The sequence below is a fragment of the Chrysemys picta genome, chromosome 16 (assembly GCF_011386835.1).
Source record: "Chrysemys picta bellii isolate R12L10 chromosome 16, ASM1138683v2, whole genome shotgun sequence".
NCBI classification, from domain to species: domain Eukaryota; kingdom Metazoa; phylum Chordata; order Testudines; family Emydidae; genus Chrysemys; species Chrysemys picta.
The window spans coordinates 26,306,140-26,446,079 of NC_088806.1; the positions used below are offsets into that span (position 1 = coordinate 26,306,140).

The window sequence follows — 139,940 nt, forward strand, 5'->3', positions numbered from 1 at the left end:
CGATCCCCATTTCCCAGATGAGGAAACTGAGGCACAGCGCAGGGAAGTGACTTGCCAAAGGTCACCTAGCGAGGCAATGGCAAAGCCAGGGATGGAACCCAGGAGTCCTGGCTCACTAGCCACTAGACTAGAGCATACTGTGGGGGAGCTGTTCAAGGCAGGACAGCCTTTCAGTCCATTTTGATCTCCCAGCTCCCCACAGACTGATCCCTGGCCTTTGTCGCAGGAGCCACATCGCAGCTACGAGAGCCGAATCAAACACACCGGTCACAGAAAGTGACAGGGTGGTGCCCAGGAGCGAGGGAACCACATGGCGGGGGGAGCCGTGCCCTGTGGGGGCTCCCAGGACAGGTAGGTATAGAGGGCACAGGCAGTTTTTGCTGGGTAATCACCGCCTTGCACAGCTCTGGCAGTGATCAAAGGCTCCTCCAGCCGCGTGGGCTCTGACGCATTCTCCCTACCCGTACAGGCCTGAGAACCGCTTTCCCACAGCCGCTGCACGGCACAGGATTCAACAGCTGCATGGGCAGCTTTGTGCTTCGTCTGAAGGGGGTGGCAGGGCGGGTGGGGGAGGGGGCGAGAGCCAAAGGGGCTTTCTACAGAGCCATTGTGCTTGGCCGTTTCCAATCTGGAATCTGTGTGTTGCCGAAGGAGCGTGAAAAAGAGAAATTCAGCCAACCTGCCGTTGCCTTCCAGGCTGCCTCGACCCAGGGACAGGCACCTTCAATGGGGAGACAGAGATGGGCAGCTTCACCACAATGCTATGATGTAACACAGGAGCTTTGTGATGTCATCTTGCATCACTCCCGGTGTACAGACAGGTCCTCGGAAGAGCAAACTTATTTGATTCTGCTTTGACCCCCTCCCTCCCCCCGCCCCAGATAAATTCTGGACTCTGTTCCTTCTGATTTTAAAAAGGGCCAAGGGCTAACCCAGAACCTTGCATGTATCCAATGCACAGTTATTGCGTAGCTTCTGCCCTGGCCCAGAGAGACAGCAAGAGGCAGATTTCAACCCTGGCCTCTCAACACGATCCTACCTGTCAAACCGGTAGGCAGATGCCCAGGTACCTTGCTGAAGTGGGCAAGAACCTGTCTGCAATCCAACGGCTGGGATAGTGTCAGGCAGTGGGAGTTAAGGCCTAAATATCTCTGAAGATCTCGATCAATGGACTTCTGCTGATCTAAACAGGTGCAACTCTGCTGATGTCAGTGTGGCCAGAGAAATTAGCCAAGAGCTTTGGAGGACACTTAAGTTTACTCCTATTCATAGAGGTAAGAGACAAGGCTCTGTGGTTTTGAAGAACTTCCCACTGACCGCCAACATAACATTGTTAAATCAAATGCTTCCAGGGTCACTCAAGTCCCATACATTGGTCTCAGTAACACAGGGAAGAGCATTCAGTTTCCACTTAACACAATGGGGTCTGGATTTCATCTGGGACCCCAAGGCGTCCCTGTAATACAGATAGATAGTGATGGAGAGGAATGAGTTAGGTGTAACAAGGATTAAGAAAGGGAAAGGAGGTTGAATATCAGGAGAAAGGGCCCAGCAAAGAGGTCTAATAGGCAGTGGGACAGTCCCCCAAGGGAAAGGGTCAGAATGTAACACACTGGCTTTGTGTGCCATATCCCCTCTCTCAATAGAAGATAGCAGCCTACTACTGCTACCACAGCTAGTCCTTTACCTCTGGTGGTAGAGGCAGTGTTGGGGATCCTGCTGATGACCCATGGTGGGAGATGGTCATTATAGATGCCCCAACATTCAGGATATTTAAAACCAGACTGGGCAAACCATTGGCAATGGGGTTCTCAATCTGGGAGTCGCAAACCAGTTGTCGGGGATCATGACTGCATCCATCCTTCCCATACTGCTAAATGGTAGCAGGGTCCCAGCTTGATGGGACGAGTCCCAGGGTGGGAAATCAGATGTACATATCTTAAGGAAACAAGTCTACATTAGGCTCAGCTCGATAGCCAGGGCACCCCAATGTTTTTTTTTCTTCCATCTCTGATGCCTAGGAGCCGGCTGCTACAAACTTTCCCTGTCCATTTGTAACCCCAAACCGGCTGAACCAGACAAGCTGCAATTCTTCAGGCTAAATTGGAATTAAACCCCCAATAACAGAGTTATAAGCACTTGAAAAACAGACTGTGCCCAGACCCAGTAAAGCATTTCCTCTACGTTTCCAGTTACAGGGCTATTTACGAGGCTCGAGAACAACCTAGAGACATGGGCTTGATGTTATTTACTTATAGCAGAGACATGATCATCGTCTGCAGCTAACTGCTGCGTCCAAGGGGAGGAATGTTTTAAGGTGGTACACGGAGCAGGGTGGGTAATAAGGAGTCATGGGATGAAGTTAAGAAAAACTGGCTGGATAACAGGAAAAGCAGCAAGACCTGCTCAGCTGTAGGACCCTCTCAGGGGAAGCTGCATTGCTTGGATTATTGACTGTTTCAAATCATGGCTAGATTAAAGCAGCTCCCATCCAGATCGAGGCCCCATTGTGGCAGGTGCTGCTCAGACATAGGAGAAAGATTCCTTACCCCAGACAGCTTAAGTAGACAAGACAGACATAGGCTGGGAGAGGGGGAAACTACACAAAATCTCAAAACCTGAAGCCTCTAGACCAGCAGAAGTACAGCAGGAAACCATCCTGTATGGGCCCTTCTGTGTTTCTGTATGTGCAGCAGGCGAAGGTGCAGAGCCTCTGGAAGGCAAAAGTGCCAGTGGAACCATAAAATAGGTGTCTGCAAATGGCAAAGGGAAAGCTGTCACCTGGGCTTGGAACAAAAGCCAGCGTGGGGGGGCGGGACAGAAAAACCTGCATCTTCCCAACCAAATCTGCAGTCACAACTCAACTGTTCACCTGGGGGGAAGGGGTCCCGGAGACGGAGCAAGCCAGCCGCTGAGACTGCAGGGGAAGGACCATGCCTGGAGGGAAAGCAGCAGCCGGCGGCTCTGATAAAGCGCAGGCACCTTTGTATCATTCAAGGGGTATAGAAATAAATCCCCCCATCTCCCAGCGCTGCCCTCCGGGGAGCAGAGTCTGTGCCGCTGCCCTGGGACAGCTCCTCTCTCGCCCACTCCCCCGAGCCCCGTGGTGCCCCCAGCCCTGGCCTGTCCCCGCTGAAGTGGAGGAGAAGCGCTGACCTGTGTGCCAGGGGCTGGAGAGATGGGCTGGCTCGGCGCAGTCGGTGGCCCCTGCTTGGACCAGCTCCCAGTCCAGCCCCCTCCTCCCTCCCACCTGACGTCAGCCCCTGGGCTTCTCCAAACCCGCCGAGCCTCCCCGGCCTCACTCTGCGGCTGCCGACCATGGCTCTGAGCGGGGCGGCGGGGAGCCTGCTCGGTTGGGGGCTCTTGTTCTGGGGCGCCACAGGTGAGCCGGAGCGGGGCGCGCCCGACCGCCCGGGGCTGTTTGCAGCGGGGCGGGCGGGAGAGGGGGCGCTGGTGGCCCCAGCCCCCCCGGATTTCGGGGACAGGTTTGCGGCGAGGGGGCGGGACGCTGCTCGTGTATCCAAGGCTGGGTGTGCTTGTGGGGGGAGGCAGCCGTGCGGGGCCCCCCGCGGGCGCGGAGGGGCTGCGCCCCAATGGTTTAGATCCGACTCTTTGTGCCTTGGACCCGATCGGAGGGGGGGGCTGCTTTTGGGGGGGGAGGTGCTGGGACCAGTTCGGCTTGGGAGTTTCCACGTGCTCTGGGCTCGTGTCGAGTAGCCGATCCGAACCCAGCCAGCCCCCTGCCCCCGGGGTGCCAATTCCCCCAGCTCTGCAGCCCCATCCCGGATTGCAGCACGAGGCTGGGGCATGCAGGTCCTCCCTGGCGCCTCTCCTGGATCCGGAGGGATCAGCGCAGGGCGGGAGTCTGGGTGGTTTGGGGGAGTGGAGTGGAGGGGGTGGGGGGCTCGGATGGAAATTGACCCCTCTCCTGCACCAGCTTGGGTGGAGCAGTAAGTGCCCCTTGCAGCCAGGTTTTGCTCCATGGTGTTCAGTTTCCACGGTGGGGGCGGGGGCTCTCCCCTGACTCTGGAGCTGTGCTGGTTTGAGGGGCATCTGGACAAAGCCGGGCTTAGGGGGCAGGAGTGCCAACTCCTCACAGCTTTGTGCTCAGGAAGGGGTTTGTGCAGCCAGAGCGACTGGCTGGCCCAGAGGGTGGGGAAAGGGGCTAGGAGCAGAGTGACCCTGGGGCTAGAGAATGGAAGCCCTTGCCTCTTGGGGCGTGGTTTTTGGGCACTGGAGCGGACTGATAAATGGAGGGTTTCTGCCTGTGCCTAGCGGGAGCCAGTTTCAGTGGAAGTACAAGGATGATATGTGTCTCCCCCTAAGCTAAGGCCAAAGGAGACATAGGGGGTTGTAAATCATATTTCTATCTGAAAACTGGTTTAAACAGGGAGCTGTAGTGGAGTAATGAAAGGTGTGATTTGATAGTGATTGAATTAATCTGGTGCGACTCTGGATGCTCATATTGGTTTGAACCTGATTTAGAGCAGTTTAGCTGGAAACCAAGTATCAGAGGGATAGCCTTGTTAGTCTGTATCCACACAAACAATGAGGAGCCCGGTGGACCACTGAACTCTTCATTTTTTTTTTTTTTTAGCTGTAGAGGTACAGGTTCAGGCTAAACCAAGAGAACTGGTTTGAAACCAATATGAGCAGTTTTCAGACTGATGTAGATTAAGCCTGTACACTTTCTATGTGTAGACAAGTCTTAAGTGCTTAACACAGAGAGAGGAAAAACAATCGTGTTGCTCCTTTGGCCTGAGTGGGTAGCCAAAAGCCTTGGGTTGGTTGTTCCAGTTAGGAGGAGAAATTGATGATTGAATCAGGGATCTTTGATTCAACTCTGTTTATTTGCAAAGAATGGACCAAGTCCCGTTTCCCTGAACACAGCAACAATCAAACAGGAGACAGTTTCTTTGCTCACAGTTCCAAGCCCCTCATCCATCCTCTACTCTGCCCAAAAGCTCAGTCTCTTGGCTTTTCGCAGTGCTTGCTCAGACTGTGCCTGGTGCTTCCTAGTTGCCTTTTATCTCCGTTTCTCTGGTCTTTTCTGCTGTTTCTTCCCCAGACACTAACTTTCACAAAACAATAGCTAGCCAAATCCCTCTGCCCAAATGTGCCTTGGGTGCCTTTGATTTGGGTGGTGACAGGACTGTATTTTGGGTGGAGGCTGCGATTGTTTCAGTGACCTGGTCACATAAAGGAGCTTAATGCCCAACCTAGAACAATATTCTTGCAGTTACTTGTCCACCTTATATAGAGTTATTTTCACTGCTTCACATGTATGGTCAGTTTCTCCCTTAGCCGCCGCTCCTCTGTGAATGGTTATAAACCGCCACTCAGGACATACCGTTTAAAGGAGCCTCTTCTCAGATACATGCATTCCTTAACAATGAACCAGTTAAAAAAAATCCCAGTTAACGGTGTCCTTTTTAAAGTGCGCATTTCAAACGGCATCCACACAGCACTGCTGGCATGCAGCCACCTCTGGGGTGGGGTGTGGCAGCTATACAGCACAATAAGAGGAAATTTTGGCCAAGGGGATGAGAGCTAACCCCTGCTCTTATGAAATGATGGGGGGGGGGGTGTCTTAATGGCCATGCAGACTCCACAAACCTTGTGATTATTTCTGAAGAGTGGTTTAGGAGACCCCACACGCTGGGGTCTCCTAAACCACTTCAGAGGGAGGGCTCGGTCCAGTCCTGCTGGGATTCAAACTGCTGGTGCCAAAGAACCCAGGAGCTTCGCACTAAGCCATCACCTCCAACCATATACACTGATCTCTTACCCAGCCAATGTGACCTCCTGAGCTTTCCTGTTAGGGTCCCTGACATGTCGGAGCTGGCAGGGGGATGGGCGTGATGCCGTTTCCCCAAACAGAGAGACCTGCTGGTTTAGGGAAGTGGGGAAATCCCTTTCATTCGATGGAGAGAAGAATTTGAAGGCTCTTCCCATATGGCAAATGGGACCCTCATCCCTGAAGCTGTGCATTCCTGTCTGCAGCAGCAGCTACTTGAATTCCCCTGCCCGCCCCCAAACCCCCTCGTATAATGGGGAAGGGCTGGTCCTCCTTCCTATCATAGTGCTGGGCAGTGCCGTATTATTGCCTAGGCCGACAAGGCCTAGGCCTAGGCCAGCAAATTTGCAGGGGTGGAAGCTCCCTTCCGCCCCCCTGCTCCAGCTCACCTCTGCCTCCTCTGCAACCGCGCTGCCACATCCTGTTTCTCTCCCCTCCCAGCGCTTGCGCCGTAAAACAGCTGTTTCGCGGGGCAGGGAGGGAGGGGGGAGGAGGGGGAACGCCACGCGCTGGGGAAGAGGCAGGGCCGGGGGCGGGGATTTGGGGAAGGGATCCAATAGGGGAAGGGAGGGGCGGAGTTGGGGCGGGGACTTTGGGAGGGGGTTGGGAAAGGGGCGGAGTCGGGGCGGGGCCAGGGCGGCAATTATTTCCCAGCCTAGGGTCGGCAAAATTATTAATCCGCCACTGCTGCTGCGGGAGTCAGTAGAGAGCGATGTTACAAAGGAAACATGCCAGGGCTTGGCTTTTCTTCTCCTGGGTGCTTTTGCCGCGGCCACCCAGACAACGAATCTGGGAGGAAAGGGAAGCAGTTTCCTCTTTTATCTTTCTCTTGCTGCTGGCCTCCTCTTTGTAAACCTGGTGCCTTGAACTTTGGCACCAGGGTGGGCCCGGGCGTGACTGCCGCCACCAGGGTGTTGAGCTGCGTGTGCTGAGCTGGTGGCATGCCCGGGGCTGAAATTTTGGTGCTGTGCTGAAGGCAAGTGTTGCTTGGCCTGGCCTGGGCCCCCCGTCCCAGCGCACACAAGCGTCTCCCCTAGTTCTAGAAAGCCAAGCGCCGGGCTGCAAAATACCAGGCTTATACCAGGCTTGGGGCAGAGACATAGCCATACACAGCATGGGCTGCCCAGACAGGGTTCCTGGAAGGGAGAGGCAGAGCACAGAGATAATGGGCACATGAGGGCTTGCTATTTCAGATAGGCTGGGAATGGTAGGCAGTTCAGTCTGGAGACGGGGCGAGGGGGTGGAATGGAAGAAGGGCAGCCGCTTTCCATCATTCACCCCCTTTTCTGGATGGTCCCGAAGTGTCTTTGACCCATTCTGGGGCTGGAGGCACCCAGGAAAGCTTTGGGAGTGAGGTCACAGCCCAGGCGTGGGAGCCAGGAACTGCCGAGCACTAACGCAGCCACCTGGGGCACGTTGCTTCTCCTCTCCGTACGCCTGCTGCCCCCACCTGTAAAAGGGGGTTTCTGCCCCTCCCAGGAGGGTGGCTCATGCCAGCCCAGTGCTATGGGGGTGTAGCGGGCTGGCCATGATCCTGCTGGGCTCCTGCGCTTGTTTGTTTACCCAGCTTGCAAAAGCAAGAAACTCCGGCCGAAGAGCTTCCAGCCTCAGACTCATGGAAAGGGGAGCTGCGAGAGCCAATACGAGGGGCATGGGGGTGAGGCGTGGCAGTGTGGGCAGCAGAGGCTATGGTGGGCCGGAGCATGGTGAATCTGTATTGATTCCCATCCAGGGCTGGTCAGGTCTATTGGGAGCCGGCCATCGCTTTCCCTTCTATGGAGTTTTCCCGGAGCCGTGTGTTTCTCTTGGCCTTTCTCACTTGTTCTTTTTTTATCCTCTCTCCGTGCTGGTTGTTTTTTTGTTAGCCTGTGTATGTTTGTGTATTTTTTCCCTTTCCATTCACAGCTGCCTCTTCTCCCATCAGCCATAGCTCAGCAGTTCCCACTGGGCTGGCTTGCCCTGTCCCCGGGTCAGTACTCAGCCGAGAGCCGATCTCCTCCCCAGGTTGTGTCGGGGTAGTCTGTTATCCAGCCCACTCCCTGGGCTCCATAGAGACAGTTAGCCGTGTCTGTGAAGTACTGTCCCACTCGGCCTGGCCAAGTTTACATCCCATGTTGCTCCCAGGCGAGCTAAATGTGAATAATCAAGGCACAGCCTCGTGAACCCGCCTTGTGATTCAGGGTTTCCCAGGCTGCATACTGCTCCCACAACCCCATGTGAAACCCCACCGCCAGCCCCCGAGCCATCGGAGCTGCATCTCTGCCCATCGTGGCTAGTCGGTCACCCAAAGCAGTGCAAGGGCTGGGACAGATGGGCTGGCTCCGGTGGACTGGGAACAGGATAGGGAGTCTTTCACCAGTTCAGAGCCGTCACTGTCTCACGGCCATTCAGTAGCATGGGCAGAGTGATCGGATGGGTCCTAGTCCGGTCCTTGCTGGACAGTATTCTGCTGCACTTTGTTGCCGGGAGGCTGAAGACTGAACAAGCAGCAGAGACAGAACTCTTCCTCCCGCAGTAGGGGGCACCCTTTCAGGGCAGGGCAGGGGCATGTTCCTCAAGGGGTGCTACGGGGAAGGTTGCCCGGCTGTGCCCTCTGCGATATCCCACCTTCCCCCAGCACTGAATGCTGCTTCAGTGCCCTGGATGCCTCTCCGGAACCCCCAATACAGGCTCTCCAGGCCTGCAGCTGGAAGGACCCCTACCCTTATGTGGCTTGTTGCCATTGCATGAACATTCAGAGAGTTAGCAGGGCCCGGGCAGATTTAAAGGGCTGACGCTGGAATGGGGGGGGGGGGGGGTGAATTCCACCCCTTGCAGTAGGGGTGGAACTAGTTGATTCAAGGGAGTGGGAGTCAGGAGGCCTATCTTCTCCTGACTCGGCTTGTGGGGCAAATTGCCTCTCCTCTCTGCGCCTCCCTCTGAGCAACGGGGCACAGTGATCTCGCCCCCCCCCCCCCCCCTTGTGAGATCCTGGGCTGAGCCATGCAGAGCAGTAAGGACAGAGATCTGACAAGTAGCATGAAAGGAGCAGCAGCTGCTTCATAGCAGCAACGGGAGCGCTTTGGAAACCTCCGCTCCCACATCTGGCCAGAGGCCCCCAGCGCGCCCTGCTCTCCCGGGCCTGGAACTGTTGGGGGGTTGGGTTTTTTAAATGACCCAGGTGAGGAGGCCCAGGTAGGGTGCGGGGGCAGGGCCGGCGCCCATCCATCAGGGCTCTGGTTAATGAATATTTTTTTTGTGGGCGAGCCTGGCCACGGTGAAGTGTTTTACGACTCCTGTAAGTGCAAGGCTGGCTCCAAGCATGGAGCTGCCCCTCCTGCCAGCCCACCGCAGCCCCGCGCCGGTGGGGGTTGGGCTCTGCAGGAGGAGGGGGGGGGTACTTTTTCCTCCTGAAGTGTAAAAGGCCGAGCTTTGTTCATGTGCAGTGCTGGCGCCAGGCCCGAAGTTCCCGAACCAGCTTGGAAGGCGCAGGAGCTAACGGCTCTCTTGCAATAGAAGGCTTTAAACCTGCAGGGCTCTCTCTGAAACCCTGCCAGGCAGCTGGGAGCACAGGGTGCAGAGTGCTAGCTGGGTCTGCGGCTTGATAGCGCTGCTGCTAGTGGGCAGCTGACAGGCCATTTCCTGGGGGTTATCTGCCTCTGGGCCATGCTGGGCCCATGTGTTTTGTGCAGGATCCGTCCGGGAGGAGCTGGGAGCTCCCCCTGCTCCTGCCCTGCACCCTACAGCACCCAGTGCTGGGAGAAGCTGGGATTGGGGCAGCTGGGGGCTCCCTGCAGGAGCCCGATACCCGAGTCACTAGGCACCAGCTGCCCTGCAGCGCCTCCTGGTGACCAGTCCCCTCTTATGCAGGCACTGAGCAGATTAACCCTGGGCACAGCATCCTGGGCTCCTCTGAGCTGGTGGCCACAGCCCTGGGAGACGTTCTCCCTTGGGGAAGGGGGGCATCCGATTGCAGGACTGGGGTAGAAACAAGGGGGCGGGAGGTACTTAAGAGAGGCTGGGACAGCTGGGGGGGGCAGTCCTGTGCATGGTGCAGGGCGAGCGAGATTGGTACCTCGCTGCGCAGAGGGTCCAGGACATTCAGTGGTGGCTGACCTTATCTGTGCAGCTCGGAGGGGGAGGAGCCGCCTCCCCTGGACCGTGCCCTTGGCTGATTGAGAATCTCCCCTAGGGTCTGCTGGTGGCCTCCTTGGCCCGATGCCTGCTGGCTTCTCTTGCCCTCTCTCTGCCGTGGGAGGGGATGGGCATGGGGGTGGGTTCTGGGAAGTTACTGTTCCGTGGCGGGGGGGGGGAAGGTGTGGCTTGAATCCCAGGCCCCTTGGTGCAGGAACCATCCCCCCCCGCCCCCCCTTGTTCTCTGCCATGGGCCGGTAGAACCTGATGGGCCTGGGTCCGCACTCTGGGGCTGCCGGGCACCAGGAGCCCTGTTCCAGTTGAGCCAGTCCCCAGCCTGGTTCGTGGCCCCGCTGGCCAAGCCGTGATGGCTCCTGCCCCTCACTGCCCCCAAAGCCTTTCTCTGGGGCTCCTGTCCTGGGCTCTCCCGCCTCTGATGGCAAACAGATGTGCATCTGGCCCTGCCCACAGGGCTCCAAGTCCTGCCTTTGCCCCTCCACTGAGCCTGAGGGGCCCTGCTCTGGCTATGCAGTGCCCACCCTTACCGGCCTCTTCCCCAGGGCTGGGGACCTTCCTCCTAAGAGGGACCCCAAGGATGGCTCTGTGCGGGCTCCTGGCTGCCTTCGCCATGGGGAAGAGCGGTGGGGGGCCATGAGCCCCTGTTGTCCCCCGGCTCAGGGTGTGGCAGTACAAGTCTCCCTCCCTCCCCCTGCCACCGGCAGACATGTCCAAGGCAGGGGAGTCTGGATCTCCAGTCCCCAGCCGCCTTCCATTGTGTGCCTGACTCTTCAAAGCAGGGAGAGCTTGGTTCAATGCAAACAAAGCCAGCTGTGCCTGCTTGTCCTCTCCCCTGCCGGCCCCTTCCAGGCAGATGCCCATTAGCCCGTTCTCCACCACAACTACTCCAAATCCCTCTCCCCACTGAGCGTGGACCCCAAAAGCCAGGAGACACCAGGCTGGTCCAGCGGAGTGGCCCAGAGTGACAGTGGAGTCATGCCCAGCGCTTCTCCAGGCTGAGGTTGGGGGGAAGGGGGCGTTAGACCGACGATGGATCCTCTCTGGCTGCTGGGGGTTTGGAGCGGGGAGCTTCCCTTTCTGCTGTGAGAAAGGTCTCTCTGTTTCCTGGGCCGCCCCGGCCATGCCCTCTACCCCGGCACAGAAAGTTCTCTGGGCTCCTCGGCACTGTTCCCTCAATGCAATCATTGTATCCCGAGGCTCCCCCTCCAGTGTTCAGGGCCTGGCCCCTCCTCCTCCTCCTCCCCACAGCCCAGGCCTAGAGTCTGCCCCACACAAAGCCCTGGGCCACTCCCCCTCCACAACAGAAGGGATCAAAGCTGTGAGTCAGACGGGACCCTGAACAGTAGGTAGGGGGTGGGGTTGTCACCCTGAGCCAGGGAGCTGCTGAGAGAAGTGGTGGGGAGATGGCAGGGTACATCCGGAGGTGTCCCCTGAGCCTGCCCGCCCCGCCATAAAGACTCTTGGCTTGGCCCCTCGCTGTGGTGTTCAGCCTCTCTCTGGGGAGGATGCAGGGCAGTGGGCACTCCGACGTGCCGGCAGTGGGGCGCGGCACGTGTGCCAAGGCTCTAACAAAAGGAACGTTCTTTGCCTCGTGGCGGGTGGCAGATTCCGGGCATTCTTGGGCTCTGAACTCATGACACTGGCTGGACTTGTCATCCGTGCCGGAGCTTGAGGGGGCGGGGTGTGGGGGCAGGGGGCAGCTGGCTCTCTCTCTCTCAGCCTCTGGCCAGCAGCACCAGCTGGGTCTGCTCCTTCCCGCTTCCCCCAGCGTCCCTTCTTTGTGTGTTAGGTGGTGGTGCCTGGCACGGTGGCAGAGCTTATAGCCCATCTCTGCCCAGGAGATCTGGATCCAGGCTTGGGCCCACCTCTCCCCATTGGGATTTTGCAGCAGGCTGCCCTGACATGGATGGAGTCTCTTCAGGCTGCCGCCCCAGCCGGCTGCTCTCTCAAAGGTGCAGGATCTGAGCCTTGATGCGCTCATCACCCGTGGTCCCTGCCGGGCTCAGGGAGCAGCGTGACCATGGGCAGCAGGTAAACGGGCTGTCCCTTTGCAGAGAGCAGCTCCATCCGGTCCATTAGCCCCCCGCCCACACACACATCCCAGCTCTGTGGCATGGTCAGTCTCTTAGGCTTCCTCTGCAGCTCGTTAATGATTCCCTTCGTTCGCTAACCTCAGCTCATAACCTGCCCTGACTGCTTAATGTGCACTCAGCATGCATGGCCCCTTCCTATTCCAGATTGGTGTATTTCCATGCCTGGGGTGCTTCCCCATCCCCCCAGATCGGGGAAGGGAAGATGGGGAGCCCCAGGAACATTGTCATCTGCCCTGGATTTCCCTTGTCCTGGTCTGACTCCCTGTCCCCCCACCACAGTCTCCTGGGCTGCTCTGAAGCCCACTTTGCTAGCTTTGCCCACAGCCCTGGGGTCCCATTCAATCCCTATCCTTAGCACCACAGGTCTCCCAAGGTCTCTGTGCTCTGGGGGCTACCTGGGCCCCTTCTCCAAACTGTGGGGACAGGGGATCTGCAGGGAGTTTCACCTGCCCACCCCTGGATTTGGGTTGCCTCAGGCTATACGGGAGAGGATATAGTTTCTCCTCTGGGCTGCTCATTCAATCCTGCCCTGGTCAGTGGCAAGTGAGTGGCTGGCTTCCCCCTGACGGCTGTTTGGCGGCTACGTATGTAACGAGTTTGGTGGGACTCGACTCAGGTCCTAGTGGGCAGATGTAGACATGGCACAAGCCAGCAGCGCGACTGGCCTCTGGGCACAAGAGGCCAAGGCTGGAATGGGCCAGCGAGATGGACTCGTGCTCTCCCTGGGCATTGTCTGGGTCAGCTGAGTTAATGCTCAGCTGGGGAGTGGGTCAGGAAAAGCCTCCCAGTGTTAACTGGCGACGGGGGCAGCTGGTGCTTGGGGCTGAGAACGCAGAGCAGCTGTGGAGTATTTGCTGAGCAAACTTCTCTGTTTGCTTGCCGGGGGGGGGGGGGGGGGAAGGGGGGTGCTCTGGTTTAGCAGCATGGGTGCTCCCAACCCAGCAATGGGCGGAGCCTGCAATGGCTCATCCCGGCTCCATGGGGGATGGGGGGTCCCTAAGAACCAGGCTGTCCCAGAATCCGGGCAGGATCGCTCCCCGTTCGCCACCGCTGGGCTGTCTCAAGTGACAGAGCCTCCCCCCGCTTCCCTTGGGAGCAGGAGAGATCTTGCTCTTGGGATTACTCCCAGAGCTCCTGTTCCTTCCTGCAGTCCCTCTCCTGTGTGGCATGCTCGCCCGGTGGCTGGCTGCCTCCCCTGCCTTCCTGGGCCGAATCCAGCCCTGCTGGCAGGCCCATTGAGCTCTCTGTCTGCGCCCTGGAATGGCTGAGCTGGGGGTCAGCGTCAGGGCCCCTCACACTGGGCCGAGCCCCCTTGTTTACATGCGGGGTTTGTTTACCGTCCCTGGGCCCGTCAGTTCGGGAAGCATCTCTGCTCCCCAGCTCCTGCCAGTGCCGGGTCGATAAACCATTACATTTTCTCCAGAGCTCTGGAGCCCGGCCAGCCGCTCCATTACTGCTATGAGGCTGGGAACACATGTGCCGAGGAACCCAGCCCCCGCCCCACCACCTTGCCAGCATCCCCCATTCTCTGGTGTCATCCATCAAGGTGCTGGGCCTTGGTCAGTCTGCTTTCACAGCAGTGCCAAGTGTCCTGAGCCATCAGGATTGGCCCTATTTTGCAGATGACGATCTGAGGAACACAGCGATTCGGACTTGCCAAGGTCACCCAGGGCTGGTCCTGGCAAAGGCAGGGCCCAGGGCAGGAGGTAGTGGGGCGGCTCCCCCCATCCCCATCGGCTGCTCAGTTGTATTAATTTAGATGGATTAAATGTGCTAAAGCTGTTAATGTAACGCAGTCACTGTCCAGTGGTAGACGAGGTTCGGGGTTTAGTATCCAGAGATCTCAGTGCCATGGCAAAGCCCCCATTAAAAACCCGTCCAACCTCTGATTAAAGATAAAGAAAAGCAGGAAAAACGGTGGCAGCCTTTGAAATATAGGGTCGTGATTGAGGTTTCATTGTAACAATGGCCCTGGCTTCCTTCCCCTCGAGTTGGAGAGTGTTTAGAAGGAACCACACAGTCCCTTGGCTGGTGCCAAAGGCGGCGATAGCTGGCCTTTGGGGGAAAAGAGAAGCCGGGCTGGAGCTGTCGTCCTTGCTGCTGCTGTTAAAGTCTGACCCTGTTTAGTCTCAGGTGGAGCTTGATGGGGAAGCTTGTACCAGTAACCCCCATCTGTTCTTTGTCTTTTTCCCCCACAAGTCTCTTCCTTTAAGGCCCCGCAAAGGCAGTGATAGGTGGAATAGCCCATCCCCTCATTACCTGGCCATCACTTACGCCTGATATAGGACACACCCATTTTCGGCTGTTAATTTCCGGTTTCACACCCTCTTTTTTTCACCAAGCCTGATTTCCAGGAAGAGAAAGACCCACTCGGGGGCTTTGAAACTCCAGCCTGACTGGATGGGGTGCGGGAGGGTCTGTTCAGTCAGGGGGGTTAGGGAGGGGGAGCAGGGCAAGGCCTTCCAGCCAACTACACAACCTGGGCACAAAGCCACATACTGGGCAACAGGCCCAGTTGCCTCGCAGGTTTTTAGTACATTAGAACATAAGAACGGCCAGACTGGGTCATCCCAGTGGTCCGTCCAGCCCAGGATCCTGTCTGCCAACAGTGGCTGGGGCCAGGTGCTTCAGAGGGAATGAACAGAACTGGGCGATTATCGAGTGATCCATCATCCCTTGTCGTCCACTCCAGCTTCTGGCAGTCAGAGGCTTAGGGACACCCAGAGCACGGGGTTGTATCCCTGACCATCTTGGCTAATAGCCACTGATGGACCTATCTGCCATGAACTTATCTAGTTCTTTTTTGAACCCTGTTATACCTTTGCCTTCACAACATCCCTTGGCAATAAGTTCCACAGGCTAAGTGTGTGTTGTGTGAAGAAGAACGTCCTTTTGTGTGTTTTAAACCTGCTGCCTATTAATTTCATTGGGTGATCCCTGCTTGTGGTGTGGAGGAGGAAAGAATGCTTCCTTATTCACGTTCTCCACACCAGTTGTGATTTTATAGACCTCTGTCATATCCCTTCTTAGTTGTCTCTTTTCCAAGCTGAACAATCCCAGTCTTTTTAATCTCTCCACACACGGAAGCTGTTCCATATCTTTAATCATTTTTGTTGCCCTTCTCTGTACCTTTTCCAATTCTAATATATCTTTTTTGAGATGGGGTGACCAGAACTGCATGCAGTATTCAAGGTGTGGGCGTACCATGGATTTATATGATATTTTCTGTTTTATGGTCCATCCCTTTCCTAATGGTTCCTAACATTCTGTTCTCTTTTTTGACTGCTGCTGCACATTGAGTGGATGTTTTCAGAGAACTATCCACAATGACTCCAAGCTCTCTTTCTTGTGTGGTAACAGCTAACTTAGACCCCACCATTTTGTATGTGTAGTTGGGATCATGTTTTCCAATGTGCATTACTCTGAATTTATCACCATTGAATTTCATCTGCCATTTTCTTGCCCAGTCACCCGGTTTTGTGAGATTCCCTTGTAACACTTTGCAGTCCACTTTGGACTTTATCTTGAGTAATTTTGTGTTGTTTCCAAGTTTTGCCACCTCACTGTTTACCCCCTTTTTCAGCTCATTTATGAATACGTTGAACAGCACTGGTCCCGATACAGATCCCTGGGGGACATCACTATTTACCTCTCTCCATCCTGAAAACTGACCATTTATTCCTACCTTTTGTTTTCTGTCTTTTAACTAGTCACTGATCCATGAGAGGAACCTTCCCTCTTATCCCATGACAGCTTACTTTGCTTAAGAGCGTTTGGTGAGGGACCTTGTCAAAAGCTTTCTGAAAATCCAAGTACACTATATCCATTGGATCACTCTTGTCCAGATGCTTGCTGACTCCCACAAAGAATTCTAGTAGATTGGTGAGGCACGATTTCCCTTTCCAAAAGCCGTGTTGACTCTTCCCCAACAAATCATGTTCATCTATGTGTCTGGTAATTCTGTTCTTTACTATAGTTTCAACCAATTTGCCGGGTACTGAAGTTGGGCTTATCAGCCTGTAATTACTAGGATCACGTCTGGAGCCCTTTTTAAAAATAGGTGTCACATTAGCCATTACCAGTCACATGGTACAGAGGCTGATTTCAGTGATAGGTTACATACCACAGTTAGTAGTTCTGCAATCTCATCTTTGAATTCTTTCAGAACTCTTGGGTGAATACCATCTGGTCCTGGGGACTTACTACTTTAGTTTAGTGCCTAGCACCAGGCTCAGAGGGGGAGCACCGATGGGTATGAAGGGGCTGCATTCCCCCCTAATGCCAGGCTAGGTGCTGGAGACAGAGGGTGAAGCGGTTGTACGGCCCCCAGCAGCCCAGAGCCCTAGCGCCAGCCTAGTATCTGACTAGGACAGCCCCCACACTTGTGCTGTCTCCCTGGCCTGTGCCCTCTGCTGCTGACATAATGCGCCATTCATGCTTGGCTTTTCCCTGAGCTCCCTGGATCCTGTGGGCGGCAAGGGGCTGGTGACATCAGGATTCGGTCACCCCCCACTCCGGCCGCAGAGACCCAGTCATTGTGCCGCTTGCTTGAGTCACCAGGAGCTCCCCAACACTGCTTCCTTCTCGCTGCTTTTCACCAGCGGGGAGGAGGTCAGGGGGCCTGGAACGGCTGTCACGCTGGGGCATTGCCCCCGCAAAGGGCCATACCAGGGTCTCTGTTGGGCTTTCCTCCCTCCCACAATCCGGCTGTGTTGTATAGGGCACCCTGGCGTGAGCTGTAACCCTACGGCACTGCATGGAGCTGCGCTGGTGCCCCTTGCCCTGCGGAGAGGTGCCAGTGAAGGGGAGAGCAAGGCCTCAGCTGAGACTTGAAATCGGCCGGCAGCGCAGAGGCTGCTGGGGAGGAGAAGGCAGCTCTTGTGTCCGCAGTCCCGAGATTGCATGGGGAGGCGGCTGGGAAGGGAGCAGAGCAGAGCGAGGAGTTTAAATACCAGAAGCAGAGCCGGTGCTGGGCATAAACCCACAACACAATTTCTTCGGGCCCTGAGCAGCTCAAGCAGCCGCTTATTTGCTTTTTTAGTATGTGTTGTGAGGGGCCCCAAATATTCCTGCTTAGGGCCCCCGGAGGACTAGCACTGCCTCTGAAAGGGCAGGTCGGTTTTGTAGGTGGCTCCTGAAATGACGGGGGGAAATACAGTGAAGTGGAACAGCTGCTCTTAGAACATAATATAAGGACAGCCACGCTGGGTCAGACCAATGGTCCATCTAGCCCAGGATCCTGACTGGTGACAGTAGCCAATGCCAGGTGCTTCAGAGGGAATGAACAGAACAGGACAGTTATTGAGTGATCCATCCCCAGTCGTCCAGTCCCAGCTTCTAGCAGTCAGAGGCTTTGGGATACCCAAGCATGGGGTTATGTCCATGACCATCTTGGCTAATAGCCATTGATGGATTTACCCTCCAGGAGCTTATCTAATTCTTTTTTTTTTTTTTTGAACCCCATTATAATTTTGGCCTTCACACATCCCCTGGCAAGGAGTTCCACAGGTTGACTGTGCATTGCATGAAGAATCATAGCACTAGAAGGGACCTTGAGAGGTCATCTAGTCAAGTCCCCTGCACTCATGGCAGGACTAAGTATTATCTAGACCATCCCTGACAGGTGTTTGTCTAACATGCTCTTAAAAATCTCCAATGACTGAGATTACACAACCTCCCTGGGCAATTTATTCCAGTGCTTAATCACCCTGACAGGAAGTTTTTCCTAATGTCCAATCTAAACTGCCCTTGCTGCAATTTAAGCCCATTGCTTCTTGTTCCATCCTCAGAAATTAAGGAGAACAATTTTTCTCCCTCCTCCTTATAAAACCTTTTATGTACTTGAAAATTGTTATCATTCCCCCCTGTGTTCTCTTCTCCAGACTAAACAAACCCAATTTTTTCAATCTTCCCTCATAGGCCATGTTTTCTAGACCTTTAATCATTTTTGTTGCTCTTCTCTGGACTGTCTCCAATTTGCCCACATCATTCCTGAAATGTGGTGCCCAGAACTGGACACAATACCACAGTTGAGGCCTAATGAGCACAGAGTAGAGTGGAAAAGTTACTTCTCATGTCTTGCTTACAATACTCCTGCTAATACATCCCAGAATAATGTTCACTTTTTCCCCCCAAGTGTTACACTGGTGACTCATATTTAGCTTGTGATCCACTGTGACTCCCAGCTCCCTTTCCGCAGTCCTCCTTCCTAGGCAGTCGTTTCCCATTTTGTATGTGTGCAACTGATTGTTCCTTCCTAAGTGGAGTACTTTGCATTTGTCCTTATTGAATTACATCCTATTTACTTCAGACCATTTCTCCAGTTTGTCCAGATCATTTTGAATTTTAATCCTATCTTCCACAGCACTTGCACCCCTCCCAGCTTGGTATCATCTGCAAACTTTGTAAGCAGGGCCGGCTCCAGGGTTTTGGCCGCCCCAAGCAGCCAAAAAAAAAAAAAGCCATGATCTGCGGCAGCAATTCGGCGGGAGGTCCTTTGCTCCCAGCGGGAGTGAGGGACCGTCCGCCAAATTGCCGCCGAATACCTGGACGTGCTGCCCCTCTCCGGAACGGCCGCCCCAAGCACCTGCTTGCCAGGCTGGTGCCTGCCCTGTGTGTAAGTGTTCTCTCTATGCCATTATCTAAATCATTGATGAAGATATTGAACAGAACCAGACCCCAGAACTGATCCCTGCAGGACCCCACTTGTTATGCCTTTTCAGCATGACTGTGACTGATAACTACTCTCTGGGAACAGTTTTCCAGCCAGTTATGCACCCACCTTATAGTAGCTTCATCTAGGTTGCATTTCCCTAGTTTGTTTATGAGAAGGTCATGCGAGACAGTATCAAAAGCTTTACTAAAGTCAAGATATACCGTGTCTACTGCTTTCCCCCCATCCACAAGGCTTGTTACCCTGTCAAAGAAAGCTATCAGGTTGGTCTGACATGATTTGTTCTTGACAAATCCATTATGACTGTTACTTATCACCTCATTATCTTTTAGATGTTTGCAAATTGGTTGATTTGCTCCATTTCCAGGTGCTGAAGTTGAGAAATATTTACTTATGGGTGTTTTAAACCTGCTGCCTGTTAATTTCATTGGTGACCCCTGGTTCTTGTATTATGTGAAGGAGTAAATAACCCTTCCCTATTCACTTTCTCCACTCCAGTCATGATTTTAAAGACCTCTATCATATCCCTCCCTTAGTCATTTTTTCCAAGCTCAACCATCCTAGTCTTTTTCTTCTCTCCTTATCTGGAAGCTGTTCCATACCCCTAATCATTTTGTTGCCCTTTTCTGTGCCTTTGCCAGTTCTGTTGTATCTGTTTGGAGATGGGGTGACCAGAAATGCATGCAGTAGTCAAGCGTGGGCATTGTATCCCTGCTCTGCTACTAGCCCTTAATGCACCTATCCGCCAAGAGCAGCTGCTTCCTCTTTGAGACTTGGGCCCCCAGCCAGGTCACAGTGGTCCAGGGTAGCAAAGTCTTTCAGGGGAAACTGTCCCAAGCAGGCCAGTCTCCACTGCCTGCTCGGTGAGACTTTCCCAGGGGCTGGCATGGGAACCCAGGCTTGCCTTCTACCCCAAGGGCCAGCTCCAGGACCCTCCAATCAACAACCAAGGTCTGAACTATTCTATCCCTGGCTGCTTTTTTCCCCTGAGCCTTTGCTACCTCTTTGGCTCCCCCCCAATTCTGGATTTTCCAGCCCAAACTCCCTCCTGGCAAGGAGTCACTGCAGGCTAGTTTCCTCTGTAGCTCCAAACATCCCTTCCTTCCCTCAGCAAGTGACTGCAAGCTACTGCCCTATAGACCCCAGCTGCGCTCAGCTCCTGGGCTTTATACAGGCCCCGCCTGTCTCTGTTCCTGTCCAGCTGAACCTCCTCCCTAATTAATCGCTGCTCCTCCAGATGCAGCCTGGGCAGTTAATTGATCTAGCTAGCAACCTTAACCTCTTCAGGCCTTGTGTGGAGCAGACACCTCAAATCATCCCCACACCCTCAAGCCTATAAGCCTTGGGGGTGCGGCTGCCTCCTGCCCGGCATTTGCTTCACCGGGGCCGGCAGGGCGTCCCTCTCTTGTTCTGCTTCACCCCCGAGGAGACCCACATTATCCTGGTCCTCCACAGCACCCCATAACTTTTCCCTTTGGTACCGCGGCTACTCATTTCTCCAGTAGCACCTTCCCTTGCCCCACAGGATCCCGCAACCTGCTTTCCCTCAGGGCCTGAGTTCCCACCACAGCTTGCTTCTCTTCAGTGGCAGTTCCTACGTCCCTCTGGGCCCTCTCTGTCCCAAGCGTTTTATCTTCCAACTCCACCACCCCATGCTGAGTGCAGGGTTGACCACCTGCCAGGTCCACGGTCATCCCCGCCCCGTCTACCCTGACAGTCTCCGGCATGCTCCAGTCCCCAGGCACCCGCCCGCCCCACCATGCCTTCCCCTTTGGTACCCCCTAAGAGGGCAGAGCCTTTTTATAGGGCCAACCTCACGGTGCCCAAACCAGCCACTTGTCCTTGCCTTGTCAATAGGTCGTGCTTCAGCCTTGTCTATTCCCGTCCCAGTTCATAAATGGGCATCTCCTTCTTAGAGGCCCCCGCTGACCACAAGCAACACACGCCCATCCCTTCCCTTCCCTGTTCTCCCCACACGTTGGACTCTTTGGGGTTTCTTGTCTCCCTGCCTTCCGAGTAAGGCTTTTCTCCCCTATACAGCCAGGGCCACTCTCTTTTTAGGCATGTCCTTCACCTGCAAACATAGCACTTCTCTGGCTTTCCGGCCCCTGTACCCTTTTCAATCTCCCCCTCGGTGCCCTCTGCTAATCTCTTTCTACGTGAGCTTAAATCAATACAGCTGCTGTTCAGCCAGCCGTGTGTCCAATAGGTGTGCAGGTACACCTGGGCCTCTCACGGTGTCTGCTAGTTTTCCAGCGCCTGCCTTTGTCAGCCCCCTTCCACAGGGGCGGCGACTCTGGGTCCAGGCTGGGAGGATGCATACTGCAGCTCCATTGTCTCTTCCCACCGTCTCCTACCCACCCAGGGTGTGTGATCTCAGCTGATCTGCCTGAAACTCGCCCTCATGTCCCAGGCCCCTGGCTTGGCCCGGCGCTCTGACTCCAGCTCGGGGAGAAGAGGCGTTTCCAGGGAGCCAGGTGGCCTTTTGTCCAGCCCTGTTTGTTTGCTCTCCTCTCTGGAGGCGGCTGGCAGAGCACACACAGCCCTGGACAGGTGGGATCTGGCTGCCAGTGTTATCGGGGATCAATCCTGATAAGAAACAAGCGGTGCTGGGACGCTCAGGGTGCCTCCTACTAGGCATCTCCTGCTGTTCCAGTCCAGGGCGGGCGCTGGCACCGCCAGTCTGTAACGATCCTGGGTCGTCTGCCCTTAGACACAACCTCCAATGCCGCTTGGCTAAGCCACGGCCTCATATCTGGACCAGATCCTCCACTGACAGCCCTGTGGGCGAAGTGGCTGCCAGGTGCAGGGGGGCGGTCCCTTGCCCTGTTATCTGGGGTTTCCTTCAGTACTCAGGAGGGGCCTGGCCCCATTTCCAGGAGCCCCAGGTGCAAGTTTTCCCTGGGGCCGTTCTTACTGACCCCCTCCCCAGCTGGGAAGAGAGTGAGACAGGCTTAGATGGCTCTGGGGGGCAGAGAGGAGGCTGGTCTGGGAGCTCTATAGAGTTTCCCGTCCTGTTCCACCGATCAGGATTAAGCCCAGTGGGAGATGGGGGCAGGGAGAGACCTTCAGAGGGATTATCTGCGGCTCCCCCACCTCCACGCTCTCCCATCCCAGTGCTCTAGGGAAGCACGGGGCGATGACACCCCTGCCCTGGACCAGAGCATTAGGCTCCTGTGGTTTGACGCTGGCGATGTGGAGCGGGACACAAGGGCCTGGCACGGGAGGTACCAAAGGCAGGGGGCACGGCCCTGGGCAGGAGACTCGGGTTTGCTCTTAGCAAGTTTCACTCCAAGCAGGTGCGATTTCAAAGACCTTGTGCTCGCTCTCCAATTAGGAGCCATGGGGGTTGGCCCCCTCTACGTCCCCTCCACTGCAACCCCCCAGCTCCTGCTATATCCTGGCCTGGCCCCTAGCGGCATCCCTTGCTCTGTGATCCCAGCACCCAGGCTGTAGCCCCCCGGGTGTGTCCCTTGTACTGTGGCACTTGGGGACCTCTGGCCCTAAGATGCGCCTCTGGGACTCTACATAAGCGGCAACCCCCCCACGCACACACCCTGGCTGCGTTCCCTCGGCTCTCCCCCAGGTCTGCGACCCCCACCTCCCCCTTGCTCTGTCCCAACCCCCCCATAAGAACTCCCGGGACTGTGACCAGTGCACCCTGGAACCCCTGCGTTCAGCGCAGCCGCCCTGCCTAGCTCCCCCTCTGGAAACGTGAGTGGCTGGGATGGGACAAAGGTCCCTTGTGTTGGGGCCAGTGCAGGACAAGGCACTTCCTATCTCGAGCTGCATGGCTAGATTTTGAAACCACTTCCTGTGCGAGGCGCGTGGCCAGAGCCGGAGCTGCAGAGCCCCTCCTGCCCTGGCGCGGGGGTGTGTGTGTGTGTTACAGAGGGTGCTCTCACCTCTTGCTTTAACTGCCCCATGACCACTCCCCTGCTCAGCCCCACAGCCCGCTCCCAGCTGGGATCCAGCCCGTTGCTGATGCAGGGGGTGTGCAATCTCATGGAGGGTATTGCTGGCATTTGGGGTCCCCTCGACAAAGACCATGGGTCACCCCCTGCAGCAGGGCTCAGGATGACACTCCCCCTCCCCCACGCCGGGGGAAAGCAGACTGGCTCAGAGCGGTGAATCGCTGAGTAGTTCCTGCCCGCAGTCCTCTCGTCTCTGCTCCCGGGCAGGGGCTCTGAACTGGGGGGGTTTGGAGGCGGGGTGTGACCTGTGGACAACCTCTCTGGGGCCACACCTGCCCGTCTCTCACCTGTGGGGGGCTGAATCCTCGTGGCCACCTCCCTGCCACACACCCAGTTTTGAGAGACGTGCCTCGGTCAGTCCTGGGAAGCTAAGCAAGCTGGTGACCTGGGCACCATGCTGTGGGGGAGGCTCGGAGCCACGCTCCCCCCCGTGTCGGGAGCTGCTGTTGGCGTGAGTTGTTCGCCAGGCCCTGCAGCAGCGTCGCTGGCTCATCCCAGTTGCGTAGGCTGTCATAATCCATCACTGGCTGTGAGCACCAGCTCGGCCCTGCTGGGGAGACTCCCACTTGCAGCCCCAGTCGCTGCCTGGGAGGGGCAGCTGGGCTTAGACTGGACCCACGGGTGCCACGGGGCTTCCCCCCAGCATGGGTGAGCTGGTGGCTGCCTCATGGGCAGCTGAAGCCTCAGAAACCTGTCCGGAGCCCCCCCCATAGACGTTCTGAGGACCCGGTCGTTTGGAGGTACAGGGGGCTCCATCTCTGCTCCCCACGGTCACTGTCCTCACTCATATCAGGTGTCCTTCATGACCCTTTTCACTCTGGAGTGACCCCCCTCTGGGCCCCCTGGCTGTGGGGGGCAGGCTGGGCTGATTCCTGGTGCTGTGCCCGCCCTCCCGAAGCATCTTCCCTGCCAGCATTAGTGGGATTTGCTGTCTGACCCCCTCAACCCCCAGGGGAGCCCTCTCATCTCTTGTTAATTGCGGGGCTTGGCGCTGTGCACGTTCTCCCTGCCCTACAAAAGCAGGCAAGGAGAGGAGGCTCTATTTGCTGGGCAGATTAATTAGACCAGCTGGGTCCTGCAGGCAGCAGATGGCACAGATCACAGCTCCTTCCCCGGCAGATCAGAATCAGCGCTGGGGAAGGCTGAGGCAGGATTGGCTGTGGGCATCCACCGGTCCCTTGGGCTGTCTCTGGTCCTCACCCCGACCCCCAGCATGACACCCCCTCCCTGCCATCCTCTACCTCTGCCCCACCTAGCCCACTGCTCTGCACCCAAGGGAAGCGGGTAGAATTTCCTTGGTAGTGCAGCTGGGAACCAGGACCCCTGGGTGCTGGATGTGAGGCAGGGCAGGGGCATAGGCTCACAATTGGAGGTAGAGGAGCCAAGACACCTGGGTTCTCTTCCCCATTCCAGAAGGCTGAGATCCAGGGGCTAGTACAGGAGATGGGGAATCAGGACTCATGGGTTTTACTCTCGGCCCATCTCGTGCCATCTCAGCCCCGTGAGCTGATGGGTGCCGTCTCAGCCGGGAGCCCCCTCCTCTGTGGTCGGAGCCCGGGCCCCCTCGCTCCCCAGGCATGAGGCAGTGGCGGCTCCTGAGCGATCCTCCACCTGCCGGGGCCGGATGAAGCTGCGGATGTGACCAGGAGGCAGGGATTTCCCTCCCGCGGTGTGTGTGTCATGATCCCGGACGCCCTGCATGCCCCCCGTCTCCACCGCCGCCAGCACTGCCGGCCAGGCCCCCTCAGACCCAGCAGATGTCCTAACAAAGGGGCTGCAGCCTCCGACGTCGTGCTCAGCCGAGCACAACATCCTGCACCAGAAGTGAAGTCAGCCCAGAACATTGGGGGAGAGGGGGGAGACCGGAGTGGGGGGGAGCCAGGCAGCCAGGAGACAGCCCCCTCCCCAATAACTGTCCCCTTTGTGCTGCTAATTGCCTAATCCCCACCCGTTCCGCTCTAATCGGCATCTGGAAAGTGACTTCCTGGGCTCAGCTGCCTTCCCCACGCTGGGGGGTTGGGGGAGAGCAAAGCGGGAGAGCGTGTCCCGCCTGTGGGACGATTTTCCTGACTCAATCAGAGCTGGGGAAGGGTGCCGGGGTGGGGGGGTGGAGGCAGCTGCAGGGGACAGAGCAGGCAGCTTCCTCGGCCCTGGCAGAGGGAGTATCATGGAGGGCCGGAGCTCAGAATCTAGGCCCCGCTGACTGGGGAGACAATGGAGCAACCAGTGCCGTGGCTGCCTGTGCCATGGGGAAAGCGACCTTCCAGATTTGTCCCACCTGCCCCCAGACAGCTGTGCTCCCCCCCAGCCTCAGCTGGGTCCCTAGTGGGGAAAGGCCTGTGCCCCATCCCACTCCCCCAGCAGCCAGGCCCCGCAGCCTGGGCTGGATCGGAGCCAGCGCCCCTTAGAGGGGAAGGAAGCAGCGTGTTCCCCAAGCTGTGGGATGAGTTTACTGGCCTCGGCTGCTATTGTCTTGGCCACAAAGGTGTTCAGCTGCACGTGGAGAGGCAAGGCTGAGCCGGCCCAGCAGGGGTGAACAAGCTCTCGCTGGGCAAGCAGTGATCCCATCGCCACCCCGCACATACCCGCTTGGGCTGGGCTGGGGCGAAAAGTGGGAATGGGAGGGGGCTGGGGACTTGGCTGCACATGGCAGGGTAGCTGGACAGTAGCAGTGACTGCTGCCTAATGGGAACCATCTGGGGCAGTGTGTGGAGAGGAACCAGGAGCAGAGTGGGTGGAACAGCTGGGAGTGGGGAGGATGGGGCTGAGTAGGGTGTGTGGGAGATGTGGAGCTGTGCTGGCTTGCAGGCATGGGGGGGGGGCTGTGCTGGTTTGGGGGGAAACAGGGCTGGTAAGGTCTGTACAGTGCTTGGAAATTCTCCCCCACTGTGGCACTCGCCTAATGGTTTCCTCCTGGGCGCCCCCAGCAGCTGCCCTCACCATGGTGGGCTGGGGGTGCTAAGCCCACTCAGGGGCACTGGCAGGCAGGCCAGTGTTTGCACAGGGATCTCACAAACAGGAGCCACTCCAGTGGGGGCAGTGGGATCTGCGTGCCAGGCCAGGGCATGGGCATGGTGCCCACAAGGCCTCCAGAGCATGGTGGGGGAGCAGACGGGGCACCTCCTGGGGGAAGGTCTGTCCCGTGTTGCTCTTTGCTGGAGTCTTCAGCTCCCCACATCTCATCTGAGGGGCCGATTTTGCTCTGTTCGGGCCCAACAGCAGCACATGTAGAGTGTTGCCTGTGTCGGTGGGGAGGGGAAATGGGGGATCCGTTCTCCTGCCCACCCCCCTTGCCTCAAGCACAGTGGTTGTGTGGCATCCCCCCCATCACCTTGTGCCCTGTCTCAGCAGTTGGGGCCAGCAAGGTGGAGGTCTCCATGCTGGAGACAGTGGAGGTGGAGTTGGGCCAGACGGCCAGGATTCCATGCAACTTCTCCATCCCGGCGGAGAGCAACTATGCCTACATCAACTGGTTCTATGTGAGTACCAGCGCCCGTGGGGGGGCCTGGGTTGGGGGACTGATGGGGCAGGATCGGGGACCCCCAGCGGGAAGGGTCATTGGGGACAGCGATGGGGGAGAAGCAGGGGGCACTGGAAGATGTAGGTGGGGGGCAGAAAGGAGGGGCTTGCATGGGAGCGTTTGAGGGGGAATAAGGTCCCTGGAGCAGCTCGGTTGCTGGCCTGGCAAAGGCTGGTGGTGGGGGTCCCAGTCAGAGCGACACAGTCTTCCCCCATCTCCCCGCCACCAGCCACCTTGGCGCCGTGCTAACAAAAGTCTCCACCGCCACCTGGTGGCACAAAGAGGGCCTAACACCTGGTGAGTCCTGGGCTGGAGTGGCGAGTCCCTCTCTTTCCCCTTTAGATCCACAAAAACAACCGGACGAAGATCTACTACATGGTCCGTGACCAGGCCTTTGAGCCGGACCGCGAGTACAAGGGCCGGGTGGCCATGGAGAACGACTTTACCTTCACCATCAGCAGGGTGACCCTGCAGGACGCCAGGACCTTCGTGTGCCAGGTCGGGGCGGGCAGCTTAGGGGTGGGCGAGAACCGGACCAAGCTCCACATTTACAGTGAGTGCCGCTGGGCCCAGAACCTGGGGGTGGGGGATGGGAGGGGCAGGGCAACAGCCTATGATTGGCATCTCTGCGCGAGCCCCTGCTCTCGATGCTGCTGACATGTTCTTTTCCCCTCCCCCACTCAGGGCTGCCTGCCCCTGCCAGGGCTTGGCCTAGGGGCCTGGAGGCTGATTTAGGCCGGCAGCCTAGGGCAGGGCAGCATGCGAGTGTCTCCCCGCCTGCCATAGATCACAAGGCGTGGGCATTAGTGAGAGAGACTAATCCCCACGCCTTGTGATCTACGGCAGGCGGAGAGACCCTCACAGGCTTCCGCCCCTGCTGCCATTCCCAGGGTTGCAGCGGGAAGGTAGGAACAGGCTCACGGCGAAGGACAGAACCGAGAACAAGGGCTGGGTCAGGTTCCCCCTTGCGTGGCGCTGGCTCAGCCTGGGGAGGGGTCGGGGACTTTGCCTTTCCCCTCCCTCTCAGTCCGCCTGGCCCCAAACGCCTGCCTGGCCTGCTGCTCTTTTCCAGAAACCCCGGAGCCTCCTGAGATTCAGGTGAACGACGCAGGCATCCCAGTGACGAGTAAGGAGATCCCAAAGGTGAGGGGAGCCAGCTGCGCCCCACCCAGCCTGGCTAGCACCGAGGGGGTCAGAGCACTGCTGGGGGGAAGGCACCCAGCAGAAGGTGGGACACTACTGGCAAGAAGCTCACAGTGCCAGCAGGGGTGGGGAGAACCTTAACTGCCTTGTCCGGTGCAAGCTGCACCATGTGCCATGTGTGTGTGTGTGTGGGGGGGGAGCTGGGGGTGCTGCGCGGGGACCCAGAGGTTTTCAGCACCAAGCGCTCCCTTTGCTGTCTCAGATCGCAGAGTGCATCAGCAAGAACGGCTTTCCGGCCCCCAACATCACATGGTACAAGAACGGGAGCCCCCTGTGGCAGGACGACACACGTAAGTTTTGGGGCCAGCTCCTTCCCCTTGGGCTGCTTAGGTACGTTGTAGCCTGTGGGGGCCGGAGCTGGGGTAAGGGGCCCGCCCAGGCAATTCCAGGATCACAATGCTCAGGATAATCCTGTATCCTGCTGCAAGGAAGCTCACGGTGACGGAGTGCCCATGGGCACTGTTGTGAGGAAGCTCACAGCAATCCTGCTCAGCCCAGGGGTGAGAAGCTTGTGTATCCCCATTCCTTCCTTCCAGCAATCCTGGGGTCAGCGGGGGGAGGGTCCCTTGGAGCCAACAGGGGCTGCAGGTGCTCAATCCCTCTTGGCACTGCCCCCATCATCTGCTTTCACCCAGCAGAAGTCAGCATCCTCTCCACCCTCACCAAGGAGTCCAGCGGGCTGTACACGGTGAGAAGCATCCTCTTCGCCCACGTGAGCCGTGAGGACCGCCAGTCCCGCTTCCACTGCGAGGTCAGCTACCGCCTGCTGGGGGCCGACCAGACTGCCACGTCCGAGAAGGTCAACCTCACCGTGTTCTGTGAGTCTGGGTCTGATCAGCCACGCCCAGGGGAAGGGGAATGACTCTCCATCCTGGCGATAACCCTCCCTGCGCTGTGGGGTTGATGCTGCAATAGACCAGACTAACTTCCATGGCACCGCCTGAACGCCGTACGGCTGTTGCTCTGCATGGGGATGGTAGCGGGGGCCTGCAGTGATCCATGCCTGCCCCCCCAGCTCCAGGTGTTGCCGGAGGTACATTGCAACATGTGGCATCTGCTCAAGTTCTAGCCCCTCATGCTGAAGCTTGAGCGTGGACGTAGGTGGAGTAACTCTGTTTTCCCTGCGCTCTCCAGCCAGAGCGTCTATCAGATTCCCGCTCTCCTGTTTGCCGCTTGCTAGTTTCTCATGGGCCCCCTGGTCTGCCTGCCCCACGGTCCCAGCTGAGCCGAAGCTCTTCATGTCTCTCTCTCTCTGCATCCCAGATTCCACGGAGAACCTGACCCTGGTGATACACTCTCCCCAGCCGCAGGTGCGGGAAGGGGACGAGGTGACGCTGCGCTGCGAGGGGGACGGGAACCCCCCGCCCGAGTACAACCTGCTGAAAGTGCAGGTGAGCAAAGGGATGGGGCGGCAGGCCAGGCCAGGCAGGCTCTGGATGCCCAGGGGCTGACAGAGTGTGCCTTGAATGTGGGGCTGCCTGACAGTCCCTGTCTGAGCTCCCCACAGGCTGTCTCTGTTCTCCCCTGTGCACGGGGATCCTCACCCTTCCTGCGCTGGGGGGGGGGGGGGGGGCTGAGGGTTCCACACACTTGCTACACCTGGACCTTCCCCAGTCTGGGAATCTATGGCAGAGGGCTGGACGGCTCAAGGAAAGGGATAATCGCTGTGCCAGGGCACCGGTTCCAGCCCTGCCCCATGCGGAGTGGGCTTGATCAAGAGATGGAAGGCAGAGTCTGCCCCCCCACCCCCACTAGGGCAGCAGTTCCAGCCCAGCCCAGGGCAGGGGAATAGACTAAGGGGCCGCAGACCTCCAGCAGCTCCACCCCTGCTCCCGGTGCCAACACGACAGGGCTGGCTCTAGGCACCAGCAAAACAAGCTGGTGCTTGGGGCGGCACATTTTTAGGGGCGGCATGGCCGGCGCCAGAATACCGCCCCTAAAAATGTGCCCCGGCCGCCCTAGCTCACCTCCGCTGCTGCTGCCAGGGCGCGCGAAACAGCTGATTCGTGCGCCGCTAATCGCCCTCCCTCCCAGGATCTCAAGCCTGGGAGGGAGGGGGAGCAGCGGCGCGCGAATCAGCTGTTTCGCACGCCGCGGCGGCTCAGGGTCACCCCCTCCTTCCCAGGCTCTCAAACCTGGAAGTGGGGGGGAGATCCCGAGCGGCCGTTTCGCGCGCCGCTGCTCCCCCTCCCTCCCAGGCTTGGGAGCCTGGGAGGGAGGGGGAGAAGCGGCGCCCACGCCACGGCCACTTGGAGTCTCCCCCTCCCTTCCAGGCTCTCAAACCTGGGAGGGAGGGGGAGACTCCGAGTGGCCACGGCGTGTGCGCCGCTTCTCCCCCTCCCTCCCTCCTAGGCTTGAGAGCCTGGGGGGGGAGGAGGCAGGGCTGGGGATTTGGGGAAGGGGCGGAGTTGAGGCGGGGCCAGGGGTGGGGTAATTAAAGAACGGGGGGGGGGGGGGGGGGCGGCCAAAATTGTTTTTGCTTTGGGCGGCAAAAATCCTAGAGCCGGCCCTGCAACACGAGCCAGGTGTGCGCCCACATACCCCCACTCCGTCTGCCTTGTGCCCCTCAGGAGGGTGCCCAGCCTGAGGAGAAAGATCTAACCGCCAGCAACGGGGTGCTGATCCTGCGGAAGGTCAAGAAGGAGGACAGCGGCCGGTACCTGTGCCGGACTTTCGACCTCGACTCCATGATGAACCTGGAAACCGGGGTGAACCTGTCTGTGAATTGTAAGGGAGGGCCGGGGGGGAGGCAGGGAGGTTCCCCTGGGCCCTGGGCCATCCCAGCCCTTCTCCCATTGAGCTCCACAGCTGCTTGCCCCTGTCTGCGGAGGCACACCCCACCCCCATCCAGCTTGATGGGCTGGTGACTCAGGGCCCCATGATGCCAGCTGACCGGAGGAATGGTTCCCCAGCTGGGGGGAGGGGGCATTCGAGAACGGCCGCTTCCGGCAGCCCCCACCCAGAGCCGGCCTGTGTCCATGCTCCGGGTTGGCTCCTGGGAACCAGCTTCTGTTCTGTACCAGTGTCAGCGAGCCCTCGGCCACACGAAGGGCGCCGTGTCTCATCCCCACGCTTGCTCTCTCCCTAGACCTCGAAGGGCTCAAGATCACCCCCGAGGGGCCCATCCAGCTGCAGCAGGGAGACGTCTTAGCCCTGACCTGTGACGCCAGAGGCTCCAGGCCCTTGGAGTTCCGGTGGAAGAAGGAAAAGGTAATGGACCATGTGGACGGCTGCTCCCAGGCAATGGCACAGTGCTCCAGTGACGCCAGGACCGGGGCACCGTGCAGGAGAGGCCTTGGCCGTGCTCCAGTGACCTGTAGAGTTAGATGAAACCTCATTAATACTCCCCCGGGGCAGGACATTCCCTGAGGGGCTGAGATTCTCTCCCTGCCCCCCAACAGTGGAGCTGGAAAGCTTGGGAAGACCCAGCTGCTCCCTCAGCCACGTGCTGCTCCCGGGCAAGAGGTGGGGCCGCGGCCGTCGGACACTAGCCTGCTCGTCTCTTTTTCCAGAAGGGGAAACTGCTGGGGACAGGAAAGCAACTGAAACTGAGCAACGTCACCCTCGAATCTTCGGGCAACTACAGCTGCGAGGTGGCTGTGACTGGGGTGCCAGGCCTCTCCCGCTCCAAGCAAGTGTACGTCGCTGTTCACGGTAAGAGCCAGCCACCGCCGTATCCCCACCCCCTTCCTGTGCAGGCTGGGGGAGGGGGAGAATCCAGCAAGGAGCCCGTGGAATTGCCCTGGTGGTTCACGCAGTCCCCACCTGACTGCTTCCACCCGAGCCCTGCCAGTCCCTGGGCCTGGGAGGAATGAGCTGGCAGAGAGACATGCAGTCTCCCTACTTCTTTACTCCTCTGTTAAATGCAAGTGTGCCCTGTGCCTGGTGCATCTCCCCCCACCTGGGCAGATGGCTGCAGGGAGGCCATGTCCCAATCCTGGATAATTGCACCTGTATTTCCCCCTCCATGGGCTCTTGAGGGCACCCACTCTAGGCTCCTGGCTCCTCAGCTGTCACCTCTCTTGGGCAGAGACTCACATTTCTCTCCCTCCTGACTGGAGTTTTTCCAGGCTGCAGTTTATTCCCAGCAAGCCAGGCTGCCGGAACAGGGCAGCATCCGTGCTTCACTTCCTCGATGGAGGCTATGAACAGCTGTCATTGCCAGTAGTCACAAGTCGGCGCACAGCTCTTTCTAAGCAAGCCCATTGATTCTTAAGGTGAAAGCCGAGAAAACCGATTACAAACAAGCAAAGAGCCTCCCTGCAGCGGTCATCCCCGACTGCAGGCCTGAGGTTCTTCAAACCCCACAACTGGGTTTTCATAGAATCATAGAATATCAGGGCTGGAAGGAACCTCAGGAGGTCATCTTGTCCAAGCCCCTGCTCACAACAGGACCAATCCCCAGACAGATTTTTGCCCCAGATCCCTAGATGGCCCCCTCAAGGATTGAACTCACAACCCTGGGTTTAGCAGGCCAATGCTCAAACCACCGAGCTATCCCTCCCCACGGTTAGCGTCTCAGATTCGAAACAGCCATAAATAGCTCAGTCATTCCTTTGTAGGGCTTGGGCCTTTGATCTTGGCTTTGTGAACCAGGTGATCAGCAGAAGGGCACAGCTTCAGAAGGCTGCAGTTTTGCACAACCAGAGGTGGGGAATTTGGTTCCCCCCCCAGGGAAAAGCACTAAACACATTTTGTTCCCAGACTCCATTTTTGCCTGGCCCATTGTTCAGTCCAGTCCTCTGAAACACCCCTCCCCCCTGGCTGTCACATCTCCCCACACAATCCCAGCCCACAATAAGACATAAACCGTTCATCAATTACAATGGGCCCCCAAAGATACATAAACCTATTTCAATACAGTCTCCCAAGGACATTGCAGGTAATTGTCCCATCTGTCCCAGGCCACACTGACCCCTCTGCTCTGTGTTTCTTCCTCCCCTGCAGCAAAGCCGCAGATCAGTTCCAAGGATTCCCTGGTGCCCGTGCAACCGAACGAGCTGGTGACTCTGATGTGCAAAGCTGCTGCCTTCCCTGAGCCCAAGATCACGTGGAGCATCAATGGAAAGGTGAGACCCACCTGCTGGATGCGGCGCAGGGAACGGACCCGGGGGCTAGGCGCGATTCTTGACCTCTTCCATTCAGGCGTCTCCTGTTACATATTTTTGGGGAAACCCACAACTAGGGAGGGCAGTCGTAGGCCTGGTTGGGAACCCATGGGCTAGTGATCACTTCTTCCCCTCCTGAGCAGCATCCCTCACTCTCTTCCATCTCCCCCCAGGTCCAAAACCACACAGACCGTCACCGCGTCATCAGCAACTTGACCGTCCAGGTCACCCCAGACCTGCTGCAGTCAGGAGTCACCTGCACAGCCACTAACGAGCTTGGCAATAGCAGTCATCAATTTACGCTGAAGCGGAGTAAGTCTCCTGGCCACATTGACGGGGGAAGTGCCCCATGAAGGAAATCCCCTTCTCTCACTCCAGACCAGACTGGAGTCCTCCCCTCCTGCTCTAATTCACAAAACAAGGAGACCATGTTTTCTTAATGATTTTTTTTTTAAATTTCTGATTAGAAACAAAATACATAATATACCAAGAGCATCAGACACCAGTCATGTAGCCTTCAATGCATGGGCCCAACCACCCCAATAGATCTCAGCCTGCCTGTGAAGAGATGGATAGAATAGGGGATCTGCAAAGGGGCTTTGCATTCTCCAGGCCTGATGGTCATTCATGCAGCACTGACAGGGTATAAATGGAACTCTGCCTAAATGAGAATTGGGCCCTTCTTTAGGATCAGAGCTGGTACAAAAAAAAAAAAAAAAAAAAAAAAAAAGTAATATATGTTTTGTCAAAATATCAGCCATCTCAAAAAAATCTTTTTAAACAAAGTTTTGATTTTTGGAGAAAGAAGTGACAGGGCACATAAAATGAAAGCGTTTCTACCTGCTGGGTCCCTCGAATTTTCAAAAATCAGAAAATTCCACCCCAAATATTTTTGGAGAGAAAAGCCGTGATGGAGAAAGACAGACAGCACCCATGTGCCCCTGTCCAAGCTGGTGGTTCCACTTGAGACATTTCGGGAGTAGCCGGTCTGGCTTGGTCTGATTTTGCTGAGGACGTTCTGAGCGTCTCTGCCATTTTTCAAGTCTTAATAATAATCTCTTCCTCTTTCTGTCAAGGCCTAATCCTGTCAGGTGCTGAGCATCCTTTACTCAGGTTGATGTCAATGGGAGTTGAGGATACACCGCACCTCCCAAGATCTGGTTCTTAGTACATGAGTATTCCCTTTGACTACTCACGTGCTCCAACGTCCGATTGGGAGCCTTATTCCAGTGTCACTGGTCGCCGAACATAGCCAGTTAGGAGAGACGGGTCCAGGGAAAGCAGGATTAACAAGACCCGAATTGCCAATGGAGGAGGAACTTTTCTGTCTCTCTTTGTAAAAGTCAGTTTTCCTCTCTGCAGTGAGCCTAAACGTACATAGAAAAGAGATCATTAATACCAGAACACGGAGGGCCACTTGCTCTCTATTTACAACTAGTAGGAAAAGTACTGTGATTGCGGCACAAACCCACGGGGTACCTACTTACTTTTGAGCAACAAGGAATTCTAACTCATAGCTGTGTTCACTTGAAGAGAACTCACCTTTGTGAAGAGACGTGCGGAGAGAATCTCTTTCTTCAGTGGTAGGATTCATCTATTTCCCTGGTCTCTTGCTGCACGGATGGAAGAACATGTTGGTTCTTAACCATTTGCTTGGGGTTCAATTCCCTGTGAATTATAAATCTAAACGCCAAGTCCACTTTGCAGGGTATGACGTGCCCACCCACAAATTCTTCCATAAGGGCAAAATGTGAATTCTAGGGCTAGTGTTTACAAAGCCTCCATAGGTTATTACTGGAGCTGCTGTGCGCCACAAACCAGAATCGAGGCCCCAGCGTGCTAGGTGCTGCACAAAGTGACATTCCCCGCCCCGAAGGGGTTACAATATTTCCTTGATTGCCTCACTCCAAAGGCTGAGCTAAGCAGGAGAGGTGACAGACTGCACTGTAAGATATAAAGCTCAGTTCTACTCAAAAAGTGACCGTGAAAGAGGCGTCATGGGGGTTCATTGTAAAATGGTGATTTGCCTAATTTGCAAGTTCACCCTGGAATCAAAGAGCTGCTGGCTTGGATTGGAGCCCAGGCATGACTAACAGCAGAGACTCGGCAGTCGGAACTTAGTTAACGGCACTGTTGATAATGCAAAAGCAGGGCTATGGGGAAGACCGAGCAGTCAATGCTTATTCGTGTCCTTCAAATCAGCAGGTAGGATGCTGAATGCACACAGCTCTCCGATCTGAGCTGCCAAAGGGCGGAGGGGAATTCCGATGGCCGTTGGCCTGGCTTCAGGGAGGGCAGCTTGAGTTCACTTAACACTCATTGACCTTCCCCATGTGCCGGCTGATAATTTCCAAATGCAAAGTCTCCTGCCCGTTTCTTCCCCACGTCTCTCTGGGCTGGAGAGTAAGCCCGGCTGCAGCGCGCGCTGCGTGATCCGTTCTAGCACGATTCGTTAGAGGCGTCTGTATTGGACATTTAGGTCCTAGAAAGCGGAGGTCGAAAAGATGATTCATCATCTCGTTCGTTCCTCCCCCCAACCCCTTTGGCCAGGTTAGACCTGGCTCCCTGTGGCAGGAGAGGACTGTGCACACAGGTGAATCTGTAACTAGCTGGGGGAAGCCAGTGAGCATGTTTGCAAAGCTGCCCGGGGGCGTGCATAGGGGTAGGGAATGCTAGCCCGCTCCAGCCCCTGGCGTTTCAATGACACTCTGCAAGACAGATGGTCCAAGGCTGGAGTCTCCCTCTAGCTAGTGCAGAGAAGTGCGCTGGGTTGGGATGCTGCTGGGGGCACCCTTCACTCCCAGCTCCGCAGAGAGAGAGGGGAGGAAGCAAATCAACCAGCCTGTGTCTGTCTTCATTACAGGAACAACGACGATGTCTCCTCCTATTGGCAACACTACCGGTAAGTGCCCCCAGGGACAGTGCTGAACAATGGTCCCGGCCGTGGTCGAAGGGAGGCGATCTCACCCACCCATTAAGCACCCCTGTGGAGGGGCAGGGATGAGACTGAGCGCCCAGAATGGCCAAGCAGTGCTGCCCAGGCCCCTTGAAGATGGGGGTGGATGGGGAATAGCAGCCGCATCCCTTCGAGTCACCCCTTGGTGTCCTGGTATGGAGAGATGCCATGGGCACCTAGATCTAAACTTCAGACCCTGTGAGCTGCCCTGGGGCATGGGGATGGGCGGTTAAGTCCCGGAGCCAATGGGGTGAATGTCTGTCCAGCGCCTTCCCAACCCGGGGAGGGATGGGCTTCATTCAGCACTCTCTCTCCATTCTTTATTGCCATTCTAGCGGAACCCATCAAGAAAGGTCAGTAACCCACAGGACCCCCTGCCTCCCAGCTGGTCCCTTCCCTCCTGAGACCCCCAGCCTGCTTTCATTGCGTGAGCGCTTTGCACCGCTTCTTGTGCCCTCCAGGCACCTACTCCCAGCCTTCCCCTTTGCCTACAGCTGTGTTGATGGCTGTGTCCCCCGCACTGTTTGCAGAGTGCGGCCCTCCCGTTACACCCCAGAAACGGGCACTAGAATGTGACTCCTTCCGGCCCCTCTTCCCCTAGTTTCCACCCCACTCTTTGGCTTTCACTCAGCTGGGCTCTCATGCCCTCAGTCCTTGGCACTGGGGGGCACATGCTGCAGAGGGAGGTCTAAATTAGAGCCGGAAACCCGGTATTTGGATAAGAAGTGCTTCCATGTCAGCGGAGCGTTTCAAAGCCGACCGAGGTTTTAGACGATGGGTGAAATGTGCCTAAGGCTCATTTCCAGAAGTGGCTTAAGCACGTAGGAGGCCAAGTCGCCTGGAGCCTTAGGACCCGAAGTCACTGACGGCTTGTTGACACGCTACCCTGCAGCACAACGGCTGTGCGCCAGTGAAGACACGACCTCCGTCAATGGGAGGGGATCTCCCATCACTGGAGTTACCGCCTAATACACAGCACAGTTACAAACATCCATATTATTCCCCCCAGCAAGCCAGCAGCGGGGCTAGGAACAGAACCCGAGGTCCCCCCGGTGCATTGTGCTAACTGTGCTGCATGCATCCCCCTCTCTTCCTGGTGCCTCCCCGCTACCCATCCTACCCCCTGCCCCTTCAGTGCACTTCCGATGCAGCCCGGGGAGAGGTAAGCGTGCTGCCTACTACTGCCGCGAGTGGAAGGCGACGGGCCTCTCTCGGGGAAGCCGTGGGGGTCAGGCAGTAACGGCACCTGTCTGTTGCGAGCAGAGCAAAAGACCCAGGAGAGCAAGGGCGTGATCATCGTGGCGGTCATCGTGTGCATCCTAGTGATCGCCGTGCTCGGCGCCGTGCTCTACTTCCTGCACAAGAAAGGCAAGATCCCCTGCAACCGCACCGGGAAGCAGGACATGTAAGCATAGCTCGCGCCCGCAGCGCTCGCGCCTCCCAGCTAGCGAGGGCTTGGCTCAAAGACGCACCGAATCATTCACGCTTCCCATCTCATCCCATTCAGGCGCCTTGCTCTCCCCTCACCACCCCCGGAAGGGCTAGGATGCCTCACGGCCGTTCTCATGCTGGGGGGGGGGGGAGGGGCGGGCGGCCTGGATGTAGAGTAGCCAAGAGCTTCCCCGCAGCAAAGGCTCCCGGCACAGCCTCCCGAAGCAGGTGCTGTAGGGAGCCACAGCTGAGTTTCCCCATCAGCCAGCCATGCCGTGTGTGACCAGAGTAGCTCCGATCCCCACACTCCAGCAGCACTGAGCATGGCTGCTATCCCAGGGCTCCTGCCCCTTTCCCTACAGCACCTCCTACTGGCAGAGGCTGGAGTCGTTGAAAGCTTCCCTCAGCCTGTAGTTTGATTTTACTCCGACTCCTGTTCCTTCTGCCCTCTGGGAGCCTGTAGGAATCAGCCCAAGGGCCTGGACTCCCGCGCCTCAGCCCGTAGGCACTCAGGTACCTCAAACATGTCTGAAAACTGTCACCTCCCTCCCCCTAGCACCAGGCCAGATGCCCGTAAAGACGAGATTGTAGTTGAAGTTAAGTCAGATAAACTTCCCGAAGAGGCGGGGCTTCTGCAGGGTGCCAACGGCGAGAAGAGACCTGCAGGTGACCAGGTAGGACAGCTCTCCATGCAATTACCTTCCGGGGGCTGGGCTGGCCCTTTCCAGCCTCTGGCCAGGAACAGCAGTGATGCTTGACGGGCACAGGGGGAGTCTCTGCCCTGCCGTTCACACAGAGGGCACGCCTCCTTGGAGCTGGGGAAGAAGCTGTCAACTGCTGTCCCCAGCACCCCTGATCTTGCATGGGCCTTCATTATCCATCATCATCAGCAGTAAATAAGGGAAGTGGAGGGACCTCGTGGTGCCAGGCTTTCATTTCACCTCAGTCAGCGCCGGGGCTGAGATGGGGATATGTTGCTGCATGCTAGTGGGAAGTAGCGGTGTTGAAACTGCTTTCCCTTCTGCTCTAAACTTTCCCTTCCCGCTCCTCAGCGCTCTCCCCGTGAACTTGGCCACTTCCCCTGGCTCCCAGGAGAAAGCACAGATTCCGGCCCTTAGGTTTCCCTGTCCCCTCTTCGTTTGCGGTCAGCCTGGCCCGGAGCTAAAGGGTGTAGGCGTTCCAGGCTAGAGAATCTCTGGCCTCCGCAAAGCCCAGGTAGGGACCTAGACTCCCTAGATGCTAGGTAGGTGCCTAATAACGGGATCCACGACCACCAGGGCAGGGGGCGTCCTAAGCCATGGGACTGCAATGAGGAGGAAAAGAAGGTAGCAGCCCTAACTCCTGGGCTCTGCTGCAGGAGAGCTTTCTCCCTCTCTCCTGGGGAAGCTGCTCCACAGGGTAAAAGTAATTAAAGAGGCAGTTTCCCCACCACCACCACCACCAATATAGGATTGTTCCTGCCATTTATCCTAAAGCACTTTGTCGAGTTTTAATATGCAGAGGTTTCCAGTTGGACAGTTCCAGTTCAGCTCCCATGTTCCTTTGTTTAATGCAAATCGGCGTATGAGAGCACACGCCCCGGTAGCCTTCAGATCATCACTCAACCACAGAACGGTGTAAGGAGGGGCCTCCTGCTCCAGGAGTCACACTTACCCCGGAACATTGCACTGGGTTGGCTCCGAGCAGCTGGTGTTTTCACATGTGGGGGGAGGGAGAACCTGCACTCTGATTACCTCTAATGCCTTATTTCTTGTCCAAAGGCAGAGAAATACATCGATCTGAGGAACTAGAGTGAGGGACCCGCCGTGTGTTTTTTCCTTTCCTGTTCCTGGATCGCCACCTCCCAACCCTGCTCCAGCTCCCCGGGAGCATGGCCAGAGACCTTGAAATGCATCACAGCGCTGAGACTGCTCTGCAGGGAGGAATACCTCACCCCCCACGCCCCCCCCCCCCCCCATGGCCATTACACTAGCCAAGGGTCTGAAAGATACCACACTAGCAGCGGCAGAGCTGGACTGACTTACTGCTTCAGAGGCCAAAAACCAATTCTTGAAAAACATCCACATTGCCCTGATAGGTGGAAGAATTTAAGGCCTTATCAGGAATGTTACCTTTAGCTTTTTATTGTTCCAGTTGTGTGTGTGCTCGGGGGGAGGGGGGGAGAGAGTCTAGAAGCCTTTTACCTAAAATTCACAGCAGATAAGTCCCCCCTGCCCCCCTGAAAGTAGGCTAGAGCGCTAGGCAGTCTGGGTTTGTCGGGGCTAGAGTTGTGCTTTTAATTGGAGCTCCTTCCAAGTGAAAAAACCCCAACCCCACAACCCGTATTAGATTAGCAGCATCCAGATAAGTCTCTGAACAATGGGTGCACAGTATGAATTACAGATAGGGGGTGGAATTTACCTGGTGGATTGTAGGATGCCAAATGGTTAGTTCTCTTAGCTTTTCCCTTAACTGTTTTGGTTTTGCTGGTTTAGATTCACAGCCTCTCAACTTGCACCGGTGAAATGCAGGTAGAGCGCTCCATTCTTGGAAGAGTTGATTTTGTTTTTCCCCAAAGTGACTCTATTGAGAACAAGTAGCTGAAAGGAAAGGATCTCTGTTCTATGTGAAGTAAAAACCAGGGCCTCCCAGTCGTTCTGAGGTTTCGGCAGGGACTGGACCCAACAGTACGCTCATATGAAAGTTTTAAAGCTGCATGATGTGACATTGCGTAGCTGAGTTTCTCACCTGCCACCTCCCTGAGGAACGTGGCTACCCTGAGCAGATTTCTAATTAAGCTGTACCGCTGCTGAAAGGAGCAGGCCCTCCAGACGACCATGTCTAAAGTCAAGGCTGATGAAGAGAAGCTTTATGCCATGCTTAGAAATTGGCACCTCTCTAGGGTTTTGTTGTTGTTTTTTTTTTAAAGTATTCTCACTACATAAAACATTACATATCCTTGACTAAAATCCCAGTCTCTGGCCTAGGCCGGGGCGACAGGTAACAACTGTGAACAAGAAGGGAAACTGACCGAACTGAGCTCCCACAGAATATTGAACTGGTGCTATCTCAGAGATACCAAATAGAACACCACCTCACTGATAACACCCAGCCTGCAAGCATATACTGCTGTTGCTTCCATCAGCCCTAGGACCTCTCCCCCGCCCCCAGGCGAACACTGAGGAGATGAGCCCCTTGCTTTTCCGTCTCGATTCCTATTAGAGAAGTAAACCAAGTTGTAGAACTTGTTTCATCTAGGCATACACCCTCCATAGCTGCTACTTAACCAGCCATTTATTTTCCATTCCTCCAACACTTAAGCAACAAACAGCCTTACATTAACACTGGGCAAAACAATAGCGGCTCCTTCCCCATGCACCCAACTTCCCCAGTGGTTAATGAGACTCTCTGCAGCAGCAGATGCAACCAACTCATTAACAAAAAGGGTGAGCTGTACTTGTGAGCTAGAAATATCAGAAGCAAAAGCTTTTGTTATATATATATATATTTTTGTTGGTTTGTGTGTAAATTTAAGAGTTTGTCTGATATCTGCAGGGTTTTTTTTATATATGTGAAAATAAAAAGCCAAAATACTTCCAGGACTGGCTGTACTTTGTCTCAATTCACAATGGTGCAGTGAGAAACTAAATTAGGGGTGGTGACATTCCCTAGGTGTGGATTGTACACTTGGACTGTCCAATGCATGACTTCAGCGCATGTGCTTTCACCTCCTCCTCTCTTCACCCCTCATTCATCTACTGCATTTATAATATATGCCTGCAACTGGGTCAGGCACTACTACTGCATTCCCACTTAGGGTACGTCTTCACTACCCGCCGTATCGGCGGGTAGCAATCGATTTATCCGGGATCAATATATCGCGTCTCGTTAAGACGCGATATATCGATCCCCGAACGCGCTCACCGTCAACTCCAGAACTCCACCAGAGCGAGCAGCGGTAGCACAGTCGACAGGGGAGCCGCAGCCGTCGATCCCGCGCCGTGTGGACCCCAGGTAATTCGATCTAAGATACCTCGACTTCAGCTACGCTATTTGCGTAGCTGAAGTTGCGTATCTTAGATCGATCCCCCCCCCAATGTAGACCAGCCCTCCAACACAAGAACTGGGGCTCTCATTTGTTGGACTGAATTTGGTTTATATCCACCTCACACGGGTGGGCAAACTTTGGCCCGAGGGCCACATCTGGATATGGAAATTGTATGAGAGGCCATCAATGCTCATGAAATTGGGGGTTGGGGTGTGGGCTCTGGCTGGGGATGGGGCTAGAAATGAGGAGTTCAGGGTGTGGGAGGGGGCTCCGGGCTGGGGCAGGGGGGAGTGAGGGCTCTGGCTGGGGGTGCAGACTCTGGGGTGGGGCTGAGGGGTTTGGGGTGCAGGAGGGTGCTCTGGACTGAGACCAAGGGGTTCGGGGGGGAGAGGGATTGGGGGGCAAGGGATTGGGGTGCAGAAGGTGGCCAGAGGAGAAGGCTCCAGCTGGCACTTACCTCAAGCAGCTCCCGGAAGCAGTGGCATATCCCCCCTCTGGCTCCAGGCCAACGGGAGCTGCAGAGCCGGTGCTTGGGGCGGGGGCAGCGTGCGGAGCCCCCTGGCTGCCCCTACACGTAGGAGCTGGAGGGGGGACATGCCCGCCATGCCACTGCTTCCAGGAGCCATGCGGAGCGGGGCAAGCCCCCGACCTTGCTCCTCGACAGGAGTTCGAAGGCCGGACTAAAAGGTCTGACAGGCCAGATGTGGCCAATGAGCCCTAGTTTGCCCACCCCGACTTACCTCCCTAGTTGTGCTGCTGCTATAGAGGAAGCAGACAGAAGTGTTTCAGGAAAGATCTATCGACCGTCATCTCTCATAAGAGGTCAAGAGTCCATCATGTCCCCCTCCCCCCTCAACTCGAGAGGGGAATTTCTCATTTGTCTCTTATAAGAATGAGGTCTCTCAGGTACCAGTTTGCATTGCCTAAGAAGCACATGCTTTCCTAGAATCCCAGCAGCTGGCGACAGGTCCTTTTTCCTATATTTCCCACCTTTGCTCAGAAGAGGCAGTGTTAACAACCCGTGTGTTAGCAGGAGACCAAAGTTCTGTGAATGAGGAGCAATCCTCACTCAGTAGGGCTGTGCAGTTTAAGACAAACTTGCAGCGTCTCAAGACTTGTCTACACTAGCGTTTTGCCGGTTTAACTACACTGGTATGACTGATGCTGAAAAACCCCCTAGTGTGGATGCAGCTATACTGGTATAAGTGTTTATACCATACTCCAGTTCAGGAAGCAAAATACACCATATACAGACACTCCCTGACTTACAGAAAGCGTTCCGTTCTGGGTTTGCGTAACCCGGGGAGCGTCTGTACCAGTATAACTTCATCCACACTAGGGTTTGTACTGGTATAACTATGCCAGCGGGGGGAAAATCCACCTGTAACAGACACAGTTATACGGGTATATCTTTTCTAGTGTAGACCAGGCCTTAGCTGTCCACCCTAATAAAACCAGTTTGTATTAGGATGTACCAAATAACCTTTAAAAGGTCTCAGGTACCTTTTATCAGTTCCTTTGGTTGGTAAGAACACCCAGTCAGTAGTTTTCAGCTTTGAATGTGCATCCCTGTTACATAGAACATGCTTGTGATAGTTTCAAGAGCAATGCTTTCCATGAATCACATTAAGACCACCTCACTGATATGCTACAACAAAGGAAATTTATTTAAAAATAAAACTTTGTTTTGTTTTGTATTTTTTTTTTTTAAACTGACACAGGTGCATGAAATTCAAAACAAAAAAGCTCTTTAGTGGGCTGCATACAAGAATGAAAAAAATTAATAAATAACATTAGTATAACTTCTAAACATTAACAATGTATTTGCAAAACAAAATGAGGACTTTAAATCAAATGAACCTTAAAGCTCAGCTACTTTCTGTAAGAATATTTACCTTCTGTTTTTCTTATTCTTTACAGGTCTGAAAGGATTAAATACTGCGAATATAAATTTGTTTTATATTAATGACACTATTATACTTCTTAAAATATTTTGTGAAAATCTCAACATTTTAACACTGATATTATATAAATTGGTATTCATTATTCAAGAGAAATAAAGCTACTCTTCCTCCCCCACCATGAATTTAAAAAAAAAGATTTATATTAGGAATTTAAAAAATAATAATGTTCTTGTTTCCTGCTCTGATTTTAAACTGGGGCACATCAAAAAAAGCCACAAGAATTGCATTTTTGTCCTTAGTCAGCTAAAATGCACATGTACAGCAACGACTCTGCCCCGAGATTAGCTGGAAAGATGTACAGAGTCTTAGTGCATAAAGCAATGTGCGGTTCCCCAAACCTAGCCAGCTGCCCTGGGATTTGGGTAGCAGTTAGGGACACATGGGGAAAGCTGTGTTGACAAAGAAAGCAAAAGCCACTGCAAACCAGCAGAGAGGCACTAAGTGCTTAATGCTTAAATCTGCAACACCTGCGGAGAGGAACAAGACAAGTGCAGGTCAGCAGGCAGATTTCTCCAGCTAGAGGAGTCACAGCATGGCTGTTACCGCCCTCCTGGGGGAATTGGTTGTCTTGTAGATTCCCATACAATTGGGAGGGAGTGGCTGGAAACTCGGAATGGGGGACACACATCTGCAGCCACAGCTACCTGCCGATGGTCACTTGGTGAAACTCCTCTCTCACTGCACTGTATTTTGCTTGCTTTGTTTCCTGGGGGGAGAGGTGGGGGACAAACAGCATTTTTATGACCAGAACTCTGATTGGTTTTGTTAAAAGCAAAAAGAATCCTGTATTACAATTCTACTGTCTTCACACCAAGCTTATTACAGCACCAATCCAGACAAGTCACTGTTAGTAACAGGGATAAGGTAAGAAACCTCCACAGTTGAAATGCTACAAAACACAGGGTCATCTTTGAAGCAACTCTTGCCCATCTCTCTCTCTCGTTCCTCCCGCCCACCCCCCCTTCCGTCCCCTTCAAAGCAGTTGCACTCACAGGCATCTGTAAAGCTAGTCTAGTTGAGGCTCTACGTTTTCACAAGAGGGTACTCGGATCCAGCCTGGAGATGCAGCATTCCCTTAAGAAAGGCACTAGACATTTGGCTTGCTTTTTTTTTTCCCATTTCTTTCTTTTAAAGTAAAATAAGAAGTTGAGCTTTTGGAATAAAGACACAGGGGTGGGATGGGGCAATCATAAGGTTACCTCTGCAAAAGAAAAGCAGCAAGGAAAATACACCACAAGGTGCTTGACTTTACTCCACAGAGAACCACCTCAGGAAACGCCGTTGGCTTGGCTATGCTTCTGCAACACTCACAGACTGTAACAAACATTCACGTGTTCAAGGAGAAAAAGCCACTTAAGTTTCTCAGATAAGTTTAAGACACAAACAGTGGGCAGAAAGGACACATGCATAAAAACAACGTCAGAGATCCACACCACAAGGATTGCCTTCAAATCTCTAATCCTGGAATGGTGTCCACAGGCAATGAACCTCCCCTGAAAAGAGGTCTGTCAAAGCTTTGCTAGGCATGATCTATTTAGCAACAGGACGAGCCTGTGAAAATGGACTGTCCACAAGGAATAGCACACTGCTACTTTGAACAACATGCGCTCTGCATGGCAGGACAAGAGGTTAAGGCTTTTTAGCTGGTTAAATTTAACTGCTCTGCAGCAACGGCAGAAACACTACCACCCTGTTGAAAATACAGCCACCGGGCACACTGAAACATCCAGGCTGACCTGGCAGAGAAAGTTATAAGCGAAATGGCTGCAAAACCAACGTGTTAGTGGCAGCTTTGGAGACAGATACCAAGAAGGGGTAGAAAAGAGTAGTCTTCACATCAGAAGGGTCACTATTTGCTTCTGAAGCACATTTTGAACACACACAGACCAGGAAATGATTTGGATACTCCAGAAATTGCTTGGTCAGGATCAAAACTACCACTGTGTCATGCAGATGTAATAAGAGAATAGAGCTGCCCGTGTACCAACCTCAGCTGTTCCTGCACGAGACCTGCTTTTTAACAAGGTCGGAAAGACATGCTGACCAGGGCCTGCTATGTATTGTTGTCACAGCATTTCACACAAAACAACAAGACATGACATGTTAGTTGCTGTCTGTCATGTGCGTAGGCAGAGGAACAGGAGAAAAGGTATATTCCATGGAGGGCAGACCATCACCCTTCTCTCTACAGCTCAAAACTTCACTAGGGCTGGACTCTGCCCTCAGTGATGCACATGAAACTCACGCTGAAGTCACACGACTTGACTTTGCACTATTACAGTGAACAGTCAGCATCTCCCACAGCTCGCACCAACGCAAACCACAGCATCAGGCTGTGTTTGCAAATTATAACTCTGGCAATGAAACAGAAGCAATACTGATGGGCAGTGACTGTACCGCCCAGAGAGTTGCTCTCCCTAGCATTCCAGACAATATTTTCTTTACCAAAGAAGGGAGGAAAGAGGACAGTCCCTGCGTTTATGTCACCTGGATCCCACTGCACTTACAACGATAAGGCTGTCGATTCAGAGAGAATCATTATGTTCCACATAAAATGAGAATCTAGTACTTTGTTCCCTTCTGTAACATTTGCTATTACTCTTGGTGAAGTCCCTCTGTCAATTTCGGGGTGCTGATCTGATTACCAAATTCTGTCAAGGGATGAACTACAACAAACAGTCTCGCACCCCCGTACAGATATTTCAAGCCATAAATATTCATTTAGTCACAAATGCTGTTCATTCATACTACTGACATTCAACAGCGAGCCAAATAATTGCAGGCACAATCTGAAAAGTTAATGTGCACTGAATACAGGCGCATTTTGTCCATTTGTCAGACTATGGTCTCTGTATCTCTATTTGATTTAATTCCTCTCTGACGGAATCAGTCACTTCGTGAACACCAAAGCGACACAAATTGAAAGGGATTGACTAAGCAGGATACTAGCAAGTCAGGTTTTTCCAAAATAATAGTTGAACACCAACTTTTAAAGTCCAGTTTGACTGTTTCACAACTACACAATTTCCTCTGCTCTCCTGTCTGACACAAGCTCTGACACTTCCCTGGTGTAAGAAAGGGAAAGCAAGCCCCATATTATTGTGGCAGACAGCCTCAGAGAATTTTGTTGCATTTTTACTACAAAGCAGACACGATACTGATGAGATACATCGGTTGCACCTACCTAGTCCACAAAAACCTGGCACACAGGTGAGTGGCTCCCACAAGCGCTCTCTAAAGGAGAGGATGGAATGTGTGTGAAGGCCACTGGTGTGCTATAGCCGCCATGCAATTTAGATAAATAAATCATCATATTTACCAGATGCAACATTCCTATAGAAAGAGTGCATGGGAATATCCAGTGGTAGCTGCTCAAGTCCAGCACAGCTGTAAGCAAGTTGAAGCACTGAAGCACAGAATGCTCTGGGCTAAAAGGATAAACAGCAGCCAGTTCTCCATGCCTACCCTCTCCAAAAGACGCGCCTCCCCTCCCCCCCCCCCCTTCTCCAAAGTTCAACCTATCTAACTCCCTGGAATCCAGTGCCGGCAATGCGATCCATGGTGAGAGAAATCCATCTCCCAGCACTAAGGAGTTAAAAATACCTGACTGCTGCCAGTCACACTTGCATCCCGGCTAAAGGGGAGGACTTAAATTGTGAGCAGTCATTATGGGTACAGGAGAAATGCCACAGTAAACGGAAGCAATCTAATCATTTCTTCCCATCTCCTATGTATTCCCAGCAGAGGGCCACCTACAGACTGCTCTAAAAAGCCTGAGCCAAAACACACAGCAGTGAACAAGTCCCAATCTAGTACCATGAACCACAGGACACACCACATCAACCTGGAGACATTTTCAGAGCATTCAGTTAGAATTCACAGCACAAAACACTCCCCCACCCCCAGAGCATCAGCTCTGGAATCACTTGTCATGATATCGATTTCTACCAATGCCCTTTGAAACAAATCTGTACTCCCAAACAAGAGGCGGGGGTGAAGGACTCCAAAACGATGCCAAGACACACGCTGTATACACATCTATCCGCTTGGTTTCATTCCATTGCTTTGAAATCTGGAACCACAGAAACCTGATAACTGATTCTCTTAAGAGGCAGGGCTGAATTCAGCACAAAGTCTCTCAAGGAACCCCTTCCTCCTTGCGGTTGCAGCTGGGCTGTGGGCTGCCCAGGCAGTTGGTCCACTGAAGTTGTAGGCAGGGAGGTGATGTGCTATGTGGCCACGTGTGCAGGGGAGGAAATGGAGACAAATTCCCGGAGAATATTCTTGGCCATTTCAATATTGTTATGTGCAATGACCAGTGCTTTCTGAATGTCCTGATATGAGTATCCCTGGCTCATAAGGTTCTCAATCTCACTGGAAAGCTGGGGCGATGTGCTGGTGCCACCGCCAGCGCCACCCTGCTGACAACTCCCGGCTTTCCGTTCAGAGTTTATCCTCCGCGGTAAGGGCTTCGGCGGCCTTTCTGGAACTTGAGAGCCATCGGAAGAACCTAGAGGGAGAAACAACTGTTATTTTGGAAGACAACAAGTGCTTGTTGCATTAACAGGCAGCTTTAGAACACTGTAGTAGCACTGGATCACAAGCCACTTTTCTCAGCCAGCCTGTCCTTTCAAGTTCAGTTTATCTCATCTCCTCTTCCCTGATGCACAAAAATGGTTACAGAGGTTTAATAAATAATTAGTAAACCCTACTGGTTTTGCTTATAGAAACAAGATCACGCAAATGGGAGCTGTTTGGGTAAGTCTGTGTGAGCAAACCTCAGATATCAAAATGAGAGTAAGAGAGAGGTCTGGAAAAACAATGCATATGCAAAAGATTTCACTAAACATCCCAATGTGTTCCTAAGGCTTGGGAAAACCCCCTGTTTAACCACTCACATATTACCTACTTTATCAGGCACCGCTCTTTTCTACTGAGACCCGGCCATTCTGGTCTGAGGCCCAGGTCTGCTCTTGCTTTTGCACTTCACCACCACATCCCCCGCTCCCTCTGCAATAGGTCCGGTGGAAGGGTACCCTACCTAGTAACAGTAACCCTGCTATAGCAGATCAACAAACTCAGCCTCTTCAGCCTTTCCTCACAATGAATTATTCCAGCGTCTACCTTCCCAAGGGCCACATGTTGTATCCTCTTGTGAAAAGGTAACAAAAACACCAGTCACTGATTTACCCGTGGAAATCTGCCCCGTGTCTAGTAACAGTACCTCTTCAGATATCACGGTTTACTATCCCAGGTTCCTTACAGTTGTCTTCTCATTTTAACCTTTGACAGCTGTAGAAAACATTCTGTCCTACTTTTCAAATCACTGGAAACTTTTCAACATGAATGTTGAACATCTTAAGAAAGTCTGATTTGCCTTTCAGGGTAACCCCTTAGGTGCCTGAAGATGGCATTTTCCAAGAGGATGAACGTCTGCAACGTGTACAAGTCCTTAGAGTAAGAACTCCCAAACAATCTAGTTCTAAGAAGCCAGCCCTGCAGCACTGGTGTCAGGAAAGAAGCAGTCACCATAATGCAGGCTCTCTGGAAAACATATCAAAAGCACAACAGGCAACAAATTCACTGAAGCTGCCGCATCCACCAACATGCAGTTCAACTCGCTCATCTTCCAAGAAAAACAAGAAGTTTAAAAATAACCAAAAAGCCTTTCGTACAATTCTGAACAGGAACTCCCTCCACAATTTGCCTTAGAAATAGGTAGTTCACCATAAGCTGGCTCATGTGTCAGAGACAGCAGGTCACGCTGAAACAGTAGCCATGGGTATGTAGTCTTGTTACAAGTGTAAAGGAAGCTATGTTCTATAGTACAGGACATCGAGCACAGGCATTGCCATAATGGTCCATTCCACCTAGTAGCCAGCCTCTGACAAGAGCCAATACCCCATGATTCAGACAGCAACAAAAACTCCCAAAATCATAATACTTAGCCCTCCTAAAGCACTTTTCATCTGTAGATCTCAAGGCACTTTACAAAGGAAGGACAGTACCGTTATCTTCACTTTACAGATGGGGAAACTGAGGCACAGAGACAGGAAGTCCCTTAACCCCATGGCTACACAGTGAGTCAGTGGCACAGCTGGAAACAAAGATGGCAGATTCTGCTCCTCTTTTATCCCACCCATGGTGTTCTATGAACACTGTGGAGTAATGAGAGGAGGTGCAGGGAAGGGCATGTGTGGCAAACCTATTCAAGTCCTGCTGCTTTTCCCAGGGCTGGAGGAGAGCATCCTGAGGGAGTGGGAGCTGGAAGTCTGCAGAGCAGTTCAGGGAATAGTTCTTGGAGGCTCTGCAGGAAGGAAAGCTGGAATCTGAGACTTCCAGGCAAAAGACCTGGAAGGCACTGATCAAGGCAAGGAAGACACCCTCTGGAAGGCGCTGCCTGGAGAATCTGAGAGGAAAGGTATTACTTTGAGCTGCTCTTTGCTTAGAGTCTCTGCTAGGTTAGAGGGCTTGGGAGCAGGAAGCACTGTTTCCTACTTCTCCCTCTGAGCCCCTTGCCACATCCTCTTCCTCTGGGAGTAGCCTTTGATTCCTGGGGGGAATCAGGCATGCTGAACTCCTCACTAGAGTAGCCCCAGAAGATGCAAGACATAACCCCAAGGTGGTCAGGGCCTCCATCAGAAGTGACTAGATAGTTGCAGAACGAGAAGTCCCAGGCTCAAACAGGATTTTTTGACAGAGTGAGCCTTGATTTTCTCTTCGCAAGTCTGTGTTAGCCAGGACAGCACTATTCTCTACTGGCTGGAGACAAACAACCAGCAAGTCCCTTCTCTCTACAGGGTGGATATCACCAAACAGTTTCAGAACACTAGCTCCATCTGCTGGCAAGGAACTATACCCAAGAGTCTGACCTAGCACAGAAGATCGAAGATTGGTCTTTCTTACTGCCTTTGCCTACAGAGTTACCAATGTCTTTAGGGGCAATAACATCAGAAAGCTCAGTTTTAAGTCCAGCTATAATCTGTGTCTTACTTCCCCTGCCAGTGAGTGCTACAGGTAAACCTAATTTCCATAGAGGAGTATTCTTGATGACCAGGTCAATATGGTGGGTTTTGCCAACTGCTAATCCAAACACCAAATGGTATAAATGGCTTGTGCAGCACATATTAAGCAACCCCTCAGGACTGGAGCACCTCTGTAATACATAACTGATTCTTCTGTAGCATAAAGGCAATATCGAGTTATTGATGGAGAAGCTTCAAAGATGTGTACCAAAGTATCAGATACCACTGTAAAATCAGGAGGTAAGGGTGTTCACCTGTGATGGGATCATAATCCAGAGACATTCGGCTGAAGGCAGACGTGGCATTGGAGATATCAGACAGTGTGCGACGAGCTGTGGCAATTGGTAAAGGTGGTTTGGGGATATCATATCCATCTTCTTCATTCTCAGACTCTTCTGGGCCATTGCTGGCATTGGCTGCAGCCATATCCCCCTCATCTAGACAAATACACACACAATTAGCTCCAAGTGCTAAAAGGAGCCTTCTCTTTCTTGAGACAGGCTGTACATTCCATTCACATCAGTCCACATGCCTTCGCAGAGCAGATAGCTATGGGTCTCTTGTTGAAACCCCTAGTCCAGAGGAAGTTCTTTCCAGGAGGCAGTGAGTAAAAAGTATCACAGTGGAAGAGTTGTAAATGCCTACCCCTGCCTCAAGTGGTACATTATTTTTTAAAAACCCATGTGTCTCTCTCTCACACACACACTTCAGCTTTCCTGCTTAACTTTACACTATGCTTGCGGAGCAAGGCAGATGCCTTTAAGATCCCTCCCTCAATATATACACACTATCTTGAGCATGCTCATTCTTGGCTATTCCCTTCCAAGAAGCAATGGCAAAGTCATTCTGAAGCTGTGTTAATGTGGGGCAGGGGCTGTGAAAAGAGACACGTCTTGCATCAATCCCCAAAAGGGTCAAGACTTGGGTTCACCTTGATCCCCAATGACAGAAAATTCCAGTGTCTCGGGACATCAGTGAGAATGCTAGCACGCCAAAACAATTTGCCCTAGAGACATGCTGTGTGATATCCCCACTAATCAGAACTGCCACATAGGCCTTTGCCTACTCCATTGAGAATCAGCGACTTGAAAAGGAGTGTGTCAGATACACGCACAGGGAGGAATTTCATCAATTCAGTAAAAACTACCAATAATTATGATGAGAATTAATGGGAACAGCTGGAAACAGAAAGATGACAAGTCTGGGCTGACAATTTCCATCCCAGCTACCTACAGCAACTACTACTTCATACAAAATCTTCATAACAATGATTTCTTTAAGCAACTGATGAGTGTCTTAACCCCATGTTAGATCAGGTTCTCTTTACTGACATCCCAGTTCGCAGTCTGTAGGCAATGCCAATTGATCACTTACGCATATGACAAACTATTTACCTTGAACAGCAAGTGACACCTCTGTTAAATGATAGCTTAAATGCTATTTAAACTGGGAATCTTATCTATTCACTCCTACCCAATTTCTCTCCTGGGTGCTTTATAACATGCATTCATGCCCACTCACCAGAAGTGTTGGTGGTCTCCAAGTCAGAGGATGTTGCCTGGGACTGAATGTTGTACATAGCTTCATACATACAGACATTATTTGACTGGTCACACTCCAACTCTCTGAATGAAAGGTGGGAAAAAAATGTTCCCTTCAGACATGCAACAGTAGCTTCCTCCTTGCCTAAAATCTGTTATTTAGATTCCTCTCAGATGCATGCTGTGATATGAAGCACAGCTCTGCTACCTACTTTCTTTCAGAGAACATTTGCTCTCATACACATTCTGACATTGTCTCCATTGCAACAGAACAGATCAAAATTTAACTGGTATAACTGGAAAGTGAGGGAACAAAGCTGTACATAGAATGTCACATTTCTCTGTCTGCTGGTGTCAAAGGAAAATGGCCTGGGGGCAGGGGTGAACTGATTCCACTATAAAGGACTCTGAGACCAGAGCAATGTTCACATTTCATTTACCCCACTACTCTAATCTAGTTCTGGTCAATACCAGTGGGAAACAGACAGCAGGTAAACCACGGGAATAAAACCTCAGCCAGAATAAATGAACAAGCCTCCTTAGACGGTTGGGGTTGTAAACTGAGCAGAAACAACTGTAGTCTCACCGTAAACCATGAGTCATTTCCAAAGGCAGTTTGATCTCTGGTTTTTGTAGGGCAGGACCAGGTGGCACCAGAGGCAGAGAGGATGGTGACATGTATTCAGTATCCTCATCGCTTTCAGACTGTTCCCCAGGTTGCAGTTTTGGTACAGGCAGTGGTCTGGGGGCAGAAGGAGGAGGATGAAGAGCATTTGAAAAACAGTTAATGCAAATAAAAACAAACAACTGTTAATCCAAACAACAACAAAATAGCACCCATCAGCTCTCAAGCGCTGAAAGCCAAAGCTTCAAGCAAGGCTTTTCAAACTGATTCTGACTGAAGCAACAACCTGGCTTACTGGAATTCTGAGCTGTGTAATTGTGAGAATTGTGAGACCCACCTTGCCGGTGAAATAATTAGCAAAAGCCTTGTCCAAGGTGAGTGGTAACAGTGACATATAGATATCCTAGCCACTGGAGGACCTTACATTTCAACCTCATGCCATATGTACTCTGTATCTAAGGCACAGGACACTGCACACCAGTTGTCTGAGACGGCAACAGTCCTGGGTAATTACCATTCCATCACCACTCGAAATGACCAGTTGTAGATCTAATACTAAGGATACTTGCTGAGAGATTTACTTTTCCTTGTTCATATGTTTTTAACAATCCAGAGCTTGAAAACTAAACTCAGGCCATCTATATAATGTAAAATTCTAACCCTGGTCCCAAAGAGTACCGAAATGTGACTACAGACCCAGAAGTACATTTCTGCCCTCTCTACAGCAATCCTGAAACGGATTATCTCTACTACAAGAAAAGAGCCTTCATTCGAAAGTAACACACCTGACCGCTAGAGAGTAGATAGCATTGGCAGACGAAGAGGGTTTTATTTTGGGGTGCTCATAGTCTGAGCCTGTTGGGGGACCACTGTTCAAGTTCTGCAAAGAAAAAACGATAGGTTAGAAATAGCACGACTGTCAGCAGATTCAAACAGACATCAATGTCCCATCACCCGAATCACCAATTCTTGTCTGAGAAAGGAGAGCTTCTTTGACCTTCTGAATCATCCATTTAAAGAAACCTTGCACCTGCAAAAGAATCTGTTGATATCTAAAAAGTACACTGGCTTTCAAACTCTGAAGAAGCTTGGAGTTGGAGGAAGCAACAGATAAGGGTTAAAGAAGGAAAGGAAGTAAAATGTTCTGGGAAGCATTTCTTCTTGACTGAAACATACTGCATCACAATGTGTTATAGGTGGTAGTTGGGGTATCAGTCCCCAAACTCAACACAGACTTTGGTATGCGTCAATTTTTTTTTATATGTATATGTATAAAAACAACAACATGCATTTCCCCCAAACCAGCTCCAAATATAAAAATATCATCACTGGCTTAAAATCCAACATCAATAGTGACTGTATATTGTTGCCAACCATTTAAAATGAGCTGGGCTCTTAGTCCAGCTGTCAACGGACAAAGAAACCACACCCCAAAAAAGCCCACCACAACCAGCACTACCTGACACCTTCCTGGCTGTCTCAAAAGAGAGGCCAAAGGACAGAATGGGCCATAGGGACTGAAGTCTCCTCTCCTACAGACCACTCTGGGCTGGGTGCGATGCATAATCCAAGGGCAATGACATCCCATAGGAGGATTTATTGCTCACAGCTCTTGATCCAACACTTAGAATTTGTATGAAAAATGTGAACAAAAATGACAGCTCAGCTTTATCATGACTTCAGAGAAGTCTTACACAAGCAGCATCCCGTCTCTCCCACTCACAGGAAGCAGTCCTGCACCACTAGAAAGCAGGATGCCACCACACCCGGTGACTTACCGCTGTGGTGTCTAAGCTGAGCGTACTCCCATGCCTAGGAGCATCAGATCTGGAATCCACCTGAGATGGGAGTGAGAATGGGAGTGAATGCCGGTTCGTCAACTCTCTTCCTGCCCAAGGGTCACTAGGACTGAGAGCGGCAGACGGCGCTTTTGGAATTGGCCGCAATGGCCAGGGCTCCCCCTGACGGCCGGAGGGTACGGGGGGTAATTTGTCTCTGGAAGGACAGTCTCCTGGTGTACAGGGTAAAGGACGTCTCTGAGGTCGGCTCTCTGCCCCAATGGAATATGGCCTGTCTGGTGGGGGCGGTGGTGGGAGATCTCTGAGCGTTGGAGGTACCGGCAAAGGTTTATCTTTATGGAGGGGACCAGGAGCAGCCTGTAAGACAACATCAGACATTTAAAACCACAGCTTAACAAGCAGGAAGTCCAGCTCACTGCACATACCCCAGTTACGAGGCTTCTTACACGAAATTAACTCTAGGGCAGCTGAAGACATGAAATAACTCCCAGCTATATCCTCCATAGACCTTTAGATACAACATTTAACCATTTAGGGCTAGGAATATATACTAAGTCCCAGGTTTGCTTTCTTGCTGTCCACCATGGCACCATACAGGATCCCTACCAGAATTCATACTATTTCATCAAACTTCTTGTACAGATTGATTTCACAAGTTAATTTTTATCAAGCACTGATTAATAAGATTGGTTATTTTCCCACCTGACCTTTCAGCACCAACCCTCAGCCTCTCCCACCCACTCCAAAAAAAACCAACAACCACCATTACACCCCACCTAGAAATGCTACCAATACTGTGCTTCCTCCTTCTACTGGTCATTAAGGAAATATGACCATCTCCTCCTTTTAACTCCCTTCCCCTTCCTTAGTTTCCTGTCTGGAAAAAAAATGTTTGGTGGAAAAACTGGGAAAGGAGGGGAAACTGTAAAGGGAATACAAGAACCAACTTCACACAGCGAGGCTACTAGCTGGAATAAACAGTTCCATAAATGCAGCTCCATGTGGAGTAGTCAGAGGTGTACTGGCTGAAGACTGAGAGAGAACTGGGGGAACTGTGGGCCCTCCTTGGATGGAAGAAAAGAGTTGGTCTGAGATGACTTGTGTAGAGGAAGGAAGAAAAGGTAGAGTCTGAAGAGAGAGTCAGGACAGTCTACCACTTTTCCATAGCTCCCCCACACTCAATAAAGGACCTTGGAGGAGGGTGAAAAAGAAGAAGACTTCACCTTGGAAGTGGTCCCAGGGCTGGAAGCTCCAGAAGGGATGGACACACGTTGCTGCAGAAGATCTAGTCGTGGGGGTACTGGGGGAAGTGAGGCTTGTGGAGCCACAGAGAATGGAGAAGGAGGGCGCTCAACCTGGAAAGAGAAAATTAAGCAAATGAACAAGAGTCAACCCGTAGAGAAGCCATCCTATCTAAAGCACCACATCCCTCCTGCCTTCAAGCTCTGCCCCTCACGTTACCTTGCTGCAGCTTGAAATGAAATTACTACATTAACACCAAGCATGCAATAAGAGGTCATGTTTGTTTCATAGCACTGCAGCATTTGTCTGGAACAAACCTCGTGAATCACCAACAGGCCCAACTCTGGCACTTGGCCACATGAGCACATACCTAAAAACCTCACTCTAAAAGGCTTATAAATTGTTTGGTTGGACCAACTATCTGTAATACTGGTACTGGATTTGCAGTAGGCACCACCAGAGGGCATGCTCCATTATATTAACGGCAGAGCATGGGGAGTGAGCAGAGTTATATTATAGAGGTGTGCAAGTTGTCCCTTTGCCATGACGGCACTTACAGCAATCATTAGCGTGCACCAGGAGCGGTGTCAAAACCTTCCTTCTTGTCCTTGGAGAACTGTTTCACCACCTGACAAATCAGAACAGTCACTCCTTTTTTCCTCATCTTTAGAAGAGTTGCTTTATGATACAGGCAAGAGCATGGTAACTTTGAACAGCTTGACAGAATTTGTAAGCATCTGGTGCTGGCACATCTGGAGCACTCGCCTACTGCAAACCACAATGGGAGTCATGTCATGTCAAGGGAACTGTGTCCTGACTCCAAGAAATGACAAGCTGTACCGCACTCATCTCCAAAACGGTGCCTTGGAACTTCAAATGCTGACTACAAAAGAATTTACAACCGGGATGAATCAAGGTGGATCATCATTAAATCTGAACAGAGGATTCTTTATGAGAAGGCCCTGTTTTATATAAAGTGAAACTAATTATTTAAAAAAAAAAAAAAAAGATCAGATTCAAAATCTTTTTCCCTAGGCACCAGAACAACTAACTGCTGATGGGCAAGGGGCAGCAATGAGCCAACAGAAAAAACAAAACAACAAACCACTGTGCAGTGATTCATAAAGAATGCCTCACTTGCACACATTTCCCTGGCAGGAAGCAGCATTGATGGAAGGCAATCATCAGACCTTTATTACACAGATTAATCAGACAACATATTCAGAGACGACAGTCCAATTGACTTGCTCAGCAAAACAGACTGCCCTCTACTTAGTTCAGTCATCAGCACCTTGGAAAAACTCCTTCTCTAGCTGGTTGCTTATACTCAAGCCCTGAGGAAAATGACTCAATTTCTGCTGATAAGGCGGATTACAGATCATAAATCAAAAGCAGCATTGCTCAGCATGCCGAGAAGGATTATAAATATAGGTCTTGCATTTCAGTAGGTGAATTGAGTTATGTCACTCTGCTAATGGCTTGGACAAAGCCCCAGCTTCCAGGACAACATATACAATATCAGAGCTACTGGTATGTAGAACAATATCACCTGACTGAACTGGTAAGATCTGGCTGAACTTACGTTTCAATAGTATGGCACTTACCATCTCTGTACCAACCACGACCTGGAAATACAGAGGGCAGTTTCCATTCTGGGGCTCAACAACTCCAATGTGCACAGTCAATGAGACAAAAACCAGCTTACTCTGTGTCTACTGCCACATCCAGTTGTATGTGCCTAATGGGGCCTTTACCTTAGCACCAGCCAATTCTTTCATCATGAAGAGGGAATCATCCGCTCTGTCATCTTCATCATCATCATAGTTTGGGGAGGGAGCTCCCTCTGCACACTGCCGCAACAATCCTCCTCCTCCTCTGGGATCAAATGGGTCCACTACAATGGGCTCCGTGCCTTTGATTTCACAACGGCAGAAAGGACAGCCCTGACCTTCCGATTCCTGGTGGGGGAGAGGAAGAAACCTATTAAAACAACCACTGTTATGAAAACAAGTAAAATGGACAGTAACTCATCAGACAAAAGAAGTTTAGTATCATCTTTTCAGCAGGTGTATTTTGGTGGAGGGGAGGAGGGAAACAGGAATTAAGACTGCACTATAAATATAGCATGATCCTTATCATTTGGAGTAAAACAAAAAAAATGGGTTTTTAAAAGGCCCTCCCACCCACACCATTCTTAAGGCAAGAAAGTAGTCGCTATGTCACAAACAAGGAGGAAAAGGTAGGAGAGTCTAGTGAGTAGAACCAGTTTTGAACACAGAGTCCAAAGTCTGCACCCTACGGGGACAAGACTCTAGCATCCTTTACAATAGATATATTGATATGAATTTCAAGCTAGGCTTTCAGCTCCACTACCAAATCATCAGTACCCATAAGGGTCTAAACAGTTCTGAGAAGGAAGGAAGGAAAAGATACATCACCCGGCCCAAAGACAGACCAACTTCACTCAAAAAGAGTGCACAAATGGGGCAATTCCTTACCTGCCATGCAGTGAGACAGGAAGTGCACATCAGGTGTCCACATGGCTCAATCTTCACGTCCTTGTCATTTTCAGCACAAATTTTACACAGCTGGAACGTGGAACCCATCTCGCAGTACAATTCATATTGTTCCTTGAGGGAAGGCAAACAAAGATCATTCACTCTGGAATATAATGTGCCTCGTTTGTCATAACTACAAGAAATCCACCCCAATATTCACACAGAGAAAAAAAAAATCAAAAATCACAGCATCAAACCACAGCTCAACAGAAACAGACATTTGCAAACGTTACATTGCAATTTTATGTGCTAGAGACTTCTGTAAGCAATGCTTCTGTCAAGCTCTGAAAAAAAATGGACTTGAAGCTCTCTTAAAAGAGCCTGGCAGCCTTTCAGTATAGATCTTCAAGTTCAACTTAAGGTCACATAGGTCAGGGATAAAAAGACATACGAGTTGGTGTGTCCCTCTGCCAGCACTATCATATTACTCTAAACAAGGAACCCAAAACTTATCAGCCCTAGACAGAGATGAAGCTTTGTTTGATGTTTTCAATCTATCTTCCCCAGCCCAACCACTCAAAGATTTTTTTGTGTCTTACAAGACCTAATATAGCTGCTTTGTACACAAGGAACCAGTGTATTAAGCAGATGAGGAGGTCTGAAAATGGAGAGAAGTGGTGCTAGTTTGACAGGACAGAATCCTCTTGCTCACCTGTGTAACTTTAATGTGGTCCTGAGGTGTAGGCTCACATAAACCGGTCAGGTCAGGATTCTGATTCCGACCATCAGGAAATAAATAACTACAACAAGTAAACAAAACGTAAGATTTAAAGAAAGGCACTTTTCTTTTTCTAAAACCCTTTTTTATCTCTTTAAAAAAAATGCAGAGGTCAACTATGCTTGAACACTGATCACTCAACAAAAGAAAAGTCTGCCTATAGGTTCAGCTTGGTATCCCCTCGTAGGGGCACTTTACCATGCAAAGACTGAGCAGCTCAGAACTTTCAAACCAGGGAAAGCCCCCTATTATACCACACTTATCAATATGCAAACAAGAAGTCTGTCATGGTTTCCCCTTTGCCAATGATCAAATGATTCTGTTTTTTTTAAATAAAAGGCACCCTCAGCCCCCAATCTTCTCTTCTTATATGACCCACCCTGCAGTTATGTCTTAATGATGAAACTAACACCCGAAGAAAGAAAACTCATGTCATAACTCATAATCCTAATTTTTGTGACATCAGTATAGGGTCAAATCGAAGAAGAGGCTAGGCTGACAGGAAACTACAAGCCAGACATGTAAGTTTAACAGTGGCACTGAGAAGGAGAGACAAGCAATGAAAAAAATGGCGCTCTCTATGAATATTCTCAAGAGTCAAATTCCCTCTTTTAGAACGCAGTTCAGTAAAGCAATTAAGCTTGTGAGCAGTTTCATCGACCTCAACAGGACAACTAATATGTTTAAAAGTGCTTTGCTGATTCAGGGCTTAAATAAAGAGGAAGAACTGCGCAATGTCCACCCGCACAATGTCACTGTCAGCTGCATGACCACTGCAAAACGCTGCACTTGTCACCAGACACAATGACACGTGACAGAATCCACTAGGTATGTTCTATCATCCCACTCATTTCAAAAGATACATTAACCAGTGACAGGATTAAGGCAGGTAAATCATAGGATGCACAGCAACAGGGTACGTTGTACACTCACCACAGACTGAACAAGCACAACATGCTACAGGCTAATGCAAAGTTACTTACAAGCCTTCCCTGAAGCCATCTATCAGCGCTTGAAAAAGAGGTTTGTTGTGGGGGATAGTCTGGAGAATGTTCCCATCTGCAGTGACGTAACCGATGGCCCACTGACCAAGTCGCGTACAGCTCAATCGGAATATGTAACTGAAAAGAGACAAAAGAACAGAAACTCCAAGTTTGGGCTCGATCGGCCAAAAAAAAGTTAAGTGCCAAGTAGGTAGCCTCCATCTAGCTATCTCAAGATGGAAGATAAAGACAAGCTGAAGTAGCTGGAGGATTTCTACCAGCTTTTACCACTTTACTCACTTGTAGCTCAAAGGGAGAACCCTGCAGTCTGATACGAGTGAAGCATCTAAAAACTCGTGTGTGTGTGTGCTATTAAACACAGAATCCACAGCAATAAGGATGAGTGTCCTCACACTCACTTGCTGTTTCAAATTAAGTTTTTTAAAAGATTATACAAGGTTTCCATTTTTAAAAGTAGCTTGCAACCAGTGGTCTCCAGAGACGAGAGGCAATAATCCCCTCCCCTGCCACAGCACACTGTAATAGCGACCAGCAAGTAAGGCCCCGCTGAACCTTCACTGACACGGTAGGTGCTGCAAAAGTAACTAACTAGAGGAGTTAGCAAGAGTCCTCAAAAAGGCAACTGCTACCAAGCACTAACCTGCCAGGTTTGTGGATGAATTTCTGAAGCCGTGCTTTCACCTCATCGTAAGTTAGGAACGCCATGTAACCAGGATGAGTCACTGCTAGGCTATTCCAGTTCCTGAGCAAAGAGGACCACGGCTAAAGAAAGAACAAAGGAAATATTAACCATGCACATGATTGTCCTGCATCTAAAGAGGTCAGTTCTTCAATAAACTAGAGTTCTTATTCCACTGCAGGGGCTAAAATTTAAATTTACAATCAAGCAGCATTCGGATTTGAGTATCACCCCATGGAGACAACACAAAATAGTAGCAGGAGGGTGACAAACCCTGCCAACATGCGAAGCGTAGCAGCAACAAAAAGGAAGCAGTGAAAGCCAGAAACGTAGATAGCAAGGCGGTTCAGTCGTAGAGACGTTGGCCCTTTCCCCTTAACCACACAGGAAAAATGTCCTTAGCCAAGTCTTGGCATCCCAAGAACCCCTTTCCCCTACACCTCCATGATAATTCAGTCAGAGAGGCTACAGTGGAGTTGCCTGTAAGGCGATGGAGCAACAAAAAGTATCGCAAAGCTTGGGGATAACAGTGTTATAGTCTGCCCATGCAAGGCTACGATTGGTGGCCATCCCTGGGGGGGGGGGTGGGGAGAAGAATGAGGTATAAATATTGCTGTTATCTACTAGTGCTCGCAGAAAGGAAACTATGCAACTCTGTGTACTCAGTTCAACTAGCAACTGGACCAAAACACAAAATCAAAGAACACTTTCCGTCTCCCCTTTAGCTAGATGGAAGGATAGGCAACCTTAAAGGTGAGGAAGAATGGATAATTCAGAAGGTTTAACAGGTAGGGAAAAAAAGGGGAAGAAACCACTAAGTGAGACATTTATCAATGTAGTAGTCAAAACACCATTGGGAAAGAAATCCCAGTCAATATACCTTTAACAAATACCAAGGGATTAGCCATTCTGCTCACAAGGAAGACAGCCCAGGAATGGCTACCACTCCCACAACCATTCTGGGGAAACTAACTGAGAGGTGAGACAGGGATAGAGACGAGGAATCCAGAAGATTAAGCAAAGAATTACAAACTAGAAACTATGACTCGTCTCGGTCACTGACATGCTGCATGGCCTCAAGAAAGTGACTTAACTTCTCTGTCTCAGTTTCTCTGTCTGTAAAATATGGAGAGTGATACCTAATGACCTAATCTCACCAGGGTGTGGTGAGAATATTGTCTGTACAATGCTGTGAATGGATAAAGCAATATACAAATGCTAAGTGTTATTATTAATGTACACAAAGTCAAGAGAATAAGCTTATTAGTGTATTAACAACTCCTAAACCACTTTTCACATACTCAAGCAGAAAGAAGTACACAATGTGACCAGCTGCACTACAACACTGCATATAGGAATTTTTCAGTTAAACACATCTTAATTACAACCCACCCTATCACATGGGAAAAAGGCAGGTCAGAGCCAAAGAAGTAAGTGTTTGTTCTTGTAAATATCCAATTGCACCATCAGAAGCTACACTCTTTATCCAAGTACTACTGCTGACTCAGATTTTTTTTTAGGTTTTCACCCAAAATTAATATTGATTCCATTCAACAATATCGATGTTTATTTCATAAAGAAAACATGATACGTTTATAACACATTTTGGTTGTGGCAACTCAAAAGCCAGGAAATCTGAAGTTCCACAGTGTCATTCCGACCTAAATACGCCCCCACAGAAAAAAATGCAACAATAAAAGGGCACAAGGGAGGGTTAGGGATGGACTGATAGAGTGAGCTTCACATTTCCTGGCTCATGGAAGCCTGTCACAACTTCAGTTTAAAACGGACTTTTAAAGTGGGAAAAATTGATTCGGGGAGGGATACTGAAAGTGTGCTACAATTACAATTTATTTTTGGAAAGCTTTTTTGCCCCTTTTGGCAAGAAACACCACACAATGCTACCGAACAGCAGAGCTCTAAATCTTAAAAAAAACATATAAGGGGAAAAGAAAAGTCAGTATAGTATTAACAGTGTTATTTAAGGCCTGGCTTCCTCTAGTATGAAGGTCTAAGCAGTAGGCTACATATATTTCAAATGGGTTTCAAGTGACTCACGTTCCTCTGCCCTTACCTGAAAGAGTCGGGTAAAGATATCAAATTCAAACACTGAAATGTAGTCATTGCATGTCAAGTCAATAGTCGACTTCAGGGCCATGGCCTCTAGTCCTGAACTGATAGGATGCACCTCATGCAAGGCCTGGCGGAAGGTCTTCCATGGGACAATAGTCCTGGTGGGGGAGGAGGGGAAAAATCCACAAGTGTGAAAGGAGCTCAGAAACAGCATCACGCAATGCCACAGTGTTACACTCTATATATTATATATCCACACACAGGCACCTTCAGTTAGAAAAGGAAAGTAAGACAAATCCAACTGAACTCAGAGAGAAAATTACTCTTGTCAAGCGTGAGGGAGAAACTTCCCTGCCCAGCTCTGGTCTCCCTTCCCCCCCATCCCGTTAACGCCTGTGCAACCAACAGTTCACACTGAAAAACAGTACATACAGCACTTGCTATATGATGTCATCATTTGAGCCATTTCATCTTTCAGCAGCAGGCACAGGAAGAGTTAATTTAAGTCTCCCTGGAGCAGAGACCTAGACAGTCAAACGACAGCACACAGCTGTCTAGAGAGATGATTTGCCTGTATGTAGCTGGAGACCAAAACTTGAACCTTCTGTATAACTGAGCGTTTTTCCCTTTTGAAATATATAGTGGAAGCCTATAAAAAGATCCCTGAAAAGAGCTTACCAATCTTCAGACTCCTATCTCTTGGAGAAGTCCAACTGGTTTCATTTTTTGACTCCCAATTGTTAATCTATTAATTTAGTATCTGTGATGTACTAATTACACTGTTTACATGGTGTGTCTTTAGTCTGAAGTCACTGTCCCATTCCATTAACCCGTCTCCTCTAATATAGTTATTTCTAAAATTAATACAGTCAGTGTTTTATTAGATTTAAAAAATAAATCTGACATTTCATTGGCCTGTACCTAAATATACATTGCACTTAAGTTTCTTCTTTATTCCATCTTAACTTGGCCATTTTGCAAACTGAGCAAGACAAGCAATACATAAATGCTAAAATATTATTAGAAAGAAAAAAGGGATTAGGAGACTGGAAAGACTAATTGAAGGAAAAGTTAAAAGAACTTAATTTGAACAGCCTGGCTAGCAGACAACTAATGTGGGAAACACGATAACCATTTGCAGGCAGGAAAGAAAAAGGAATTATTTAGGATGGCTGGAAGTAATGGGATTAATTAAGAAAAGGAAAGTTGAAGCTGAATGTCCAGGGAAACTTCGTAACATAAAATAATCCCCCAGAGAAAGTGGGGAAAGCCCCATCACTTGACATATTTAAATAAAGACTGGACAAAGAACTGGAAAATATAATGTGGGGAACAATCCCGTACTGGACCTTGGAGAATAGACTAGATGATCTAATAGGTCTTTCCCATCACTAATTTTATGATTAATTTGACAAAACATCATCACACTCCATAAAGCAGAAGTAATATTTAAAACCAATGCACCTATGAATTTTGTTCTTGCATCTCTCATATTAAGCACATTTAGAAACTTACTTTTCCCCAAAAGCTTTTCTCCAGAACTCTGCAGCATCTGCCTTGGTGATCCGGAACGTATCTCCTTGGAAGAGGCCACTTGGGAAAATGCCTTTCAGTTCCGCCAGCATATGGCTGAATATCAGGGACAATTTTGTCAGGTTACGCCTGCAAACGATTACAAAAGCAGAAGTTTCTTTTTAAAAAGAAAAATGTGACTTTACACTGTTTGTGGGTAAGTCAGACAGATGCAGAAGTAGCTTGAAGGAAATCCAGAAACTCTATCCCGCCCGATTGAAAAATGCTCCCAAATGGGGGACTTTTCAAACATGCATTTATAGTTCTCAGCACATTTTGTCCAACACATAGCACTTAAAGAGATTTACATTCTGGAAGTGCTGGATAAACATTGACTAATAAACTAACCCTCGCTACTTTTCTGAGGTTAGGGGAGTATTTTAAGCTTCATTTTGTAGTTAGGAGAAAGAGGTTAAGAGACTTGCCCAAGGCTACACAGCAAGTCAGGTGGCATAGCAGGATTAGAATTCAAGAGGCCTTAACTTCATGTCTCGTGCTCAAGTCCTTACACCATGTTGACTGTAAGGGATGCTACTTTTTAGTTAGGCAAAACTAAACTGAGGCACAGCCTTACCCCCAAAGTCTTATAGGAGAGCACACTGTCGGAGAATAACAGAGTTCTCACTTTTTGTTTGAGTACAGCAAGTCAGATGCTTTATTTATTTATTATTAGCATAACTCTTGCTAACGAACTGTCATGCATTGCATCCCCTTCCTGTCAGTTCTTTCTCTGCTTCCACAACACCCTCTCCTCCAACCCCCAAAGGAGTCAAAATAACACTCTTCCTGGCTGAGGGCAAGAGCTTAGATGAAACTGATCGTGATGGCACCATAGAAACATGGGAGATGGCTCTCTGCTCCTGGATGGAAGGGGTGTTTATTTGCTTTCTTCCCTCACCCACCCTTTATGCAGGAAGGCTCCTTTTCTCTTCCTCCTCCCCACCACCACTGGGTGGTGGGAAGGACAGAGCTCCAGACTAGGAATGGGGGAAGTCCAGTAGTTTCTGTCCCACTCCACATGGGAGACAGTAAAGAACTACTGGCACGAATGCTGGTGTCAGGTAGAACAGGGAGAGTGCTGCTTTGTTTAATGCTTTTTCTAAAGACAATGGAGGCAGATCGCTAACGATCAGTGGGACTCGGCAGCAGAAGAGCTGCCCAGCCTGCACCGCACCCACAGTAGGTGGCACAAGCAGCTCCCCCACCTCAGCACTAAAAATGCCTTGACTACTGACCCACCGTGGGAGTGGGATTCGCTCACACAGAACAAGTTTTTAAACATGTTATCTTTAAGGACACTATTGAAGGGTAATACATCCTTGAACGCAGTATTAGTCTGGATGCACCAGCTACTTCTTCACTAATTTCTAATACTCTTTGTTTTGATTAGTTCTGTGAATGATGCCATCTGCAGTCACTAAACTGGAACTATAGTTTTCAGCCAGATGTCCCCACTCTGCTCACGTTGCCCTCCTAGATGAAATAAACTCATTCAAGTGCAAGTTCTGCCATCCTGGCTCACTTCAGAACTGGACTCTAGCTTCAGCCCATAAAGAGAGCTAGTCACTTCTTCACTTTCCCTTCTATTACCATTTGCAAACACTTCTCCATCAACCTGTGCACCAAAATGCAGAGGGAGACAATTTCAACACGAGTTACAGAGTTTTCTTGTCCTCTAATATTCCCAGAATTCAAACACAAACTGGAGCCAAACTGTGCTCTCTATATTACCCCCATATTCACTCACCTGTTTTTTTTTTTTAATCCCCAATATTTTGGAGTTTTGTAAAGTCTGGAAAGAGTATTTCAAATTCCACATAGCCATAAAAAGTAAACATTTTGAGCCTCTATCTGAAAGTGTCATTTTTTGCCACTTTGTCTTGTTCTCATTCCTAAGCGTTTCATTTTCTGCCTTTGCTAATGGAGTTGTTTGGCACATGTACGGAACATGCTAGTTTGGGATTACAGGAATCTGCTCTTCCACTTTTTTTCAGGTGTGATCCCAGCAGATGCTCAGGCTGAACACAAGTACCAGCTAGAAGGTACACTCAGATGCTCTGCAGGAAGCAGCTCTCTCTTTAATAGTAGTCTCACAAGTTTATAGAGTCTTATTTAGACATATTACAACATCCAAAATTTATGTTAAAGTAGAACAAACACACTGACCATATGGTTCTAGATGCCGCAAGTCTCTGTACAGTTTTCTTTATTGTACAGAGGTTGGGTAAAGGACACCTGAACAAGCATACAATTAGAGGGGAATATAGATTCACTTATTAAAGTGAAGACTGTTAGTGTGTGCACCTTGCTTTAGTAGTGCAGTATGATTTCAGAGGGCGGGGCAAGTGCAGGGAACTTACATTAACATTCAGCAGCGTCAGTAACTCAACCTTGCATTTTTAGAAAGCTGGGCTGCCTCTGCAAAAGTGAGAATTTTACTGGCAGCATTTCTAAGAAAGGAAGATTGTCAGTGAAAGTCTGAAATATATGCCAAATGTGGCAGGACATAAAGATATTGGCTGATGAGATACTGCTCACTAGTTGAATCATGTTTGTAACCAAGTAAATAGTGGAAGTTTCATATAATTGAAATCAAGTTACAAGTATTAAGTGATATACAAAGAAAAGTTCTGAAGGTTTATTTTTAATGCAATGTGTCTCCTTTCAGCCCCCCCAAAGTATAAAATTTTCAAAAGCACCAAAGTAACTCAGGTGCCTGGGACTTAAGCTTCTAAACCACTCAGGTGCTTCTGAAAAATTTCCTCATTTCCATTGGGTAAAAATATATACTCCTACAAAAGTTTTCATGCTTTCGACAGCAGGCCAGAAGAACCAAGTATAGCTAGACTCTAAACTAGATGCCTTCCTACATGCTACCAGGGGCAATGGGACTTGGTTTGAGTCCATAAAGAACGGTTTGGTTTGGGATTTGGATCTCTATTAACGATCATGACTGGTTCTTTTGCTGACAGACCCTAAAAACTGTAATCAGACATGGGACATAATGAGTTAAGGGGCCCCAGCCATGCAACCTGTTCCCTCCGACTGCCCACTGAGTTTACTGATCTTCATCAGATGGTACACAGCATCTTTTTGATCCAACAAACGCATGATTAAAGACATGTATCTGTTTACATCATACATTGGAGCAGCGAGTGGAGGAAAGGGGTGCTTGTACTGTTCAGTGTGAATCTGCATTTTATCGAGGATATGCCCAGTTGCTAGAGAAGAGCATGTAACCAATTGAATAAATAAAAGCAAATGGAAAGTGAAGGACTGAACCAACAACATGGTCAGTTTCGCCACAGTCTGACATGGAAGAATTGACCAAACTAACTCAAACCATCAGCAAATACAGGGAACCTTCTTGTAACGTTAAGTGTAAATTGTAACAGGAAAAGCGGTCTCTCACCTCACTGCACGTCACTGATGGAAAGAGTTTCCAGGAAAGTAACACCATAAAGTTGAGCAAGATGATTAGATGAGCTAGCTTGGTAACGCTAGATTTCTGCTACTAAAGCAGCACAGTTTATAAGTATGGCTCAGGACATACACACTGCAGTTTATGAAGGGTTGGGGGGAAATTAATATCCCCAAAGACTATTGACCTCCCTGTGGCTGGCAGGCAGGGTTATGAATGTTTGAAAAGGATCTTGACAGGCTTAGGGGTGAATAACATAAAGGCCTTGGAGCTGAATAAAGTTAAGTTTCAACACTTTTCAATTCTACTCTCAAATTCTGATCTACAAATTGTTTCCAAAACAATTCTACCAAGGTCTAGGGATTTATAATTTCAGCTGCAGTCGAAGTTATTGTCACTTTCAGACAAGCATCACTTAAATCATCAAAATGAGAGAAGGGAGGGGGAGCCCTTTTAACAGCTTCTCTGAAGAGCGTACTGAAACTTGCCATTCTTTGACATGTGGTGACCAACTGCTGAAATATATCAACCGCCAGTGCTCTGCAATTCCCCAAAAAGTTACAGAAAGAAATTAAAAGTTACATCACCTTTGTAAAGAAATAATGACCCAAATATATGTTCGCAGTTTATGGCATATCAAAGATTTGGTTGTAACTTATTTTTAGTATTGGTAACACTGGCAACTCCCACCCTCACTGCTGCTTCAAACACAAAATCAAATAGAAAATATTCATCCAAAACAACTGGAAATGACAGTGGCAACTTGGGTTCTGCTGATAAAGAGAAAAATTTTCAAAAGCACCTAAGCGACTAAAGTGTGCAAGTCCCATTGAAAGTCAATGGGATTTAGGTATCTCACTCAGTTAGGCATTTTAGAAAACCGCACCCGAAGCCCGCAAACATTGCAGAAGTCAGATCTCTCCACTACTCGCAGTAGATTCAATTGCAACAGTAAAACTAAGCTTCAGAAGTAAATTTGCATGATGCTTCTGTTCAGTGGTTACCATCAGGTTCAAACTGAAGTGTCTGCAAGTTAGATAGGACTCCATACTTCTGTTAGTGAGATTTTATACAGAGAGACAGAGACAGAGAACAGTTGATTGCTGGGAAATTAAGCAATCTAGAGACTGAAAGAAGGAAGGTTCAAAGAACTAACAACTTCTGCACTTACTAAAAAAGCTTCAAGTATTTTATTAGCTAATAAACTTCTGCAGCTGTAGCCTGGAGCCTCCATTCTTTAGGCATGAACAGAATGTTTAAAGATAGTTTAATAATACATACAATTACACTTAAGTATTACTAAATGCAGACTGGGTAGTTGCAATGTGAACTGTGCTTTTAGTTTTGTTCCCTTTAATAGCGTCCAGTCTCTCAAGGGGCAAGCCTCAAGTAACTTTTGTAGAGAGACTAAAAAGAAATAGCATAGTGAAATACAGTTTGATCAGATAACTGAGTAAGTCAGACAATTAATATGTGCTGAGCCAGTTTTAAGCCCATGCAAGGTTTTGAAGACTGAACAGATACTCTGCTTGATTCTCCTTCTCCTCCCCCTCCCCTATGGTTATGCTACTTCCTTCCCACTTAATGATTGTTTCTGCTCCACATGTCTCACAGGAAGTCAACAGGTCAATCAAGTACTTCCAGTCCTACTGAAATCCTTCACAGTGGCCTCTCTATGGGCCTCAGCTTCTCCCAGTTTGGTTTTCTGATGCTGGTCCCCTCTGACCTGTAGCAGGCTGGTCCTTTCCGGTTTCCTGTTTGTTGGATGAAAGCACTTTTCCACTGTAAGAGCTCAGTCTTGCAGAACAGGCAATAGTAGAGGCAGACTTTAATCTCAGTGGTTTTTTTAAATAAGCGTAAAATGTAACAAATTCCACAGAGTTACAAAAACCCCACCTCTTTGCACAAATAGCCAATGATGGCTGCAGTTCATAAACTGCCTTTTATACAAGCCTTCCTAAAACAAAGGTATCGCTATCCTCTTGCTACTTTCTTCCAATACTCCCTCAGTGCTAACAAGAGCCTGGCACTGGTGTAACATCATGTTTCGCGTGCAGCAGTCTGCACCAGGAAGACTGTTCCAGAGGATGATTTATACAGTTCGCACTGCTACGCACAGCTATAATGCTAAAATAGTTTGAAGTGTGCATACAATACTATCATCCCAGGAAGCTTACTCCATTGAAAGTGCACCAACGTTCCTGCAGCATGAAAGGAGTTAAAGGATGCAGCATAAGGTTAAGCACCTTAATTGATGAGTCTCGTTAGAGTTGGTATGGCAACATCCATTTTTTCATGTTCTCTGTCTATATGTATATCTTCCTACTGTATTTTCCACTGCACGCATCCGATGAAGTGGGTTTTAGCCCACGAAAGCTTATGCCCAAATAAATTTGTTAGTCTCTAAGGTGCCACAAGTACTCCTCGTTCTTTTAGCATAAGATTAGCCAATTCCAGAGCTCTTCATTTCTCCTTTTTGAAATTTTCTTTTAGACTTAACAGTTGCTTACAGCCTGATTTTCAGAGGTGCTTAAGCATCTGCAGCTTCCACAGAGGTACACTGGGGTTGTGAGCGCTCAGCAGCGCTGAAAATTGCACTCCGAGTACCCACCAAGGGACATTAAAGTACTTACCAAGTTCAGCAGCTTCAATAAACAGAGGGCATTTTTACATGTAGCAATGTTCAAGTTCACATAAAAATGTAATATGTACTTACAATACCAACGTTGGCTGTCACATAAAATCTAAACTAAAAATAACTTGATTTACATCATAATTACAACGTATTTTAGGATAAAATTCTCTTTAAAGTCATTTCATGAAATTGGCAACAAACTTTGAGGCTGGCAGAGATCGTAAGTCAATAATTCTGACCTGAGAGTATGGTTCTCTGGGAGGAAACAATTGTGAGGAGTAAAACCACGTTATTGTACAACTGTCTATGCAAAACTGAAAGGGAAAGGGGAGGCTCCATATTTTAAGTGGAACATTAAAAAGGGGCATGACCTGGAAAGGTGGCTAATGACAACCAATTAGAAGCAATGAATAAAGAGGTGCTTTTGAAAAAGCTCCAGAAAAGAAGCCTGACAAAATGCTGGAAGAGTTTGATCTCCAAATAGTAAGTTCTTTAATGGATTTTTAAAGGCAATGAAGGCTCTGGAAAAAAAAACCTGATGCAATTCTAAAACAAAGATTTATTAGCTCCTTATTTATATTGTGAGGAAGACACAGCTACATATACTGGGGACAGCCCATCTAGTTGATTTCCTTCCTGCAAGCATTTTGTTTACACAATACAAGGGTCCATCATCAAAAAGGATGGCTAGAAAACCAGAAGAACATTTAGCCAAACAAAAAGGTAACAGCACTTTCCAGTCAGTCATTGTGCTATTCCCCAATATTACTAAAGATTTGCATATTAAACAGCTTCTTGCAGCGCAGCTGCTCCTGCTCCGTTTTGAAATACTGCTATGCAAGTATCGAATGCCGTCTTGAACGTGTGCCATTTTCTCTGCTTCCATAGAAGAATATGCGATGTTCAAGTTCATTGATAATTATTTCACTGGTTGGGAAGTTCTTCCCTGCTCTTTCACAGTTTTGCTTAAACAGCTCTTTGGTAAGAATTTAGTCATCACTTTACATGTCCAAATAACTAATAGTTGACTTATCCTCAATATTCCTGTGAGACAAGGTGGCGTTTTCCCCATTTTACAGATGGGAAAGCTGAGGCAGAGATGATGTGACCTGGCAAAGGCCACACAGCAAGTTAGTGGTCAAGTACAATCACAACTCTTTCCAGTTCCTAACTGCATGTTCATTCCTCCAGAGCATGAGGTACTTCTGGCAAGTACCGCAAGAAACTCTGCAGTTCTCAAGGGATTTAGATCAGCACCACACAATGAACACTAGATGGCATTTATAAAAAGAAGTCTCAACAATATGGGTATGCAGCAGCACACACTCAAGTTTAGAACTGCTGCATCCAAAAAGTACTGTGTCTTTTTGGGTGCTGTAAACACTGCCTACATGTGCTGTTAACTCAAACTCTGCTGTGCTTAATATCATGCACAGCAATTTTAAGTAGTCAGTTGGACTACTTAATATGTTTGGACAAGTATAGAAAAGTTAGTCTAGAAATTTTTTTTAGGAATTAAGCTATGTTGCAATTTGATATTTTGACAATTTAAGGAGTCAAACATTTGAAATGGCTTTTTTTAAACCTCTAACATGCAAGTGTGTGAAATGCACTTTACAGATGGCACCAAAACGGGAGGCTATCACATAGCCCATACCAAAAAGAAGAACAGGAGTACTTGTGGCACCTTAGAGACTAACAAATTTATTAGAGCATAAGCTTTCGTGGACTACAGCTCACTTACCCTGTCATATTTTACTGCTTATATGCCAGATATTAACAGTCAGTCAGACTCAGATAAATGGCTGCACAGAATTCCAGAAAGAATAGCAGTATGCCATCCCCTACCACTGTGTCAGCCAACGACTGTGCTCTTATAACTGACCCTTCACACAAATGCTGAGCAGGAATGCTTAAAGAGAGCCTGAGATGACATTTATAACTCAGTGGCAGCTTCAGAGTCCTCTGCACACAGTAATCAGTTTTAAAAATAGATACAACGGAACTACTTTCAACAAAGCTTCCAGCGCAGGAAGTGAATGACATTCCATTTAACTACTACTGACTCAACAGCACAAGTCACCTCCAGAGTAATGTTGAGCCACTGATCTTTAAAATTAGAAGTACTTCCACAGGCTGCTGTATTACTAGTACTATCCACCAAGATAGACGTTTAAGGGTTTGTCTACACTGGCACTTTGTCGGCAAAACTTTTGTCGTTCAGGGGTGTTAAAACACACACACACCCCCGAAGGACAAAAGTTTTATGCCAGTGGGAACAATGCTTTGTCAGCAGAAGCACTCTCCTGCCAACAAAGCTGCTGCCGGTCGTGGGGGGTGGAAGTTCTTTATCGGCAGGAGAGCTCTCTCCTGCCGACAACAGCAGCTACCCTGCGCGCCTTTTAGCGGCGCAGGTTTAGTGGTACAGCCGTGTTGCTAAAAGCCTTGTAGTGAAGCCATAGCCTTAGAACCAGCAGATTATATGCCCATGTTATACCATTTTGAAGGAGTCAACTAACATCGCATTGATTTTGTGGATTGATTCTTTAAGGCACCAATGAGAAAAGGGGATCTGGCACATTAATTAGATGCAATAAACCTGCTATCAAGAAAAGGTATAGCTCAAACACCCTCTCCACTTTCTTGTAAAGTTTTCACAAAAGATATATTTAAAGTTGAATATTCATTGTTCCATTCTGTGTACAGTTATAGAAAGCAGTTAGTAACAATTTGTTCTGCATCTGTTCCTTCTGATCACATGCTCGTTTTTTGTGCCGGACAAGACTTGAAGGGGGGACATTTAACAAGCGTAACACTTTTTATTTCTATTCCCTTTTCATACAACCCCCTTTTCATTGTGGTCACCAATTTCCATAGTTGTAAGGAATCTTAGTTTAATTGCAGGTCTCTGGCTAAAAAAAGTGACTCTTTACTAGTTCAAAGCTTTGTCTTTATGCACAGCGTTCAAAACCTTAACACCTATAATGCATGTGTTTTAGTGCGGTTGGAAAAAAGCACTCAAAAATAAAAGCTACAGATAGCCCCACTGAGCGTTTAATTATAGCTTCCAAAGTTCTGTTTCAAAAGACTACAAAAATTTAGGCTAATGCCTTTAATTTTACATATGGGCAAATAAAATAAACTTTCTAGAAAAGCATATTAAATACATTTATCCCTATACATGCATGCACCCTTTCAATTCACAGTCTCCTAAAGCAATCCAAGAAACTGTATAAACAGCAACACTGAAATGCAACTCTCTATTGGGGTACAGGGCAACAACTCCCTTAACATATTACACAAAATACCGTGAAACGATGGAGGTGAGAAAATTTTGGCGCACACGTTATGTTTATGCATAAGGACATGAGGTATCTGGAGCCTACACAGGACATCAGCTTTTAATGACTCCTGAACAACCCTGTATTCTAACCACAACATTGGATTGGCTTTGCCTGGAAGAACAAGCTCAGCTCCTGACCTTCTAATCCGGATGTTTAGATCACTTTGAACAGGCCACTTTGTGCTTTCTATGGTGAAGAGAAAAAAAACGTATCACCAGTCCAAACGTACCACCAGCTGGATTTGGACGTCTAAAATGCTTAGTTATACAAGTGCTGAAGAGTCAGTGTTTAAAAAGACTAAATCAGAGACTAGACTAGGGAGTTCAACACTTCCTCAGAGGATTTGCAAGGATAAAGGACAATAGCATATCTAGTTAACAAATGTATTCCTTTATGGTGATCTCTGAATTATAATAGCAAGACTTGACCTCTGACACTTGTATCATCTCTTAACAGCAACACTCCTCAATATACCTATCTTAGGCCACTTACCCTCTGAATTACAGTTGGAACTATACCACAATGGAGTCTTGGTGACTATGGCCTGGTCCACACTAACCCCCCACTTCGGACTAAGGTACGCAAATTCAGCTACGTTAATAACGTGGCTGAATTCGAAGTACCTTAGTCCGAACTTACCGCGGGTCCAGATGCGGCAGGCAGGCTCCCCCGTCGATGCCGCGTACGCCTCTCGCTGAGCTGGAGTACCGGCGTCAACGGCAAGCACTTCCGGGATTGATTTATCGCGTCTAGACAAGACGCGATAAATCGATCCCAGAAGATCGATCGCTTACATCCGGACCAGGAAGTAAGTATAGACGTACCCTATGTGTTACAATGCAATAAGTCATTATAACTAAAATCAATTCTGGATCATCTTCTCCCTCCCCACCCAAACCCCTCCACTTTCAATTCAAATAGGGTTCTCCTATTCCTGCCCAAAGCTTCTCCAGATTCTCAATCTTTTCTGCCCTCCCTTGAACTTGGGGGGTGGGTAGAATCTCCTTGTTCTTGCAGGATACCATTAACAGAGTGCCTGAGGGATGCAAGCGTCATGCTTTCATTGAAAAGTTTCTTTATCCAACTCCACTCTTAAAACCTCCAAACAACTGAAGACAAAACATTTTGCTACAAGGATAAAAATTCCCAAAGACTTTAAATCTACTTTAGGTCTTTGAATGAAAAGCTCTGAAGATCTGAAAACAAAGGCCTTGGCTACACTGGCGGTGTACAGCACTGCAACTTGCTGCGCTCAGGGGTGTGAAAACGCCCCACCCTGAGCGCAGCGAGTACGGCGCTGTAAAGCGCCAGTGTAATCAGAGCCTGCAGCGCTGCACGCTCGCTCGCAGCGCTGCAAGCTATTCCCCTCGGAGAGGTGGAGTACATACAGCGCTGTGAGACCTCTCTCGCAGCGCGACTACACTTGCGCTTCACAGCGCTGTGAAGTCCCGAGTGTAGGCAAGGCCAAAGAATCAAGATGGCACAGAAACCTAGCGCCTGTGTCGGCCTACAGTCCTCCCCCTGCACTAGGTTTGGAATCAACAATCCATTTTTGTTCATCATACTTTTCACAAAAAAAACCACACAACTGTGCCACCACCACCACTATACTTCTAGCCACGCTTTTTAGAGACAGCCAGTGGTCAATGAATCACACAGCCAAATCAGTGGTACGCTAACTGAAAATGCAACCTTATCCCCATTTCATGAAGAAAGCAAAATGTCTGCAGGCTCATGAATTTGTTCGATAGCTCACAAGGTAGTGTTTCAAAATGTTAGAAAGGAGCTGTTCTAGTTGAGCGTACCACCTTTCCGGAAGCTCAGCCAATTCTCCAGCAGCATCCTATCAGGCTGAAGTAAGCTTCACCTAGCAAAGGCACAATCTGTTGTCAAACTGAGACGTACCTTGCAGCACACTCCAAAACATGATACAATGCCCCACAAAAGTAGTTAAGATGTACAAAATACAGATGTTAGACAGCTAACTGCACAGGTTCAAACCCCAAGAAATTGATCAACATTTTAACCAATGATTTGTGATAAACTGGATGATTGCTTCTGCAGTGGCAGCCATAAAACTAGAGTCCATGAGGTAAACTAATTTCCTAGAAAACTTATTTTAGACTCCGATACACAGAGGAAACACATCCAGAGAGATCAAAATCCCATCTATTTATTACTGTGTAATAGTCCAAAAGCTCAATTTCACTTATAACATTGCATCTGCATGAAAATATTATTTATAATGGGAGGAAAGTGAAAATAATGAAAGTTTATGCTATTCCATTGGCAAGAGCTGTAATTGGTTACAGTTTTGAATATGAAATTCAACACCTAATCTCTCTATTAAAGCCCAAATGTAAGGAACAGATTAATATTTCCCCCCAGAAATTTAAATGGTAATGGTTTCTCCTTGCAAGCAGGCAATTAGAGCTTATATGCTGCAGCTTGGCAAGGAAGCCTTTCTTGTGGACAGCCTTTGAGCCTGCTCTTGTCTTTAAGATGTTCTCATTTAAATGCAGATGTAGGCTCCACAAGTATTGTAGTGTTATGGGTTTTCTTTTTTTCTTTTTCCTTTTTCTTTCTTTTTGAAGTGTTAGCTGCATCAGAAGGAAGTGACAGAAGGAGGGCTCTTTCGCACCTCATTCATTAGCTGTGTCCCCCCCCCCCGCTGCATTCTTTCCCATTCCCCCTGAGTGTTAGGAGACAAGTTCATTGGTCCAGTCAGAAGTTTTCTTGCTGGACTTTTTGTGGGTCAGAATCTAAGAATCAATGGTTTAAAGCAAACAAACTAAGCTTTTTTATATCTTTCTGTGGGGTCTGTTTCCTTCCCCTTTTAGACACATGTAAGTACTCTCCTTTACAAAAGACAGTAAATATCTACAGCTTTCTTCCTGCATGGATTAGTAATTCTATACCCTGGAGCAAGCGTAGAGTATGAAATCCTACTGAGGCAGCATCACCTAAGTCTTGCTGTCAGACAGCATGACAATTAAACATGTTCCAACTTCTCAAGTCAGCAACGTGATGTTAAATTCAGAGAATTTTAGCATCGTCAGCACATGATCTATCAATATATATTCTTACACAGAAGAGTAGGGGGTTTTTTTTAGTTAACCGTACCTTAACCATATAGCCTACCTATGCAAATAGCAAAAAGAAAGCAAATAATATTTAAGTTATTTAACACTTCATCTACAGTCGCCTTCTCAACTTCTAATGCTTCCTTTCCACCGCAGAGTCTATATATATCTCCATCCTCAGCCACGGAGAGACTATGGTCTGGTCCACATCTAAAGTTTAGGTCAACCCCTGAGAGATTTCAGAGTAGCAGCCGTGTTAGTCTGTATGTTCCATTCTATATGCATCCGAAGAAGTGGGCTGTAGTCCACGACAGCTTATGCTCTAATAAATTTGTTAGTCTCTAAGGTGCCACAAGTACCCCTGAGAGATGATGTTAAACTGACTTAATCCCTGGTGCAGGCACCGCTAGGTCAGAGGAAGATTTTATTGTCAATCTAGCTATCGCCTCTTTACTACAGTGACGGAAAACCCCCTTTTGTCTACACTACAGTGTGGCACTTGTATTAGACATGGTTTGAAGGCTGAATTTTGTTTAAAAATATAAAATGGAAATTATATCTGCAGTAGACTGTCCTATCAACTGATTCAGAGGATAGAAGCAGCCCATTTCCACCACTTAGAGAAGATATTAATACCCAGCAAATTGAGACACTTCATATCTATATTTATGGACGAGTAAATTATTTGCCTTTCCTGTATTCTCAACCAAGCAAGATATTAGATAACTGCAAAAAGATAGTTCATTAACGGACATTTCTAGTTTACACAGCAAGGGGAGTTTATTAATAGCCACTCTTGTGTAAACTATAGCTTTCATTTCTACAACAGGTAGCTGTAACTTTCTGTGATAAAAATAAAAGCATTCCAACATGAACTGCAGTTAATGGGAGTTAAAACTATACCATGAACAGTTAAGCAAGTTCAGCATTGCCATGAAGAGGTACTACTGTATTAGATTAACTGGAACCACTAAACCTTGCATTGCCGCAGGAAATGCACTTTTTGTTTTGTTTTTGTTACCATCTTCCAAATAAAAGGAACATGAATGTTTTGGTGTGCGCTTCCATGCTTGTCTAGCCCCCAGAGAAGCAGTACATTTGCTATTGTGTATACAAATTAGGCATTCAGGGTTAAAGCTGTTAATAACACATATGTACCATACCCCAGCTTTCTTTACTCTCCTGGGTCCCATATGTCCAGATATATAACTTGCAACCCACTAGGTGTTCATTACACAATTCAGTCTATTTCAAACACATTCACTTCAAGAGGATTCCACACACAAAAGAAGGGAGACATATGGGAAAACACACTGCAGGATGGTACAACTGATATGCCCTTTTTCCTTCTATCACTACAACTAAAATTCTCATTCTTCCACCTTGACTACTATAAACTTCTGTTTTGGCCTCCTTGTCACTCCTAATTGACCCCCTCCAGTCCCCACAAAATACAATTTCTAAAATTATCTTCCTTGCTTGATTCTGATCTACACTCCACTCTCTAAATCTCTCCACTCTCTCAATACTGGCTTCTTACCCTCTACCATAAGTTTAAGCTCCTTGTGACCTGCTTTCAGGACCTGCCCCATCCCTACTTATCTATAGATAGCTCTCTTCACATTGCCCTGATCTGTTCTGCTCCAATTATACCAACCTTGATACCTCATTGAGTTGCTTCTCCTACAAGCATCTGAGTTTTCTTCCACATCCCCTCTATGCCTGGAACAACCTTTCTGAACTCAGCCACAAAGCCTGTTGCACTCATATCCCTTATGGAGACCCACTTCTACTGTGAAATATGAGACTAAGATTGTGGGGTACCTAGGACAGGCTACATTTTTAGAAATGTATTAAAATGTGGCCAGTCACCTTGTGAATACTTTACTAGTACGATACACTCCACCCACTACTCTATTTCCAATTTTTAGATTAAGCTCTGTCTTTTTGTTTGTGAGTGCTACTGAAAACAAATATAATCAGAAAAGTATGCCATTCTGTTAAACAATGCACTATAAACTGAAATGCCCTCCCCCCCGCCCACCATCTATGGCCCCACAAGACTCCAACTTCCCCCATCTATGACCAGGAGATATTGTATATTCAGACAGAATAGGAACTGACTTTTTTCTAAAAAATGATCAACTCCCATCCCGGGGAACTTTTTGTTGGTCAGAACACAAAGAACAAATATTAACCACAAAAATCTAGCAATCCACCCTTATTTTCCCATGGGTTTAATATGACCAAAAAATCCAGAATAAGTAAACCTTCAAAAACTAGTGGTTTCCAAAATCAGGGGCCAGCAGATACTGCAAGTATGTTTTACTGAACTCCCAAATACATAATCTGAATTTAGAAACCTGGTTCCTGACTAGCAAGTACAAACTTAACCCACATAGGCCGCACTTCCCACAACTTATTGACTATGTGCATGAGAGATGTAACATCCCCATAAGATTAAAAGTATACTTAGGGATTTCTCATTTCTAAATTGAAGCACAAACTATTGTTCATTGCTTCCATGATCAGTGCCAATTCAAAAATATTCATGGCTTTGTATCAACCACAGTTAAGTAGTGCTTGCATAGTTTAAAAAGCAGCCATGATTTTGCTGTAATCTTTAAACAGACATGTAAATTGAAGCAGAATTTAGATGACATCTTTAAAGATGTCAGCATGAAATAGCTGAGTTAAAAAAACGACACCAAATATATAAATACTGTACAACAGTTTATGGAAGCCCCAACAGCAATTTCCACTGAAGCACTTTATACCAAACCACATTGCTGCAAGCTACAAAACAGCCGTTGTAGTCCTAAGAAAAGAAAGTGCTATGAACACTGAGCATTGGAAGTCAGCTAAACCTCACCTTGGTTTTAGCCACCATAGGAGGATACGTTCTGCATAACAATTGTTAGTATATAGTGTAGAAAGGTTAAATTCCATTTGATTGATTTTCTGATCACATCTAATGGAGCCCAGACATTCAGCCACCATCCCTAAACAGAGTGTTTCTACAAGTCTATTATGATTTCCTGAACACAACAGAGGAACAGGTGCATCAAAGAAAAAGGTTAGATATAATAAATACATCAAGGGTTCATGCTCTGATCTTTGAAACTTAATTTTCTAAACCCTTAAGATGTAAATTTAACCTCACTTCCTGCTACTACATTTTAAACTGAGCCAAGTTTTCATTTTACAGTAAACACTTAACAATTGGCAGCCATATTCTGCTTCTACACAACTCTGTTGTAAGCATCATATATTGTACAGTGTACCATGAAATACAAAGTGACTCCGCACTAGATGACACATAATGAAGCTGCTCTGTAGAGTGTCAGCAAAAGACCTAAGAAACGAAAGGGAAAATGCCCATCTGGCCAAGAAAGCCAAGCATTACACTCCACAATGTGCATAAAGTCATAATGCAGCACACATCTGCAGCCACTGTAACTATTGAATGGCACATGACCAGACAGGCTCTCTTCATTTCTGCCTCAGTCCAGCTCTTGGAAGAATGCATTGGGGATCATTTTAAGTTGCTTGGGGGGGAACCCTGTTCCTTGGTTTGGAGATCAAAAATAGTTTGAATTCAGAAAGATTTAAAAAAAAAAAAAAACTAGTTCTCTTATCAAAAAGAGTGACTTATTTTGTCATTTGCCACTTAGTGTTGAATTTATTGGTAAGGGACATCTGCACAGTTTGCACACTAGTTATGCAAATGTCCAAATAATTCATTTGTTCTAAACCATGAGAAATTTTGGGGAAAGAAACAAAGTGATTGCTAAATTCAGAAGATGGGAAGGAAGATAAATGTTTAAATTGAGGACTACAGGAAACATGCAAACCAGGGTAAAGGAGAATATGGAAAGCAATAACATTTAATAGGAAAAAACAGAATGTTTTCAAACACGTTATAACTGGCCAGGGCAAACAAAGAAAGAACAAAATAAGAAACATCTTTCCTTGCCAAGAGGATGTATATAATGCCACCGCGTATCAAGAAGTACGAACAAGAATGCCAGACTCTTATTCAGGGTTCTTGGCTTGTTCTAAAACAGCTGATGACAAACTTCTAGAACAATTTGGGGAGCTCAGCTTATTTTTAAAGCACAATCAGTTTACCTTAAATCTCCTACGATTTTGTGGTTGATTTCCAAAATTTACAGTAATCAGTTCCTAAATGACACCTGACAGCAAGCTAGAACGCAATAATAGGCCTGATTGGAGCACACTGCTGAAAACGGAAGGTTCAACAAGCACATCTGAAAGCGTTCCCATCTGAACCAGAGAATCCATATTCTGTACAGATGTGATATCTTGAGTTAGTGCCTGAATCATTCATATGTTCTAGACTATTCTAACCGACCATGCCTTTTTACCCATTGAAGAAATATGGGAAGAGTGAGAGAGCTACCATGCTCATGACTGCCCACTGGCCAAAGCAGGGGTAAGCAACCTGCGGCAAGCGAGCTGATTTTCACTGGCACTCGCACTGCGTGGGCCCTGGCCACTGGTCCGGGGGGCTCCGCTGCTGGCCTGGGGTACCGGCGCCCTGCCAGCCGAGGTTCCGTCTGCTGGCCCCGGCCACCAGTCCAGGGGACTCTGCCGCCGGCCCGGGGCTCTGCAGCTGGCCCCAGCCTGGGGCAGTGAAAGGTACAGACAGGGGCAAGAGGGGGCGCAGCTCAGCACCCCCACCTTAAAAATTGTTGCAGCGCCACTGTGCTGGGATATTTTTAAGTCCTGATTTGCTGCTTACATCACTATCACACCACGTGGAACAGCGCACTGCGTTTGACGTTGAGATTAGAATGTACGTGCAAGAACAGGAATGATAATTTTCTGACAGATTTCAAGATTTCCACCTATTTGGCCCAATGCTTTCTTTTCTAATTAAACCTGGTTCAAAAAAAGTGACTTGGATTGGTCTGTATTTCAGTGGATAGGTGTTGAAGATTTCGAAATGCAGCTCATTCAGTTAAAAAATTCAGAATTGTGGGCATCAAAATTTGGAGATCTGCAGAGGACACTTGAACCTACCGAGAGAGATCATGGGGCCTCTATTCTGACCTGCTGGACGTCCCTGCCAGTGAAATTTAACTGTTTGAAGAAAATTGCATTTGCGATGCTTTCAGCATTTGGATCCACGTACCTGTGTGAACAGGTATTTTCACACATGAAATGTCCTCTGTCCCTCGTGGAGCCAGTTAACAACTGATCACTCAGAAGCCTGTGTGCAGCTTAAAGTATCCAAATAGGTGCCAGACATGGGAAAACTCAGCAAGGAAAAGCAAGGGCAAGGATCACACTAAACTGATAAGATCTGCATTTTAATTGAATTTTAAATGAAGCTTCTTAAACATTTTTAAAACCTTATTTACTTTACATACAACAATAGTTTAGTTATATATTATAGACTTCTAGAAAGAGACCTTCCAAAAACGTTAGAATATATGACTGGCACGCAAAACCTTAAATTAGAGTGAATAAATGAAGACTCGGCACACCACTTCTGAAAGGTTGCCAGCCCCTGGGCTAAAGTATACCTAAAGTGTAGTCCGAGGAAAACTGCTTAATCCACACAACAGTAACTACTTCTTTCTGGGTTGAGAAATGGATGGAGAGTAAGGAAGGAGAAGGTGAAAGAAGCAGGGCTGTGATTTAATTATACCAGCATGCTTACCAATTCTGACAGGCCAAAAATTTTCACTTCTGCAGATGTAGGGTCTGATTGTCAATCCATCAGAAACACGACTCTAGAGAGGGACTGCTAGTCGGATCCCATCTGGCAGACAGTAAAATTGCCTGTAAAAGCACTCGTTTTGCAGCTCATACGTACCAATTTGGAATACCCCTCTTGTCAATTAACATGCTTTGAATATTAGCTGAAATATGCCTTTTTGTTTTAAATCTATACAGTTATTTTTTTTCTTCTTTGCTTCTCTCATGTCAGTGCTATGGAACTACCTAGGGAACAGAAGTCAGAAGATCAATTCTTGTGGCTAAAATTTTGGACTTAAACAATTGATGTTGCCTGTCAGTTGGCATCTGCTCAGATGATGGATCAGAGTACTGAAACAATCAACAGGTTAGTGTACTCTAGTGTATGTTCAGTACTGTACCACTTCTGAGCCTAGTACTAGAGGTGGATTGATCTGGACAAGGTCATTTGTGATGGCACGGGAGCCCAAAGCAAGCTAGTTTCCAATCAAAAAGCTCTTAACAAAAGGTTTAAAATTAACCTTACATTGAAGTGTTTGTGCAGTTCACTACACAGCAGAGCAGTTTACAGTCTTACCTTGGGTTCCCAGGTTGCCAGTGTCCCAAAAGGTTTTCCAGCAAGATAGAAAACTCCAGCAAAGACCCAAAGGCCAGTTTTAATTAAAATACAGTTTACACAGTTAATCCATGGTGACAAATGCTTCTTGCATCATGCACGTTTTGATTTGAGCTAAGCCGAAATGACTGCAGGTTTCCATTGAACACTCTCACTCCCATAATATGTCAAGCTAAAAGTGAGTTATTCCCTAGGCATGCGTGCTCAAGCCCCCTCCCCATTACATCCACTATTTTTTTTAAAACTTTTCATACATATTCAAGTGTTTCCAGTTGAGAAGTCTTCCCTGCCCTACCCCTCGTTTCAATTCTCATATCTATGAAGAGTCAATCTGAGTCTATAGAAGCAGCAATTTTCCCTTAAGGGACAATCCAGTAGTTTAATTTGGCTTCACTCATTATACTGGCCCCAAACCTTGAAATCCTTCTACAGAAAACTGGAATTAAATTTTAAAGGCAGATAGCTTTACAGCTTTGAAGCAAACTCTGAAGTGTAGCATAATCCTTGCTAATCAAAATCACAAATTTGTCAAAAAGCAACGCTAAACAGCAGCTTTTAGTTCCATTTTCCCCTCCCACATTCAAGAAATTACCGGAAAACTTCAAATCGCTATGAGGAGATTTTTAGTGAGGCACCATCTAAAAGTAAAATAACTTAACAGAATACTACTTAAACCCCTGAGTGGTCATGGAAAGGGGGAAATCAAAACAGTAATAATGAAGCCATATTACATGAATACATTAAAATAAAAAATCATCAAGAAACATTTATGCAAAGTGGCTCCATCACTTCCCATTTTGGTTTCAAAAATATTAGAAGCAAATAGCTGCAAAGGCTTCAGCCACTTAAGTCATTCAGTTGCAACTAAAGTCAACTGATCCAGCTAGTTCTACATTTTTCTATTTACTTCAGTTTGTACATAAAGAATAAACTGCACCTATTCCATTGCCCTAGGCGCCCTTTGAAAGTAGTTCAATACAAATATACCCTTTCTATGACTCCCTCCATTATCTTGTACCACCAGAGGCTAAATAAATATAAATTAGCATTAACCCTTCCCCCTCCCTCCCTCCATCAACCTCTTGCCACTTAAAGTGACCATACCTCTCCTCCCTCCCTAAAAGCCAATGAACAGATAACCTCCTGAGCATGCTGCAATGCCCTTCACATTCAGGCTATTTTGGTCCAAGTGGGGAGCAAGTTCCAATGCCAAAGTGCCCACAAAGAGGACCTCCTGCTGGTAACCTTTCCACCCCCATCCCCGGCTCCCATTTCTTATACTTCGGGGACTCCAGCTCAAGTGTCTGCTGATCTCAGCTGTGACAGCTGGGCACAAGGAGGGAGGAGGTACCTCACACGTAGGCAGGCCTCAGTCCATTTAGAGTTTATAATTCAAAACCAACCACATAAAATCCACCCAGAAACCAACAGGCAGCCAATGCAGATCACAGAGCACTGGTGTAATGTGCTTACGGTGAGATACCGCACTTAATTAGTGGTCTGCCAAATTCTGCACAAGCTTCAGTAATGAAGTAGTTTAAATTGAGGTAATAAAGGCATGAATGACAAGTGTAACATTTGAATCCAAAACAGTCAAACTCATGGTCATCTGTAGATGAAAAAAAGTCAGTCGCTGTTACCGACACTTGACCATGTAAAAGCAGCTAGAAGTCTAACCAGCCACCTAGACTGCAAACAGACATATCCTCACTGACAAAGGAGCAAATATTCTCATCACATTTTCTGGTTGTTTTCCAAACCACCCAGCCACCGCCATGTTTTATCAGACAGAGTCTAGCCCTCCATTCTTTTCTCCAATCTCAAGAAGTCACTAGGTAAGGCAGCTAACTGAACTACTATAGCTGGGTCAGATGAGATGTAAAGTATCAGCATGCCAAAAACACCATGTTTCCCCAATAAACATTGCAACACCCAAGTATGCAGATTAAATGAGAACGGTGACAAGATGGAAACCTATAGAACCGCACTCTCAGGGAAGAGAAAAATTCCCTTTGAGAATCTTCAACGAAAAACAAATGGAGGCACCCAAGAGCAGTCCTGTCTATCTCTACTTTGTTGATGTTAGTCAACAAAACCTTGCTCTCAGTTGGATCAAACAGCTAAAGTAGCAGCCATATATGCATACTACTTTTAGTAATAGGACATTACTAATAAAGTGACTTGCCAAAAGAACATGCCTCTCCCTCGGAGACCTCTGAATATGCTCAGGTTCCTTTAATTTCAAAATAGATCAATTACGTGCAAATCAGAGCTTCACCCTAACTTCAAATTCTAGTATGGTATGAAAGAAGGGAGAGAACTGTAGGACAATCTCTTGATTTCCTTCCCTTTGCCTCCTACGCTTCAGGGTGGTTTTTTTTCCTTTATCAAACCTCCAGAACTACAATCAAATTAACAGAGAGGTCACGACTCCAACAATTAAAGTTTGTAAAATTAAGTCTTTCAATATTAAGTACTTCGTTTTAAACCACAGAACAAGCTATTCTGAAGTCTTTACAGATTTACATACAAAAGAACCTTATTGGTGCTCTTTACTTTGGCATGGAGCTGTACTCGGGTACATCTCAGACATAAATTTGAAAACTGATTCAGAACATAAATCTTATTCTATATACCAGCGTGACGCAAATGAAAGCTAAGTCAGAGGCAGGAATGGTCAGATCTGGAATATGAATCTCTCTTCATATTCATGTCCTCTCCTTGCCTTCATTCTAGCACAGAATAATATTTTACTTCAAACGTTACCCTCTCCAGCTAACCTTAAATCTCTTCACCACTGATTTCTTCCTTCCCACATACCAACTACCAAGCTGTTCAATTCAAGGTCTCACCCACTCAGCTAGACTTGTGCTGCAAGTATTTGTAGTAACTTCTCCCCATTACCTAGGTTGAGAGTTCTCCTCATACATCCTCTCCTTCCCTTCCTTAAAGAGGCTGATGGTCTGTTTGGTCTTCTTCATCAGGTTCTCCATGAAGACCCTGAAGTACTCATTTTCTCCTAGGGTCTCCATCTTCCCCTCATAGCGTGACAGGATGGTTCGTAGATGCTGATACGTATCAGGTAGCAGATCTAGAATATAGGGTGGGCTGTTCTTCAGTGCCAGTTTTGGGTTCTGACATAAACGCACCACCTGCAATAAATGAATAATGGGAAAAGTCACCATTTTGAGATTTTAAGACTATTTAAAAATTACAAGTAAATATTGTTTAAATAGATGATCAGTGACATGGCTTGAAATGCAAAAGAAGATACGCTGAAATATAAATAATTTCACATTATACTGCATCTGCCCAAACGCACTAGTCCCTGAACAGATTTCCACCCATTATAAAAATCGCAATCTGCAGACTAACATGTTTTCATGAGCACTGACGTCTAGGTTCCAGAAGGTTACATCTCTCACAAAATTAATCTTAAAATATTTGATGCAATAATATTTCATTAGATCATTTAGGTCAGGGGTTCTCAAACTGGGGGTCGGGACCCCTCAGGGGGTCACGAGATTATTACATGGGGATCACGAGCTGTCAGCCTCCACCCCAAACCCTGCTTTGCCTCCAGCATTTATAATGGTGTTAAATATATAAATAAGTGTTTTTAATTTATAAGAGGAGGGTCGCACTCAGAGACTTGCTGTGTGAAAGGGGTCACCAGTACAAACATTTGAGAGCCACTGATTTAGGTAGTCTTTGGTAATGAAGCTGCGGTCTTGCCAGATACTTCTGCCAAAAAGATATGATCCAGACTTGGGGCTTGTCTACATGGGGAAATGTACTGGTATAATGATACTGCTGCAGCTACACTGATGTAACTCCCAACATGGGCACTCTTGCTCCAGAATAACAGTGTATTTTTCCAGTGTAGTTTATATGTGACATAAACGTAATCATTCCAGTAAATTTCCCTGTGTACACAAGCCCTATAATGGAGAATACATTACTACTGGGGTCCACTTGAATGAAAAACTTGACCCTGAATGTATACATTTACAATGAATGACAAGCATAAAAGCAACTATACAGCTATCAACAGTGAACACAAAAAAAGGTTTTCTGTACAGAAAGCAGAGACCCCCAAATCTCATTTGAAATACTCTATTAACTTTAGCAGTAAACAGCTTACTGACAGGAATATAGTTCTGGGTCCCCAGATATGCATCTCCATTGACTTCATAAGTTGCATGCAAATGTGAGAGCAGAATTTGACCCTCTGCAGTTATTTCTCTCCCTTGTGTGAATCTGTTCACAAAAGCACTTGCTGCTCTAGTTTTACGTGTCAGTGATGAAATGAAAGTTAATTAGACGATGGTAACCTACTTTCTAGCAAATTACCCTGCATGTCTTGGAGATTAATTTTTTCTTACTACCTTAATACCTACTCTTTCTAATGGAAAGGTTTTCTAATTTGTATTACAGCAGTAAGATTATCTACACATTCCTAGCTAGTAAGAATTTGAGTCAATTATAACCACAAGTACACTGTGCAAAACAAATTAATAGGCTTATCAGTAAGGAAACTTTTTGCCATTTTATATGCATCTATTTTTGCTTCTACTTAACAGGTTAGGCACCATAACTGAATAGAAAAATTTCATTCAACCTGCAAAGAGAATGCTGATGCTGTAACCGTATATGACCAGACAGCTCTCTGAACGTTCGTGCTCTACAACAGAGCGACTACATGACAAAGCTCATGAAAACAAGTTTAATCAATAGGAAAAACAGTATTAAAAAAGGATCATACACCTCACAGAGAAAGGCCTTGTCTGTATCCATCACAGCCAAGATTCTCTATTACCCAGTCAAGGGAGAGAGAAAGCTAGCTACAGAAGACATAATGCAACTTTCTAAGTTATTAGGGCTCTCTGAGCTCCAACAAAGTGCTGAAATACTGGCTTAGCATGACAAAGCAATATTCAATGCTTTTGTTCTAAAGCCATCTTTTCGAAACGACAAAAACAAGCAATTGGGAATAAGACTCAACTAACAGCTCTAGTCTTTGGAGCGTTTACCTCAAACATAAAATAAGGCTGGTGCAATAATTTCCAAAAGCTTTCTACTGAAGTGTAAAAACACGGTTTTGACTTCCTAATATCAAAAGGCATGACTGAGGTCTAAATTGACACCAGTGATGTGCAAAAGGATATTACAAAGCAGATCTCATCAAAATGCTGCAGAAGATCACTTTCTTCAGAAGGCTTTAGGAAGGTAGATAAGAAAGTCCCAAGAACAACCCGGTGCCACTATGCAGAACAGCACCTTCACAAAACCTGGTAAAAAACTACTAGATGCTATCAGGTAACATTCTGAAAAAGTTAACTGGATCTCTATATTATTACACACTTAAACACTTATTCCATTACTTTTGCCTCACAAGCTGTGACTGAAAAGTAAATATTTAAACCAAATAACTAATTTAGTCTGAAATGGAGCTCTAGCATTTCACTCAGCCTTCTAGGATACGTGCAAGAAACACAGTGTGGAGAAGTTACACGTCTTTCAATAATGCATGGCTCCACTGAGAGGCTTCCATTTCCATCAAAGGAATGACTGATTGACTGCATCAAGTCTCAGACAGGTGAATATGATTTTCATAATGAGAAGCAATTATACTCTGGAGGAGCACCAAATGTACAGGTGGGAAACAATCTAGCCAAACAAACTTCCCCTCCATTCTGAACTGACAAATACTAGGAGATCTAAACAAAGAGAGGAGTTATCACAAGACTGCTGCTGCAATTGGTGCTTCTTTAGGGTGCTTCTTTCATACATTGTAAAATGAACCTTATCAGGGAACGACACAATTGTCTTCTGAGACCATAGTTTCACTTGGCAGCATGGAAGGATCCTAAACATGTCCCCAAAGCAAGCTACAGATAGCACCATTATTGCTCCTACCGGTCTAGTTTGTTATTTAAACAATTGGGTTTAAACCTATTCTTGGTGTGTTGTAGGGAAACCACATGAAGGAAGCAGACAAGTCAAAAACACAGAACAGTCATTTCTTTGGGTCAGCTATAATAGGAAATGGCACAGGCTGTTATCTCTTGAAACTATCCAGCTATGTAGGAAGCAGACCTACTGCATGTCAGTAACTATACAGACTTATTGGATATTGATATTAATATCCGACATGTTTTCTCAGAAAAGCAAAAAATTCTGCAGACAGGTCATATTCTCCAACCTCTATAAAACTTTTTCATTAAAATACCCCATATGAATATCCACAGTAAATGGTTTACAGACAAGAAAAGCTTGGTTTTATTACCTGATGAATTTTAAATAAGTTTAATTATTCACCAGACGGACACCTATTTCAAGAGCTGAAGTTCACAACTCCCCATACGTGGTTTTAAAAGCAACCAATAACAACACTCAAATAATAAAGTTACTTGCCTACAAGCTGTCATTTAGCAAACTGACTTTTCTTAATACATCAGGAAAAAAAAAAGTTGCACTTTGTTTACTTCTCTACCCGTGCACTTGCTGCATCATGATAACGTTAAAAGGAATGTTCACAGCTCTGAGAAACCAGCAGAGTATTAGCAAGTTACCATGCACTCCATTCATTCTCTCCCCATGATTGGCAGCTACCACAGTGAATCCAGAAAGACAACAAATACCTTACATTAGGTGTGCTCAGAGTAAAGAGAAGTCATTTCTGTTTTTTTAAGTGACTTAAAAATAGCTGTGGTCTTAAATGGACACTGTCAACTGAAATTTGGTCTCACTGTAAAACTATTTTAAAACTAAAGCTTTTACCAACAGAAATGTTTCTATATTTTTAATCATTTAAATGAAAACAGTTGTTTGTGAACAAACATTCCCTTCCAATGTTTTAAACTCTCAGCAAGGAGCACCTGAAAATTAAACTGACTACAAACAGTACTGAAATTGATTTTCCGTTTCCAAGCTGAAAGAAATGAAAAACATTAACAACTAGCATAAATTACTACAAGTATACTGGATTTTTAAATTTTCTTCTAGCCTTGTAAAAGGGACACTGTAGTTTTACCATCACATTTCCTATTTTTTAAATGTTTTTCTCTTCCTTGCTGCTATGTTAAAGACTTACAAAAATAGGGGAACTATGACTAGAATGAGGAAACAGTGAAACCGACTTCACAAAGTGCTGTCAAAAGCACTAAGTAAAAAAAAAAAAAAAAAAAAAACTAAAAAATAATTTCTTCTCTATTCTTTAGAACTTGTAACAAGGGTAAGTAAAAAGAGTTCAGGAGGTTAACAACATAGGTGCAAAAATTTGTTTGCAAGTTATGATTTGACAGTAACCTTGAAACAAAAACAAACAAACAAAAACAACCTAGGAGTGATAGTTCTCTCTCTATTGACTTCCCAACTCCTATTTCCCTTCCCACACTGTTTTCCTAAACAGACCTATGAGGAGTTTGAAGTTTTCTTCCTTTCCCCCAAAGTCAAGCATCTCCTTTTTCCTTGAAACATCAGCAACTCAGTACCTATCAACTTCTCAGCCTCCGCCAAAGCCACACCTGACCACATCACTACTATTAGGGGTGACTTGCAACAAAATTTCCAGATGTTAATTATAAAAATGTGCTGAATTACATCCATATTTAGGTTAGAGAGGTGTTTGCCATTTTAGCTCAGCCGCCACCAGTTTCTTCTCCATCCTGTAATGTGAAATCTACTATTCTTCCGTCCCATCCAGTTTCAAAACCCCTCTAAGTATTTTAGAATTTCCACAACCAGTTCCTCAAATGCCCAAGAACAGTGTTAGGTAATGTCTTCATTGCAGCAGGGAGCAAGCCTCCCAGCTTGGGTAGAAAGACTTGCGATAGCATACTAAAAATAGCTGTGTGGACATCATGGTATCGGCAGAGTCTTGGATTAGCCACTTTAGCTCAAGCCAACCCTAGCCCAATCCTCTGCCAATGCTGCAACCTCCACACAGCTATTTTAAGTGTGCCGGCATGAGCCCTGCTAGGACAAGTCTGTCTGCCTGGGGTGGGAGGCTCATTCCGAGCTACACTGTGTGGACATACCCTGGATGTTATTTGTATTATTCTGCTGCCTAGATTAGGTTCTGAAGATAAATTATCAATTGCATTATCGACAAAAATATATAAAGCAACTCCCTCCTGCCGAGACGCAGCACTAACAAGTTACTTTACTACATTAATAAATTTTCTGATCTTAAGCCCTGCTTTAATGGCTTAACACAGTGAAAAGATGAGGAAATAGGATAAATGAGACTGAAATCAGTTCCTCCCACTTTAGCCTAGTGAAAATGTATAGGATGGCTACAGCCAGTGCAAAGAAGTGACTGAGATGCTTAGTGTGCTATTTGCCGCTGCACTTTGAAGGCTCATAACAGCAGAGCCTCAAAGGCATGATTCAACCTCTAGATAAGAAAGCAAACTGCTGGATTTAGATGAAGTTCATAAGTTGCCATCAAACATCTAGAATACACAAAGGAGTGAAATTTCAAGGTGGCCGGTAATATACAGATGTGCAATATAACAGATGCTATATGCCAGAACTGCATATAATATAGCAGCATGTGTAATCTTGCATACTTGAATAGGCAAACTGTGTTTATAACCATGTTAATCAATCATACGCTAGTTCTTGTCTTACAGAACAAAGACAGAATACTTGCCTACAGAACTTAAAAGGTTTCCTGTCCTACTTTAGCAAAGTTTCAAAAACTGTACTACAACCTCATATTCCAGGATCCTATTTAATCACATCAAAAGGCACTGAAACATATTAAAGGTACAAGGTTTTGTTATTTTAATGTTTACCAGAGTGGGGCAGATACTCTAACAAAACTGTAGGTGGTGTGGCCCTAAAGAGTCTGACCTACATACTGTAAACTCTCTGGGACATGGACTTTACCTACTTCTGTATCTGTACAGCACCTAGCATGACAGGGGCCTGATCAGGGACTCCAGCTGCAATTAATATATAAATATTTATCTACAAAGTGGCCAAATATTTGAAGATACATCAGCTTTCAAAAGGACTGTTTTATCCTCATGAAATAGAACAGAAGCGGCCTTCAATGGGGAACAAAACTATTCCAATCAGTGATACTCTGTGTCAGGACAAAGTCATTTTTGGTTTGGTTTTTTGGAAGGGGTAAAGAGGCCTAGCACAGCCCAAATACTATTTTAGCTCCTAAACAAGGTGCACCAGGCCACACAACTCAGACAAGCCACAGCTTGCACTCAAGTGTTAAAAGGACCTGCCAACAGCTAAAAAGGAATGTATGAGTATACTTTCCCCGAAAGTGTGAACTAAACTTTGAACACCACACCCAAACCAACCATTTATCTGGCTAGTGATTTTACTTGTTATTTAAATGGCTGCTTTCACATAAGGCAGTGGGCCGCAGAAGTGAAGTCCAAACAAGCTATGAGGGTGCAGATGGCAAACCAACACAAGATTTCACTGACAACTAAGGGTATGTCTTCATTACCAACATTAAAGCGCTGCCGTGACTGTAAAAAAAAAAAACCCACCCCCACAAGGGGAGTAACTCCCAGCGCTGGGAGCGCGGCACTGTCTACACTGGCACTTTACAGCGCTGAAACTTGCATTGCTCAGGGGGGTGTTTTTTGACATCCCCTGAGCGTGAAAGTTTCAGTGCTGTAAAGTGCCAGTGTAGACAAGGTTTAACATTGACATGCTAGATGCACTCAGAATACCATGAATGAGATCCATCTAAGTAACTGGAAAGAGATTATCGAGTGTCCAATTTTTGTTTAAAGTGACATGCTTATTTATTCTTGCAACTGTCAAATTTTGAGATTTACTGAAAACAGAACTTTCTAAATACTTGGATTATATGCTGGTGCCTGTGCAGTAACCAGTCAAATAATTAGCTCTACAACTACAGTATTTATTTCAAATTCGAACCGATAAGAATGCGATTCGTTAAAATTTGAGGATCCTAGTTGATGAAGCCCTTGTCACAAGTCAAGAAACCCAACGCAAGCCTCACTACAGAACCCCACATCAACAGCCAAGGCATAAATAATGAGTAAAAAGAGGTAACTGAAGATGAACATCCCACTGGATATACGAAGGAGCGCTGCCCAACACTGGAGCTTTGGCCTCATTATGTATCACCGAAGGCAACTGTGGGAAGAACATGGGACAAAATTAATATGAAACAAAAATAAAACTTCTTCAGATGGAAGTTGGGCACATGTCAAAATGTGCGGAGAGAATGGAATACAGCTCTTGGACAACTGTTCGCTTGTGTAGGAAATTCATTAGCCACACCTGAAGAACAGCAATGCCTGAATGCTTTTGCAGGATACCAACTAATTTTATGGGTTAATGAATTTAGGTCACTGTACAGATACAAATATAGCGTATCTGTCTGATCTGTAAGATCCCATATCATATGTGCACCCATCAACTATTTTCTTATATGCCTATTTGAGTTTGTGCGTATTTGAAATGGCCAGATAATTGACAACAGAAAAGTTTCACAAAATTTTTCACGAGTTCTCCCCACCTCCTCGCACTTTCCCCAACCAATTCCTAGTTAACGGTTGGCAATTTGCTGTGTTAGGAAGTAGATATTCTATTTCAGGCCCAATCCTGTAGCAGAATGTGTGTAAACAGACTGTTACGTCTATACAGAACTGCTGAAGTTAATGGGCATGTAGATCAGTCTGCAAGATCAGGGTCTTAGTCTAATTTTAATATTTTAACTATTATTAAGCACCTAACTAGAGCTTTCAGCCACTATTTACTAACAAAGGCATTTCAAAATTAGGTTGTAGAATTGGCAGCCAACATAAGTTCAGGCAAAATAAATAAATGCTGTCTGTTAAAAGAGGAAGAAAGATGAAATGCATGGGTCGGCAGGGTTGCCCATCAGCCCTACCCATCCTGTCCCGGCGGGGAAGGTAGATTGTGTAGCACTCCCCAAAGTACTGCCACCTGCTTTCTAACTGCATTCACTGTGCACTAATCCATTCTTTCAACTGAACCTAGCATTATGAAGTATGTCACTCATTTTAGACACAAATATATCTCAATCCTATACAAATTTAGTCTCATCACTTATCCATGGAAATTAACAACAGAAAAGTAAAATGTCACAACTAAGGTTACAGAAAAATATAATAAAGAAAATATATTCCCATTAAGCCTACCTCCTGGATTACTGTGCCCATTTGTGGCATGAAGAATAGTGCCAGTATCACTCATCTAGGTATAAACTAGGATCGCACATTTCTCTAGAATTAAAATTGAGCACTGACTAGGGCTATTTAGAGCAGTGGCTCCTCCATCAGTACTAGGACATAATTTACCACATTCGGTCAGACAATCAAGCCAACTAGTCCAGCATGCCACCTCCCTGATGCTTGGGGGCAAAAGAAATTAATGAACTTGGATATGTAGTGCTAGAAGTTGTGGGAGTGATTCCTTTGATTCCTGCAGCAATCATTTTATGCCATGAAGCATGAGATTTCATTGCCCTTATTTTAGCATAACTCCGCATGTTTATTACAGAGGGAATTATACAGGGGGTCATGACTAGTACTCGAAACTCACAGTTTTAATAAAAAGCCTCTATGCTGAGTCCCAGTGCATTGTCACTACTCATTCAATAGAGCTCTCCAAACTGCCAAGGTATCCCAGACCTCTGTCTTGCCATCAAGAGAGCAGTTCATGATCAACAGTGGGCTGGAACTCACAAGCAAGTGGGCCAACCTCAGCAAAATCCTTCCTCTAGTTACATGGGTACTGTTTACCACAAATAGGTCAGAGGCAAGAATATGTCTGCAATATACGTTTGCCATGGTGCTGACCACCACTCCAGCCCCCACCACCACTCAACAAGCTCTCCATCTTCCCCAGCGCCCTAACCACCACCCCCTTGAAGTCTAGCCTTCCCTCTGACATATTGCTCCTCTCCTGAACACCACTACCATCTGCCCCCGCCTCTCCCAACAGCACATACCTCTCCACAATCTAAATTCCTCTCCCCCATCTCTAGCCCCCTCTCCCTAGCCCAATCCCGTCCCCCATCTCTAGCCCCATCCGCCACCCAATCCTGTCCCCCATATCCAGCCCAATCCTGCCCCATCTCTAACCCCCTTCCGCACCCCCACCCAATCCTGTCCCCAATCTATCGCCCCCTCCCCTGCCCATTCCTGTCCTCATCCCCTCCCTCATCTCCAGCCCAATCAACCCTCCCACTTCCTACTTCCTCTCCAGCCCCATCCTGCCCCTCCCCATCTTGAGCCCCCTCCCCCATCTCCAGCCCAATCCTGCCCCCATCGCTAGCCCCCTCCCCCATCTCCAGCCCAATCCTGCCCCCCCCCACCCCGTTCCTATTTCCTCGCCGGCCCGCTCCTGCCCCCCCCCCACCTCTAGCCCCTCCCCCGCCAACCCACTCCTGCCCCCCTCCCCCCAGCCCAAATCCTGCCCTCCCTTCCCCCAACCTTGTCCATGAGTTTCCAGCACTTCTCCACCATCTTCTTGTCCACGGCGCCGGGCTGGTGCGGGCCCAGGTGGTGGTGATGCGGCTGGAACGCGTCCTTCATCAGCCCGATCAGCCCGCCCGGGCCCTTCTTCAGAGGGGCCGCCATGGGTGGGGGGCTGCGGGGAGCGGCGGGGGTCAGGGTGCCCCCCCGCCCGCTGGCTCCGAGGGCGCCTGGCTGAGCCCCCCGGGCCGCTCCCTCCCCGGCCGGGCGGAGAGAACGGGACTGAGGAGGCGGTAGCTCCGGAGCAGGAGCTGGGGCTACAGCGGGGACGCGCCTCGGTGCGAGGAGGCGGGGGGGCGGAAGGAGGACGCGCGCGACCCGGCCCCAAGAGGTTCGCAAGGCCGCGTGCTGATTGGCTGCCGTGGGAGGGGGCCCGACTCGCGCCCCCGTGAAGCAAGCACGCGCGCCAATTGGAGGCTGGGACACGGCCCCGGCGCGCGCCCTCGCTAAGGAGGCACCCGCGCTGATTGGTTGCCCCCGGCCTGCCCAGCGCGCATTGAGGGAAGGGCTCACTCCGCTACCGCCCGCGGGGGAGGGAACGTCCGTCTTGCGAGCCGCCCAGCCGGCAGCTCATTAGCCCTGACTCCGCCCCCATTTCCCGGTTCTTTGTACTGCGCGTGCTCCCACCCGGGTAGCATGCGCACTGGGGTGACAGAGGCAAAAAGGAAGCCATGATTAGTGTGGGCAAGAGCCTGGCGGAGGGGGAGGGGAAAGAAGGAAATAAGAAATTAATGGAGATATCCCATCTCCTAGAACTGGAAGGGACCTTGAAAGGTCATCGAGTCCAGCCCCCTGCCTTCACTAGCAGGACCACGTACTGATTTTGTCCCAGATCCCCAAGTGGCCCCCTCAAGGATTGAACTCACAACCCTGGGTTTAGCAGGCCAATGCTCGAGGCTGGAGCTGGGTAGGGCAGGCTGGCGTGGGGAGCAGAGACAGACCGCCCCCATCCCATGGTGGAGCAGTTTAGAACAGGGGTGATTTAAATAATGCTGTAGTGGTGCCCACAGCGGCTCAGGAGTCGGTACCGGCTCAGGGCACAAACCCCAAAGCGGTGGCGAGTGAGCTTCCACCGACCAGTCATGGAGTGTAACCGCCTTAGGCCCTATGACAGCCCAGAGAGTGGCCCGCGTACTCTCTTACCCCCCAGCTGAGCCTGAGATGGTCCCTCACACCGAGACCCACAGCCATGCTCAGATTACAGCCAGTCACTTACCCCCGGTCAATTGAACTTTAGCTCTCATACCCAAGACAATGTGCGTAGGCCGGGGTGCGGAAAGCCATTGACCGGAACTGTAAACCCTGTCTGTAATGGAAACCACCTCAAGCCAGGAGATGCAGCAGCACCCCTAATTCCTGCACCTATGCTTGTAGCCAGTCCCATCATAAAGATTTATGAAGTAGGAAAAGGAAAACGAGAGGTATTTACAAGGTTGAAGCAGATTAAACATACACACACAAATGAGTTACAATGTTAAGTTTCAAAAAGTAATAGAAGCTTCTATAATAAGCAAGCTCTACATTAGGGCTAACCCAACCTAAGCACCTAAGTCTCTTGCTGATGGCTAAGCCCTATTTAAGTACACAAGAAATGTATTTTCAAGAGTGCTTGAGTGACTTGGGAGCACAAGCCCTGTTAATTTTAAACTACAAACCCTGATGAAGGAGCATAACCTGCTCAATGCAGTTCAGCTTAGTTTTTCTGGGTAAATTTAATACATTAGAAGGTGATGTTGGTTGCAAATATAGCCTAGGCTATTTGCTTATGTGGGAGTCTCACAGATGTTAGAGGGCCCAGACTTGTCTTTTTCAGCACTGATGAGTATTTTAACTGTGAAACTTCTTAGTAGGAAAATAAATAAAATAAAATAAATTTATGTAAAACCTGAATTTGTATTAACAATTAGAAAAATGAAAGGAACAAGTATAAGACATCCATGTTAACAATTTGACTACAAAGTGAGTGGAAAGTAGAGAACTAGCAACATATAAATAAAAACACTGATTTACATTTGAAAATAATAATCCTGATTTTTATACACCCAGCCCAGCCTGCGTGTGGGACACACCCCGTACCCTGGCAAGGGACAAATGGCTGAACCCCCACCATGTAATGCACCTTTCACTCCATCACAGCATCTCATGAGCCCCATATAACCAGCACCACTGCAATGCAGTAACCTCAGGGTGGAGGGCAGCAGTCAGCACATAGAACCCTAGAGGCCAGGAGGAGGAGGAGGAGAAATGTTGGCCAAGAACTCCACTGCAAATGCCCATCCTACCAAAAAGTGCTGCATGGAATCATTAATATCCATGCAGAGCAGACAGGAGGCTTGCACTATTACCACCTGGTTCCCAATGCATCCGCTTCCGAAGTGGCTCCAACATCTGAACCTGCACATTCCAGGGACTCAGGTTTAAACCCTGATGCTTATGGCTCCAAGATATCCCCTCCCACTTATACTTGTGTTATGAAGGCAACAACCCAGAAAGGATTTGCTTGTTTTATTGTTGACCCCATCGCTCCTCCCCAATTAGCAACCTACCCCCATCTTCCTTTGCAGTGAGCAGAATTATTGTACAGCCATTGCACGAGAGCAGCATTTCCCTTTTTCAAAAAGCCAGGTTCCCTTTTCTTCAAATCGAAAATTTTCAGCGTAAATACATAAAGAAAAGTCAGGAAGTGGGGCAAGCAGATTGCAGTCTCTCACTGGGTGTGGGAAATGCAAGGCTTGCAGGTTCACTTTGCCTTGGGAAACTGTTGACTAGATAAACTACCTCCTCTTAAATTGAACCCGCACCTTGAGGCCCCCAGGCGTTGCTGGTGTGTTTATCTCTGTCCATTCCTCTGTAAAGAATAAAGATCACGGTACCAGCATACTCAGACATTCTTGTCAAAGTCATACACTTCCCTGTTCTCATGAGGTTTCTCTCGCGCCCCTCCCACACATTGTATAAAAATAGAAACTGGCCTTCAGTGTGTTGACACCACTGACCCTGCATCTTCTGCAAATAGAAGCCTTCAGGACCACGCTTGGGTTTACCTTGTGACAAGCTGTAAAACACACATGTCCCAAGAGACCATGGCTCCTCTCCTGACACGTGCTGAACTTTGCTCCCAAGAAGAGTTCCCATTAGTATGAGTGGGACAGCTCATGCTAGCAAAGTTAGGTAGGTTTGCAGGATCGGGATTGTCATGCGTAATCAGTAGTCTGATGCAGTCAAACAGCTTTGGATCAGGCCCCTCTAGATTCACCCATCTTTGTGTAAATGGGTGAAGTCTGTCCTACTCCAGGTCAAGCTGTGACTACTTTAGTCCTATGTGTGAGCCTTTATTAGGACAAGTGGTCCCAATGAAGCTAATGAGATCACTCTTGTCACCAGGGGTTGGAGGATTCACACTATGGTCGTCACAGATACACATTTTGTGATATCTTTACACTTAAACAGTCAGTGTAAAATTTTAAACAAGACATAAATAAATCCTGTGCTGGGTGCATGACTGAATTCCACAGAGAACAGACTCGGTGATTGCCTCTGCCCCCCATCCCATCAGGTATATCTGGGAAACAGCACACAGGCCCAAGTCTCATTTTACAGCAGTTTTCTACCAGAAGGGGGGAGGGGGGGGGGAAAACACACATGGAGTTTACTTCCATAGGGTTACCACTCCTGATTTGCAGCAGCATCGCTGAGAATGAGAATCAAGATAATTGCTTCCTAAACCTATGTCTAAAGAATAAAGCCTCCTGCAGCAAAAAAAGCCAGCCATGGAGACGTGAAACTGATGGCTCCTGAGTGATGCCAGCTGTAAGAAACATGGTCAGTTAATAAAGTGTTCTAAAACCAACATACTGGAGTCTGTTACTGGTTTCTTTTAGGATGCTCTATTTCGCAATGGCACCAAAAGCAAAACCCCCTCTGGAATTAATACAACTTCTTTCTTCATTCCCCCACCCCCTTCTGCAATGGGTCAGAGCAGGTTTGAATATGTGCAAAACAGAATTGAAAACACTCAAGGAAGATTACAGAGGGAGTTATGAGGGGAGAAGAACAAAGCTGGTAGAACTGTGACTTTTTGGCAGTATTGCAAGCAATCAAAAATCATGAAATTAGCTAAAAAAAAAAATCATGTGTTTGTTTTAAAAGTTGGGTTCTTTGCTTTGCCTTCTGGTTTTTGAACATTAAAGGAACATTAGGAAGTTTTTCTCCACAGCCATGAGGGCTAAAAGTTTAGTTTTTACTTTTAAATAACAACTGAGATTCTCAGAAAGTAACATGACTCCAGGAGTTGAGGCTTTAAGGGGGAAAGCCCACCAAATACTGCAAACTGGGCAATGCAGTTTTTGCAACTTAGTTTGAATAAATAATTTATTTACATCCTAGTGCTTGCTTACATTAAATTGTGTCCTTTCTGGGGATGTGGATCTCTTCTGCCTTTGTAAAGTCCACTTTTGGAGGGTTCTGGAAAAATGACTCAGAGCAGCACCTTCCTTTCTCCTGCCTCTGCTTGGAAATTCAACTATTCCATGGCAACGGTGGAAATTGCTTGCAAGTTAGCAGTGGCGGCAACTTTTCTGCAGGATAGAAAGGACATGTACTGCTGCATAGTTTGTACAAGGGACATGTTCAAGACACACCATCTCAGAGCACCCCTTCATGCCATAGTGTGAAATTGGAGCTACTGGACCCTAGCTTCCCCACCACACTCTTCAACATACTCTGACTGTAGATATCTTGGCTCCAGAGGGGCCCCTCTAGAGAGATCAACCCCTTCCAGGGTAACAGAGTCCTTAGGCAAAAGGACAACAGAAAGCGCAAAACAAAGGACTCTTCAGCCCAGCCCTTGCCCTCTTCCCTACCAGCAGGGCTCAGATGCAAGAACCTCTCTTAAGGATGTTGTACTTAAAGTACTGCACAGGATCTTTTCAGGGGGAATAAGACAAAATGCCACATTTATTAGTAATAAATGTATTCATTAACACTGTATTATATGCATATAATATATTACACTTACACTCACACACACACACAAACACACTCCGTCTTGTTGTTACCAATTAGTTGCTCCCCTTAACTTCACTGGCCAGGTGAGTTAGATGGGGGAGGGGGTGGAGCCGGGCTTCTGCGGATCCGGATCGATGCTCCATGTTGACAAGACGAGACCCGGGGCCCTCTGCAAGACACCTCACTTTTATAGCAGCTTTCCTCTTATGCAAATCTAGACCAGATTTAAACTCTGTGTCTGTGTCCATTGGTCCTTTGTGCTGCTTTCTTTTGAGTGTTGTCCCAATGCTGCAAAGAGGGTGTTTCCAAAAGAAGATGCTTGCTTCTAACCCCCGAGGCCATCGGTATGTCTGCTTGTGTTTAATGAGCCCACTTGACACGTTTTATTGTCCTTAGGTCTGGCTCCCAGCCCCTCTCCAACAGTTGAGGCTGTCTGGAGGTGCTGCCTTCCATGCCTTGCTCATCCACACCTCATTCATTCAACAGGGCAATTGATTAAGAGTGGGGGCGGGGGGGGGGAGATCTCTTGTTCTACTGCTAGCAAACAGAATTCTTCTATCTTATTCTATCCTTAGGGGCTATAATATTATACCAAGGGCAATGCAAAGTTTCTAAATGAGGCTTTGATACAGAGTCCCATGAAAACAGAGGTCACACGTGGGTAGACCCACCACAAGGTTATATGAAGAGGCACAATATAAAGCCATATGAAAATTATCAGAGATTGATCTACATTGTCCCCCTTTTGACCTCTCAAGAACAATTCTTGAGTGGTCACCATATAAATCTTTTGTATTTGTTGCAAACAAACCAAACAATTATAACCAGGTGAATATAACTAAAACCATTACAATTGACTAAACACCAGATATAACATAAACACAAATGCAAACAATTATAATTATAATAATTGGAAATACAACAAAACCATTCCCATTCCAATAATTGGGTACATTGACAAACAAAATGAGGCCCAAGTTTGATGCTGCAATAGCCATCAAACAATAAAAGTCACTGAGGTCAGGACTTTCTTAAGCACACACAACAAATAAGATTTTGTAGGAGTACCACAGTTGTTATGCAAGGTTAAGCTGATTTGGACTTAAACTAACATTCAGTTGCTAAAATGTTGTAGAATTCCCTATTTTTAACAGTTGTTCTCAGAGGTTTCTGGGGACCTGAAAGATGGGGCCATTCAATTATGGGCCAAGGTCTTACAGGTTATGGAGGCCCAAGAACTACCCTTCAGGGCTTGGGGAAGTAGAACCAGAGTGCATAGAGGAAAGTGTGGAATTAACAATACAAGCAAATGTAACTAACAATACAAATGTATTAATAACAAAAATTAACAACAAAATGACTATTAGAGAACCTAACAAAAAATAAACCTGATGCACTGGGGACCAAAGTGTTTTGGACACAAGTGGTGATTGATAAATTGGATGGACATGGGGGAAGTAGAGAGAGGAAAAGACATTTGCCCTGTCTAGTGTAGTATCCCCTCTTTTTCTGGACCCAATGCTAACACAGGACACCACTAGAGACAGACACAGAACATGCAACACAGAACACTGAACACAGACTTTGTCATGACACTATAACCATGGTATTTTATAACTCTTCAGCTGGTACCAGCTCTCCTGATGTTCTGGTTCAGGGCCTGAAAGATAGAAGCTTGGAAACAAATTAGCACAGTGCTTCCACCCTGGCAGAACCTGCTTGGTCTCTGCCACAGTGTGTTTGGTACTTGGGGCTGCACAAATGCTAATTAAATGGTGCATTTTTTGTGAGTGTAAATCCTCCCTTTCTCTAGGTAAAAGGGCGTTAACACTCCATCTAGAAAAAAATTTCTGTTTTAAAATCTCCAGCCATTTTGCCATGGCCTGGAGATCTGAGGCAGAAGCAGGCACTGTTGTTAACTGTTATAATGGCATTTTGGCCCTGGGAGGAGGAATTTACCCAAATATTCCAAATATCCCCCTTCCCAATCTCCAGAGGGGTCCCAAAGGTCTGCCCCCTTCTGGGGTCTCAAATGTTTCTTCTCCTGATGTTACTGCTGCTGTAAGATTTGAGAGTGCTGCTTTAACTCTCTGTACCCAACCTGTTTTCCAGTTTCTCTATATGTTGCTTGCCTGGGCCCGATCCTGCTTTTTCCAATAAACAGTTTCTTTCCATGGGCACAAGCCTTGTTTCACTACCAATTTAGCAAGGAGGGTGGGCTTTTCAACTAGCCCCCACCCTTCCTGGTTCCGTTTCTTAAACATTTTCTTCAAAATTGTGAAATTACCACAATATTACTTACCAAAACAAAACAAACAAACATAAACCACACTACACTGCCCAAACTCCTATATCCTTCAGAGTTTGGTTTAACAGAACAAGATCTGCATCTTATGTTTTTAACCCACTCTGGGCCAGAGGGAGAGACGCTAAGCTTCCCTCTGTATTACTCGGTCTGCTACCACCGAGGGTTCATACACCAATTATACAAATCCTTCCCCGGATTAGATCCTTCCCCGGATCAGAGTGAGAAACACTAAGTTCTCCTCTTTAGCTCAGTCTTGCTACGTCTGAGGGTGTATGTACCTCTACAACACAATTTAAACCTAAACTCCTATATCCTTCAGAGTTTGGTTAATCCTTCCCCGGATCAGAGTGAGAAACACTAAGTTCTCCTCTTTAGCTCAGTCATGAACACAATTTAAACCTAAACTCCTATATCCTTCAGAGTTTGGTTAATTAACTGAAAGTTTACACTTTTTTTCCTCTAGTGCCAGGCTTGCTAAAGCTGGCGGTGTGCACACCAGTTGTATAATAACTGTGGATTTTATGCTTGCTCCCCCTTTCGCATTCTCCACCAAAATGTTGTACTTAAAGTACTGCACAGGATCTTTTCAGGGGGAATAAGACAAAATGCCACATTTATTAGTAATAAATGTATTCATTAACACTGTATTATATGCATATAATATATTACACTTACACTCACACACACACACAAACACACTCCGTCTTGTTGTTACCAATTAGTTGCTCCCCTTAACTTCACTGGCCAGGTGAGTTAGATGGGGGAGGGGGTGGAGCCGGGCTTCTGCGGATCCGGATCGATGCTCCATGTTGACAAGACGAGACCCGGGGCCCTCTGCAAGACACCTCACTTTTATAGCAGCTTTCCTCTTATGCAAATCTAGACCAGATTTAAACTCTGTGTCTGTGTCCATTGGTCCTTTGTGCTGCTTTCTTTTGAGTGTTGTCCCAATGCTGCAAAGAGGGTGTTTCCAAAAGAAGATGCTTGCTTCTAACCCCCGAGGCCATCGGTATGTCTGCTTGTGTTTAATGAGCCCACTTGACACGTTTTATTGTCCTTAGGTCTGGCTCCCAGCCCCTCTCCAACAGTTGAGGCTGTCTGGAGGTGCTGCCTTCCATGCCTTGCTCATCCACACCTCATTCATTCAACAGGGCAATTGATTAAGAGTGGGGGCGGGGGGGGGAGATCTCTTGTTCTACTGCTAGCAAACAGAATTCTTCTATCTTATTCTATCCTTAGGGGCTATAATATTATACCAAGGGCAATGCAAAGTTTCTAAATGAGGCTTTGATACAGAGTCCCATGAAAACAGAGGTCACACGTGGGTAGACCCACCACAAGGTTATATGAAGAGGCACAATATAAAGCCATATGAAAATTATCAGAGATTGATCTACAAGGATACCTGGGCTCTGGATCCAGTCTACCCCCACCCCTCCTACAAAGCGTTGTGGCAGGCTACAGTCCAAAGACAGCTCCTAGAGGCTTTCTAATCCCACAGGCACAGTCCATCTACTCTCCTCCCCCATTAGCCTCAGCTGCCGGGCAGGCTTTCCCCCCTCAGACCAACACCCCACACACATATATCAGGACAGTGCTACCTGAACAGGGTTGAGTGGCTGCAGCCCTCCTGGCCCTTAAAGGGGCAGGCCACCCCGTTACAGGACAGGTTACAACTTCCCTGCCGTTTGGTTATCCCACAACACTGTGTTGTGTGCCCACATTGTGTCGCCATTGTCTTATGCCACAGTAACGTTTCACAGGCATGATCTACATTGTGGTGCATTGCCTTATATCGCCACAGGTGTTGCATACACATTGCATGATGGTGCACTGCTTATCTAGCGGCAATGTATTGTGCAATTCCTTCCACCAAACCTGGAGCTACAACGGTTTCATTGCGGTAAGTGAAATTCCCCCTGCCCAGAAGATCAGCTCACGGTCTAAGCACCACTTCATTCTCACTAACCTCACGTTGACCTTCTGCTCTGGGGATGTTCATTCCTTGTAAAGATTCCATTTCATTCCCTGATCCGATGCATTGTACCAACAGGACAATGGACTGCTTTCAGACATTTCAGTTGTGGGGGGGATATGCCAACTAACCTCCTATAAATCAATGCACATTAACATGAAACTCACAAACTTTAGGGGCTGATAAATATTTCTGTAACAGGCAACTCCCTGCCTGGCTTTAATTACCTGGGAGAGTTTTCCTAAGGATTATACTGACCTCAGATATTTCCACATCAATTAAGTACCATGTTCTTGAGGCTTTTCCCCATAGATACTAATGCATTCTGGCTAATATTCAAACCCATGTGACCACCACAGGGTGTCACGGGCAACCCAATGATGCCACCACTCCCCAGGGACAGAACTTGTGGGGATTAGGCTCTCTTTGTTGGGCAAAACATAACAACCACTGTGGACCTGATCCAAACCCCATTCAGATCCATGGAAAGACTCCTGTGGACTGGAATGGGTTTTAGATCTAACCCAAAGAGGCCAAACCCTGCAGACATTGAGTGATTGTGTTCCTGGCACATCTGCCTCCGGCATCATTCAGATCTCCAATAAGGGTCTTATCATTTAACCAGAATTAAAGTGAGGGTAGAGCTTTGTCACTGACCTACTTTGTGAGCTTGGTCACTTCACTTATCTGTGCCTCAGTTTCCCCGTTTGTAAAATAGGGGTAATGATGCTTGTAAAGTGCTGGAGATCTACATCTGAAAAGGACTACGCAAGCACAATTATTAAACTGCTGCAGTACTTTACAATAGCATTCAATACACTGTCAATAGATGTATTCATCCACTGTAAGTATTATTAACGATTGATATAGTGCCATGGATTTATATGGTGCTTTGGAGACATGGACTAATACATGTTCCTTGCCCCCAGAAAGCTTATGACAAAAGCTAAACAACCCAAAACTCAGGGTAACAGTCCAGGAACGGGAGGGTGAGAAGAGGATATTGGTGACAAGGAGGAAAAGTCAAGGGAAGGAGTATGTTTTAATGAGAATAGGGTTTGGCTGGAGAGAAGGGTGGAGCCTGTTTGAAGGAGCACTCCAGAAGGACAGAGGAGTGGTGGACAGATTTAGATACAATAGTTGGATTACATTCAATTGTTAGGGTCTAGTTCCTTTCTCAGTTAGACCGCTGTAAATCAGGCATCACTTCACTGACGTGAATAGAGTCACACTGATACAAAATCAGTGTGAGATCGGAATATATTGGGCCAAATCCTCAACAAGGGAAAAATCATCAGCGCAGCTGGGCCATTCTACAGGAGCTGGGGATCTGGCCCATTGGTTAGACAGAGCCAAGGCCTGGATTCTGATCTCACCCTTTACCATTCACATCCATGGAGTTACTCTGCTTAACACCGCTGTACGAGAGAGGAGAGCTAGGCCTTTAATGTGTAAAACCAAGACAAGCGGATTGGAGGAAATGAGCTGAGAGCTGGAGTGTTCCTGCATTCTCTGGGGCAGTGACGACGCTGCGGCTCAGGGGGCACTACCAAAAGTAATACATCCAGAGTTAACAAATGTGAGGCTCAGTCCTGAAGCCCCTACTCAGGCAAAACTCCTGTGATTTCAGACCAGAGTAAAGGCTTGGGATTTGACCTACTGAGGGTAATACACTTAGAGCTAGCGCCTCAGGCAGTATCAGTACGCCTAGCTCTTACTCCAGCCCAAGAACTGGCTGAGATTGCATCGAACTTTGTATCTTCTAAGTGCGCCATGGATATGAACACTTCCCCTGGGTGGTGAATGACTTTGATCCTCATTTGACACATGGAGAAACTGTAGAGGGGGAAGTGATCTGACCAAGGCCATATTGTACGGAAAGCAAAGCACGTTCACCCCTCGTGGAACCACACTCCTGGGTGCAATGCTGTGTTTACGTGCAAGACCTAAAGCAAGTGCCACCACTTTTAGCACAAGAACAATCAATTTGAAAAACAAAAAAGTCCCTCTAGACTTTGATATTAGGGCCATTCCTCTTTGTGGCTTTCAAGCTCTGTTACCTTTCTGGTCTAGAGGATTCGGCTGTATCCCATTAATGCTGCTGCACAATATTGCTCTGAGATTTCTGCAGTGACAAAAGGCCCCAAGAACCGTTGGCTTTTTCCCCGGCCAATGCTGGATGTTGAACTGTAGAAAGTGTGTGTGTGAGCGAGACTGAGCGTGACTCTGTGCATTCGTGTGACGGTGCATGTCACGGTATGCCATTGTTGGACTGTTTGTACATGTATGTGTGTGCGAGACACAGAGCGACACTGTGTCTTCTCCCATTTCACCGCCTTAGCTGTAAAGGACACATTTTCTCTGACTGCTCACAGGCAGCCTGGCTGCAAATCGGCCAGTTCCTGATTGTGCTTTAACCCTCCTCCTGGAGCTCATCTCTGCCAAGCTTCCCTTAGTCACCATAGCAGCAAATGGGCCTGCTGCCTAGCAAAGCTCCTCTCCTGCACTGCCAGGATAGGCTCCCAGCCACCAAGCCACTGGTTTTCCTCACCGCTGATTGGCTTGCCCAGGGCTACTCACACAGAGTCGGTTACATTTCCTGTTGGATAACTGCGGCATATCAAGAAATAATAAGCTCTTCACTTCCAGGTATTCAGGGGGAGTTAATTGTATCTTGAGCGGAAATTACTGTTTAAAAGCCTTTTTCCCTTTGGAGCTCCGCTGAGATCCACGTAAGCAAAAATAGAAGCAAAATACTGATGCTTTTAATGCAGCAAATGGAAAACGTGGTTGCATGTGACGAGCAGGAGGAGTGGATCCTAACGGTCAGAGCCAGGGTCTGGGAGTCTGGACTCTAACTTTAGTCCAGACTGATTTCCTTTGTGGCCCAACGTGAGTCACTTCCCTTGTCTGTGTCTGCGTTGGCCCCAGCTGATAGCAAGTGGTTTGAGATCCGGGGCTCAAGGGTGCTTCCACATTGCAGAGAGACCGCTGTGAAGGCTGCAAGGCACTGTGGAGGCCACACTTGTGGAAGCTGCACAATTCTAAAGTCTTAAGCTGAATTTGTGTAACAGAGCTTGGGCTGAGCCCTGAGGGCTGGATTCCGAGCTGTGTTACAGCAGTGTAGATCTGGACTATATCCATTGACTTCAGTGGAGTTATTTCAGTTTACACAAGAGAGATCAGAATCAGAGCCTAAAAGTGGGACGGAGGAGAACTGAACTGCCTTGGAGCTGGTGCACTGGGGCTGAGAGCTGGGATAATTACACCGATACAATGAGCTGGGGAAGCTGAATGCAGAGACAATTGCTCTGGAGCAAATGCCTGAGGCTAGCGGTAGGACTGTTGTACTGGTTCACTACCCTAGCTCTGAGTGCTAGATCAATTGCACTGCAGAAGGAACATCAGCTACCTGCTCTGTAATTGCCTCTTTTAACCAGTGCAGAAAGGTCAATGGACAGTTACTTTTCCTTTATTTTAGGTAGCCCTTTAGCTGTTCCTAGACCCCATTCCCACTCCCTGAAGGTGCAGCCCAAGATCAGGGTGCATGCTGTGGTCCCGCCACGCCTGGATTCCAGGCACAATGTACATTTAAGTTTGCTATGTGTCTTAGGAGCACAGGACTTGCCAGATTGGATTGCTTCTCTAGTCCACTACCTCATCTCCAATAGGGGCCAGCACAGACAATTCTGCACTCAGCTGCCCTTGGGGAAGACCAGGAAGCACAGCCGTCAATACGTCTTGTCAATTTCTATTTGCAGAAAAAACACAAACAATGGCCCCCAGGAACAAAGGAAAAGGAAAGAAAGGAGGGAAACAGAAGAAAAAGAAGAATGTGGCAGGTGAGTGTGGAGGAGATTCCCTCATCCCTGTTTCTGTACCCCGGTGTCCCACTCCAGGGCTGGCGTTGTTGCAGGCTCCAGGAAGCCCAAGCTGAGAACGCTGTTGATGGAATGTGTCAGTCCCCAGTGGGACAACAGCTCTAGTGCTGTCTCATCCTCACTCCCCCTGTGCCCTCAATGTTGGAGCCGCTCCTACATTCTGATGAGAAACAGAAGGCAGCAGCATCTGAGGGCCTTTCCTAAGTGGTTTAATAACCTCCCAAGCCAGGCGGAAGCTAGGAATCAAAGCGAGTGGCCCTCCCAGGCCCCTACTTCTCCCGCTGGGCCTTTAAAACAGAACCACATGGCATTGTGCGGTAGGGACAGGATGCTGGAAGACTGCTAGGCACATGTTTTTGGAGGGAACTCCTCAGCACTTACACGTCCAGGAGACCCTGCTTTAGCCAATGTCCGTGAAATATAACCGCCCGATTCCGAGGGAAACGTTCTGGGTAGTCCCAGGCATGCATTCCCTATGGCTGCGACAAGTATCACAGACAGATTCCTATCCCAAAGTGACACAGGAACGGTTAGAGCATTGCCCTGGCTTATTTCCAATTGATGACCCAGGGGATGGTTCACAGGCCCTGGTTCCTACTCTGAGGCAAGTCTGATTCAAATGCAAAACTGTTTCTAGCTTTCACATGGCAGGAGGGTAGGCGAGTGCTATGGGCCAGATTGTCCAAAGAGCACCCTACCCTGCCTGGTGCGAGTCAGGCCCTCGCCGTTTTGAAAATCTGGCTCTTATTTAGATGCCTAAATGGGAGTGGAGATCTTTGGAAAATCTGGCCCTGTTTGTTGTTCCTGAGCCCTTGAAAATCCAGCTGCAGGGTGGGTGAGGAGCCAGGATTCCAGTCCTGTGCATGGCCATGCTTACCCTGGAGCTTGTCTCATCCTCTGCATCAGATCGGCAATAACATTCTCTCTTTTGCTCGCTTGCTGCAGAAAATGAAGTGGAGGAGAAATACAGGAAAGCAGCCCTGGAGGTGGACATCCTGAAAGAGCACCTGGGTAAAAGCCTCATCTCTTTCCTTGGGATGTGTCCTGCTACAGCGGGGACTGGTAACAGGTGGAGGACCGGACTGAGGGGAGTTTTCTCCCTTCAGAGGGGAGACAACTGCTGGGAGCCACCGAGTTTCCCATATGGGATCAATCACTATCCCTCTGCGGAAGCTTTCATGGTAACGAGCCCAGTGCTGCTTTCAGTTACACCAATGTAAATCAGCAGTAACTCCAGCGAGGTCAGTGAGTTTCTGCCACTGTACGTGAGACCAGTCAGGCCCATTGATTTATATCTCTCCAGCCCCTTTCAACTTGAAGGCCCTCTCCCACCCCTGGAATGCAGCCACCCCTGAGGTGGAGCCCAGCCTCTGTTTCACGAGGTGCAGGGATGCTGTGCAACAGCTTAGAACAGGAAGTGAAGAAAAATTTCCCATTGCTATTGAAACTGCAAGGGAGAACTTTAGGGAAGCAGGATGTACTTGGCCAAGGGTAATTAACCATGGGAACAACTTACCAAGGGTTCTGGTGGCTGCTTTTCCATCACCAGAAGTTTAGAAAAACACCCAGTCTTGATGTACAAACAGTGTGCTCTAATTCAAAACAGGAATTAATTCGGGGAAGTTGTATGGCCCGTCTAGCCAGGAGCTCAGATGTAGTGATCACAGTGGGCCCTGCTGGTCTTAGAATCTATGAATGAATCTGTGAATTTGGCCAAGCAATCGGGGTTAGTAACCTGGGCCCAGATCCTCAGAGGTATTTATGTGCCTAACTCCCAGTGAAATCGGTGGACGTCTGGTGCTTAAATTCCTTTGAGTATCTGAGCCCTAGTGCTTGGGAAAAGTGCAAGGGCCCGTTGAGGACCACAGGCGGTCAGGACCTTGGTTCTCCATCAGTGCTGGAATATTGCACGGCCAGCAGTATAGCGCCCTCTCGTGATGTTGTGATCACAACTGGTACCTTGCACTGAATCACCACCATCCCGGGCAGCTCCAGAGGGCTCCAATGCAAGTGCTGTAAAGCTCAGCTCATAACCGTTAGCAGCAGCTCTCTGAGCACGAGGCATGGAAGATGGTAGAGAAGTGCCAGGTACTGTATTGTGGCCCTTCGCACTCCCTCTGGATCCAGTCCTGCTCTCACATGGAAGTGTGTAGGGGTGTCCCTTCCCCAAATTCACAGACTCCAGGGGCAACATTGCCGGGTATCCGCCTGGGGGGCAGCATGTCAGGGGAGGGGAGGAGGTTCCATCCTTTCTGTTGAGCTGTGCATCTCCGCGGCCGGCAGCCCTCCGGAGGGACGTGGCCAGGCAGGCGAAGGCTGACAGCGAAGGACTCAAGCAGAGGCTGCTGGAGCTGGAGCGGGAGCTGGAGATGTCGCGGGACGACAAGAAAGACATTTACGAAGGTGAGGGGGTGGGGCGCTGTTGCCTAATGCTTGTGGGGTGTGGCATCCTGCTGCTTTAAGAGGGAACCATGCTTCTTCAGCACTGCCTGGTGGGGAAGTGGCTGGAAGACGATAGCAGGCGGCTGCAGCTGGCTGCTGGCCAAAGCTTGCGGGCTGCCTGAACCCCCAAAATTCTTCCTAGGCAGAGGCAGCTGCAGCCAAAGGCCATGTGCTCCATTCCCTCCAGACCCGTGGATGCCCCTCAATTGTCCCAAAGGAATGGAACACAGCTGGGCTTGTGGACAAACTCCCATTGCTCCCCCACAGCCATCCCTACATGGGGCTGCATTGTCCCTTGAAGGCTCCTCACATCCCTGCAGAGCAGCGCCCCCCTGGTTCTATTGGCCATACGCACCCTGCGAGTCGGGGGCCGATGCACCCCCAGCTGTGGACTCAAGAGCCTTAACCTTTGTCCCCAGGTCTGGAATCTGGGCTCCCCTCCTGTGGAGGGCCTCCACTGGTCTTTTCCATTAGCAAATGTTTCCCTCTTCAATAGCTCTAACCCCCGCCAGGGCCTTTGCTTGAAGGTAAAGCTCAACCAGTGGTGTGGGATCTGAGCAGTACCTAAACCCTACGCTGCTTTGGCTCCCTGGAGCTGGGCTTATGGGCAAAATTCCCCACGGGGGCTCTCTTCTGCACATACAGCCCCCTGCCCTTTAGTGCTGGTGGGAGGAGTTGATGTCCCCCACAAGGAGGCCCTCTGCAGGGCCAAGAGGGACAGATGGTTCAGTGGTTAACCTGAGTGCTGGTTTCAATCCCCTGCTTTGCCACAGCCTCCCTGTGCGACCATGGGCCTGTCCCTTAAGTTCTCGGTCCCTTGATTCCCCACCCCCAAAATGGGGTAATAGCCCTGCCCTGCCTCCCGGGGTGAGGATCGAAACATTACAGAAGGGGGCAGTGATGGGCCCCGAGAAGAGCCTGTAACAGACAGGAGGGGAGTGTGCCTGCTGGGTTGCATTTTTGTCCCTCTTGAAGAGTTACCATATTTGGCACCTTCCTCTCCCCACCCTTGTGCCCTGGGATGCTCAGAGATGATCCGACAGTACCAGGAGCTCCAGCGGCAGACAGAGACCCGCATACAGCAACTGGAGACCGAGACAAAGCAGCTCCAGGAGCAGCTCGGTAGGGCAGCCTGACACTCTGGGATGGAGGGAGGTGACCCAGACCAGTGGGGACGTGCGTGCTGGCCAGCAGGGAATTTGAGACACGCTGTCACCTGCTGAATGGCAATTCTGGGAATGTGCTTCTCTCTGGGGGCGGCAGCATTTCCCTGGCAGGCTTAGTGGGGCCCTTGGAATCCAGGCTGGGACCTCTTCTGTCCAAAGGGAACACTAAACAGTGGGATCCCATCTTTGATCTCGTAGCCTGGACGCTTCTCAACCTTGCACTCTCCGCCGACACCACTGTGACGAGATCTCTTCCCCCCTCCCCAACCCCTCATAGCCCCTGCAGTGCTAGGAGAGCGAGCTGATTCTGCTCTGCCTCATGCATCAGCTGTAGGGAAATCCCACATGCAGAACCCACCTTCCCAGCTGGGTGACAAACCACCTCTGCCCAGGGCTCTCTGCCCAGGTACCCCCTGCTGCAGTCAGATCACAATGGAGCCTTTGATGTTGTGGTTCCTAGGGGTTGGAACTCCCTCACTCCTCCCTCCCCAAGACTGTCTCATGCCACTTCTCCTCCCCCTTTGGGAAAAGCCTCTCAACCCCTTCCCAAGGTGTGCGCTGGTCTCAACGCTGCTGGACCCCAGATGGGTGAGCTCCTCGCCCCTTGGCTTGTCCTGGTGCTGTTTAGGGAATGCCCTCTCTCCATACACTGCCAAGAATGTGATGCTGATGCCCAGCACCCTGGGCCCTGGGCAGAGGGCACTTTGTCATTGACACAATCGCTGTGGTGCATTCACCTGCTCGTCTGCCCTCAAGGTCAGGCCAGCCCCAGCTCCAGGCCTGATTCTTCACCTCCTACCCCCTGCAGCTGAGATGTCCAGGCTCCTGTGCTGGGATCTGCTGCCTGCCATCCCCTGCAGCTATTCAGCATTCCCACTCCACTGCCCTCCTCCTCTCACTCCCTGGTGTCTCTCCCTGGCAGCAACTTGCCGTGAGGATATCCAGCAGGCCCAGGCGGAGAGAGAGCAGGTGCTGGGGGAGAAGGACCGGACCATCGCCGAGCTGCAGGGCAAAATCAATGCCATGGAGACAGAGTATGAAAAGATCTTGCACGTGAGTCACTGTGGCAGGGGTCTGGCGCCATGCCTAGGGGTGGGAGAGCCCAGTTGGAGCAGGCCAGGGATTGGGCGGGAAGATTCTCCCTTTTCTTAGTGGAACATGCCAGCCCTTCTCCACAAAGCTGGGGGTCCTATTTCCAATTAACCAGAGACACAGAGGAAGAGTGGCTACCTGCTGGTATCTACCCTGTATGTTCCGAGGGTGCCCCTCCCGCAGCATCTAGGCACCCAGCTCCAGAGCCTCCCCACTAGGCCCCTAACCCCCTACACCAGAGGAGGTCCCCCCTTAGCGGCTGTTCTTCACCTGTTGCTTCTCTGCCTTCTCCCTCCAGGGCAGCCTGGACCGAGTCCTTTCCAAGCTGGCAGCCGCCCAGGGCTGCTGGAAGAAGGAAGCCACAACCTTGCACATGGAGCAGAAGGAGAGACTGCGAGAGTTTGGGCTCAATCCCCTGGAGATCTAGGGCGCTGGTTTACACTGGGGCAAGGGGCCATGTAGATGCCCCGTCATGGCCAACCACTAACCCCTCAGCAGTGATGTTTTGCTTGACAGGGCCAACAGGTATTCTCCTAACTGGGGGAGGAGGGGGCAAAGGGGGACTTAGCGCTAGGGGAAGGAGCTGAATCAACAGCCCTGGAGACTGGTGTCCTCTGACCCCAGTGCAGCTCTCTCGACAGCAGGCCCAGCTCAGCTTGGCCTGGGTCCCCGCAGCTAGCAGGGAGAGAACAATTCAGTCTCCAGGCCCCCTTTGGTCCTTGGCTTCTCTGCTGAGACCAGCCCTTCCCGCTCCCCCCAACCTCCTGCCCCTTCCCCGAGAGTCCCATCAGGTTCACTGCTTCTCAGATCAGCTTAGGTAATTTTTTAAAAGTTGTTTTAATTGTGTAAAATGAGAAGAAAAGGAGGAAGTGGGAGCCAGCTCCGGTGCAGCAGGGGGATGGACGGCAGCTGCTGGGCTGGGGCTTGCAGAAGGAAAGGGCGGGGGGGGGAGGGGGGAAGGCTATGCACAGCACAACACAAGGAGCCAGACCCTCAACGAGCAGCACAGCTAATTGGGAACTTACACAATGGAGGTCAGACCCCACGCCAAGGGAGTAACTGTTTGGGGCCCTGCCCCCTGCATGCCATGCAACTGTTGACCCCGCCCTCTGCTCCCCCAACCACCAGCATACACAGTGCCCCTGAGAAGCAGTCTGTGGTCTCCCAGCAATGGAGGGCATGGGTAGCCCAGTCCCCTGCAGATGGAGGGGTTGGCCTGGATTCTCCCCCATTGCCAAGGCGCTGGGATCAACAAGCATCTAAAGCCCACGTCAGTGAGGTACCTGGGTGGAATTCAAATCTCTGACCCGCCAAAGGGTCCTCTCCAGCCCAGCGCAGCCCGGGGAGGGGAGACGAGACTAGGAGGCTGCTGGCAGATGTACAGAGTTAGAAAAAAGATAACTGCACAGCCAGGCAGAATCATCTCCCGGCCCCAGCGAAAGGAATGCCTGCAATAACCCACTGCCTCTGGTTAAACGTGGCCAAATGCTCCCACATCTTCTCCCAGGAGACTTTCCACCAGCCCCCCCGCCCCCAGTCCCTAGAGTCAGTCCCACAATGCAACTGACTCCACTTTACACCAGCAAAAGGTTTGGGCCCCCAGCACATAACTTGCTGCCATTCCTCCCCCAGATAACTCTTCACTCTTAACAGACAGCCAGGCCCCTTGCACCCCTTGAGCCACAACCTCTCAGCAGGCAGGCAGGGTTTCACTGCCCCTAACTTCAGTGTCTCTCCAAACTATGCAGCTGGGGAGGTTAACTTGTAAAAGCCACAATTAGGACCTAATGCAGCAGCTCTACTGTCTCCAACCCTCCATGCTTTGGTGCAGCTCCTTGGTAGAGCCAGTGCTAGCAGCAAAAGGGGTGAAGAGACACCATTGTCCTTCACTTACACATGGTGCCACCGTGTCTGTTAATAAAAAGTTGCTGTGATGCCTCAACCAGGTGGGTAATTGGTTTCCCTTAGGTGCAGGCCCCTGGGCCTCCTTGTTTCACTGACCTCACCTGTTCTGGTCCCTGCTCCCATGCTGGGCCTGCCCTTAATCTGTGAGGCTAATCTCAGGAGAAGTGGCAGCTTTAAAGTCCCAAGATCAGCGGATTGGTGCAGCAGCTCACCGGGAAATCAGATCAAGGGAAGAATCAAAGTGCAAGTTATCGTGCGTGCAAAATCGCGTGTCCAGGGTTGGTCTGGGCCGTGGTTTGAAGCCGCTCCAGAACTGGGATTGCGCTGAGCCCACAGGTCCAGAACAGAGTGGCTAGAATGACTGACTCAGTCCCTTCCATTCCTCACACCGTGGCTCCTGCAAGGAACGGAGAAGGGTCAGTACCAGTCAGTTACATGGCCCTTCTGGAGACCCTGAGCATAGGGGCCATCCATAGGGAGACTGGGGAAGCAGCAGAGATGGGGGTTCCAGGTGGCATGTGGGACCGTGAAGAGGTTCTTAGAACCATGGCACCACCTGCATGGAGGCTCCTCCCCCTTTGCTCTCACCTGCCCTGTCTCACTCAGTGTGCAGGGGTGGGTCAAGCACAGTTTGGTTACTTCTCTGTCACCCCTGGGATTCCCCCCATCCTGGCATCCCCATCTCCACTCCATGTGGCTTGGGGGCCAGATAGCAAGACAGGGACACTGATCTCAGTCTAATAACCATGTAAATCCAGAGCAACTGAAGATAATGGAGTGACTCTAGATTTACACCAGGGGCTAGGAGGTGGAGCAAGTTCACTCGGTGTTCCTGGCCCCGGTTCTGCTCCCATATACAATGGTGTAAGTTGGAGCAACTACGCTGACTTCTAGGCAGTTCCAGCCAGGCAACAGAGCAGAGTCTGCCCTATCGCATTTGTTCTGACTAACGAGTCACTGAGGAGCTGGAGGGAGGCCAGGGAGGAGCAAGCAATGAAAAACCATCCCAGGTGCGGAGGGAAGAGCTTGGCTGATGAGAGCTCCTGCCATGGGAAGGGCACAAACACCTTGTAGGGAGAAGAGTTAGCGAGCCCCGGGCCTAGAGGAGTGACTGAGACCTTATTTACACTGAGGTTTCAGCCCTGGGTGTAGCTGGGCTGGTGCAGACCTGAGTCACACCAGCGCAAGGCCATTTGTAGCACTCCAGCTCTGCCAGTGACTACACGCCCCAGTGCAGGGAAACCCTAAGGAAAGGAAAGCGGAACATTAGGAAGGGGCTCCTCTGGAACCATCTCCCTGCAGGCAGGGGAGGGAGCCCCATTGCTTGAGACTAAACCCCACAGCAAACCATCCTGGTCTGACTCTTGGGCCTGCCTGGGCTAATACAACAACTCCTGCTCTGGCTTCTCTGTAGAGTCTTGACCCCAGGTGACTGCACTGGCAGGGCGATGTGGAGCCTGGGGCGATACTTAGAAGGTAGCAGCAGGACCAGCCTTACTCACACTCACCTGCCTAGAACCCAGCAGGGCCTCGGCCCTGGCAGCAGCATCGCCGCCCTCTGCCATATCAGCCGTGACTGCAAGGTCCATCTCCCTGTAGCTCCTGAGCTCTTCCTTCTCCACCACCAGCAATGTCAGCTGCTGGCCACTCTCCTTTATCCTCCCCAGCACCTCTTTGTAGCTCTCCTGCTCCACGTTCCTCCCGTTGACCTCAATCACCACGTCCCCCTCCTTCAGGCCTGCTCGCTTCCCGCCGCTGCCCGTGGCCACCTGGGAGACAGCAGCCATGTCGCTCAGGTAATACTCAGCCTTCACCGCCCCTCCGGCTTCTCAGCCGTGCAATCCAACGGGCAGGCCACAGAGCTGGGTCAAGGTCCCCTGCTCCTGACCATGCTCTGTGGGTGCGGCGGGGGAGTCACTGGCTCTACCTGCTCTGGAATACGGCAGGCGGGCTGCCCCAGCATTGTCCAACCACCAGCACGGGGTGTTGTCCGTTCAGAGCCTCCGACGCCCATTGTCCAGGGTGGGCTCTGGACGGCAGAGCTTTTCCAGCTAATCCTTCTAATAACCATACTAGGTGGCTCTGCCCAGCGCCAGCCGACTGAGGAGTCCACAGCGCTTTACACACGGGCGAGTTAGTGAATGCAATGGGACTGGAAGCCAGGAGTCCTGGTTCCCAGCCCCCTGCTGTAACTACTCCCCTCCCCGAGCTAGGAAGAGAACCCAGGAGTCCTGGCTCCCAGCCTCCAGCCCTGCTATAACCCCTGACTCCATTCCCCTCCCAGAACTGGGAAGAGAACCCAGGAGTCCTGACTCCCACCCCCACCAAACATTGCCTCCAGCTGGGAATGAAATCAGTGGTGGGGAGGCAGCTCAGGATGCCAGACGTGGGCAGCCAGGGACACAGAGAGGCCTGTTCCCTGCTCAGTCGCTGCCTTGGGGGAGAGGGGTGCTGGGCAGGGAGTCTGAGTCCTGGGAGTTACCCATGCCAGAGGACAGTGCCGTCTGGAGCCTCTAGCTCAGGTTGTGTGTGTGTGGGTCTGAGGCTGACCGGGATCATTTTGCCCACCCTTGGCACGGAGGCGAGGGGCATCGAGGGGAGTTACCTGCGTGATAAAGACCCCCGGCTTGTCGGTGACAGTCTGCAGCTGGAATCCGTACCCTTCCGGCCCCATGTCAAGGTGGCAGAGGCGGGGTGTGCCGATGGGCGTGCCATTTCCCTGAGGCATGCTGGGATGGGATCCTGGGGTGGTGGGAGTGCCCGATGAAGGGTGCCCATCTTCACAGAACAGCAGCGGGGACAGCCCAATCTGGAAAACCAAGCAGGCTGAGCCTCACAGCTCCTGGGGCCCTGAGCCAGAGGAGAGCATCCCCAAGGGGGGAGGTCAGTTTTGCCAAGGCCTCTGTCTTGACATCCCACATGGCCATGGGCATATAGTGACCCAGCCCCAGCACTGAATGGCAGAGGGTACCCAGGGAGGAATTTCTGTGGGGCTGCTGCCCCCAAAGAGTGCAGGGTTGGCATCTCTCCCTGCTGCCCACCAGCCCTCACACTGCACCACGTACCGAGCTGTAGAATTTGTCTCCATCCGGATCGATGACCAGCAACGTCACCTGGTTGCCGCCGGCACGGATCATGTCCACGACCTCCTGGTGGCACAGCCCCTCCACGCCCTCACCGTTCACGGCCAGGAGCCGGTCTCCATCCCTCATCCCCGCCCTGTCGGCTGGCAGCCCAGTATCCACCTCACTCAGGAACTGGCCTGCACGTGTGGGGGACAGACCCAGAGAGAGAGGGAGCAAGAAAAAAATAAAGATGAGAGGAGAGAAAAGGAAAATTGTGAGCGTGAGAGAGAAGTTAAAATTTCTTTACTGACAGGGTCCATACTGTGGGGCTGGCCCTCTCCAGCTAATGCATTGATCCTCATGGGCAGGAGGCGATTAGGGACAATATCCCTCTTTTCAGATGGGTAAACTGAGGCAGATGGGTGACCTTGGGCAAGTCCCTAAGGAGTCGGGGACAGAACTCAGGGCTCCCAGGCCTGCGCTCAGGCCTCTGCGATACGCACCGATAGCCCTAGCTCCCCATCCCGAGCCGCCTTACCCATCGTCCCTGAGCTGCACTTCTCTTCCTTCAGCAGGAACCCATAGCCATCTGGACCTTTCACCATGTGCAGCTTCCTGGCCTTGAAGGGCAGCGTGGCGGCATCGGCCATGGCAGCTATGACCCTGACACCCTGCTGCCGGTAGAACTCCTCCGACTTGGCATCTATCACCAGCAGGGTCACTTTGCTGCCACTCTGCTTGAGCTGGTGCCGAAAGAAACACATGTGCGCGGAGAGCCACGTGGGCCTGGTTAGAATCAGCACAGGGCCCCCTGCCACCCTCCCACAGGGCATAAGCCCTGGTAAAGCCTGGAGACCAGGGACAGGGCATGGACAGTCCTGGGCATCATGCCTTCACCGTGCACATCGGAACTTGTGGAGCCAGATCTCAGAGCACAGAGTGTGGGGAGAAGCAGGCATTGACCTGGTAGGGCATCTCCAGGGTGATGGGCCCTTTGTCCCCTGGGAATTATCCACTACCATCTGCTGAGTGTGGAGCCAGAAGGTGACTGGATCTTTGACTTTAGAGCAGGGGTCGGCAACCCTTCAGAAGTGGTGTACCGAGTCTTCACTTAGTCACTCTCATTGAAGGTTTCGCGTGCCAGTCATACATTTTAACGTTTTTAGAAGATCACTTTCTATAAGTCTATATTATATAACTAAACTATTGTTGAATGTAAAGGAAATAATGTTTAAGTAAAAGTAAAGTAAAATGTTTAAGAAGCTTCATTTAAAATTAAATTAAAATGCAGAGCCCCCCGGACCGGTGGCCAGGACCCGGGCAGTGTCAGTGCCACTGAAAATCAGTTCGCCTGCCACCTTTGGCACGCGTGCCATAGGTTGCCTACCCCTGCTTTAGACAGACAGACACTGCCTACCTTAGAGGAGGCATGATTGTGAGGGGGAGTAGGGTGGAGAAGAGGATGAAGGTCATGGGGGAGGGACAGGCAGATGAAGAGGGAAGGCAGGGACAGGAGAACTGAGAGGTGAAGGAAGGGCAGAGGGACAGTGACTGAGGAATGGTGAGTGGGAGCAGATAGGCAAATGCAGGGCAGAGAGGAATTCAGTGATGAGTGGGTGGGAGGGAGGGAGGGAAATGGGATCTAGTAAGACAAAAGGCAGCAAGTGTCTGACAGACACGTTCCAAGGACGTGAGGGGAGACTCGGGCCAGTCTGTGACCAGGCGGCCCCCCTGGGGAACAGCCTGGCAGTGGGACGCTATGCCTGGGTGTGTACCTTCCTGGTGAGCTGTGCATAAGTGTAGTTCCTCACACTGGCCCCATTGAGCTCGAGCAGCCAGGAGTCAGAGGGGACACCCGCTTTATCCGCTGGGCTATCGCTCATGACGGACAGCCGGAATGTGCCCTTCACACCTGCATGGAGAGCAGAGCAAAGGGAATGGGATAGTGCTGGGAGGTCCTGCTGGCCCTGCCGTGGGGAAGCGGGCAGTGGAATACACACAGGAAGCACTGGCAGGGTTTTGACGTTTTCTTTTACCTTCTGGAGCTGAAACACTGAAGCCAAAGCCACTTTTGTCCTTCACGACGTGGCAGAGCTGTGGCCTGGTGTGGCCTGGCAGCAGCTCTGCCAGGTTCCTGTCGAGGGCTTTTGCAACTTCGTAGGCATTGCCATCCAGGACTGCAACAACCACCTGGTTACCACTGGCCTTGATCTTCTGCACCACCTGCAAGAGAGCCCACACACATGGGCCCAGGGCCGGGGGGCTCCAAACACGGGTCTTGGGAGGGATGTCATGCTGGCAGAAGGTACTAAATTGACAGTCCTGGAGACGCTAGTCCTCTGGCCACAGGACAGAGAGAACCTGGGCTGCAGCAGGGCAAGCTTCCCAACCCTGCCCTGCCAATGTGACTCACCCTTGCCAGGGCAGAGAAGGGGGCTCTGCCTTCATGGCCTGCTCACGCTTTGGGCTAATGCTGCCAGCAAGGGGCCAGGGGGCGTGATGATTTTCATGCTGTGGACGTTAGGAATTGAGCTGAGGCCCAGCAAACTCATTTCATGGGAGCCACCCAACCGCCCTTGGGAGACAGACTTGAACCAAAGCCCAGATCCCAATACACTGGAGCTCCAGGGGAGCTCGGTTCTGGAGCCTGACGTTATGGGTCAGGCCCATGCCAGGTCTCTGCCGGCTCCTACCATGGACAATCAGCAGGGTACAGTGTGGGGCAGCCAGTTTACCCACCCCCTGTTAACCAGGCTGAGCTGATGGCACTAGTCACAGACCTCGACGCTCAGCCCTGCCCACGCCTTACCCTGAAGTGCTCCATGTTGTCCACATATTCACCGTTCACCTCCAGGATCCGGTCCCCGTCCTGCAGGCCCCTGCGCTGGGCCATCCCCCCGCATGTGACCTGCCGGATGATGTGCCCCTTGTTCCGCACCTCCTCACGTAGGCAGAACCCAAAGCTCTCCCCATCGCCCTTGGTCAGCAGGTAGAACCGTGGCTTCTCTGCGCCTTCTGTATCTGAGGGGAGAACAGAGCCTGTGAGTGCCACGTGGTACCCAGGCTGCCACCATGGAGGGGGACATGGGTAGGCAGTATGTGGGGAATCAGTAAACGTGTAGAGTTATTAACGAACTGGGGTACCCTCCCCTCCCATGCACACCCCCTCAGTCATTCAGGTTTGCTAGAGAGGCAGGATTCCGCCTCCTCCGGGCCAGGTGGGATTCTAGTCTCTGCTCAGTCTTGTACCAGCTGGACGCTCACGTGCCTGTGTGTGTACCGGCCTGCGTCTTTGTGCACCTGTCCCAGGCACTTCTGCATATTCATATCATATGGATAGCGTCAGGACACATACGTCTGCATACACGTCCACCTGTGCTTATGCACCTGCCTGGATCGCTGTGTACATGCAGACACATACGTGTCTCGTGTGTCTGCACCCGTAGGTATTCGTGCCACACTGTGGGTACATATGCACTCACATGCACACATGCGCGCCTCCCTGCATGTGAATGCACATCCCTCTGCACTTGCATGTGATGGCCTCCCAGCAGGGACTTGTCCCCTCTCTGGTTTCTCCTCATCCTTCTATACGTGGGGGGAGGGTCATTTGAGTCAGGGCTCCCTCGGTTTGGTTTTGCCAGAAGCAGAGAAGAGACTCCCTGAACCTCCCACCCAACAAGAAGACAGCAGCAAAGAGACTGCATGCAAGCTGGCCTCCGTCCAGGTCTCTGCCACCCCTCACAGAGGGGTATGGGTGCAGTGCAGGCAAGGGTCTTCAATCCAAGTGTGTGTGTGTGGAGGGGTGCTGTTGGCAGGTCTCTCAAACATGAGGGCTCAGGAGAGGGGACTTCTTCTACATGGAATGGAAGTGCCCAAGAAGCATCAGCTATGAACAGTTCTGGTCACTCATGGGACTGCAAGATGGCCTGCTGGTAGGTGGTCTCACTCTACAGGTCATGTCCACCCCCCGCCCTACCCCCCCCCCCCCACACACACAAACACAACGCCCAGCCTGGCCCTGGAGGGAGGGGACCCTGCTGATCCTAGTTTCTTCCATTTGCTCGTGAAGAGGAACAACCCCACCCCACAGCAAGCCCAGGGCTGCCCCTTACCGGAGTCCTCAGCCAGTGACAGGGCTGGGTTATCAATCCCGTCCTTGGGGTTGAATTCAAATTTCCTGAAATGATAAGAGAAGAAAGCAAGTCAATCTACAGCAGCCAGACCCATTGGGCCCCACTCCAGCTCAGTGTGCCATGACATCACACCCCAGCCACATGGGCAGCAGCTGGCAGGCAGGAGGGGGATGCATCTGCTGGCCTCTTCCTTGGGAGAATCTTGTCCACAGGCTCCAGTGTTCATATAGAAATGGAGGGGAGGGAGAGGGAACCGAATGGGACCCTGGAGGGCAAGGCAGTGGGAGGCTTCAGGATGTGAGATGACCATCTCAGGGGTCAGGAAGGAATCTCCTCACACCCCTGCCATGCAGCATGGCACAATCAGCCAGGCGCTGTACTGCCTTCCCTTGTAGCATCCAATATTGGCTACAGCCAGAGGCAGCAGACCAGGAGTCCAGTCCTGCACGAAAAGCACTCTCTTCCTATTGCAATGGGTGACTGGTGAGTCTGTACACCACCTCGCTCTGAATCAGAACTGCTCAGCTGTGTGTCGTGGCCCCCATACTGCTAACAGCTAGGGGAGATTCTCCTTTGGCCTGAGCTTTTGGAGCAGGGGGGGGTCCCCATTGTGCCCAAGAAGTTCCCAGGAGCCCCTGGGAACTGTGAAGTCCCACATGCCCGTGGAATTGTCACACTCCCACACACAGGCACAGGAAGCAGTTGGCATGAGACCAGAAAGCCACCCTTAGGGGACCAACAATACCCAAGTATACAGGAGTAGCACAGCACTTACAAGGTTAACTCCTTGGTATCCTCAAGTCCTGCAGAAGAAAAGGCTCTGAGGTCAGACGGTCTCTCTAGTAGCCATGACATTGCTCACCTCGCCTGGGCTGCATTCACATGCCCACCCCCTGCCTGGGGCTCGCAGACCCTGCTCCAGCACACGCCCCAAGGCACTGCCATGCGCTCACCAAGGAAGGGCCCCACAGGGACACCGACCCAGACTCTTAGGGCTAGTTCCCTTCCAGGGGCTGTAAGCAGAGCCCAGACTAGATGGGCACAAACACAGCTCAGGTGCCTCCTTTCCCACAGGCTGGACCCAGCGCCCATTCCAGGTGGCCGCCAGTTCCCGGGCTTGTCAGGAGGGGAGGGAGCCTTGTCCTTGTGCATTGTTGTGCCTGCTTCTTGCCCACGTGAGGTGGATGCCCTGCAGAAGCACTTGTGCACAAGCACACACAACACAGCTTTGCTCCATCCACCCCCCCACCCCAAACCAGGCGAAAGAGGGGGAGAGGCAGCTGGAGACCTAAGTTGGGATCAATGAATCAGACGCATTTTGGAGGACCACAGCCTCCTAAGCAGCTGCTCTCTGCTGTGGAGCCAACTGTGTGCGCAGGGGGGAGAAGGGAGTCAAGGGCGTGTGTGAACACTTCCCTCCCACCCCCTGCAAGGTTTTTGCATTTGCTCAAAGTTGCATAGGCCATGGAGCCAGCGGGAGAGAGGGGGTTAAGCAGCATTCCTCTCAGCTAAGTCAGTATTGCTCCAGTTGTGAGGTCCCAACGTCACTGAAATTTGGCCGGGCCACCCCTCCATCCAGACTGTCCAGATAGAGGGGCAGGGGGTGCTGTACTGTACTGCATCAAATATTACTCCCGTTCCCACATGGCACAGCAGAGGGGAGTCTGCCAAGAACGTGACTTCTGGCAGCCCTAGCTCATGCACGGTGTGGGTAAGAGAGAGGGGATACAGGAGGAGACCTGGAGTCTCTGCGGTTGGAGGGGCTGGCAGGGCCTGGAATTTGACCCCGTGATCCTGCCCCAAGAAATAGCTGAAGTGGTGCCACTGCTCGCTGGCTAACTGAGGCTCAGTGCAGGGAGTCCAGCCAGCAGGGAGGCAGCTCTGGGGGTGCAGTCTGGACCCGTTCTAGCCAGTGGCCCTTACCTCTGCATTTCTGAGCAGCAGAATGCACCTCACTGCCTTCACCTCCACTTAACTGGGTACTTACTACCCCACCCACCTGGTCTGCTACTGCAGGAAGCTGGCCAGGAGTGAAGGAGGAATTAAACAAGGCCTGAGCTGTGGTGCTCACAGCCAGGGACACACTGTCCTCAGGGTCAGTAGGGGTCAGGTCTGGGCCTTTGCGGGAGACAGGACGAGAGGGCAATGGGGCTTAGGGACAAGGGCAGAGAGTAACTCCTCTGGGATAATGCCCTCAGCCCCCAAAATACCAGCCCAAGAAATCCAGCCCTAGAGAACCCACAATCCCATGGAACTGGGGGGGGGGCTGCCTAGAACCCCCAAATGAAGAGTCGTCTGTCTCTCTGGATGTCACCAGGACCCCCAAGAACCCCTGCAACACCCACCCCCACCCTCAGCACCTGGAGAGATCTGTGAAGAAAGCCACAGGCCCTTGGTTTTGTGTGTGTGTGTGTAGGGGGGGTAGGTTCCTCAGAATCAACCCCCGTTTCCCCCAGCTGCTTCCCACCCCCGCCATAAGCCTCAGCTCCTTACCTTCCTTTTGCTTCATGGCTGTGGCGACGGTGCAAGGTACAGCGTGAAGTGGCAGGTGAAGCTGGTGTCCCCGCCTCCTCCAAGACTGCACCGGTTTAATATTTAAACAAGGCAGGAGTCTTCCGCTGCGCCCATGAATCTCAGCAAGAGGGAACAGCTCCCCTCCGTTGACCCCTCCAGGTCACACCTCAGCCAGCCCAGCAGTAGGGGGCCGTGGGGTGAATGGACTTGGCCAAGGTCACGCAGCAAGTCAGTGGCAGAGCTGGGAACGGAACCCAGGAGTTCAGGCTCCCAGTCCCAACCACTAAAACACCCCTCTCCTCAGGACATAAAGAGAAGCTGAGAATCTGGGCTGCCTAGTTCAGGCTTCTCAGTCTCCATGGCCCATTCAATCCTTGCCCTCTGCTGAGGAGGTCAATGGTGGTTGGTGGGTTCTATGGATCAGCATCCCCAGACCCAGTTCACACAGGGCACCAGACAGCTGTCCAGAGGAATGACTCTAGTCACTGTGGTCCCAGGCCAGCGTGGAGAGGGGACCCTGGAGGGGAAAGGCTCCATTGTCCATCCCCCAGCCCAGCTGAGGCAGCCAGGCCAGCCACAAAGCCAACCCCCAGGTGGGCCCATGCCCGAAGCTGCTGCACCAGGTTAAGGCCCTGCAACCCCCGATCCTTCTCTCCTACCGACGAGCCATGAGGTGAGTCCCTTCCTCATCCCTGGATTGCTTCCCTACACCATGCCCACATAGCCTGGCTATGGCACAATCTCCAATCCCCTCCCCTCGTCCCCAACCAGCCCATGAAGTGCCAAGGAAATCCCCCCCCCACTCCCGTACAGAAGTACTGCAGGGATGGGAGCACTCCCCAGGCAGATGGCAGAAGAGATGTAGCATGGGTTTGGGAAGGCTCTGGCTGCAGAAGAACAGACCGGTTTGGTAACATCTCACGTTCGTGGAAACAAAAGTGTTTTAGTTTCAATGATACATAGAACTGCACAACAGCGTCCAATATTGGGAACAACCTCCAGAGCTGCTCCACCCTTCAGCCCGCTCCCCCCAACATTGGGCCTCACGCTGCCCCAGTCCACCCAACCCGCCCCCGCAGGATGGACTCCCAGGGCCCAATTCCCCGGCGCTGTCATTCACACCAGCGCACGGTGGGTCTCAAATGCTCCCAGATCAGAATGGGAGCGGTCGGCAGCCACTGGGCCCTAGAAGAAATGACTCCACAAGGTCCAGGAGATTCAGGCCCTTGGTTGATCACTGGCTCTCAGCCCCCTCTGGTGCCCTTAAGAGTCTTGCCTCCATTGCTACCATGCAAACCTGTCCTGTGCTTGGCATGACCAATGGCCGAACTATTTTCAGCCCTCGTGGAGTTCAGGCTGCCGTCCCCCCTCCCTTGGAACAAAAGTGGCTCCCTGGGAGCAGAGCCGGGGTCTCACCAGCCTTGGCAATGGCCGCTTGCTGCCTGGGAATGGCAGATGGGTTCCCAGCCGGAGGCACGGGGCAGCTCCCAAGGGGCAATGCTCCGTGGCTCCTTCCCCAGGTAGCTCCAGGCTCTTGGCGATGCTTTCACTGCAGTTCTACTTGGGCATGGCTCAGAGACAGCACGTGAGAGTGCAGGGTTCATGGCCTCAGTGCACTCCAGGAAGGGAGGCCAGGGGCCAGGAGCTGCTTGGGAAATAACCCAGTGAACCCTAGCACTGGGCGTATCCCTGAGGTACTTGTGGCTGGGGCTGCACAGATGGGATCCAAGTGAGGGAGCGACGGTGCCATCTAAAGCCAGGAGCAGTGCTGTGCAAGGTTCCCCACACCCCGACCAGCTGCTCTGACCACACCCCACCTCCTCCTTTTCTACTGCCCAGCATTGCCAACACACCTCGCTCCATGCCTAAAACAGTGCCTCCTGCTGTCCTGGCACTGGGGCTTCTCCTGCCCGGGCCCACATACTCTGTGGTGCCGCAAGTAACTCTCTGCTCCTAGCAGAGACTCCCCAGCCACCCACGTGAACCCTGCTCTTGGGGTGGTGGTGGTGGTGGAAATGGTTAACAGAGTGACTCCCTGGAACCCAGTTAAGCCCTTATGTCCATTGCATCCTCCCATCCTGCTGGTGCAGGCCCATGGGAGAAGATGTGGGGGGGCGTGTTAGAGGGTTCCCTGCTGGATTTTAACCAGCATCTTCTTGACCTCGTTCTCCACCCGCAGGAACTTGGCCTTCTTCCAGGGGTTGCCGGTCTGCCGGCGGCTGCACTCCAGGTCCTGCAGCAGCAGGCTGAGGTGTTGCTGGACCCGCTCGCGGTCCCAGTTGGGCAGGTTCTTCTGCACCACGCTCAGGATGAAGGCCCAGTAGTCGGAGACGTCGGTGCCCACCGTGAGGAACACCAGCACCTGGACGCCGTCGCGGTCCCTGCGCAGTGCGTGCAGGGCTCGCTTGCCCTCCTCACTGATGTCGTTGAAATACAGGCTGGGGAAGGGAGAAGCAGGGTTAGGGGGGCACCAGGCATCCCCTGGTGACCAATGAGAGAGGAGCATGGGGGGCAGTGACCAATGAAATGAAAGGACAGGAGCAGACGCAAAGGGCAGTAGCCAATGAGAGCAGGCTCAGAGAGGAGCCGCGGCCAATGGAAAATGAGTGAACAAATGATGGCCAGTGAGGGACAAGGCCTCAAGCAGCCACATGATGCAGTGACCAATGAGAGACAAGCATGGGATCATACATAGGACAAGGCAGTGACCAATGAGGGACAGGGACTCATGCAGCCATATGGGGCAGAAGCCACTAAAGCAAAGTATAGGCACAGTGACCAATCGGAGAGAAGCATGATCTATGGCTCAGGGAAGTAGTGGCCTATGAGAGATGAGTGGAGGCACAGTGACCAATGAGAGACAAGGACTCTAGCCACCATGAGGGGTTGGCCAATGAATGACCATCTCAGCTGCTGTTGACAAGGGGCAGTAGTCAGCAAGGGACAAGTGCTAGAGTAGCCACCAGCAAGAAGCCAATATGGGGTGGGGGTAGCCCCCAGAGGGAGAGGGGCCAGGTCTCATGGGCTGGGAGTGCTGCCAACGAGGGAAGCTGGTGCCCATAAAGGGGATGCCAGGCTGGATGCCTGAGCTGTGGCTCCCTGGTCTGGGATCATGGATGGGGCGGGGAAGGCATTGACCCTGACCGGGTCATAGATGGGGCAGGGAGGACATTGTACAGGGAGGGGAAGGGGCTTGGGGACTCACTGCACTTCCTTCAGTGTTGCATGCCTCTTAGCCACCTCAACCAGCCCCAGGGCTGCCTCGTCCGTCACCGAATTGTAGCCCACGTCGAGCTCCTTCAGGTGCTGGTTCTGGGCCAGGTGCTGAGCGATCACTTCCACGCCCTGGTTCCCCAAGGAGGTGTGCAGCAGGGACAGGTGTGTCAGGGAGCGGTTACCTGCGATGGCCTCAGCCAAATACTTGGCCCCCTGCTCAGTCACGGGGTTGTCTGAGAGCCTGAAAACAACACAGGAAAGTCACAGAGGGAGAGGAGGCAGCCAGGGGTGTTTACTGCTCATGCCTTAGTGCTGCAGGACATGGGGTAACAGAGGACTCTAGGGAGAGAATAGCTTGTCCCCTTTAGAGATGGTTGGAAAAAAAAAAAAGAGGGGGGGTTTCCCCCACCACAGATAATTTCAGCATTTTAAGAAAAAGTTTTGTATAAATTTTCATTGTAAATTTTTTGATTTTGGGCAGAAATTTGATTACCAAAATATTTCAATTTGGAAATGCTGCTGCAGTGCTTCATGGGAGTTGTAGTTCAGGTGCCTCATGCTTCCATTTTCCACTATAAGCTGGGCTCCCTGGTTGGACTACATCTCCCATGATGCAGTACGGTTCCCCTTTTTGGAGGGGGAGGCGGTACTTCATGGGAGTCCCTGGCCATGGTGCATCATGGTAGATGTAGTCCAGCTGAGAAGCCTGGTGCATAGACGAGAATGGAGACATGAAGCAACTGAACTACAGCTGACAGGAGGCACCACGGCAGCATGTCGAAATTGGAATATTTTGGGGTTTAGAGATATGATTGTTCAATGCTTAACAGGAAATCTCCCCCCACTCTTCCCTCAAACGCCTTCCTCAGCTCTGGATACATTTCCCTCATAATGCCCTCACCCATCACATAGAACTGACACCACCCTCCTGCAGCAACACGGGAAAGATGTCGGAGTCAGGCAGTGTTCTGTAGTCCTACACAGCTTTGGCCTGGCAGTCAGCTCCCCCCAGCCCGGCCATGGTGCTGCGGGGAGCTTCAGATCTGCCTGAACCAGTGCTAGAGAGACCCACAGGCTGAGCAGGGATGCAGAGCCGGGAGGGGAAGGGATGCAGCAAAGAATGTGAAAGGGAAAACAGAAAGACGATGGAGCACACCAGATATTGCCTCCATGGCCAGGTGCCCAGAAAACCACCTTGATCCAGGCCCCTTTGGCAGAGCTAGGTCCAAACACCTCTGGCAGCCCTTTAAAGGATCCTGCCCAATATACAGACCATGGGGGCCAGTGGCTTCAGCTGGCCCTGAGCTGAGCGTAGAGCCTGCTTAGGAAGGGCCAAAGTAACAACCAGCAGACTCTGCCCCCAACCTTCCCTCTCAGCCATTTGTTTACCCACTAATACCTCCCTGCCTCAGGATCCCCCAGACTCAGGCCAGTAACATGGGGCTTGAACCCCTGACCAGGAGATCCAGAAAGCCATGACCACAGGTCAGACGAACACACTAAGGAAGTGACCTCACCAGCAGGGGTAGGTCTCAGAGAGAGTCCTGCTCCGGGGGACAGGCTCTGGGTTTCCTGAGCACACTCACCGCAGGGTGCTCACCACACACTTGTCGTGCAGCAGCAGGTCCCGGATCTCCCTGCAGGCTTCAGGGCCCAAGCTGTTGAGCTGCAAACTGAGACAGGGCGAGAGCAAGAGGTCAGCAGTGGCACCACTTTACTCTTCATGTTATGGGGCCAACACCCAGCCCCTCCCCAGCACTCTGGCCCTAGAGGGCAGAGTAGAGGTTACTGCCCTACGTGGAGGGCATGTAGGTGCACCTATTGCAGTGTGACTCACACCCACCTGCCCACTAACACCCCCTCCACCTCTCCTAGCCTGCCAGACTCCCCAGAACTAGGAAGTGAGAATCACAAGGGATGAGGTCTCTCCTGAGGCAACCCAATGGGAGAGGCGGCTTGCGTCTTGTGGCCAAAAGCACAGAACTGGACTCTTGGGGATGTTCCCTGCTTTACCACTAAGCAGCCTTGGGTGAGTCATTTCCCCATCAGTATTAACAACACTGACCTTCCCACCCCCACCCCCACCCACCAGGGAATGTCAGGCTTAACCTGTAAACGCTCAGTATTACTCCTGGCAGGCCCACCGAGCTGTGGATCAGCCATAAGGCAGCCATCACCTCTGCTTGGAAGATAATACAGTATTTTCTCCCAAACAGGGAGAAAATGCTCCCCATTTTCATGCACAGACCAGAAGTGGGGCAGTACCAGTCCAAAGACTAAATGACTTGAGCTCTTGGACAGAATCCCAGAGATATGTACATGGGAGAACAGTCCCCAGCAGGACGGGAATTTCAAATGTTGGAGGAGAGAGAGAGAGAGAAGGATCCACCATGGATTCCCTCCCAGATTGTCTTTGTATTGATTCTTCTCTGGCCAAAGGGATGGGACATTTTTTCAGCCCCGCTGTATTTGCTTTACTCTCTTTCTTTCCTGATTGCAGCTTGCCGCCTTCTGGTAGAAGGTGAGATTGCAATACCAGGCATATTTAAAAACGAGACTCTTGCAACTGGCTAGGACCTGGACTAGATAGGTCTTTTCCAGCTCTAGATTCCACCTTTTCTGCAGCCGGACAAGAACCATGGAGGGGGAAACAATTAGAGGGATGTACCAAAGACCCTGCACGGAGTAGAGATGGAATATATCATACAGGGAATGGATCATTTGATCATTACCTGTGCTGTTCATTCCCTCTGTGGGGCACCTGGCATTGGTCACGGTCGGAAGACAAGATACTGGGCTAGATGGACCTTTGGTCTGACCCAGTACAGCCGCTCTTATGTTATTGCTCTGGTACCAAGTGAGACAGTGGGACCAAGATACTCTGATGATCTTAGCCATTTGCTAAGATTTTACTTTAGATCAGGGTTTTCTCCTTCTCTCCCTGCTCTGCTTGTTTAATAAAAAGTTAGCAGAGCTGGCAATATAATCTAAAAATGACTAGAATGGATTTGTGGTGTCTTTAGATAGAATGACACAAAAGCAAGGGACCTGAAAAGCAACAGGGGTTTGGGAACGGACAGCTGAACTATGGAGATGAAAACCACTAGAAGAGCCTTGATGCCAAGCACGGTTCAAAGAACAGCCGAACGGCAGCCCACAGAGTCCTATAAAGGACCCATTGTCTATAAAGAGTTGCTATCCATTGAGACTACTAGTCCCAGCATGCAATAATCTAGCATGGCTGCTTAGATCAAGGAGCATTGTACCCTGACTTCTAGTCTCCATGGTCTGTATCTTTGTATTTAAAACAGACAAAGACAGCAACTGTTTACACCAGGGTTTCTCAAACTTCATTGCACCGTGACCCCTTTCTGACAACAAAAATTACTACACGACCCCGGGAAGGGGGACCGAAACCCGAGCCCCTCCGCCCCAGGCAGGGGGGCCTGAAGCCGCAGCCCGAGCCCTGCCCCCTGCAGGAGTGTGAAGCTTGAGAGCTTCATCCCTGGGCGATGGGGCTCAGACTTTTGGCTTCAGCCCCAGGCCCCAGCAAGTCTAACACCAGCCCTGGTGACCCCATTAAAACAGGGTTGCGACCCATTTTGGGTTCCTGACCCACAGTTTGAGAACCGCTGGTTTACACCATTGGAGCAGCTCTCAGGCTCCAGGCAAACTGCTGATGGGAGTACAATCAAGGCATCCCCGGATATAAATGGATGACCTAGACCCCCGGCCGAATCAGAGAAGGAGGCACTCACTGGAGCTTCTGGCACCGTAGCAGGACAGGGAAAAGAGTCCTTAGGCTGCTGACATCAAGATGGCATGAGCTCAGGTTAAGCTCCTCTACCTCATGGCTGGTGGTGCCCATGACAGATGCCAGGATGGAGCACTTGAGTGGGGTCATCTTGATGGAGGAGAGGTTGATCGCCCTGAGGGAGCGGATGGCCTCCGCCGTGAAGCGCTCATTCTGGAATTCATGCAGGAAGACGAGGTAGTCCATCAGCTCGGATGGGGGCAGCCACTTGCGGCTGTTCCTGATCATAGTCTTCTTCATAGCGTTGGCAATCTCAAAGGCTGCTAGGTTCTTGATGGAGCAGCCAAGCTGCTCCAGGAGGGCCCGGTTGCGGCGCGACAGGAGCCCGCCCATGAAGATGGGGAAGAGCTCAAAGACTTCGTCATCCGGGGCCTCGTCAGGATGGTGCAGGGGGCCCTCCACCCCCAAGATGCTGGAGTTGATCTGGTCTAGCACATCGTCGTTGAAGTAGTCCTCCTCCTTGAACATCTCCACCGCCATGGTGTGGGCGATGGTGTCGCGGTCCTTGCCACTGAGCCGGTTGAAAAAGCGGGGGAACATCTTGAGTAGGCCGAAGAGCAGCGGCAGGATGCGCAGGGGCAGGACCTTGGAGACGATGCTCAGCACCAGAGTCACATCCTCGCTTATCTTGCCGATGACCTCGGACACCTCCTTCCCCACCCGCTGCGCCAGGGTCTTCTTCTCGCCCAGCACCACATAGAGGGCTGCCAGGTACTCCTGCATGGCGGGGATGGTGAAGACAAAGGTGTGCTCCTTGCCCGGCTGGACGCAGGGCGTGAGGAAGAAGCGGAAGACGTCAGTGCGGAAGACGTTGAGGAGGTTAAGCTCACCCTCCGTCTTCATCTCCACCTCGAAGCACTTCTGCAGGTCTTCATCCGAGAAGCAGGTCCGGCGGGACATCACCCCTTCGTGGGCCAGCTTGCCCACCGTCTTGGCCACATATTTCATCATGGAGACATTGGTGGAGTCGGTGCTGTCCAGGATCTCCCCGCTGAAGTTGAGCCGCAGGAAACTGGTGTAGATGCCCGTCAGGGTCTGGCTGGGAGGCACCGACTTGGTGAAGTAGAGGAAGTGCAGGGTGGTGCAGACCAGCCAGCAGTAAGAGGGCAGGAAGCAAGCAGCCGCAATCTGGTCGTGGCGCTCCAGATTCCTCGAGAGCATCTCCACCAGGTTGTCCCGCTCGTCCGAGTTGCTGCTGCTCCCACTGCCGTCGCAGCCTGGCTGGCTCAGGCGCATCTGGAAGTACTGCTTCTGGAGGTTGGTGTTGGAGAAGCCGCAGATCTCGGCGTAGCGGCCCACGTACTTGCTGGGGATCCGGCGGACGGCGGACGGGCGCGTGGTGACGATGATGCTGGCCTGCAATCAGATGAACAGAGCTGGGATTGAATGTAGTCCCTCTCTTTCTCTGTCAAACCATTACTGGCCTGATCCAGAGCCCACTGACCTCAATGGAAAACCTCTCACCGGTGTCAGAGTGCCTTGGGTCAGGCCCTATATGACAAAATGACTTGAAGAGGAAGGGCGAGGACTGGATAGGATTAAAGTGATGATTACCTCAAGGCTGCTGGTTCACATCCAGCCCAGACAGCAGTGATTTAACATGATCGCTACCTGAGGGTGGGTGTGAAGGGAACTTGGGGGATCTCAGTCTGGCTGATGGACTCCCACATGTTGCCTTTTCCTACAAATCCCTCACGCCGCAGCCCGTACTGATGGCACAACAGGTAAGAACCGCTGGCACTAGCATGGGACACGTCGTGCCACCTTATAACCTCCTCCGTTCAATCGCCTCACCCCTCCACCGACATCCATTCCCCCATGCCTTCTGGATTTGCCACCTTCCATTTAGGCTGTCCATTCTTCGGGTCAGGAACCACCCTGGGGTTGCATTTGCTATGTGCCATAGGCAGATGTTACGCCGATAATTGCAGGTTGTCAAAGAAACCACCCTCCCAGCTGGCACGGATCGGCCTCTTTGTTCCCAGCTTGTGCAGAGAGGCCAAAGACTGAATGAGTCCATGGAGACTGGACTCCCCTCTCCCTCCTAAGGGCTGTGGGGCGGTGGTGTCCTTCCAGCACAGGGGTGTGGGGAAGATCCTTGCTGTGCCTTTTACCAGCCAGTCAGGGCCAGTAGAGGCCTCACCAAGGAGTGGGGTTTGGGCAATGCTCCAGGGATCCCCGTTTCTGCCCGCAGCCCCCCACAGGCTCACAGCACCGGGTGGGGAGGGATACCAACCTCCGGCAGCAGGTACTTCCTCAGCAGGTTGACCACAATGGAGGAGGGAGGCACGGCCTCATTGGGGTCGCAGCACAGCTCAGTGCCAGACAGCCGAAAGTCCAAGTTGAGCCGCTCCATGCCGTTGAGGATGACGAGCACCTTGAGGTTGGCGGAGCCCAGAAGTGGCACCACCTCCTTGAGATGCAGGTACTTTTTGGTGATGAGGCGCCGTAGTGAGACGGGCACGTTGCTCTGGGACAGGTCCTCGCAGGAGAAGGGGATGACCAACTCGAAGCGGGGCAGGCGCCCGTGGCACCAGTCCACCACCATCTTTTTGATGAGGGTGCTCTTCCCTGTGCCCACCGTGCCGTACAGCACCACGTTCTTCACCTGCTGCCCGCAGGCGTCCGCGTCGAACAAGTTCTGGAGGCCGATGGTCCGGCTGCAAGGGGACTGGAGCTGGTTCAGGATGGTCAGGTCAGGTGAGGGCTTCAAGATCTCCTCCAGGGAGCTCTCCCTGATGACCGGGTCCACGTGGATGGTGTCCAGTGAGAAGGACGGGCCGAACTGCCTCTCCTCATTGGGCTGGTGGCTGAACCAGTCAGACAGGCTCTTCCGGTGCTTCTGGATGGCATCTGAGGGGTAGGGGGGGAGTACAGAGATGCTCACAAATAGGGGAGGGGAAAAGGTTGTCAAGTTTTCAAATTGCAGGAGCCCCCTCCAGTACTCGAGTCCCTCAGGGCAGTCCCAGGCACCAGCTACTCCAAGCATTAACAAAGCCCAGGAACCCCCAGAACCAGCTAGCTCCCCCCTTCATTCCTGTATTGGCGCAGCGCTCATGCACCAGCAGGGTGTCATAGCACTGTGCTCTCCCACCCGGGTGCTCCAGGGCTGGCGCTGTCCACTCTCCACCCCCCCGCAGCCTGACCTGACCCGCCAAGAAGGTGCCTTTAATATTGCTTTGTACAGAGGTAGCATTTCCCCATCCAAAGATAACCCCCCCACAGCACACTACGAAGGGTTAGAGGGGCAGGGTGACCCTCCCTGTTTCACACAGAGTGAGGAGCCCACTGGCCCCAGGGCCCTGCAGCGAGTCAGCGACAGAACAGGGAATAGAACCCAGGAGTCCTGAGTCTCTGTCTCCTTTTCTAACCACTGCACCTCGCTCGGGTCAGTGACTGCATCCCAGCCTGCTCACCTGACTCCCAGTCCCGAGCACACCCCACCACTTCAGCACTGCCCCTCCGTGACGGGCTCCTACAGCACGGCAGAAGCACAGGGCCTTACCGGAAGAGGCCACGTTCCTCAGGGCCATCTGGCCAGGCCGGGTGGAGCTCGGCTGAGACGCAGTCTCCCGGAATCCTCCTTGGTAGCGAGTAAAGCTCCTGCAAGGCAGGGACAGGGAATTGTTGAGCGAGCAAATCCCAGAGTGGGACAGCAGCGTCTGTCCCAACGGCCCAGAGCTGGGGCAGCCTGCAGCTTGAGTGAACCTGGACATCCCAGCCAAAGACATGGTTAGCTCACCCGCCAACCCCTCAGCCCCGGCCACGCGGAAACTGCCTCCCTGCCATTGACAAAACGCTTCCAAAATGAAGGAGAGGAGCAGCTTGTGTGCAAACACAGTGGTGCGAGGAGAACTGGGAAAAGCACAACTGCAGTAGGCCCCATGAGGGCATTGTGGGAAATGGGGAACCTGAGGACAACAAACCAGGGCCTGCTCCTTCCAACTCAGCCCAAAGAAACCCCCCCTCCTTGTTTGAATTCTGAGCTGCAAAACATGCCCACTTTATCCTGAGACCAGGAGCCAGGCAAGCTTCCCCCAACCCATCTGCCTCAGGCCTGCCATCGAGGGACCCATTCAGCAGTCCAGTCTGCGCTCAGGCTTTGACCTCTCCTCTGAGCCAGAGAACAAGGGGGGCTGTTAGTGCTGGGGGCTGTTCGTTATGTGGATACTCGTCCACTAGGAACTGGGCGGCTGAGGCCAAACTCATTTCACATGGGCCACCAAATAGCAACAAGCCACCTTATATAAGAACAGCCAGACTGGGTCAGCTCAATGACCTGTCTAGCCCAGGATCCTGTCTCCAACAGTGGCTGGGGCCAGGTGCTTTAGAGGGGATGAACAGAACAGGGCAATCATCGAGTGAGCCATCCCCTGTCGTCCACTCCCAGCTTCTGGAAGTCAGAAGTTTAGGGACACCCGGAGCATGGGGTTGTATCCCTGACCATCTTGGCGAATAGCCATTGATGGACCTATCCGCCATGAACTTATCTAGTTCTTTTTTGAACCCAGTTATACTATTGGCCTGCACAACATCCCCTGGCAACGAGTTCCACAGGCTGACTGTGCGTTGTGGGAAGTAGTCCTTCCTATTGTTCTTTTAAACCTGCTGTCTACGAATGGCATTGGGTGACCCCCTGCTTGTGTTATGTGGAGTAAATAACACTTCCTTATGCACTTTCTCCACCCCAGTCATGATTTCATAGACCTCGATCATCTCCTCCCTCAGTCGTCTCTTTTCTAAGCTGAGCAGCTCCCCACACATAACCTTCAGTCATCAGCTGGGGTGGGTTGAATGGGTGGCCTAGAGGCGACAGGCCCCATAGTCTGTTCCCAGCCTCCCAAGTGAGCTAGTCCCTCTGAAAGATCAGTAAGAGCCCAGCTGAGAGGGCCTCAGCAACCTCCCCCTTCGTCCCCCCACCAAAGCCATGCGTCCTGGGGTAGGATCTCAATTAACTTTAAACACCCACACCGACAAATTAGACCAATCGCTTTATGTGAGGGGAGCTGCCTGAGCCACCCACCCCTTGCACTGCTGCAGGGGCTCCAGGCCCTACCTGAGAGGGGACGTTTTGGAGCACAGCCTGCCCGCTGGGTGAAGCATCCTCCCAAGGATGAAGCTGCTCCTGGCACCTGGAAGGAAGGAATGCAGGAGGTCAGAGGGAGCAGGATTGAGAAAGATGCAGGATGGTGCCCGTCGCCTGCCACCCCCCTTCCCCAGGGTACTGGCTCCCTTCCTCCTCTGCACTCCAAGATGGTGAAGGAAGGAGCTTTGATCTAGCAGCAGCTGAGGCCCAGACAACCAGGCTGTTCTGTGCGCCTTCCCCGGCATTCTGATGGGGTTCTGGATCCATGTGCCTGGACCGGACCAAGCTCCATGTAGTGTGCCTCTGTGCATGGCCAGGGAACGGGATGCTAAGGCAGCGATGCCAGATTCAAGCCCCAGGGAGACACCTGCCTGCAGAGTCCTGGGCTCATGTTCAGAGCACAGGCTTGGGAGACAGGAGCTCCACCGTTCAAATCCTGGCTCTGCCACTGCCTTACTCTGTGGCCTTGGCATTTCCCCCGTCTGTGCCGCCCTGTGAGGGACAATACCCCGCCTCCCAGGGGGCTGTGGGGATCGATTAGCTAATATCACAGAAATCATAGACATGTCGGGCTGGAAGGGACCTCGAGAGGTCAGCTAGTCCAACCACCTGTGCTAAGGCAGGACTAAGTAAACCTAGACCATCCCTGACAGGTGTTTGTCTAACCTGTACTTAAAACCCTCCAACGATGGTGACTCCCTGACCTCCCTAGGTAACCTGTGCCAGCATTCAACTACCCTTAGAGAGACAGAAAGTTTTCCCTAATATCCAACCTAACTCTACCTTGTTGCAAACTCAGCTGATTCATTGTTATCCTGCCCTCAGTGGACAAGGAGAACAACTGATCACCCTCCTCTTCTTAACAACCTTTTCATACTGGCAGACTTATCAGGTGCCCCCTCAGCCTTCTCTTGACTAAACATGCCCAAGTCTTTCAACCTTTCCTCAGAGGTCAGGTTTTCCAAACTTTGATAATTTTTGTTGCTCTCCTCTGGACTCTCTCCATTTTCTCCACATCTTTCCTAAAGCCTGGCCCCCAGAACTGGCCGCGCGGGTACTCCAGCTGGGGCCTCACCAGAGCGGGACAATGATCTCCCGTGTCTTACATCCGACACTCCTGTTAATACAGGATGCGATGCTTTGCAGATGGGAAGCACCCTGGGCCTGTTTTGGTGCAGATCCCGCTGACTCCAGCCGTAGCTGTAGGTGCTCAGCACCTGTAAAAAGCAGGCTCTTTAGAAGTGCTAAGTTATGAGCAAGCGTTGAGGGCACCCCATCACATGAGCCGGGGAATTCTTCCCAAGCAGCGGCACAGCCTGTCCTGCCAGGAATTTCCCCACTGAGACCTCTGCCTCCTGGTCCAGGACCAGAGCTAGGGCACGTGGGACTAGCTCCCTGCAGTCATCCACGCAGGACTGGATTTTCCACTTATTGCCCCTTCTCTAGCACCGTCCATCCACGGCTCTCAAAGCACTTCACTAAGGAGGTCAGTATCATTAACTCAGTTTTACAGATGGGGAAACCGAGGCACAAAGTAGTAAAGTGACTTGCCCAAGGTCACCCAGGGAGTCAGTGGCACAGCTAGGAATAGACCCCAGGAGGTCTGTCTCCCAGACCCCTGCCCTGCCTCTATGTAAGCGAGAAGGAAACACTTCGCACGAACACCACCTCCCCGCCAGTAAAGTGCAATTAGAAGTGACATAACTAGGCCAGCAAGTCTCCTCTGATAAAGCAGCACAGACTGGCTGCAGGGTGAGCTGGGCCCAGGCAGAACTGATGCCATCCCAAGCCCCCAGAACCCAGCACCCTCCCTTACACCACAGTGCTTTTGTCTGAACGCAATTTCATCAGTGGGGAATTCATGGCTGTGACTTGGCCGTGGTCACCAGGTAAGTCGGGGCAATGCCAGAAGTAGAACTGGGCTCCCAGCCCCTTGCTGTAGTCTCTAGACTCTCCCACCCTCTCAGAGCCAGAAATAGAACCCAGGTGTCCTGACTCCCTGCCCCACTCATAAGGTCACGATGCCTGCGGCAGTCACAGGAAGCGGTGAATTTCACCCCAGAGGGATTGGGCTCTGGGGCAAGCCAGGTAAGAGGCTTCTCACCTCAGCCAGTTCTAACGGCTGCTTACCTGGTGCAGAGCTGGGGGACAGCAGCATGCGCATAATCTCTCGGCCTCCCAGCTTGGGTCCCTGGGTCCTGCTCCAGCTGGTCCCAGCCTGGGGCAGACATCGCGGGCACTGCATGGCAGGGGGCCTGCTTCAGCTGAAATGCAGACGGCGATCACTTGGGGAGGCAGACCACCCCACTGCGGTGCCCCAGCTGGGGTCCTCTGTCCCATCACTGAGCTGTGAGGGCCAGGTTATCAAAGCCCAGCCTACTCCAGGACACAACTGAGGGCTGAGGAACCAGCATCATCTTGCATGAGCGGAAGCCCAAAGCTTGCGTCAGGCACCCTTCCTGCTTGGGCTCTCACAGCAAGGAGCAAGCGTAAACAGTGCCCTCCCCACCAAACAGAGAGATTAGAGATCTTGGAGCAGAGAGGGGCCCCTCAGGCCAGCTCTCCCCTACACAAACCCAGAGTATCACACAGGGAACGGGTGTGAGCGAGAGGAGAATCAAGCCCACTGTACTGGTGGGAGTTTTTTGCCACCTGAGTCATAGGCAAAGGAGGGTCTCTGGGCCAGGCAAAACAATAGTTCTTAACCAATCACCTGAGCACGGGGCTGCAGCTGTTCTCATTCAGTTAATTTATGGCAGGGAGAAGGAAGAGGCAGAGGAGGAGGGGAAGGAGCAGTGTCACCCCCCCCCCCCATTCAAAATCATGAGTCAGGCCCTCCCCACCTGAAGATCATACTACTTATTCAAGAATGACATTTGAGTCTTTCTTTGCCTTCTTGGGGAGCCAGGCTTCTCTCCCCCGCTGAGAGGTTTCACATTTACTTTGGGGCTGGTGCCATTTAGAGAGTCTCCCACAATCAGATGACATCAGGGGTGGGGGCTTTAAGAAAGAGACCAAAGGTGAGAGTCTCGCTGACGTGGGGACAGTTGGTGGGGACAGTTGGCAGCTCCGTAGCCTTAGAGGAGAGAAAGAAAGATCCATCCTCTTCCCCCTTACGCCCGCCCCCCTCCAAATACCTGAGTGGTTACAGGCTTTTCCCCTTGGCCTGTCAGTGGCAGTCAGAGGAAGGACAGGCCGATGACTCCTTCTCTACCAGAGGGATCCCAGGGGCCCCACTGCCGGATGCCCTCCCCACGTTGGCATGGGGAGGAGACTGTCTCC

The 139,940-nt window shown here is 50.0% G+C and overlaps 5 protein-coding genes across 14 annotated transcripts in view; 2 read left to right on the forward strand and 3 right to left on the reverse strand.

Annotated features, from left to right (window-relative positions):
* The first annotated feature begins 3,170 nt into the window (after positions 1-3,170).
* MCAM (melanoma cell adhesion molecule) lies at positions 3,171-40,464 on the forward strand. 3 transcript variants are annotated; one of them, XM_005303773.4, is made up of 17 exons: positions 3,290-3,382; positions 26,020-26,147; positions 26,531-26,741; positions 27,261-27,331; positions 27,594-27,681; positions 28,030-28,209; positions 28,655-28,782; positions 29,962-30,118; positions 30,480-30,601; positions 30,904-31,045; positions 32,339-32,460; positions 32,673-32,811; positions 35,363-35,401; positions 35,791-35,808; positions 36,719-36,860; positions 37,443-37,560; positions 38,647-40,464. In XM_005303773.4, exons 1-17 carry the CDS (start codon positions 3,319-3,321, stop codon positions 38,674-38,676), a joined length of 1,899 nt encoding a protein of 632 aa, XP_005303830.1. In that variant the 5' UTR covers positions 3,290-3,318; the 3' UTR covers positions 38,677-40,464. The 3 variants fall into 3 exon arrangements, with proteins under 3 accessions (XP_005303831.1, XP_005303833.1, XP_005303830.1); XM_005303774.4 differs by lacking the exon at positions 35,791-35,808 and having other exon boundaries at positions 3,171-3,382; XM_005303776.4 differs by lacking the exon at positions 37,443-37,560 and having other exon boundaries at positions 3,225-3,382.
* A 2,093-nt stretch (positions 40,465-42,557) lies between these two features.
* CBL (Cbl proto-oncogene) lies at positions 42,558-95,295 on the reverse strand. Its single transcript, XM_005303777.5, has 16 exons — positions 95,010-95,295; positions 85,444-85,691; positions 63,657-63,803; positions 62,143-62,299; positions 60,030-60,151; positions 59,369-59,506; positions 58,320-58,407; positions 57,608-57,739; positions 56,864-57,067; positions 55,091-55,222; positions 53,847-54,224; positions 52,854-52,948; positions 52,030-52,185; positions 51,424-51,527; positions 50,157-50,339; positions 42,558-47,387 (listed from the first exon to the last, which is right to left on the reverse strand). Exons 1-16 carry the CDS (start codon positions 95,154-95,156, stop codon positions 47,107-47,109), a joined length of 2,712 nt encoding a protein of 903 aa, XP_005303834.1. The 5' UTR covers positions 95,157-95,295; the 3' UTR covers positions 42,558-47,106.
* An 11,526-nt stretch (positions 95,296-106,821) lies between these two features.
* DRC12 (dynein regulatory complex subunit 12 homolog) lies at positions 106,822-114,864 on the forward strand. 4 transcript variants are annotated; one of them, XM_065570224.1, is made up of 7 exons: positions 106,832-106,990; positions 108,103-108,183; positions 109,168-109,233; positions 110,506-110,625; positions 111,694-111,786; positions 112,753-112,883; positions 113,221-114,864. In XM_065570224.1, exons 2-7 carry the CDS (start codon positions 108,117-108,119, stop codon positions 113,347-113,349), a joined length of 606 nt encoding a protein of 201 aa, XP_065426296.1. In that variant the 5' UTR covers positions 106,832-106,990; positions 108,103-108,116; the 3' UTR covers positions 113,350-114,864. The 4 variants fall into 4 exon arrangements, with proteins under 4 accessions (XP_065426297.1, XP_065426296.1, XP_005303848.2 ...); XM_005303791.5 differs by having other exon boundaries at positions 106,941-107,073; XM_065570226.1 differs by lacking the exon at positions 106,832-106,990 and adding an exon at positions 107,168-107,233.
* Positions 113,741-124,783, reverse strand: NHERF4 (NHERF family PDZ scaffold protein 4). Of its 2 annotated transcripts, XM_065570223.1 has the most exons (11): positions 124,522-124,783; positions 122,804-122,831; positions 122,008-122,072; positions 120,702-120,913; positions 119,929-120,115; positions 119,668-119,804; positions 118,431-118,635; positions 117,893-118,089; positions 117,433-117,636; positions 116,336-116,596; positions 113,741-115,224 (listed from the first exon to the last, which is right to left on the reverse strand). In XM_065570223.1, exons 1-11 carry the CDS (start codon positions 124,535-124,537, stop codon positions 115,180-115,182), a joined length of 1,557 nt encoding a protein of 518 aa, XP_065426295.1. In that variant the 5' UTR covers positions 124,538-124,783; the 3' UTR covers positions 113,741-115,179. The 2 variants fall into 2 exon arrangements, with proteins under 2 accessions (XP_065426295.1, XP_065426294.1); XM_065570222.1 differs by lacking the exon at positions 124,522-124,783 and having other exon boundaries at positions 115,034-115,224; positions 122,804-123,007.
* A 682-nt stretch (positions 124,784-125,465) lies between these two features.
* NLRX1 (NLR family member X1) overlaps positions 125,466-139,940 on the reverse strand; it is a 16,594-nt gene continuing 2,119 nt past the window's right edge. Inside the window, exons 1-9 of one of the 4 annotated variants that reach the window (XM_008164517.4) lie at positions 139,796-139,940; positions 138,789-138,922; positions 136,629-136,704; positions 135,078-135,175; positions 133,809-134,425; positions 131,517-132,928; positions 129,345-129,431; positions 127,748-127,999; positions 125,466-126,980 (exon numbers count right to left, since the gene is read on the reverse strand). The exon at positions 139,796-139,940 is cut by the window's right edge and continues 108 nt beyond it. In XM_008164517.4, the coding sequence (XP_008162739.3) occupies positions 126,662-126,980; positions 127,748-127,999; positions 129,345-129,431; positions 131,517-132,928; positions 133,809-134,425; positions 135,078-135,175; positions 136,629-136,704; positions 138,789-138,903 (2,976 nt within the window). In that variant the 5' untranslated portion in view covers positions 138,904-138,922; positions 139,796-139,940 and the 3' untranslated portion in view covers positions 125,466-126,661. Of the gene's footprint in view, positions 126,981-127,747; positions 128,000-129,344; positions 129,432-131,516; positions 132,929-133,808; positions 134,426-135,077; positions 135,176-136,628; positions 136,705-137,733; positions 137,876-138,788; positions 139,292-139,795 lie in introns of those variants that run through there. The other 3 variants (XM_065570220.1, XM_024102228.3, XM_065570221.1) reach the window with 3 other exon arrangements.

What these genes read in the sequence shown, in the direction of transcription:
- DRC12 (XM_065570224.1), top strand. Translation starts at nt 108,117, where the DNA reads ATGGCCCCCAGGAACAAAGGAAAAGGAAAGAAAGGAGGGAAACAGAAG. An exon ending in GAAAAAGAAGAATGTGGCAG is followed by an intron (nt 108,184 to 109,167) that starts GTGAGTGTGGAG and finishes CGCTTGCTGCAG; the next exon opens with AAAATGAAGTGGAGGAGAAA. An exon ending in AGTATGAAAAGATCTTGCAC is followed by an intron (nt 112,884 to 113,220) that starts GTGAGTCACTGT and finishes TTCTCCCTCCAG; the next exon opens with GGCAGCCTGGACCGAGTCCT.
- MCAM (XM_005303773.4), top strand. Translation starts at nt 3,319, where the DNA reads ATGGCTCTGAGCGGGGCGGCGGGGAGCCTGCTCGGTTGGGGGCTCTTG. An exon ending in AGTGTACGTCGCTGTTCACG is followed by an intron (nt 31,046 to 32,338) that starts GTAAGAGCCAGC and finishes CCTCCCCTGCAG; the next exon opens with CAAAGCCGCAGATCAGTTCC. An exon ending in TCAATTTACGCTGAAGCGGA is followed by an intron (nt 32,812 to 35,362) that starts GTAAGTCTCCTG and finishes TCTTCATTACAG; the next exon opens with GAACAACGACGATGTCTCCT.
- NHERF4 (XM_065570222.1), bottom strand. Translation starts at nt 122,883, where the DNA reads ATGTCATGGCTACTAGAGAGACCGTCTGACCTCAGAGCCTTTTCTTCT. An exon ending in GATACCAAGGAGTTAACCTT is followed by an intron (nt 122,073 to 122,803) that starts GTAAGTGCTGTG and finishes TTATCATTTCAG; the next exon opens with GAAATTTGAATTCAACCCCA. An exon ending in CAGTGTTTCAGCTCCAGAAG is followed by an intron (nt 119,805 to 119,928) that starts GTAAAAGAAAAC and finishes CTCTCCATGCAG; the next exon opens with GTGTGAAGGGCACATTCCGG.
- CBL (XM_005303777.5), bottom strand. Translation starts at nt 95,156, where the DNA reads ATGGCGGCCCCTCTGAAGAAGGGCCCGGGCGGGCTGATCGGGCTGATG. An exon ending in AGAAAAGCTTTTGGGGAAAA is followed by an intron (nt 62,300 to 63,656) that starts GTAAGTTTCTAA and finishes CTCCCCCACCAG; the next exon opens with GACTATTGTCCCATGGAAGA. An exon ending in GCCCTGGGACCACTTCCAAG is followed by an intron (nt 54,225 to 55,090) that starts GTGAAGTCTTCT and finishes GTTGTCTTACAG; the next exon opens with GCTGCTCCTGGTCCCCTCCA.